General features: G+C 39.4%; 2 protein-coding genes and 1 long non-coding RNA gene across 9 annotated transcripts; 2 read left to right on the top strand and 1 right to left on the bottom strand.

Moving 5' to 3' along the window:
- The first annotated feature begins 25999 nt into the window (after window positions 1-25999).
- LOC114142587 (uncharacterized) lies at window positions 26000-37355 on the top strand. Its single transcript, XR_003595062.1, has 8 exons — window positions 26000-26074; window positions 26814-26896; window positions 30874-31041; window positions 31310-32543; window positions 32624-32885; window positions 32981-33118; window positions 34273-34336; window positions 35951-37355. It is a non-coding gene; the product is annotated as an uncharacterized LOC114142587 (long non-coding RNA).
- Window positions 37356-62509: 25154 nt separating this feature from the next.
- dmxl2 (Dmx-like 2) lies at window positions 62510-135136 on the top strand. Of its 7 annotated transcripts, XM_028013785.1 has the most exons (57): window positions 62510-62520; window positions 73811-73813; window positions 89210-89405; window positions 96973-97098; window positions 97356-97427; window positions 97552-97630; window positions 97833-97977; window positions 99508-99574; window positions 99674-99846; window positions 101002-101182; window positions 101279-101459; window positions 101551-101769; window positions 101866-102137; window positions 102759-103028; window positions 103197-103426; window positions 104005-104207; window positions 105408-105529; window positions 105802-105891; window positions 105992-106100; window positions 106187-106306; window positions 106432-106659; window positions 107527-107804; window positions 108365-108537; window positions 108620-109271; window positions 109350-109679; window positions 109759-109878; window positions 110151-110286; window positions 111573-111683; window positions 112391-112560; window positions 112816-112913; window positions 113022-113187; window positions 114256-114517; window positions 114626-114828; window positions 114935-115318; window positions 116951-117133; window positions 117223-117513; window positions 117601-117792; window positions 118251-118327; window positions 118409-118539; window positions 119693-119938; window positions 120199-120381; window positions 124301-124491; window positions 124591-124724; window positions 124830-124915; window positions 125034-125235; window positions 125606-125723; window positions 127520-127585; window positions 129265-129351; window positions 129554-129675; window positions 129793-129931; window positions 131587-131647; window positions 131724-131851; window positions 131942-132019; window positions 132128-132219; window positions 132298-132350; window positions 132459-132676; window positions 133246-135136. In XM_028013785.1, exons 3-57 carry the CDS (start codon window positions 89319-89321, stop codon window positions 133453-133455), a joined length of 9345 nt encoding a protein of 3114 aa, XP_027869586.1. In that variant the 5' UTR covers window positions 62510-62520; window positions 73811-73813; window positions 89210-89318; the 3' UTR covers window positions 133456-135136. The 7 variants fall into 7 exon arrangements, with proteins under 7 accessions (XP_027869586.1, XP_027869587.1, XP_027869585.1 ...); XM_028013786.1 differs by lacking the exons at window positions 62510-62520; window positions 73811-73813 and having other exon boundaries at window positions 89029-89405; window positions 118412-118539; XM_028013784.1 differs by lacking the exons at window positions 62510-62520; window positions 73811-73813 and having other exon boundaries at window positions 89029-89405.
- On the bottom strand, window positions 134966-140598 carry gldn (gliomedin). Its single transcript, XM_028013791.1, has 10 exons — window positions 139867-140598; window positions 139435-139486; window positions 139330-139347; window positions 139111-139209; window positions 137506-137598; window positions 137290-137406; window positions 137055-137135; window positions 136850-136975; window positions 136610-136760; window positions 134966-136526 (listed from the first exon to the last, which is right to left on the bottom strand). Exons 1-10 carry the CDS (start codon window positions 140389-140391, stop codon window positions 136061-136063), a joined length of 1728 nt encoding a protein of 575 aa, XP_027869592.1. The 5' UTR covers window positions 140392-140598; the 3' UTR covers window positions 134966-136060.
- Window positions 140599-144179: the final 3581 nt, after the last annotated feature.

Below are 144179 nucleotides of genomic sequence, written 5' to 3'. Positions count from 1 at the left end.
ATTATTCCAATTCATCAGCTTGTGGTTCAAGCATCTTTATGTTCAGTCCATCTTTAAGTTGTGTCACTTAATTATTGCAGTGCATATTGCAACCCTGGCTCCACAGAGACAGCAAAATGACCTGGAGCACATTTATAATGAGTCGTTCAAAGAAACAACAGAGCCACTTTATATATATATGTATAACTCCATAATCTCAACTCCAATAACTAGGCTCACCACAAAACACATGTAGTGACTAAGAGTAGAGCCAATTAGCTGGTGCTTTTTACACACTGAAGAACTTAGAGATACATCTCGATAAAGTAAAATATCACCAAACAGTTTTTTATTTAATTTAATTCAAATTAAATGCATCCTCTGGTGTATAATACACCAGAGAAATATATTTCATACATTTCTTTCAATTAAACCTTAAGCTTATACATTACAACTAATAGCAACCAAAAATTTATCATTTTTATTTCTTGTTGATCTGTTTTACATCCTCTATAATTTTTTATATCAGACAAAAATTACCTTGCTAAATAAATATAAAAGAACTGTTTCCAGTTTATGCTTTCATTATTTACCAAGGGGAAAATGCAATCCCAAACATCCCGGTCTTATTTTAAAATACAAAAGTGTCCAATTGCCTCTCATCATACCTCAGAGACCAAGTTGTCTATTATTATTATTATTATTATTATTATTATTATTATTATAGATGACTTATTTAAATTTCACATCACAGACCCAAGCATGATTTTTAATTAGACTAGTAACATATCCATAAATCATTTTTGGATATAAACTATATGAAGTTTTGTTATTCGGTTGGATTACCTGATTTAATTACTTTTTTATGATCCTAAAACATTTTATGGCACTTCAATCTCTTACACTTTAACAGTAAGAGATGAATCGCTACATCATCAGCTCTAAATACTGCCGTTGTTTTTTGGATGTGGATTTAATTCTTCAGAAATTCTTATCTTTCTAGTTGGAGCTGTGACATTTCTTAAATTTAACATGTCTGATGAGGGGGGAAAAAAACTAACTTTGATGCAAAATCATTAACATCCACATCAAGATTTATTCATAGTTTTGTAGATTTCCACAGATCTTGAGCTTAAACTTAGCATAAAGCTCTAAAGCTAAGCCCTCAGCAGCATCTCAGCTCTTCTTATTATCTCTTATATATTATATCTATAGACGTAAATTTCCTGAATTCAGGACGTTATTTATTCTTGCCATACCTATCCGCTCAACTCATTACTGTCAAATTTCTTTGAGAAGCATCTAAACAGATAAAATCAGATTTATGTGCTTTCTGCTCCACTTGTTTTGATAGTCTGTTTGTTTGCATCATGGACTGACTGTCCATATTGGATGATGTGCCGCTCTGCCGAGGAGTTCTGGAAGAGAGGCTTTCAGAGCGGCTGTCAGGACCGCAGCCAAACTGAATGTCCAGTATCAGACTGACAGCCTCCTATGAGAATATTATGTACGATCAATTAAGCATAGACAAAAGCAACACTAAAAGTGAAACTACATCAGATTACACCAGAAAATACCAATATGTTTTCTGCTTCATCTAAGCCCAGTGTGTTGCTGCATTTGTAATTTGCACATAGGTATGGGATAAAAGATGTCTACTTCTTTCCCTAAATTACAGTTCTCTAATTTTCTCCATCTCCATTTTACGTTCCTTCTGTATCATGAACAAGAAGCAGTATTTGGCTCACTGGAACGTATTTTGCAGAGCGGGATACCCAGTCACATGAGAGGGCAGCTAATCCATGTTCATTACATTCAAAATGATCTTGAGTGAGTCATTTTTAGTGGTTTATCTTACTAAGTCCTTCCAGTCTGCGTGGGTGGACTAGGAGTCAGGCTGACGTTATAATAGTGGCTTACGCATTCAGCTGATGCTGCTGTGCCACAATGAGGGGAAGTGCTTTCTAATGCAACAGGGAAATGGTCATTAGTTTGGCAGCTTCATCATCATTATGGGGCTGAAATAGGTCAGCCATGGACTTCATGGTGGCAAAGTAGCTCCTGTTTTATAAGAGGAATAGGGAGAATTTATTACAAGGATTAAAATAACAAATATAATAGGGGGATTTTTTTTTTTTCAGTATTTCATTAATTAGTTAGAAAGCCAATGCTTGCAACATGGTCTGCTTGGATAGTTTTTTAGATTCTCAAGGAATCAAAATCTACTATTGCTGTCAAAAATGCCCAAAATAAACTTAAGAAATGCGGACAGAAACCAAATGATTTTTATTTTGGTCACTTTTAAATCACTTAAAATAAACCACTGAAGTCCAAACTAAAAGTCTAGTGCAGTAGGCAAACATTTAGATAAACCTCCGAGTCTCTTCAGCTCCTCCTCTCTGACTTCACTCCTTCAGGCGTCTCTTCAAAACAAGAGGAGAGCACCACTCCTCATGGCCTGGCAGGGCAGAGTGACAGACTCTGTTCTTCCCCTAGTTTACACCTTCCTCCAGCCGTGACTGAAGCCACTTCTCGTTTGCTGCGTCTCATCCTCCTGTATCACCACAGTTGCTCTTGAAGACGTCGGTGATGTTCTTCTGCTGGTTTGCCGACTCAAACAAACCGACCGCAAAATTGTTCGCTCTGACTCCTCTGACAGTTTCTATGGTATTGAGTCGAAATAATTTTAAACCATACGGAAAATGGGATTGAAAACAAGTTTTCACGTTCTGTCATTGATCACGCTGCAGTATTTGTTCCAAAGTTAAACAGGTTTTGAGTGGTTTGTTGCTATTTTGTTAAAATAATTTTATAAAAAGGATGAAAAAAATTTTACAAATACTGCTAAGCAAAACTTTTATAGCACAGATCTCAAGGCAGTTTTGTATCCATGTATTTCTAGATTGTTCTTTCTTCTGTGAGACAACAAAAGACTATAACAGAGCCATAATGTGACATAAAGCGATTTATATGCAACAGCTAGAGCTCGCGCCTACAAACTACTCCCCTCCGGTAAAACGCAGCGCAGAATAAAGTGTGTTCTCTGAGACAGTAAAGATTCTGCGGGGGCAAACATAAATTTCATTTCACTCACCAATCATACCTTTATTGGAGTCTACCTGTTTGATAATACTCACGCTGTGGCTTGTATTGTGATTTTCCTGGCTGAATGGGATACTTTATGGCATAAACAATAATAGAGGCAAAATATGGATTAGACATAAATTTATCATTCACTGTGAACAGGAGTGTGGAAATGCACATATAAATATGTATTCTTCTCTGCCAAGGGGATAAACAGGTCTGTATATTTAGAGAAATGTTATTATTATTCAAGTATGAGATTCATCTCAGGGTGTTTCTCTGATAGAAAGTCGACGTCTTTGATGTTGTGACTCAAGATAAAATAACAGTTTGTAGAAGTATAGCCACAGCTGCTGATCTACATACATATATATACTGTATAAATATTTTTTTTTCACTGTCAGTATATTATGCGTTGTTTTGCTTTTGGCGTTGTTTTAAAGGCAAATGTTCAAGGTTTTGTTAGTACATGGTGTAAAGGTATGTTGGAGCAGAGGAAGGAAGCAGCTAGGTAAATATTTTCTCTCTTCTGTGTTATGTCGGAATAATGGTAAGCTCCAAGGAATTGTCTTATTCAGACAGCGCTATGCTCTCTTCCACATTTTGACTTCAGCAGTTCAGTTCAGGCTTTATTTTTTATGTATTTGTTGCTTGACGTTAGAAGAAAAAAAAAAAGATTTTTGTTCAAATTCCAGCATACAAACAAACAAAAAGAAAAATCCAAAGGTAATCACTTACCCCATAAAATAATTGAATTCTGGTCTTTTGATCAATCAGTTGTACTCAGATTTAGAAAATTAAGAACCTGTGCATACAGAGTACTTCTACAAACATTTGAGAAGGAAAGGGTCACTCTCAGGAGCTAAATGAAATGCAGTGTGGTAGCGTGATGCGATGCCAGCATTGCAGTAAGACCGGTTAGGAAATTTCTTCACCACTAAATATTCCACTGTTAATAGAATTATAAGAACGTTGAAGTGATTGGGAATGACAGCAACTCAACCACGAAGTAGTGTAAGATCACAGAGTGGGGTTAGCAGATACAGATGCACATATACAGTCACGGCCAAAAGTATTGAGAATGACACAAATATTATATTTTCACATGATCTGCTGCCCTCTGGTTTTCATGTGTGTATGTCAGATGTTGTCATCACATACAGAAATACAATTGCAATCATATTATGAGTAACAAAAGCTTTTAATGACAGTTAGAATGAGTTAATGCAGCAAGTCAATATTTGCAGTGGGCCCTGGAGCCTTTTTGGCAACAATGGAACCTCTCTCCTTGTTCTTGATGCGATAGATTGTTGACTGAGGTGCAATCTTTCTAGCTGCGATTTTCTTTCCTGTTAGGCCATTTTTGTGCAGTGCAATGATGACTGCACGTGTTTCTTTCGAGGTAACCATGGTTCACAGAAGAGAAACAATGATGCCAAGCACCAGCCTCTTTTTAAATTGTCCAGTGGTGTCATTCTTACTTAATCATGACAGATTGATCTCCAGCCCTGTCCTCATCACCACCCACACCTGTGTTAATGGAGCAATCACTGAAACAATGTTAGCTGGTCCTTTTAAGGCAGGGCTGCAATGAAGTTGAAATGTGTTTTGGGGGATAAAGTTCATTTTCTAGGCAAATATTGACTTTGCAATTAATTGCTGTTACGCTGATCACTCTTTATAACATTCTGGAGTATATGCAAATTGCCGTTATAAAAACTGAAGCAGTAGACTTTGTAAATATTAACATTTGAATCATTCTCAAAACATTTGGCCATGACTGTAGATGCTGTAGACGTCCACTCAAGAGAAGTGAAGATGTGTTTTCTGGAGTAATGAATCACGCCATTCTGATTGGCCGGGAAAATGGCACTTTTCTGACTTGACTGTGTCAAAGTTTGCTGCAGAGGGGATTGCGGTGTAGAGCTTCAGAAGTTAGAGTTAGCACCTTAGATCCTGTGAAAGAAATTTGTAATGCTTCAACTTACCAAGACGTTTCCGACAATTTCATGTTTCAACTTTGTGGGAACAATACAGAACGACTCAAGCAGGGTAAAAAGCAAGATCCATAGAGACGTGGCTGAGCAAGTGTTTTGTGGAAGAACTCAAATGATCTGCACCCAGTTCTAATCTCAACCCGACAGAACATATTTGAGATAAATTAAAGTGGAGACTGTGAGCTAGGTTTTCTCATCCAGCATCAGTGTCTGACCTCATAAATGTACTTTGGGAAGAATGGTAAAAAATCCTAAACCTTGTGGAAAGCCTTCCCAAAAGAGATGAAGCTGTGCTACAATGCAGCTTACCGCCATCAGCATGTAAATGTGTTAGTGAATGACTGAGCGTTGTGTAAAGTGCTTTACAAGTGCAAGCCATTTACCATTTGTAAGTGTAAAGGTGCAGGCTCAAATATTTTTGGCAATATTGTTTATGAGGGCACCACTATTGATTTTGGAGGTGTTTGTACTTATTTAGGCAGAGTGAAAGTAAAAGACGTCATCGAGTTTGTGCCGTTTATCCTTTATGTTCTAAGTTTCTTTTACTGCTTCAGATGTTCTTGTCTGTGTTATTAAAGGGGTTTCGAACGCTTGTGCCTGTAATGCTAAACTGCACACTTGAGAAACAGAGACTTGCTTCAGCGCAAATTAAATTAACATAGCTATGCGGGGGTCTTATATTACAGGACATGCTTTTTGATATTAGTGCTGCCTTCTGAGCAACGAGAGTCTCCTCCTTTGTTTAAGCAATGGGAAGTTTCCTCACGTCGCGTTCAGCAGAGCTGAATATTGAATAGCGGCATGACGGCTGTCTCTGAATGAGCGTTAAGCCAGTAAGCATTGATTACATTTTCCTTCTACAAATGATTTATACTGTGATACGGTTACAGTCTGGGGTGCAGCATCCACATCAATTTGTCATCTAAAAAAAAAAGACAGTACAGTAAGTGGATGTCATTTCGCCCTTCTGTCTCCAGAGTTGTAAAGAAAGTGCTCGAGGCCAACTCTTTGAAATATCTTCGCAACCGTGCAGGCTTCCACCTCGGCTCATATCTGCCTAAATGATTTCAGCTCAAGGTGTGAAATCCCAGTCTTTGATTTAGCAAGAGGGCACACAGGCCCAGATTTCCCTGTGGGCTACCAGTTCACAGATACATATCTCAAGAGGTAGATGTCTTCCTCATTCCCACTTAAGGTTTAATAAGACGGATTGAGGTCAGAGCCAGAGAGCACGGCCACGGATACCAGCCATCAGACACACTCGCGGGAATGCCAAAGGAAAAAAGGGGGCATAAAGGGGCCGGCAGGAGCATTGGAAGTCCTAGCACGCCACCCTGAGTGAGAGGAATGATTTTCCCTCTGTGGCTGCCCACTCTCGTTCTTGCATGCAGTTAGGGAGCAGCCAGACGATGCCAGTTGTCCATAAAAACCCCAACGATTGTGTGTGGAGTACTAACCTAGCAACATGAAAGAAAAAGTAAAGTAGCCAGCTCTTCTCTCCGAGGTTCCCTTTAAGACTGTGTTGCTGGACAATATTGTCCGGTATGACAAGTCCCTCTGCACAATGCATCATTTGAGAGGGGTCTGGGCAAAAAGTGCTTTCAAGCCAGTGAAGAGTCAATGATCTGGAGAGCAGGGAGATGGCAAACTAGTTTAGACCGGCAGTCTGGAGACTGACTGAAGGATGCATCACAGCCAGCCTGTTTTCACAAGCTTTTCTGTTGATGGGACAGATCATAGCTTCTTTTTAAGTAAGTGTTTCAATAACCTGTATTAGTTAGTAACACATTTTACTTATTTAAAATAAAATGCTGTAGCTGCTATCTAGACAACGGAGATTTTATAAGGAAACATTGAAACTGGCCTTCAAACTGTAAGGCATGAAAATGCATGCAAAACATTTTGGCTTTAAATTTAAACTGTTCTTCATCGATTAGTTTGGATTTTCTCAAGTTAGATTCTGCAAAACTGAATTAAAACAAGCAATAAATTGTCCAAATGTCATATAAGTATTTTTTAAACAGTATTTCATCAGAACACATTTTCTTGTTCCTTTTTTCTATTTTGCTCCAATTGTTGCCAACTGCTTAACAAGGAAAATAAAGCTGCTGGCCTTTTTAAAAATCAATGGTAATCGCTAATTTGCAATTGAATTTCCTTCCGTTTACTTGTGTGTGTTTTTTCGTTTGTTTCTTTTTTGGGTTTTTGTTTGTTTGTTCGTTTTGGAAAGTGAGTCATATTTCAAAACACAATTCTTCAGTCCTGGCTTGGGACTTTAAAAAGGTTTCCCAAAGTAGAGGCTCTGGCAGAATAACTTTAACTTTATTTCCTGTTCCACTTAAAAAAACAATATTGTTCAGTTCAAAGTTCTCAAAAATGTGAGCTTCACTTGAAGAGTGTGCCAACAAGGTTCAATATGATGATGTGAAGGCAGGTACAGGTAACCTAAAACCTTTTTTATTCTTCCATCCATTAAAATGAGAATTCCTGTCTTCAAAATTCAATCAGTATTTATTTTCTCCCTTCCTAATAATTTATTGCTTATGATTCTCTAATACCTTTTAGCACTAATAGTTATTTTAGACGTCAATGCATTTATCTCCCTGTAGATGCACGTGAAAGCAGCTGCACTGCACATTTTTAAACATTACCATAAAATGAGTCGTCTATAGCGAGACAGAACCAGTTGGTGTTCCCCATGAAAATAGATGAGCTTATTTGCATCTGGTGTTGCTAAAGTTGCATCCGGTGTTTTTGAGCAGCTCAGGTTTTCCACACAATAAGTGTGTGATTCAATAATAGCTTTATAGAAAGAAATTGACTTCTGTGTGGCTCTTTAGGCATTCACTCACTGGGCTTTTCACACCCTGCCAGACGGAATGGAAAATGGACAAGAAACGAGAGAAACGGACGAGCCGGATCTTTGGAAAGGTCGCTGTTTTGTCCTTACAGGTTACTGTTCGGGTTTTTCGTTCAGTTGTCTGTATCCAATCGGGGATTCTGTGTACTGAGAGCAGCTGCTCCAGGTCATGTATGTTTTTTGTAGGTAAAAGGGCAAATGTTCACAAAAAGCTTGTTGCGACATCCCATCGATGATACAATCCAGACCAAAGAATGAGGCTGTACATGACACCATCTTAGCTTATGCCACACTGTGGTTAGGAAAATACAAAGTAGAAATCTGCTCTTACTGAGGGACAAGATCAAGCTTGTGAGTTGAAAGATGAGGAAACCATCTGAGAAGTAGCAGGAAATCATTCACCTGTTTATGTCTAGTAGCTCACGGGTTGGCTTTCCTCCTTCTCCCATACCCAACGCTTCGATGTAACCTCACCAATCTCTCTGACTGCCGGTGTGTGTGAGCCCGTCTCTGACTGCTCGTAAATCTCTATGAGAGCTTCTGTCTGGAGGAAAACCATTGTATCCATCAGGGAAGAGAGAGAAATCCAGCTGTATGTTGTTCCTCATCTTAGTCCAGAACATACACATACACCTGAAAAATTACAATAACTATCCCACACAGTTCTTAATACAGATGTGAGTAATGATATCAGGAAAGGCTGAGGAACTTTTTTAGTTCTTTAATTAGTCGGTCAAAAGGCCCCCATTAAGGTGTCTGCTTTATTTTACCTTTTTTTTTTTTTTTTTTACAATGAATAGTAAAAGTAAAGACATCATGAATTAGTAACCATCTTTTTATATATCCTCCCCTTCTTATCCTTTCTTGTTAAAATCCTAATTTGTTTCAACGAGGCAGAAGGCAAAAATCATTTAAATTATAGACCACATGGTGATCTATAAGGGAGTATTCAACATTTCAAAGGTTATGATCCACCTGGGAAAGATGTGTAGAGACTTATATGCTGCAGTTTTCTAAAAGCAGATTTTGGATATTTTCTCTTACCATTCTCCTCATTATGTGTGATGGCACATGCCAGCCTGTCAGAGTTGTTGTTTTAGACTTTGTACTCATTGCTTTGAAGTTTAGATGAGTAAACTGGCATGTTTTCTGTCTATTTTATCTTGAAAAGCAGTTTATAGAAATGAGCCTCTGTCACATCACAGTTCTTATGCAGGAAAGATGGAAGTGATGGATCAATAATGAAGGTTCCTTGACATTCTGATCAAAAATAAAAAAAGTAAATAAATTACAAGCATACTTCAATTAATTTTCATTTTTAAAAAGTGTTTTTTTAACATAATATTCCTTTATTTAATCAGGTAAACCCCATTGAGATCTAGATCTCATTTTCAAGAGGGACCTGAAACAAACTTCACTCCCCGTCGGGGAATCGAACCCCCGAACATAGTCTCCCCACTGAATAAATGTATGTTTCTTTTTTATTTTTTAGATCATGCTTATGCAATAAAAGATTTAATTTATTTAAAGGAAGGTGTTTTGAGATTTTTAATAGCTCTAACCAATTTTTTCTGACATCAGCTAGAAATAAGTATTCCTAAAAACTTTCAGTAAAATCTGATTTATTTGGAAAAGAAATTTCCCATATTTGATATTTACCAAACACAATACTGAATTTTAAAAAATATCTTTATGTTTGAATTTCTTTTTTGTTGCTGTTGTTGAAGATGAATTGTGTCGTAATCCTGCCACAATCTTATGCACAATCAATGTGTTTTTATATGTACTTCCCTTTCTGTCAGACAAAGTGGCAATAACCTTTGTCAGCGTTCTGCAAACACAGTTCTTAGAGCTTACAAGAAGTGGCAAAAAGTAAGATGACAGGTGGCATTCAAACCTTTGAAATCTTTTTTTTTTTCAGAACAAAAATAAAAACAAAACAATATGAGAGAAAATTTGAAACAATTACAGGGATTTTGACTTGTAAGGAAAGAGGGCAGAATGGAAAAAATGATTAGCAGAGCAGGTGAAACGGAGCAGAGAGTTGGGAAGTGGAGAGCAGAACCAGAAGACGAGTCAAAAGCAAAGGCTTTGAGTGAGGACCAGAGTGGGTTGTATTAGTGCAGCAGCAGAGGAGATAGCTGACAGCGTCTTTCATCTCTGAAGAGGGCGTTTGCAGTGCGACGGCTTCGTTCCCACTCAGGTCCTGACCCGTGTTATTACAGAGCAGTTCTCAGCAGATCGCTGAAGTAAATGAAGCCATTGTACTGGATGGTGCACAACCTGATGTTGCTCTAATGAAGACAAAGCCCTGTGTCAGATGCCGTCTTGCAACTGTTGCATGATTGTAACCACACACGCTCAAGATCAGACAAGGTCACTGTTTTCTCTGTGTTTTCTAGGCAGACGCAGAATGTAACCAGGCAGAAATTCAGACATTTATTCTTTTATTTTGACACGTATTATCTGTAGCTGTAGGCGATGGAGGTTATGAAGCAAAGACTTGCTTGCAACATTTTAATGATAAAATCTAAAATTTTGGAAATTCATTTTATTTAATGATTTTTAAATTTTTTTTATTTTAATATTCACTAGCACGTTATTACTTCACAACAATTTGCGATTATCCAGGAAAACGAGATAGTGCCTGGTGGTGCGTTTGTCCTCTAATTGGTGGGTTGCCTGTTCAAACCCCTTTTGTCCCAGTTGTTGTGTCGTTGAGCAAGACACTTCACCCGCCTCGCCTGCTGGTGGTGCAAGGCAGCCTCACTTCTGCCAGATGGGCAGCCGTAGCTACAATGTAGTCACTTACCACCATGCGTGCTTGAATGACTCATTCATGCACACAAACTTCAAAGCTTTGAAGTTTGAATATGAATCGCATATGAATCGTATGATTCATTGTGAATCATTACGATTCACAATGAAGGGTCTTGTGAAAAGGTTTTGCCTACCAAGTAGACTAGTGATGGGACTGCTCACATCTAAGAGCCACTTTTTGTTCCCTTTTTTGTCTTTTTTATGTAATGTTCATGCTTTTTGTATCTAAGAGAAAAAGAACAGCACTGACTGGCAATAGTCAATTGCTCTTTGTTTTCGTTGAGCACAGGAGTCCAGCTTTTGTAGGATCCTGTATTTCAAAAGCCAAATGTTCAAATTCTGAATGACAATGATATGTTTGGCCTTTTGGACATCTCTTGACATCCACACCTGGATGTGTATTTTCAGTGACAGAGATGCTAAAGCTAACAAAGCTAATAAAGAGGGTTTGAGACGTGTGGTGTTGAGGAAAGCAAAGGGTCAGAAAATGTGGGTTAAATAGTATTTGCAATAATCACGCAAATACTAACGCAATAATGACCCGACCCATAAAGGTTATGCCATAAACCTAAAAAGCAGAAAATAACGGGATTCATGAAAAAATAAACAATGATGCAGTCTTTTGGTAAAAGAGACATTAAAGGAATATGTGTGTAATAATGTGATGTCACAAAACCATTATTTCTGAGCCAACAGACATTTTCTTATTTTTTTAAAATTGCACCAAATTTTCCAGCTCACTTAAAAACTGAATTACCTGCTAATTTTAAACCTATTCTAAAAGGACTTTATAAATACTAGAATTATTCTTGCCAATGTTGCTCTCTATGCTCTTTTCTGTTTCACATTGCCTACATTTTCAAGTTCAGTGGATTAGATTTACTGACACCTATGTTGCTTCATACAAGCAACAAACTCAACGCTTTGTTGGACGCCTGATGGCAGCCGCCTTATACTGCATTCGCCACAACTCTGAGCAGAGTCAAACAGATATAGCAAATTGACAGTTGGATCTCTGTAAACAGCTTCGGCTAAAATTTACAAATTTGTTTAAGTAGCAAAATTACACTTTAACGGCCCAAATCATGTCCCAGTCCCAAAGCATGACCTCAAACTCCACAAAAGCCCTCAAGAAGATAAACACTTACACTCACAGATAAATGTTTGAGCAAAGTCTACAGGGTCCTTCTGGTCGCATTGACTCACCCTTGTGTGCGGTGCAGAAATAGCATTTGCTCTGTGCGGCGTTGGTACCACAACACACCTGCAGCCCTGGATCCCTGCAGCCATTAGAACTGAAATAACTGATTCATTCATTAGATTCCTGCTCGCTGTGGAGAGCATCTGGGCTGAGCCGCATAGGTGCAAAATGGGCTGGCAAGTAGCAGCACAACAGGGCCTGGAAGGATTACAGAATTACTGCAATGGTCCAGATTTTTGGTGATAATATTCTCTGTTATGTATTCAGCTGTGCAAAAGACAATTCTTTATCCACAAAACATTAAAAATCCATAACATGGTGGGTTTGTTAAATTCTCTTTGTGGGTTCGGATTGGGGTTGAGTAAGACATATTTCGGCAGCTCTAGTTAGAAGAGAACAGCAAGAAGTTCTTGAAACATTCTGCATTGTAGCAGATGGCAAGCATTAAAGTTTTACTCGAAACGTGAACACTAAATGTTAACAACAGATCATTTTAAAGAATAGTGTAACTCTCTGGCAAAATATTTAAATTGATTTCAGCAAGATTTTTACTTCTAGGATTGTGGTTCTCTTTGGGAATTGCCTGCTTGACATCGCCATGAAAAGTGATTTATTTTCAGAATACCACGGTAAAACAAAGGCATGAATAAACCCTCTGTCGAGATATGACGTTTCACACACTGTTTTTATTCCAGCAGTGCTTAAGTCTAACTGAGGGCATCTCAGCCTGTCACTTTTCAAGTGAGCCGGAGCAACAAACCTTAAAGAAATGGTATCACGCTGTAGTGTTTCCTTTTCAGAAAAATAAACTCAAAGCAGGAGTTAAGACAGATGCAGTCGGGAGAGGTGACCTCAGCTTGGTTTTGTACTGACAAACTAGACTTATTTTCTTCTGGGAAATAAAATGACATAAAGGCCTAACATTCTCAAATCCTGGTTTTTATGCAACTATGCATTTTGCTTGTTGTTTGTGGATCTTTTCTTCAGTCTGTCCATAAACTGAATTACACAAACTAAGATTAATTTCTAGAAGTCATTCTAGATGAGGTCAGATGAATGTCGGATGGATATTTTTAGGTAGGTTTTAGCAAGAGCATATTTAGTCATAAACTGTGACTTCATAACTCAAGAGTATACTATCTGTACTAATGACAGACACCATTAAAATAAGTTTTTTGCTGATGTGTTTCCAAATCTCCTAGCTTTCTAAGCCTGTTTGGTTTTAACCAGTTCTGCATTACATTTGGTTAAAGATTTTGCTGTTTGTCTTGTTTTGTTGTGTTTTTTTAACCAAAATATAAATTGTCCGTAGCGTGCTTAGACACAACACCTATGAGACCAGAAAAGAGTTTATAAAAATCAGGACTTTTTGACCATCATTCGAGGCCATGGTCACAATGATGCAGATCTCGCTACAATTTGCATCTCAAAGAAACGTTGTCATGCAGAGGAGTAATAACACTGTCTGTTCAATAATAAATCTCTATGCCAGAACTCCAAAGCACGTATAATTTTATGTGATTTATCTTGCTTTTCTCATGACGAGTCTGGGAAGACATGGGCTAAAGTTCCTCCGACTTGCTCTTTGACTCTATACGTTCATCACACTGCCTGCATAAGTTATTTATTTGATCTCCATCATGTATTATATGGCCTACGACAAGATTTGCAACCAACTGTATTAACTTTTCTCCCACTATATTCATCCATAAATCTCAAAACTCTTTCAAAATCTGTGGTTTATGTAAAAAGGTTTGCAATCTTAGCAATGATATATTTTTGTATGATGTAGTTTTCTTTTGTTCTACTCCAAAAACGAAAACAGAGCACTCATAGAGGCACTGTATAAACTGATTTATGTCTTAGTATCATAATTCGCTGATGCCTACACACACACACACACACACACACACAGACACACACACACGCACCCCACACGTTCCTGACAACCAAAACAACATTTTTTGATGGTTTCTCTTTCTCTGCTCCATCTCTGCTGAGTTGGATTCATGAATCCCAGGACTTAATGGATGATAACTGTGGCCATGCAGCTTTTCACAGATAATATAGAAATACTGTCAGAAGGTTGCAGTTTCTCATCAAGCCCCCTGAGCTGAGACGACACATTCATCATTAAGTCAATGTTCTTGGACGAGCTGAAATTTCACACCACCCTTACTTTAATGGATTTGCGTATTAAGGCCTGAGATGAAAAAAATAAATAAAAGCACTGTATTTTATGTTCCGATATTGACAGCATCCAATTTCTTTTTTTAATACGCATGTAAACAACTCGTGTTGTTTCTTTATTCTTTCCATTCAAAGCGATGGCGTTTTTTGTCTCGGCATCAATCCTGGAAATGTTTTCTTTGCAGGATCTATATTTCTCTATTCCCTTAGAGACATTGCATTCATGGTTTTATTTAATTTTATTTTTTGAGCATGTGATGTTTCTACCCTCCTGCTGACGCACATTTAATTTCTGCTGATCCAGTCAACCCTCTTCCCCCTGATTTGGCATTAATGGAAAAGCTAATGCAAATTTTGGAGCTGCCGAGTTAGGGGTAGGTGACAGTCCGTGCCCCATTACAGCACTTGCAAACTGTTTCTCAACATTAGTGTATTTTTGACATGTTCCTTTGTGCATTCAGAATCTCTTCTGGATGGCAGAGGCACTCTGGTTGTTTTTGTTTGGTTACAGTAAAAAGTTAAAGAATTTGGTTTGCAGCCTTCATAACTTTCTGGAAACCGATTTACTCCTAAGAGCCAGAACGACTTTTTAGCAAACCAGAACCTCTGTGAGAGATGGATGACTGAATGGATGGACCACTGATGGGATGATAGGAGGACGTCATGGAAGAAGGATTAGGTAGTTTGGCTGCGACAGATGTTGGAGCAGCAGGTGTCTGGGTGGATAGAGACCAAGGTTGCCATCGTCAGCTTTCCACAATGATGCTTCTTGACAGCATGGGGAATGGATTTGTAGGAAATTCCATTCTCTTTCAATTGTCACCCACTGTGACTTTGTGAAGAAAGGGTGACAAAAGCCACTGTGTCAATTGAGCAAACTGGATTGTATGAAAAAATTGGAAAAACATTTAATTCAGTTTTGTGCATTTAGAAATCTTTAGATTTCCAAAGATTTATTTTAACCTTAAAATTGGTCACCTAGATGAAACCTGAACAAAAAAGTGCACCGAAGCAAATAATTAACTAATGTAGAGAAGAGGTAGAAAAGTAGTCAAATAAATTAAGTACCAACAGGTACAATGTAATACTGGAATAAGGACAATCAGATATCCTGACAGGAGTCACCAACCCTAGTTCTGGATATCTACAGCCTTGCAAGTTCTCAGCCTCTCCTCCGCAACCCTGATTCAACACACCTGAATCAAATGAATGACTCATTATCAAGCATTTTCCAAACTTGGTGTCATGCTGAAGACATAACTCAACCATTTTATCCTGCTGCGTCGGAGCAGGGAAGCATCTAAAGATTGTAGCGCAGTAGATCTCAAGGACTAGAGGTGGGAACCCCTGCCCTAAGGGATTATATGAATGGTAAGGTTGTCATTACCCACTAGTGGATCTGTGTTCAGCAAAGTACCTAATATGTGAGTAAGGTTCAGGAAATCGGTGATTGTGATGAAACCAGCACCGAAACATTTCTTCAAACTAGTAATCTTAGCCCTCCGGGGCCTAACAAAAACCAAATATTTGGTCATCTTTCAGCTTATAAGAGCAGATTGCTCAATAATTGCAAAATTAGCAGTTGGGCACTCGTCTACCTTGTGCATTAAAGTGTCCTTGTGAATTACACTGAACCCCAAACTGCTCCCAGTGGTAGCCAACTACATTGCCTGTACCAGTCTGCACTGCATGTAAGTGGGCAAATGGAAGACTAGCTGTAAAGCACTTTGTCGAACTTCGTTGCTCCAGACCCTTTACCAAGAAGCCAATTTATCCAGTTCCTGTGCAGGACACATGGAGTAATAAAAACATTAGTGAATGCCCAAGTTTGGTTGCTGCTGACAAAAAAAAGCCACACAGTGAGGCACATTATGGGAAGAAAACAACCAGCATGTGCCGCAGCTGATGATGAACGTTCCTCAGAGTTCAGTGAATATCTTCCATTTTTGCTATTCATTAATCCCAAACTCTTTCAGTTTTCTATTAAAAGTCAAGTTTGATGCTGCCTCCATTATGCTCATATGTTCTCAGAAAATATTAGAAGGTGTGCTTTTAAATACTGAAGAAACAACTACATTTGTAGTTAAAGGTACTTATCGAGAAACTTTTAAAACTACATCACAAACCTATCCTCTTCCCCACCTTCCCTCTGACATCAGTCCATTCTTTTAGGGTTTTTCCACCAAAGTCGGTCCAGTGTTTAACCAGGCCTGGTGCTAGAACTACTTCTTAACTACTTCATAGACACAAGAGGAGAGCTACTGAGACCAGATGAAGATTAGGCAAAGACCATCTTTAAAAGAGAAACAGGTCAGATAAACGATCAGGAGCAGATCAGGTAGATAGAAAAGAAAAAGCTTGAAAGTTGTGTTAGGAATTGACGACAGACGATCTTGCACCCATAAGGTGGAAGACATGGGCATAAGCAGCCAAGAACACAGGTGAAAACAATTAAGCCTTCAGGCGGATAATGGGCTGTGGAAGGACAAAGCAGTGAGCTGACATGAGATGTGGCAGAAACAGAATAGATTGTGACACGATGTCTAGATTCCTCTTGGACCTGTTACCTCTGCGGCCTGATTTCAGAACGGCAGCAGGGAAAAGATAAATATATTTATCCATATGGTTTTATGTGAAAAACATAAAACCACTTTTTTAAATTGATGGTTAAATTATAGTCAAAGAAGCTCTCTTCCTAATTCTCTGCATTACTGTTTTCAACTTCTAGTTCTCTTTCTTACAATTGCCCTTCATTTTTGCATATATACATTTTAGTGTTTGTATTCAAATCTCATTCTACATTCATTAGATATTACTGAACCGAAACATGAGATCCAAGTGAAGGAGCAATTTATTCCAAATTTAGTGATACCAAGCATCATTAATGGAAATTACTATTCTAATTGACAAATGACAATCTGCCTGTAATGAAATTATAGGGTGAAAAGCTAAAGAGTTACTTTAGGAGAGAAGAATAAGGTGGCGTTTCTGATAATACCCGTTTTTATCATGAGAGATAATAGGCGAACTCTAATTGGAGTGTTGATGAGGACACTACAATAGGGCCTCCCTCGAGAAGGGATTTCTAGGGTCTATCATTTAAAGATAGGCCCGCAATTTCACACAGATTTTAATTGAAATCCTGTGGAAAAAAAGAAGGAAGAAAACTTAATAGCTTTTGCCCGAGCACTCAACCAATCAGAGATAGAGGCACCCATTGACTTGGGTAATTATTTCAGACTTTAATTCTTGCGCCCAGAGAGTGATTGTGTTTGTTCTTGACTGAAAAGCCGCTGTCAAAGACGTCATGTTTAGAGGATTTTGTGGCAGGAGGGGGTGCCTGGTGGAATTATGTTTAACGAAAGTTAATTTTTTGTTTTTATTTGAGCTGATTTGATTGAAGGACATCCACCAAGCTGGAACCAGGGAATATTCAAGGATCTGCTCACCGAGGCTGTGGCTTTTCACTGACAAAGGCTAGATGGAAGATAGATGACAGTGATATGTAATTTGGATATGTAATTTAATCACAGTTCCTCTCCAGCAGGGGAAGTACAGTGTAACCATGATGAGTATATTAATATATGAAGATTAGCAAGTGGTTACCTTGACAGAAAAAAAAACTACTTCTTTACTTCCAACTGTATAGTTCAATATTGTGATATGATATTGTTTGCTGCAGTTATTATACCAACAGGTATAAATATAACCTTACAAGGTTCCAGCTCCCTTTGACCGAAGAACTTGATGTTTAATCGTGGTTTTGACACTCTGGCCTTATAGGCATCCTGTAAATACAGCAGGAGAGCCAAGAAGAAAAATAAGAACAAATTGTTTGATTACAGACTTTTACATGTATTCATTTATTTTGTGCTGATTTTTCCGAAATTAGTCTATATCCGTGTCTGTTTTGAGTTTAGGATTACTGTCGGCACCACAGTTCTGACTGGGTGATAGGTGAACAAATTGCAAATCCATAAACACAGACAGGAAACATATGCAGTCCTCCAACTTTTTCCAAGTTACATTCATAATCACAAACTAAACAAAACACTTTTGGGACCATCGAAGGAAACCAGAGTATCTGCAGAAAACCCAAACTTTATTTGGGGAACGTGCATTTATCACACAAAAATGATGGCTGGGCACAGGACTTTATATAGACCTTAAGTAACGTTGATTGGCCGATTACGTCATGGCAGCATAATCTTCTTAAAAGTCAAATGTTCAAAATATTGAAAATAATGTGCTTTATATTGATATGATTTTTTTTTTCCTTCATTTTTGCTTCTTAGGAATGTCCACCACTTTCCAGTAGCATTACCAATCCACAACCTTCTCATTGCTGGTCTTCATGCAGTTTTACTTAACAGATTGGTAAAAATACAGAATAAGCCGCCAGTGGATTTTTAGGCATCTTAAAATCACCATAGGAGCTCCAAGGTGATCATTTCTGACTAAGCTAAGTCTTCATAGCCATCAAAGTCTAAGAGATAGAACATCTTATAACTGAACGGAAAGAGGCTGAAAAAGTCCAAGTACTTTTAAAATCCATCCATCTGTTGTGTTGCACTTATCTTGCACAGACACATCATCTGAAAAATGCAAAGAGAAGTCTGTAAAGTTACCACACACACACACACACATGTTTGCTCAGCTATCTTTGCGGGGACTTTCCATTGACTTCCATTAATTTCTACAGTCTAAACCTTACCCTTATCCTAACCCTATCCATTACATACCTAACCCTAACCAAAACTCAACTCACACCTTAGTCCTAAATCTGACCCCTTACCCAAAAAGAAGCGTTTAACCTTGTGGGGACCAGGCTTCAGTCCCCACAAGGAGCAGTGTGTGTGTGGGTCCCCACAATGTAGTATATGTCAGGAAAATGGTCCCCACAAGGTATTAGAAACAAACGCACGCCCACACACACTCTTTTCAATTGACTAAACTCTTGAGTTCCAGTCCACAAACAACACAAATGGCATCAGGGATATCAAGCAGCCTAGGTGGAGTCCAACACCCATTCGGAGCAAATTTTCTTGGTATGCAAGGAATAGATTGCCTGTAAGAGCCTCGTCTGTCACTTGAAGAACCCCCAACTAAATACCTTGAGTACATGGTTGTAAGGATTTTCTGAAACACATATAAAGCAGGGCAACAAATCTGCCACTCTGATGGTACAGATGTGGTCCATGGTTCCACAGCCAGAAGGAAGCCTCCAGGATCTCATTTAAATTCATTACAATTCAGCTTACTTACATAGTGCTAAACCTAAGTGCCAGCTCTTGTGTGAAATCCTTTGCACTGCCACCAAGGAGCTTTTTAAGTACAATGGAAACTTCTGCCAAAGTGATGAACTTAGCTTCTTCTAGAATCAATCAGGCTGTATATAAGTGCTCCAAATATAAGATGTTAATCTTGAAATAAATTACAATTCCTTTAAGTCAAGTAGATTTTTTTCTCTTGTTTATTTGCTTTAACAAGCTCATGCACATTTTGCAAAATTTGTTCTGTTTTGGTGCATTTACCAATTTCACTTGGACCAATGTACCAAGTTATGTATTTGAAATGTCTTCATTGAGGTTTTCCACCATGAGCACATTCACACATCTGAGTCACATGTGCCTACTGTACACTCACAATGTGTTACTCCATCTCTGAAGGGGCCAATTAAGCCTTCATGTGTCTCTGCATGTCTATCTTTTGCTTCTCTCTGTGGTGTTTGTGTTCGGTAGTTATTGTTCTTTTGTTTTCCGCTCTCTTCAGTCCTATTCACATGGAGTTTTGGAAAATAGAAAGTGTCCAGTTGCTTATCTGTTTCTGACTGAAGGTGGGAATTTGTCTTTCTCTGCCACATCCAGCCTGTCAGGAGTTTGTTGTCTAAACCGGGCAGCTTGCCTGAGACAGACACAACACAATAACTCTCTCAGAGGAAGAACCCTTCTCTGCCAGAGGCACTGGGACGGTCAGCTTGTCCCATTTATTGTAAAAAGACTGAAAAAAAATAAAGTGTGCTAGTGACATTTTACGGAACATTGTTGCGTAGAGGTTTTTTTTTACAGAGGATGACATTTTTAATTGACATTTTCTGCGATATATTTGTGTGGCAGCAGAATTACGGCACCGTTGACCTTTAGAGAACTATGTCTCTATTGCTGACCACTATGTCTGCATATGTATTCCCTGACTACGCCTATACACTAAGACTACACACTTTGAGTCAGTCCAATGTCGAAAGCCATTATGTGAATATATTGATCATGCTAATGAAGCAAAAAAGCTAGCTAAGTATGCAGACGGGAAGGTCAAGCAGTGGCACAATTGACAAGTAAGTGTCAAGGACAGGACGGATGGAGATTGATTGAGTGTGTCAGTGTTTTTGTGTGTTTTGTGTGTTGAAAACCAAAGACACATATAGAACATGGGTTTTAAATAAGGTTTTTGGTCTTGTTTGTAAAAATGAGGCTACTGTTGGTAACTGTACGCAAACACTGTTTTGATTAACTGCAACTTTTTTGCTCTGAGGGAAAAGTCAGTAGATTAACTATGTTGCTTGATGTGTGATGAATGCTGTCACTTGTGGCGTCCCTGCTGAGATGGGGTGCGTGCAAGAATTTATCCCCACACAGACAAAATGTAACGCAGCAGCCAGAAAATGTCAGAACTGGGAATAGTGAACAGACGGCAGAGTGCTTCCATGGCGGCCGGGCGTCTTTTGTACATGCGCATCGGGAGTGAATGTCAGAGGGAAGAAGTGTTCTTCCCCCTTGCCACAGATAAATCACATTGATCAGGCGCATTATAGAATGAGCCATGAGGTACGATGGAGGAGTGCCATACATCTGCTGTTGCTTTCCTTCACAGGGGTACATTATCCTCCTGGAGCTGCACGTCTGTAACTAGGAGTGTAGAAACTTACTCTAAGTTTGTTAGTAAGAACACCTGAATGATATTCCAGAAAAGTGTTTATAGGCATTCAGCTTTTAAGTACATCTATTTTTTTTTCTTGGTGACAAATAAAACTGTTGTTTGTTCTTTTAATTACTCTTAAAAATATGGAGCACAAGACGCTTAAAATAGTCAGTTTTAGAATAATTTCCACTCTATTCATTTGGCTTCACAGGAGCTTAGGACATTCTTTATGTCTTTTAAAATTAAACGACTAATGTGCCAGGTCTGGATCTCGTTTTTAGATGATGCCACTGCATGAGTAAAAGGGAAAAACGCTGAGTGGAAGAGGAGGGAGCAGTGGGTTGGTAGATTCCTGCTGACTTGCAACATGAACAATGGAAGACTCGGCGCTGAGAACAACTCATCACTTTACAAAACACACACTGGGTTGTGTTCACACCTGCAGCTTGGCTTCACTGGGTCAGACCAAAGTGTGGGGAAAGACGGCTCATTGTTGATGCTCACTTTTAGTTTACTTGGTGTTCGCACTAACGCATGACAAATGGATTTCTGCAAACAGCAGACGGATAGAGAAGTAGCACATTGGAAACTAATGTGTGGCGTAGTACTTAAAGCCAAACAAAACAGACACAATTAAATTTACCAGTTTAAAAAAGGAAAATTCCCAAAATGCATTACTGTGAAGACAGTTTTCTCATACATTTATACCTTCCAGTCTGTTCTACTGTCTGATGGTGGAGCCTTTGAGATTTTCTATGAGAAATTCTGTCATCTGTATCTTCCCTGTCTGCAAAGATCCTGTGCTTACAGATCTGATTTCTGTGACTTCAGACTAGAAAACAGCAATAAAACTTCAATTCAAAGGATAAAGAAATTGGCAGGTAAATAAAACAAAATCATGCATACAACAAAGACACATAATACGACATTGATTTTTCTAGTGAAAAATTAGTCCAGGATTTAGTACAGGACAACTCTAAATTTGTCCCCTTATTCACAAGACAAGTGGTTATAACTGGGACACCAGAGAAGTGCTATCGTAACTCTTCTTAAAGTAGTGGTAATACTGTTTTATATCTTGTCATATATGCTCTTGAATAAAGTGTATTTAGTGAAACATAGTGCTGGTATACTGGTATCAGTGGAGTAGAGTCTATAGCATTCTGCTGTGACTGCTTAATCATTTTTTCACAATATCAAGGGACTAACTAACAATCTGAGTTTTACATTTCCATAATGTGTGAGTGCCGCCAAATGGTTAAATTGATGTCAGACGAAATAATCAAAGTAGGTCAAGTGCAATAATTTTGCATATCCAGGTGAGTAAAGCATTTCCATATCTGCATATCTGCATGAAATTATGTTACATTATTTGGGTCACCACTGCGATGCTGAGATGCAGTTGCATTAATTCTGCTGCAATGGGGCAAAAGTAAAACCTGCAGCGCCATGCTGCAGGATTTTTAGACATGTCCAATAAAAATCTGTGGCAGGCTGGCTAACAGGCGGTCAAAGTGCGTCGGAAAGGTGAGGTGGGAGTGTTAATTTCCAGAGAGATCCCCAAGGCCATTAAAACAATAATCAGATACCCAATAGTGTAACAGCCCATCCAATTGACCAAATAGTAAATTATTAGGATTTAGATGGTGATGGATGCTAGGGGAAATGTGATAGCCTACCATAGATTATATCCAAGCAGTCCTTTTTGGTGGCAATTTTTACACACTCTAAAGTTGCAGCGATTATTGTGACTCGGTGTATTGTGCAGAACTACATTTGTGTATTTTCAGTCTTTATTGCTACTGCAAAACCTACTTCTTTCTCAATGCAGGAGATCTGTCCAAGGTCTAAATAGAACTAATGGATATCAAATAACACAGCTCACAGTATTCAGGGTGTTCCCCGTCCCAACTCTACTCCCCAGTTAGATGGCTGCACAGACTCTCTGTCATCACTACACTACATCTGTGAGCCACAGCATTTTTTAATTTTTCCCTGAGTTAATTGTTACAGGGCTGTCGTTACCACATTTGGCACAATCTTCAGCTTTCTTTTAACACTAAAGATTAATTCCTGGCCACTGTCTAGTTTACACATTTAACTAGAACATCAAACTCTGTTGTGATATTTAGCTACACATAATGAACAGCAGATGGGATTTTGCTCAAATCTGATGGAGCCAACTGTAGTGGAATCAAGTCTGTAAGTCTCTGTTTCTCTTACATCTAATATATAATTGAAAGCCCTCTTATGCCGACAGAAACATTGCCGTAAGTTTCTGTTAAGTTAAACACGCTTAGTTTGTCTTGCCAATAACTATTCTGTGCACTCAAAGCTGAATTTGAATGGAGGAGATGTAGAAAGAGGAGCCGATGGGATGTGGGGAATCTGAGGGAAAGCCTGACAGTGTGTGGTACCCTGAGGGACTCCCAGCTATCTTTTATTCATACTAATTAGCTTTCTAACTAAATTAACTTCCTACCCCATAATTTGCAGAGAAAGACATTTGTAATGCGCACACACCCTGACTATAAATTCATGCATACACAACGAAAAGAATCTTAATTTATGCATATACATGTGTGAAAATGGGCCAGTACTCTAATTATGTATAACAGCAGCCCATTATTGTTTTTCCACTCCCAGTTTGCCTTGATCTACAAATACAATTATGAGTGTATATGAAGCTTTTTTTATGTACATTAATGTACTACATGACCACTTAATTACCCTTTCTAATCATATGTGAAATACTTTCTACATGAGATGAAAGGTCATAAGGTATAGCAAGGACAGTTCATTTGTTCAATTCCAGTTTGTTATCTAGACACTCTAAAAAATGTCATTACATAAAAATAAAGAAACTTTCTCCCATTTACTTGGATTCCTCTGGTATAATTTCCACTGGGCCAATCAGTGAACAGAATGAGAAGTTGCGAACGATGACGCCAATTTTCTGCACTGTTGTAGAGTTGCCTCTAGTTTTAGCAATGGCAGCAGAGGAAGCTTGGCACTTCTCTCCATAGGACGGTTGTTTATATCACATGCTATTTCCGGTAAGCTTTATATTATCAAACTAGTGCATTACAATGGCGTAGGACCAGAACCAGTACAAGGCATAAGCAAACTAAGCATCAGCTTAGGGCCCCAAGGCCACTAAGGGGCCCCCTCAGTGGAGATTTTTTTTTTTTTTTTTTAGTAATAATTTCTATATTGTTGTAATATCAAAAACACATCGATGAGCTGCTCTATGCTGTAGTTGGGGATTTGTCGTTTGCTGCTGAGCTTAATCATTTTGTGGCTAAAACAAACATTATTTTTACATCAACTTCTAAGTTCTGTGAAACTTCTGTTAAAATCATTTGAAGGCACAGAATCAGTCCAGTACCAATCCACATTCTCAGGTGAGAAAGACTCGCCTGGTATAAATTAAATGTTTAGCTATTGGAGTTACACTTAAGATAAATTTATTTAATCAAAGAATATCATGAATATGTGTGTAGAACTGCACCGATTGCAGTTTTCTGGCCGATCCCCAGATCTTTAAAAAGCCTGACCTGCCGATTTTGATGTTGGCTGATATAATTTTTTTTTTGTCTGAAATGTTGCTAAATATAGCAATAAAGTCGCTGAGTTGGCAACATTGGGATGAATATTGTTAACTGCAAACGTTCAGACCTGACCTGGTGGGCCGGTCTGTCAGTCAAACCTCTCACTGCAGAGCAGAAGAGGACAGAGGCTGATTTTAAACCTTTGCTGACGAAGATAAGATCAGTGGATGAGATGGGCTTCATGTATAAGTATCGGCCGATCACCATCCCCCAAAATTAAGGAAATCGGTGCCCAGAAATTAACTGGTCGATAAATCAGTTGGCCAATAAATGTATCCTATTATGTACTGTATATGTACAATATATGTATATGTATATAATGTAAACAGCACTGTCAAAGATGCAATAAGTTTACAGCAGGTGTGTGAATGATCTAATGATTAGACTGCTGATTGCAGCCAGTCCACATTATTACCAGAACTAGAGGGCCCCAAAACCACATTTCGCTTAGGGCCCCATGGAGGCTTGGGCCAGGCCTGCTTAGGACAGAGGGCAGCTTTTTACCAGGCTACCTCTGCCCAGTCACAAAGCCTTACTTTAGTTGGTCTTAAGGAAAAATGAAGGTTCTTCAATGAACAGAGGAAGCTGTGATAAACTGAGACCTTTGCAGTAAGGAGAAACAAGGGAAAGGTCATTGTGGTGGACGGAAGAAGGGCAGTCTTTGCAGTTTTGCCAGTTGAATAAACAAAAAGGGGAACGGTGGCATTGGCTGCTCGGCCAGCAGTGGACAGTGTGTGTGGGCCAGTTCTTTATCGCTCTCTCTTATAGGACAATGAGTCAGATGTACCACAGAACAGTGGGCTTGCATACCAGCCGCAAGGCAATCTCAGAACTACCCTAGACAGTCCTTGTGCTGCCATCAGATGTATTAAGTGCAGTTTAAATAAAATGTCACTACATTCTGTCCACAAGACAACCATGCTGAATTTTGGAAAAAAACAAGGCTGAGAAAGCCAGTTTTTCAGTCAGAAATCTGACTTCAGAAGATGTTCTAATTGATTTTTTCTAATTGCATAAGCATTAGGCTAACTTTCTATATTGTCTATTAATATGCGAACAAAGTGTTTGTTTTTGATATGTGATATGTGGTTAATGTGGGATTCAATGAATAGCAGCAACTCAGTAACACTACTAACATCTGCTCTTTGTTAAGCCTTGTTTTCCTTATTTGCTCCATTTTAAGTTAAATAAGAATGTTTTAGTGGCCCTTATTTTCACTTGGGTGTTCATTAAGCAAAACCCTGTCATAAATTAAAATGCTGGCATGTTGTTTTCCTATACAGATGGCAAATACAATGATTTATTCCAAACCCTCCTCTTTTTTTTGTTCTTTTTTTTACAGGCATCTTTTTTTGGAAACACACCATTTGGTGAAAGTGTGGACGGCTTTTGTTTGCCTGTGCGCTCCATACAGGTGAATAATTCACAGCTTTGCTGACTCCATAGAAATTTAATGAGGCTCTGTCAGAGTGAGGAGTAGCGGAAAGTTTCAGTGGGATCAATAAAACAGATTTCATTCTCAATCTGCTTTATTGATGACTTCTGCTGACCAGGAAATAGATGTCTCAGACCCGTACTCCAGACTTCTTTTTTTTTTTAAAAGTATCAGCCAGTTTTCAGATTTTAGATTCATTCTTTTTCAAGTGAAAACTATCAAAAACAATGTATGGAAAAATGAAGTTTGAAAAGTTCAAGCTTTATATAGACATCTTGGGAAAACTTTCTACTTTATCATGATGCTGTTTTATTCTGAGCTGTTTAAACTGGGCACACCGCTTTACAGATTTAATGAGCAACAAGGGCAAATGTAGAGTTCAGTGCCTTGACCAAGGACAAACGCAGGTCACGCAGTGAACATGTTCACAAAGTACGAACAGCACAAAATCATTAGAAACTTCTTAACTTCTGTAGTGAATTTACAGAAGTCAATTTCACACAACTTTTCCATGCCATTCACAAGACTTGAGAGCCTTATCTTTCACCCAAAGTTGTGCACCAGTTATACTTTTATATTTTGAAAATACTTTTAAAAATTTAAGGCTAATGTAATCATAGAAATACTGCAAATTAAAGATGTTTGACTTGGTTATGCAACACAAGGTTTCCTGTTTCTGGTGCTGTTTTCATGTGGAAATCCTTTGGGTTCATACCAGCCTTCTTCACTCCCGTTGGACTGCAATTAAGCTGGTTGGAGTGATGTGATGCCAGAGGCCTTAGTACGAGCTACTTCACACAGGTCCGCAGAAAAATAACAGAACTTACCTCTCTCAAACTCTCTGTCTTACTCAATCTGCCATCAGACCCTCTGTTTGGTTTCTTTTTTTCTTTCTGTCTCATACTTTCCTCACTTTCTGTCGCTGGTCTTTCATTTGGCTTTCAGTTGTTTTTCCTTCGTCCCTGTCTCACTCTCACTTCTTCTTCTATTTTGTTGACGTTGTTTTCTTAGCTGACTAATTTAAATAAACTGCCAGGGTTTAAATGAATTATTGATCACGGTGCAGGCTTTTAGAGGAAGACTAAGGTCCTATTAATCGTGTTGTGCATTGGATTACAGTTATCTTTTAATTAGTCAACGAAAAGGCTGGACTGAATCCTTACTACACAGCATCCTGCCATAGCTAATTTAGTGAAACGCAAAGTAAACTGAAAATTAAATGAATGTGTTCTTGAACGGGTTTTTACATTTGCAAGATGCAATGTGTAAAAAATAAATAAGCAAACCTTTTCTTTGGTCTACTATTTAATAGTGTTTTTCACATGATAACAATGAACTCACACCTTCGTCTGAATAAGACCTCGGATGGATGTTTATTTTATAGTCTGAACTATAAGAAGAAAAATAATAATGGAAAAAAGACAATTACAACATTATGCTCTTTCATATTCTCCCTACATAAATTTCTGGCATACAAAATGCTTCCTTTGTCAAATACAGCATCATGTTCATGCGTTAGATTTTCCTCTTTCTGAATGTCAGGGTTTGTTTCAGGACATGATGAATATGGCAGCTTTAGTGTCTTAACTACAGATAGCACACAGAGCATTTTAGGCTTCAGAGGATTTCAGGATCACTGCCTAATAAAGATCTTTTACATTTTAATCTGGACAGGTTTTCCAATTTTCCAAAAGGATGTTCGGTCGCATAGTTCAGTTTCCTTAATTTATTCAATGACTACAGATTAATTTCCCTTTGCCATTGATTTTTAGCTCTTGTAGTATATGGACTCTATTGATCCACACTTCTCTGTCCTTTCTTCATCTTCCGCCTTATCTGATGCAAACCTCCTTATGATGGCAGAGGTGGCCATATAAACGAGGACAGACCAAGAGCAGGAAGAGGTATGCATGGCTTGGCAGAACAAGAACAAGCATGTTCAAAGAAAAACAAAAATCCAAGACTATTATGTCATTTTGTTGACACCTAAAGAAATGGTAAATGAAGTCTTTTTATTCAACCCTCCAGCGGTCGTAGCATGATGCTCAGAAGGAGCGCGGCAAATGTCATGGTGGGACAGCGGCGAAGCTGCAGGGTTGTCCCCGTTAGACCGTCAATTTCTGAAGCACCACAAAAACAAAAAACCTCTGGGGTATAAATGCTCAAGGGTTAAAATTAGGTCATATTGCTATGAACATGTAGAAAAGTGAATAAATCTACAGAGCAGTGGCAGACAGCTACTCGCGTAGCTGGGGACACAGTCATCCCCAAAACTATGAGCTTCATTGTAGGCAAAAGTAGAAAAAAACAGACCTACATATCTACAAAACCTTGCACACTAACATGAAAGATGTTTGAGAAATGTAATGCTTACACTTAAAAGTGTCAGTAACGGATGTTACACAGACATATAAATAATTTTAATGGAGTTCAAATAACAGCAGAAGATCCTGTCAAACATGTTTAGCTTAATAAATAATGTTTGCGATCCACGTTTTCATTTTTTTTTATAACTGTTGCAGGTACTTGATTAAATTTCCATTTGGTCGTTTTCTACAACTCAATTTTCAGACTGCGTTGAATGTGAAGTTCTAGTTCAACCTGAAATAAGATACAGACGCCTCTGTTTATTACGGCAGAAGCTACAAATATCCTGTATTCAACAGGGTAACATTCTCATCAAGCCAGCCATGCTTTAGCTGATATTGAGATTAGTTTCTGTGCATGTAGGCGGCATTTGTGTGTGTGTGTGTGTGTGTGTGTGACAGACTCAGACCCCATACAGTCAAATAGAAGCTCTCACCTAATGGGAAACTTATCTCTCTTGAACACACGCCGACCGTAACTGACCTTCACCACCTGCTAATTGGCATAGGCAGGTTTTAGCTTTTACAAGACTGCTGTCAAGTGTGTGCATGCCCAAATGCGCATGTGTGTCTTAGATTTCAAGAGGAGAAGTTGAGGAAACGTCTGCCCTTGCGTCCTTTTCCAATTACCTCATTTAACCCTTTTGGGACCTTTTTCCCCGCCTCCTCCGCCCAAGAGCACCACTTACGGTGAAGTATCATATTCCTCTTGTTAGCCTGTCACTCCTACCAGTTATAAACACTCCAGTTTCCTCTGTTTCCATTCTTTCAACAGTTTTCTTGGGCGTTTTGAGGGCACTTGTATGACAGAGTTCGGTTTAAGTTGTAAGAAGGAATCATTGTTGAAATAGAAATTAAAAGGATCGTAACACAAGTAAAGCAATATATTCCAATCAGTTGAGATCCTGTGGGTTTTTTTGGAAGCTGTCTCCAGTTCTCTAAAACTTTTTCAGGATTCTAACATATTAGTTCAATACAACAGTTTAATGTGAATCTACCACAGCTTTTCCAAGAGGGGTGAGACTTTAGATAAGGAATGGACAGAGTAATCACCGCATAGAAAGAGTTGGTTGGTTGGTTGGTTGGTTGGTTGGGCAATTAGATTAATGGATATATTTTTAGAAATGAGCGCAGAGAATAAAATCTGTAAGTTTCAATATATTTTCATGCTTTTTCAAACCTGGAAAAATCCTTAATGAAATTCCGCACTTTACTAGACACTGTAGGAATCCTATGCAAAGTCACCAATATTAGAGCTTCTTTCTAAGAGCAACAGCAAATGTTGATGTCTGCTGCTGTTATAGAATACAGGATGAGTGAAGTAAACACCCTCTTCTTCCCTGTGGCTTCAGAAAAAAGCTTAAAAAATCTGTTTGTACTCAACTTCCTTTATAAAGAATACCAAAATAAAAAAAAGATTTCCTGACCTTCAGGATGTTGTCTTTGCATCGTTGCGTGTTAAAGCAAGCTGTCAGTAAAATCCTTGAATAGCCTAATTTATCTCATGCCACTAATGTCTGTCAAGTGCGGTTCTTTGCATTAGAACAAACCCGTCACATTTAACATTTCCAGCGGTAAGAACATTAATCATTGTGGTGGAGTGGCCTTAGATCTGATTGCTTTAACTGCTTCCCCTTCAGAAAGAAAAGAAGCAACGATCAAAGTCGGCGCAACCGAGCTTGCCACATCATGTCTCCCCATAATAGGAGAAAGACAACATTACACATCGCTTCCTCGTTCTCTGAATTATTCAGTCGCACCTCAGGCTATTGTCTATTGATGTTTCTGGATTTATCCAATCTACGACTGAAAATCCTGACACTAGCTGCGACTAACACACCCGCCCATACCAGCACTCCTAATCATCACTATTTTATCGTGTGGATGTGTCGGTTTTAATATTCATAGTGAGGAAAGCGCTACAAAGTTGGCTGTGCGGTGATTTCATTTGATATTCTTCCCCAGATGTTGTAAAACATCACTGAGCGATTAGCATACTCCAGTTGGAAGTAATGTAATAATAATTTCATGAGGCCACACCCGCTAATGCAGGAGCATTTTGGGTATTATGGGGCGTTAGGCGAAATACTGTGGCTACTGGCTAAATATATGTTCCATTTACTTTTGCAAACAGCAGCTGATTGAAAGTCTTAAAAGCTTTAGTGATTTAAATTATCCACACAATTCTGATTATCCCCCCCTGAAAAAAAACTCCACTTCTCCAGTTTTAGGCACTATTTTATTTTCAGTGTAACACTTAATGGAATGAAAGTAGTTTGACTAAGTCGTTAATTGTGTTTCCAGACCACTTGGTTTCCAACCTCAAATTTGTTGCTTAATGTTCACCAAGAGCCCAACGCTTGTTATTTAGTACAAACAGAATAGTAGTTTAATTTTTGTCCTTGGCAACAGCTTACTGAACTCAACCCACTGAGCTGCTCACACACTGGAAGAGGACTGCGCACATGAAAGCAGAGACTGAACCTAAACATTTCAACATGGGAGCTCGCCCTTCTGCCGTCATGTTTTCTACCTAGCTGGACTTTGCTTCAGCGAGTAAGAGCAGCTGTCTCTCAGCAGGTGCGAAGCCCACACACACACACACACACACACCACGGACAGGAAATAACAGCTTCACCTGGGCCAGCACTCACCTGTGCTGCATCCTGACTCTGTGTCCGCTTCCCTGTGGGAGGGAGAAAGTCTCCAAACCTCAAACCACACAACCTCTTTTTTCTTTTTCTTTTGCCTTCTCTCCCTGATGTTTTGCTCTTTACCTCAGTTTTTGATTAACTAAATATTTTTATTTATTTGCTCTACAGTTATTCAACAGGTTTCCTGTCTGCAGGGTCAGCAGACAGTGTGAAACACAGCACAATGGTTTAGGCTCACATCGATGAAGCTCTGAGTCTGTGCCTCTCGGTTTGAGCTCAAGGAAATGCCAGCTGGATGCTGCCTGGATTTTGAATAAACAATCGGCCGCTTGTCCTGTTGACCTCATGTTCTAAAGCACAGACAGAAAACAACGCTGGCAAGAAGAAACATTGTACTGTTGCAGAGAAACTAAATGCAGATTATTCAAAGTTTTATGAATACGTGTTACTTAATTTGCATCCCACGTCTCGAGGTCTCGATGCATCGAGTTCCTGAGTTTTTTGTTTGTTTTTTCTTAGCTTTTTTTTTTTTTTGTGAACAAGCACATAAACAGTCATCTCTAATAAAGTGGCTACTGAGTGTATATATCATACTTTCAAAACCAGGACAGAGGCTTTCAGTCTAAAAAAACGATTTTAACAAATCCCCCAATGTTCCAGATGAGAGTGAATGAACTAAATGTCCAGCTGACATTGTCTTAGCCAGGCTTCATTGACTATCTAATGTAATTCTGTTCTCAAATTGCCATAAATACAATAACTGCCTGCCTAAGCTATTTTAAGCATGTGGGGGGAAAAGCATGTAAAATCAAAGTATCTACCTCCTGTAGTGATTTAGAAGCTTGTCTAGCTCACGTCACTCACTTGCTGTCGTTGAATATTTTGGTGCACAATTCTGATGCATCGCATCACTACAACTGCGAAGGTTTATTTGCACACTCACTGAGGAATTGGAAAGCTGCCACATCTACTATTTGTTCTGGTAATTAGTCGCACCTAAAGCAACAATGGCCTTGATCTGCATGATGTCTTCAGCGAGGAGAGTGTAAACATTAAAAACAGACATTTGTTTTCCTTAAATGATAAAAAAAAATTTCACTTTTTTCTAGATGCAACCAATAATCTTACTGTCAACTAAGGAGACACAAAATGCATATATTTATAGAGATTAAACTACAGTTATGCAGCCAATAAAACAATGTTTTATTTATAATGCACAATCTCCACTGTTTGTTTAACAGACTGAGCTACAGTTCGACCCTTAAGGCTGCAGATGATGAGCTCTAACAGTCTGTCAGCGACCTTTCTTAGCTTTCTTCCTGATCAAAGTCTTCACTCAGCATCACCCGCAGGTCCCAACCCTCAGTCCTTCACACTCAATGCGCTGAAGGACAAAGGCTGGAGGAGGACGTACAGAGGAAGGAGAAAGTGAGGCTGAAAAAAAGAAGAGAACAGGGATAGATGGGCCTGGGAGGTCACGTTTGATGAGAACTCTGGATCTCCTGCAGATGCACAATGAGAAAGGTCGGCTCAGCTCATCCGATACAGAAACGCGAAGGAGGCGGGTAGAGGACAAAAGACTGGGTGGAAACGATCTGAAGACTCATGAAGAGGAGGAGGAAGAAGAAGGGGAGGAGGAGGGAGGCTGAGACTGAAGGGGAACCTCATCGGACAGGCGAAGCAGCTTCAATTAAGATTGGTCAACAGATAAAAAGCTTCACATGTTTGTGTGGGAGAGTGTGACGACCTCAATCATTGTGGATGTTTAAAGTGAGCAGTGAATGTGTCCTCTGTGTTATTGTGAGTCCACACATATGCATCAGCTTTTGTGTAACCATTCAAATGTTTTTGTGTCCGTATTTTAGAGCCCAGACGAACGTCAGCATGCATGTGTTACAATTACTGTGCATAACCTGAGAGCATCCGTACCGAAGTAAGGAAAGTGCATGAAGAGTTTGAGCTTTTTATTTTGTTAGCCATTTTTGCTTCCAGTCACTGTTTAGGTAAGTTAATACTAAAGAATTTCAACAAAAAAAAAAGTGTCAATATGTTGTAGCATAGAAATAAGTCCAACATTTTTTCATCCTCCTGGAAGGTTTAGATTTTTGTCACAAGAAATATCATATCGGCCAAAATAAAAGACCATTTACAAGCAGGAGCTTATTTGAAAACACAAATCAAATTTCCTGTTTTTGTTGATGCTTTAACACAAAATTGTTGGTTAAAATTATTCATTCTTAAAAACATAGAGAAAAGGTTCGGAGTAACAGCAATCAAACGCTTCATACCGTGACTTGCACCCGTTCTCAAACGAACATTGCATACACAATCTCCACAACTTCCTGTACAACCACAGATAGAGTTTTTATTATTCGAGCATACACATGCTGCAAATGAATTTTGACTTTTACCTGCGTTCAGATCAACTTGGACCCAAAAAGTAATCTTTTTTGGTTGTTAGAAAAACCTTGAATCTTAGCCAAGGACAGGGTAGCAGAATATCCTCACCCTCACTGTGACTCAGCTTTTGTGACTCTCCGATGTCCGTCTATTGTTGTCTCTGTCCTTGTCTGTCTTTGTCTGATGTTCTTTTGTCTTGTATGGTGCTAAGTATAACCACAGTTTCAAGATCAGAAAGGTAAACAATCAGAGTCAGGTACATGATGAAAACAGTCTTATTGACTTTGAGGTGGGGCTTCATGTGTTTCTGATATTGCTATAAAGACAATCGGGATGAAATGATTTTGCATCTCATATAATCCCAGTGAGACGACTTGCATTTGTATAATGTGAATGCTGATTTCCAAATGGTGATTTAGGGCTTTATCTAATCTATTTATTTAAGCCTTAATAATAGTTTGCATTTTACATAATTAAAGGAGAATCTTTAAGCAGTTTGTGTCCATCTGTTGGGATGTAATTTCAAACTACCCGTCCCCCGGTACCTATTGTGCCTGAAATATGCCGAGCACGACATGCCCTACAGCGAATTCTCGAGATCAGCCAGCTTGGAAAGTTGGCAGGAGTATCAGGCAATGAACAAAATCCTCCCTGTGACATCCACCTGCTAAGCTTTTCTGTTCGATTTTGACCCCACGGTTTGTGAGCTCTTCCTTAATTGAAGGTACGCTGTGTTGATCTTTCTTTGTCTTGACAGTTCCAGATGTTGCTTTACCATCTAAGAAGACTCCAGGGAGCAGTTTGGAGTTCCAGACAGACAGGTATGTGATGACCTTAAGCCTCATGAAGAGGAAAGTACGGTATATGAGAGCCAATAAAACTAAGCCTGCTGTCAAAGCATGTAGCATAAGCATGACAGGACTGGGATTCATTTACATGAAAAAGTGACAACTTTTCTCTTTATTTTATCGGATGCATCTCTATAAAATGAAAACACATTAAAACCAAAATAATTTACTTATCGGCCTACAAACACACATAAATTTGAGTGACAATTCATCTTTTTTTTCATAGGGTCTCAAATTATGTTGGCTTTGCAGCTTATCATTTCAAGCTGCAACACCATCTCCTTTAGGATTTTTTCACAAGGTTTATGGAAAGCATTGACAATTCTTCCAAATAAGCATTTGTGAGGTCAAACACTGATGTTGGACGGAAAACCTGCCTCCTCTTTGATTCATCTGAAAAGTGCACCATCATTTTGAGTTTGGGTGTCTCTACAGGCCAGATAAATTCTTCACTCTTATACATACACATTTTACATTATGGACCTTGCTTTATGTTCTGGTGCACTGTCATTTATGGAAAGAAACAGGGATTCAGGAATTGAGGGATTTAGGAAGACAGATTTTTATATATAATAATGAGAATATGCCAATGAATTGATTTTTGCCCTGGCAAAGCAGAAAACGGAACATAGAATATAACAATAAATAAGGAGTCATAATTTTAAGATTTGCAATACTTTTTAAGACTCTATGGTAAACTGCATTAACAGCATTTTGGCACTGGGATGGAGGCATTCATATACTGTAAATTAATTCCATAATCTAGCAATTACAAAAATAGTTTCTCAGCTGACTTTGCATTAAATTAAAATCCTTTATATTAAGGAACTAAGGCACTATGCCCAACACCTGACAGCCCCACTCCATAATCCCCTCTGAACTAAACTTTAGAGCTGACATAATGGACTCATGTAAGTACCATTCTCCTGATACCTGCCAAACTCAGATGCCTTCATTGCAATGCAAGACAGAGTGGGATGATTTGAAACTCTAGAGAATATGTTTCTACTCTTCTAGAGTCCAGTGGTGATGCGTTGAGGCTTTGCATTGAGGCTTGGATGCATCAGAAATCCATTTGATAAAGCTGTCTGCACTATTGAAGAGCTAATCTGAATTCTTTAACACATGAAGCTTGAAGGTCTGAAATTAGACTCTCTGGAAAGTTGGTGGCCTCTATGCACCTCAACACCCTTTGACTTCACTAACGAGAACATTTCCAACTGGACTTCATGTGCAGGTGGTATCCTGTCACACGCTGGAAATGCCTAAGCTCCCGAGAGCGACCCATTCTACCACAACTGTTCATAGAAGCAGTCTGCATATCGGTGCTGGATTTTACAAACCTGTAGCCGTGAAAGTGAATTAAATGATTTGGATGGGTAAGCAAATATCGTCGGTAAAATAGTGTATTATCCTTCTTTTACTGCTGTCACCTCGGAACAAGTCGTATTAAGTTAATAATTGAGTGTTACATTTTCTCTCTTTGTGACAGCTCTCAGATCATTTCAAGTTTCTCCCTCTGTAACTTTAATTCCCCCTTTCTTCTGCTTCATTCCACACTATCCTCTGTCCTCTATGTCTCAGCAGCTCTCAGAGGTTATATTCTCCATTCTTCAAGGCTCACTGCTCACAGCGAGGGATCTGTTCTCACCGCCCACCAGTCTGGGACCTTGAAGACCTGTAACGATGGGCTGCTAGCATGGCTTTATCCTCTTAGACTGAGTGAAAGCGGATAGGATACGAGACACAAATCTGCCTTAAGAATTTCATTGGAGATTTTCAATGTTTTTCCTTGTGTGGATAAATAAAAGATGTAATTCCTTTCTGACCTGTGGTGGGCCACAACTAAACAGCTTGTGTGTTTTAATGTTTCCATTAAAGTCTCTGCTGTGTGGTTTTTACTATGAAATAATTATCAGTGTTAAATATAAATAAATTGCATTTAAAACAAGCTAACCATTCTGTGGTGGAAACGGCACAGCAAGCAAATACAACAATTTTACCTGCTTTAAATTCAGATGTTGCCGCAGAGTAGCTACACAGTCCGGGTTAACAGAATTAGCATTGCATCCTTAACAGACTAGTGGTGTGCCAGCAGCCAAGTGCAACTGTTGCAGAGCAGAGCAGCAGTAAATGTAAATGCTGTTACCCTGCAGAGTCCCAGAGCCCTGTGTTCCTAGCAGGCTTTAGGGGAGGACGGAGCTGTCTGAAACAAGGCTTAACCGTTAGTTCTGCTGGTGTCCCATTGCTATTCTCGCTCTTTACAAGTATCTTTCTAGCAGGAGCACCTTTCGGTCATTCTTTGCACCCTTTCCCACTGGTGGGATTTCTATCTGTGAAGACTGAGTAGCTTTTGTTAGAAAAATACTTACAAAACCTCACGTATGTTAGTAACTCTGTGGCACTTTTTGATATTTTTATTACTAAATTATTAAACAGAACAGATTCTTTTGTGCTTACAGTATTTTAGCATAACTTCCTGTTATGATCCTGGTTTGATTATGTTTTTCCCTGTGCTACTGTCAGTGTTTCATTCTTCTCAAATTCAGAGCTCAATGGTCTGTGATGAAACATGTTTACTGATAAACACTACGCAGTACTGTGAGCCACGAATTTAATCAGAAATGAACCGATTAAAGGGCCACACCATAGTCCCCAGAAGAGTCAGGAGTTCTAATAAATAGCTTATACGTAACACTTTAATTTTGCGTTAAGTGTTACAATGATGTTGGATATCGAAATCAGGACTGCTCAGAGACTTTCTGGTTGAATTTCAACTTGTGGTCACATTTTTTTTTTAGTTCTGAAAGGAAACTCACAAGATCCTCATAGAACATGACTTAACATGTAATGTTGTGTCACTAAAACGGCTTTATCTGGCACTTATTTATGTCCTTACGACAGACAAAATAAAACGTTTCTATAATTTTTTGGAAATGTTTTCTTCTCTTTGGCCTGAAGAGACTTTGTAAGCACTCCTCAAGGTTGGAATATCACCTGTGTGACATCTGATATTGAAATGATGGTCCAGGATCTTTTATATTTATTTATTGTTGAGGGAAAGGGCTGTTTATGTTTATGGTTTTTATGAAAACCATCATTTGCAACACCAACCATATATCTATTGAACATAACACAACATCAACACGAGCAAATCAGTAGAAACATGTGAGTAAACCCAAAAACCACTGTTTTCCATCATTTACAGTACCAGGACAGTAAAGTCCACCTCTGCAGTTCTGCCATTTACCCATAAGTCTTTGTGAGTTCATCCGCCTTTTCAGCTTCACTGCACTTAAACTGAGATCTATGTCTTGGTCTCAAACAGAATGGCATTTGCAAATGTGTGTGCAAGGCTTTTTTAGCTGGAAAAACAAATGACCCCTATTTTTATTTTATTCCCGGATTAAATAGCAGACAAAGAAATGGAAAAAGCAGTAAAAAAAGGTAAAAGCAAAATATTGATGGAAGATGTCTAAGGACTTCCTGGAAACAATCATGAAACCAACCACAGTATGTGTTTACACAGTACTTAGCATGTGTCTTACAGGGGTACTTAATAATAAGGTGACAAGATGAAAGTTAAGCCTTAAAGTATGTATTTTAAACGGGGATTTTCTGAGATTCGATATCTGACCCTTTTTGAGATTGTATAACATTTTTTAAGCAGTATGTGAGACTGTTTTCTGACTTTCGTCCCCCGTCCTGTGACCTTCTCGTTGCAGCTGTGTTTGAAGCCTGTGTACAAATTAAAATTTGTGTGATTGGTTAGAGTTGGAAGTGATTGTGTTTCCTCACTGATTGTGTTTCAGTTCATTGTATTTTTCCAGAATCGTTGCTTGTCCATTCGCACAGCTGTGTTACAGTTTTAAATTCTCATGGAGGCATTTCCGAGATCTCTGAAGGCCAGGAAACGCAAGCTTTGAATGGAGAAAGGGACCAAAATATTGTTAAGAATAATATAAATAAAATAAAACCTTTAATGGATGGGGTTTCAGTCGCAGCTCTGCTCAGCCTCAATGCCCGATCAACCTTCAATCCACAGGGCTCTTTCATCTCGCAGAGCAGCCCTGTCTCACCTCAGGGTCGGCTCTCACCTCCATCACTCAGCCTTGTTAGCCATTCACACCTGGCCTGTGAAATCACACTCTCTTCACAGGGGCTCTTCAACATGCCACACTCTTCCTCTCTCTTTCCTGGCCTCCCCCAGTCCCTCTGAGTTCTGACTGACTAAACTATGTATCCATCTCTCCATCGCCTGTAGCAAACAGATGGGGCACTGCCACTCTCTGCCCGTCGTCATTGTCGCTCTCCATCTAACCTTGTCGCTTCTTCTATGGTATGAATCCCTCACTCTCAGCTTGCTCACTCACAACATCTAAATGATGTTACTGCACTGGTTCAGTCCCAGTTTTACTGCCAACAGCAGCTTCTTTGATTTGCCTGTATAGCATTTTAGTGCATTCCTGCAGAGATGTATACCAGAGCCAACTTTATTCTTTAAAAAAAAAAAAAAATTAATATATTGCATTTTCTGTTAATTCAGTGTGTCAATGAAACTGCAAACACAAACTAACTCTTAGTTTGTTTATCTGCAAAGTTAAATGAGGCAACAGAGAAAACTGTTTATTCAAAATAAATTTGCATATTCTTCTGTCAAAGCATGACCAAAAAATAGCTTCACACTTAAATAAAGACAGAATTTTCTATATGAAGCCCTATCTAAAATATTCATTATAGACTAAGAAGGCTAAAATTGCTGGAGTTAGTAATTGTTGTGTTAATAAATGTATTAAAAACAAATAAAAATGCTGCAACTTGGATTAAAAGTACAAGAATATCTAGTACGTTTATTAGCTAATAGTTTATAAATAGTCTTAAAAAGTGCTTTAAGCCACCAAAGGTTTTGTCATGTATTTTGGGTAAAAATGACGGGTCTTTGTTTGAAACTAAAAATAAAAAGCGTTCTTTCCACAGCTTGACTTGTACTGCTGTCTGCCCTGTATTTTCTTTCATTTCATTGGTTGATGTAAACCAAATGGCCAATCATATGTGTGAGGGCGGGACCTAAGTGAGGCAGGTGAAAGGTCATCTTAGCCTGCCTAAGATTCTGCTGCCAAGCGGTGCTAAAAAGAGACTGAAGAGCTAAGCTAAGCTAAGCGGAAACGGTCATGAAATATCTGTGGACGCAGAGTCTATATTCTTGGTTTGGACTGTTTAAGATGAGTGAGTTCCGGCTGTAAATGATTTAAAACGCTGCAAGTGCATGAATGTGGTGCTAATCTCGAGTTAGCATTTAGCATTTTTGCTCGAGCCATTGCTAACTGTATGTAGAGTACAGTTTACCATTAGCCAGATACATCAAGCTAAACAGAGACTTCTACGGACTAAGAGGATTTCTCTGGACTCTTCTTCCGTTTATTGAAAGGTCGTGTTTTGCCAGTGATGTGAGGCAAACTCCAAATCATGTGTTGAGTGCTACAGGCGTGAGGACAAGGCCTCATCCATCCCTCACACTTTCTGCTAACTCAAAGGATTTGTGAGTAAACTCAAGCATGTGCATTTCTTTTCTGCTTGGTTTCAAGTGAGCGACCAATTGTGTTTTTGGGTCACGAACACAAGCCATGTATCAGACCTGCAATGAGTTTTCTTATTTCAGTAAAAGAGATCTTGTTATTTAAATGGTCAACTTCTGAACTGACTTTAAAGGGGAACCATTTTGTAGGACTGTGATATTCAACATTTTTTTTTTTTGTTGGGACTGATACTCCTTGATATTCCACCTGTGTTGGAACAAATCTAAACTCTCATTTGTTTTTATTTTATGTCCTAATAATACATTTTATTTACTAAAGTCTACTTTTGATGTTAAACTTTTTTGGGGTTGCGTCTTAAATTTATTGCTACAGATATACACAAGGTTTAAAAGCTGACATTTTTTATTCTTAGTGAGTTCAAAATAAAGTAGCTCTTATTTTTTCTGCTTATTGGAGACACCACTTACTTTAAAAATCATAAATAAGTGTAAAAGGTTAAAACCTATTAGTATTTGTTCCCCCTTTACCACTAATTGCTTATTAGTGAGACGTTAGTGTTCCCCGGGTCTTGCCATCACTTTGACCAAGGGTTATTATATACTTGCATTGGGTGCTACGTATATATTATTATTGTTGTAATAAACATTCTAGTCTTGTTCCTAGTATTGTTGTGGTCGGTCATAATTTATTTTGCCTGGTATGGAAAAGCATAATCTTTATAAATATAGACTGAACAGTAGTGGTATTCCAATATAGACTAATAATAGCACAGCATTTATAATATTTTGTTCTAGTTAATTTTTTATTTTCTCTACATTTTTATTTTAATTCTTCTTCAAGAACTAAATAAGCTATATGACGACTTGTGCTCGTGGTTAAATAACTGTTTACAAAATTTCTTTGAATTTTGAAGGGTGGGGATCATTTGATTCATGTCGCACAATCCATGCATGTCAACCGCGGGATTTTTTACACACAATTTGAAAACCAATATATATTCATTTTATCTATAATATACCCCTGGTCAACTCTACCATAATGGAATTTGGTCCTGCAATAAGAGGCCATGACTTCTCTTGTTTCGTCAGTCGACTCACTAAAATGGAGATCAGAACCACAATGGAAGCAGGGTACAACATAAGACATTCAGAACGTACAATAAAAGTAGATTAATAGAGAGAGATGTAACCATCTTGTAATTATTTCAGTAATCCAGTAATTAACTGCCAAGAGAAAAACATAATAATGGTTTAGTACATGGGTACAAACTGATTTGTTTACAGGTATAATTTTGGAGTGGGTTGGGATGAAATGGGAAGATGTGGATAGGAATTGGAAAATGCACAAAGAACCGTTCACAACATATCAGCTTCTAAGAATGGGCAAAATGGTTCAGTCCAAAATAACTCAGTCAAAAATTTGCACGTTGCTTTTAGAAATCTGGTAAACCGTATAAAAAAAAAACTGCATTCTGTGCCAACTTTATAGGCATGTCTGCTTTCCAAAACGAGGCATAAATAATCTTGCTAAATGGCTGGCTGCCTCACAACAGTTGGATGGGATAACTCACATTTGTGAATCTGTTTAAGTGTGACTAATTACTGTGATGCTGATGATTTGGTTTTAAACTGTTCCAAAGCTCAACCAAACCAGCAGTTGTGGCATTTAGGAACACACAATATGGAGATAGACTGCTCGCTTATTCATTTTAAGCCAACAAGTTATTGCCTGGAGAAATTTTGGTACCAAGATCTGAAGAGAGATTTTTTTTTTTTTTGGTTGGGGAGTAAGGGGGAAGATGGGGGAGGCAGAATCTAATCAGCCTCCTACACACTTCACACTGCAGTCAAGCCAGCGCAGCTTCGAGACTGATGGTGTAGCCGTGCAGTGCAGTGCAGCGCTGGGCCGTGTTGTGTTGTGCTGCGTGATGCTGTGAGGGATAATGATCCGTGGCTGTGTAAGCCATTAGTGAGTAAGTAGTTATGTTGGAAACCCCGTATCCCTGGTGCCTGCTGTCACTTTGATAAATACGCAACACCTAGGTGCCCTCGCAGAAAACAGCTCGAAGCTTCTATATAGTTTAAGTTCCTCAAAATGTACAAATGCTCCTAAATATTTTGCTTGTTTGGTGCTTAAAATGAATCTTTGCTGGTATCTCTTGTGATAACGTTTCAGCAGGTTTATGCCAATCAGCTCGAAAGATTGCATTGTGCTGGGGTTTCAGTTGGCGTTGCTGGGTCCTGCAAGACTGAACTACAAACCACGTGACCCGACATCAGTAGCTCAGGCACACATTTCTGCGAACAGAAAGACAAGCCTGCATGTGCATGTTTCCCAGTGAGTCCTCTTCAAAAGCTGATTTGTTTGGGTCACTTCAGCAAACCCACATTCGAAGAAGACTTCCTGCTAAGCCGTCACTTTCAAGCCTGCTTATTTTCACCTCATTTCACACCAGTATGAGATGAACTCTTATAAAAATAAGCCCAATTCACGGTCGACTGGGCAAAACTGGTTTTTGTTTTAAAGAATACATTAGTAGATTCAAATCGTGAATTCCCTTTATTGTGATACAAGTAGCGAACCCTTACTACCATATGGCCTGCCCTCATTCACTGTGTTTGTGGGTGTTTGCTACAAAGTATATGAATACGTTTATTCATGGTGAGTGTTTGTTTTTCGGCAGGGAAGCTCTGTCCCACATTCAGATTAACGGCCCTGATTCAGACATGGAAAGGAGATGTGGCAGCTTTTTGTCGACATGAAAGGGTGGAGGGAAAGAGGCTTTTTCATGGTTTTGAGTCCACTTTGAATCGGACTACAAATTCTGCCCAACTCTTTTGCAAGCGGATCTGATCCAAGTGCCATTGTACTGTGAGGTTCCTTAGAACAAACTCCCTTTCTCATTACTTTTTTATAATTATCTAAATCTTTGTTATCTAATTTTTTCCCCTATGGCTGAAAAATGTAAATAATTTAACAGGATTGTCAAATTAATGACAAGTAAATTTGCCTTCCTTTGATTTTCTCATTCAAGGGAAATTTATGGGTGAGTAAATGTGAAGAAATCGTCCTTCCTAAAGTCAATGAATATGGAGTGAAATGTGTTGTGCAAATTCAGTTGTGGGAATTTTGTTGGGCTTGCTTTATTTTGGATGTCCACACACAAAACAGAAGACAGTTTCACAATAAAGTCCCTGAAAGAAAAATCTGGAACCTTTTCCAATTGTGCTAGTAGGTTAATCTCCCCCCCAGTCCTAAACTGGTTTCTATGCAAAGCTCACACTGGAAACGCTGGTCTGGCAACGAGCTTTACTGGCTTGCTGAGCCTCTCTCAGTTAAGACTGTCACTACTGTGGCCAAGTAACTGTTCTGACAGAGAGGAGATACCAGCTCCGCTTTCAGGATTGAGCCAAGACCACAGTTTTGTCTCCATGTGACAGTGAGCGGAAAAGACAGACCTCTTATTAATACTAATCTCCGGATTAGGAAAAGCAGCTTTAGGCCTTGAAGTCATTCTCTCCAATCAGCATCATTGTCTACAACAAATATGATCTGCAACTTCTCGTTCAATCTGCATCGGTGCAAACAGATACGGAGCTGTTGCAAAATCAGAGCGGTGATTGGGCCAGAAAAGTTGGCTTGGGGCTGGATTTTCTTCAACAGCAATACATGAACAAAAAGAGGCCACAAGGGAGGGGAGCACCATTTTTTCCCCCCCCTCCTTCTTCAACTAAGTTTGTATGATCACAGATCTTTTGTGTTCAGTTAATCTCATAATCTATCAAATGACCTTCACTAATCAAGTGCTAAAGTGGACTTTCAAGGAATGGCATTGGCATTTCAGTATGCTTGCCAAATCACTAAAAGCTTTGTAATGAACTTCAACGTCGCTTTTGGAAGGCCAACTTTTCATGCTAGATCTCAGTCATTTATATTTTATGTTTTATACATTTCTCCCCCGTTGATCACTGGAGTCATAAAAGATGTGAATAATACAAGATCTCAGAAATTTTCTGGCCAATATATCTGATTGCCTGCAGTGATAGTACATTCCTTAATATTCCAGGACACAAGCTGGCGTGTTGGGGTGTGCGTGTGTGTGTGTGTAGGCACTGTAAGCAAGAGAATGAGAGAAGAGGAAAGGGCTTGAGAGATGGAGGGTGGTTTTTCCTGGAGGCTTAGTGCTTTCTGGATTCCTAGAAATAGAATTTTGATCTTTTGAGTGTGATTAAACTTCACTTTGTTTGCATATGATGGAAGAGAAATTTTAGCAATCCAAAGAGGCAAAGGTGCAGAAATCGTGTGGTAGTAGGTGTTTATGTGCTTCTGTGTATGCGTAGGCCCCCCTATGTCTTTCTTTGTATGTACTGTATGTGTGAGTGCAGTATGTGTGTTCACCTCAGCCAGATTCCCTGGGGTTTACAGATGGTAACCCAACATGCCAGCTATACACAAACAGACAGACACACACCGTAACACCAACACACACACACCTCCAGAGCCAACCTGGAGTCAGGGCCTTGTATCCTGGAGGTGATCCATGCCAGATTACGGCTCTTTTGCACAGCATGACACTTCAAGATGTCCCACTCCCTCTCTGATCTCAATCTGGATAATGCCTTCCTTCCCTTACAGCTTTAGAGAAAACGCCAATTTATAAGCTAGACTGCATACTTCTGATGAGGATAAGTTTTTAGAAAATTACGCTCCATATCAATTAATATTTTGCTTTCATATGTGAAATCTTGAACATCATAGTCACTCTAAAAATGCAGTTTTTCCATAAAATACATCATAATTGCTGTCTACATTGTCCTCTAAAAGTCAATGCCCACTAGTGGTCACAGTGTCAGTGAGAGGCCAAGGAGGAGCAACAGTGACTTTATACAGGGGAACTAAGAGCATGTACAACTACAGGAGGTCACACTAAATCTACTGAATGTTTGGCCACCCTGGCTTTATTTAAGGTCTCACGTTTTCCTAAGAATTGGTCCTAACCTCTGTCTGTCCTCAGCAAACATGTTTTTCTTTCATCCAGCACAGGTTCTGTTCTTCCTTCTTTGTTCCTCTTGCCCCATCTTTCATTTCTTGTAAATTTCCTTCGGTTCTCCGTTCCTTATGTTTCTTTCTTTTTATTCCCTCTACCCTAATTTATTTCCCTGGCTGTGTCTTTTTTCCTTTCTATATTTATTTCTTATTTCCTGCCTTACTTGTGTCCTACAGCTATTGTTTATGTGATTGATCCCCTTTCTTCCTTTCCTTGTCTTTCCTTGTCTTCCTTCCTTGTGGCCTTCATTCCTTCTTATTGCCCAAAACGTTGTCAATATTTTGGGAGGTAAAACCTTTACCAGTCTTCAATAACCTTACAGTATATTGTATGGTTTTATTGTGGCATAAAGGGCAACCAACATGGCAGTGAAAGATAGGTTTTTTATTTGTTTGACGAAGTATTATATTTTTTAATCAACCGACAGCAGTGGTGTCTGGTCATCAGCTGATGCTTCAAGACACACTGTAAAGGTTTCCTTTTAAAAATCTGTTTATTTAGATGCACGTCACCTAAAGGTGCCAATCAAAACTTGCAAACTGACAAGTTATATTGGGGTAATATATCTTGTCTGATGTGTGCTCCTCTTTAATGTGGTCTTTTAAAAAGTCAGGCTGATGTCTTTGGCCAAAAAAAATCCTCTGCTTAAGGTACTCTCTTTCATTTCTCCAAACAAGATCTAACCTTTTTAGCACCAATTCATTTCTCTCTACCACAGACATATTGTGAAAAGAAACGTTTTATAATGTTATCTGATCTTCTACACCATTATAAAGATGTTTTCACATACAAACTGCTTTAAACATTGGTTGAAGATTGTTCCAAGACAGTCTTCGCTTTTTTTCTTAATGTCAGTCAGTTTTATTTACATTAGATTCTATAATAACAAGCACTGCACCACAGTGCTGTACAGTCGACCCCGACCTATTCAATGTGCGGTATTCATGGATTCACCTGTTTGCAGATTTTTCGGTGGAACATAACTCTATTTATAGAAAATTTGCCCATTCACCCCAGGGTACATAGTGCTCCACAACAATTCAGCAATGTAGACCCTCCTGGCAAGACATGATGAATGAAACGGCTCGACAGTGGTGGAAGGACTTTGTCCAATGTAAGCCAGAATTTGTCATATATGTAATCTATTTAAAGACTAAGAAATTGTCTCCTTGTAATCCTCAAATTTGTACAATAAAACCTAAATACAATTAGATTAGCTTATCAAAAGCAATACTGCATACACATAAAAAGGCCCACACACACAGGCCACTGTGAGCTCTTAGCAAAAATAAACCAAGGGTCAAAATTAAATATTCATTCTCTGCAGTGAGGTAGAGGAGAGTACAGCCCAGGGAATTGTGTCCTGTGAAGGAGAGAGAGCTTGGGTCCGTAGTCCTTACAGTGTGTGTGACAGGACTGACCCTCATGTCACCTCAGACTTTTACACTCACCATCATCTGGCATGAGAAAGGCGGCACTCCACTGTGGTGCAATAACCGAACAGCCTTACCTCTGACCCAGTCTGCAGCAGAATGCATAACAGTGACACCAATGACAAGAGGAGGCCAGTAACTAAACAAGGAACAAAATGTAATTTTGAGCTAAAAAAAACCCACCTCGGTAAACATTTTTATGCTCATGGATCCCAGCTGCTGCCGTCAATCACTGCTGCCAGTCACTGTGCATGTAACTTACATTTAAAAGAAATCGTAAGTGCTGAATATGCTCCTGTACCATTATGTATTTAAGACAGACCTCACTTTATATTTCACAGAAGACGAACAAAACGAGGGGAAAAGAAACGCCCCTGAAAACATCAATAGTTAACCATGCAATCATGGGCCACTGTGGAATTTTCTGGCATGAAGGTTTTCCATTTGGATCCTAGTTTCTCTCACATTTGCCATTCTTGCTTCCGTCCCACGACACTTTCTCTGTCCAGCTCTCTGCAAAAACAGAAAGGGCTGAACTAGAAAAGAAGTGGGGCATGGAGCTAACCCGACTGCCTAGCCAGGCATTCCTTATTTCTGTGGCTTTTGATGCTGACTGGTATGAAAAATGTATGGCTTGGCACAGAATGCAGCTACTTAAGGTGGACTGTTTGATGTGCCTATAGTGTGTGTCTTTTTCTTCAAGAGACTGTATTTCTGTCTAATACATACATAGATAATGATGAGACCTATGAGGTAGAAGTGAAAACATTCTCTCTGCTCCCCTCATGGACGACTGCCTCTCCACTTACAGTACATATACCAAATATTATAGAAGAACAAGTTTATGTCCCATAGGTTGAAGATCTGGTAAAATTAGGTCATCCAGGATGCGTGGAACATGCAATAACACAGCAGTCCATTTGTTTGTGGTAAAAAAATAAATAAAAAAGCAACACATTAGCTGATGTTCTCATCAGAACAAAGTGCAATCCAAAAGACCACAGTGCATTTTTACCAGCTGGTAAAGTAGATCATAAAACAACATAAAGTGAATCTACACACTTCCTGCGGCATTAAGTGCTACTGTCAGTAAACTGACTTCACTTTTATCTCAACAGAAGCTTTCTTCCATTTTGGTAAACCTCACACTTATTTGTCAACAATTTCTCAAGGTGACTTGAAATGCTAAGTGGTTTCACTACTAAATATTACAAGCTTGGATTCAGCCAATGTCAACTTCCAAGTCCATGGTGTCTCAATATTTCAGAGCAATTTATGACTCATCGTTTTTAATTAAACTCCCTCTCACAATTGCGTCTACATGGAGATCAGTTGAGAGAAGGCAGTTTGGGTAACCCTGTCACACTGGCATTAAATTAAAGAGCAAAATCTAATACATGCAACAAACATGAGTTTGGAATAGAGAACTACATACACATATAAGTATGCTTCATTATAAATAAGTAGGTCTGAAAAGAGGGACTAAAATGGTCACAATTATCGTTTTTTTTTTTTTTCTCCGAAGAGTTTTTGCGGCGCTAGTGGCTCGTATTTTTTTGCAACAGTGGGCAGACAGGAAACAGGGCTAGGAGAGGGGGGAGGACATGTGGCAAAGGTCACCAGGACCGGGAGTTGAACCCGCGGCGTCCGTGTCGAGGACTAAGGCCTCCAAACGTGGGGCAACTGACTTTGTTATTCTTTTAAGGAAGAGCAAAGTACATAGCATCACCTGGTCTTTCTTCTGAAATCTTATTAAACTATATTAATCTGAGAACTGTATGAATCTTGTGATTTTAAAACTCTTTTTTTCATCCTTATTTAATTATGATGACAGCAGCAGCTCTATTTTTAATGTCTGTAGTCTGAATAATCTTTAGCAGGTTGCAGGAATCTCTGTCAACATTAACAGCCTTTAATTTACAATGAAAAATTCAATTCCTGTACTGCTGATTAAATAACTATCAGTGGGACCATTGGTTTTGTTGGAAAAACGATTATTTTAGTGCTAAATACAGTTAATCTTACAACATGTGTAAAGGTATATTAAGCACTCTTATTTGAAAAACAAGTTTGGTGTGAGCAATCGGGAGGGGGCCAACTGAGATAAGCAGGCACCTCTCGTTGTCTGCTTAAGATCACACAAAAGCCATAAAATTAGCATTCCCATGGAAACAGCGCTGAAGTGTGGGGGAAGAGACGTCAGAGTTTATCTGCGAAATCTCAACACAGGGACCCCTCCGCCGAGATTGCCCGTACTTGGCACGGCCCAATGATGAAGCCGTCTGCTCTTTTATTTAGACAAAAACCAGACACTTTGCCGTGAATGAGGGGAGTTCCAAGTTTCTCTGGAGGCCGAAACAGGTCTCTGATTGGTTGAACAACAGAAACGCCTTCTTTACATATATTAAAGTGAGGAAACACCCACTCAGTATAAAATTTCGTGTAGCGCTAAAATATACAGAGAGCTTCCATTTTTTCCAGCAAACTTTCTCCAAGGGCGCGCCTTTGTCATTTTTTTGTCTGTCTTTGTGTTCGTTCTGTTGATCTGTCTTCTCTGTCTTTGTCTATATGGGGGAAATTAATGCATATCTCTGTACCTCTGTAGTTTTATTCTTTTCCTTGTAATTCTTTTGTCTCAGGTAAAGAATGTATATCTTTGTAACTCTGCAGTTTTCTTGTAATTCATACGGTGTTTTTTTCTATTAGATTAAACTCTGTATCTCTGTGACGTCATCACGCCTCGCCGTTTCCTTCCAGCCGTGACGCCATTCGCTCAGGGCCCGGGAGAATAGGAGGAAAGAGAGAGCCAAGCCATCCATCCATCCATCCATCTTCCTCCGCTTATCCGAGGTCGGGTCGCGGGGGTAGCAGCTTCAGAAGGGAGGCCCAGACTTCCCTCTCCCCGGCCACTTCTTCCAGCTCTTCCGGGGGAATCCCGAGGCGTTCCCAGGCCAGCCGAGAGACATAGTCTCTCCAGCGTGTCCTGGGTCTTCCCCGGGGCCTCCTCCCGGTGGGACGTGCCCGGAACACCTCACCAGGGAGGCGTCCAGGAGGCATCCTGACCAGATGCCCAAGCCACCTCAACTGGCTCCTCTCGATGTGAAGGAGCAGCGGCTCTACTCTGAGTCCCTCCCGGATGACTGAGCTTCTCACCCTATCTCTAAGGGAGAGCCCAGCCACCCTACGGAGAAAACCCATTTCGGCCGCTTGTATCCGCGATCTCGTTCTTTCGGTCATGACCCAAAGCTCATGACCATAGATGAGGGTGGGAACGTAGATCGACCGGTAAATCGAGAGCTTCGCTTTTTGGCTCAGCTCTCTCTTCACCACGACGGACCGGTACAGCGCCCGCTTGACAGCAGACGCTGCGCCAATCCGCCTGTCGATCTCCCGCTCCCTTCTTCCCCCATTCGTGAACAAGATCCCGAGATACTTAAACTCCTCCACTTGGGGCAGGACACCCCCCCTGACCCGGAGAAGGCACTCTACCCTTTTCCGGCTCAAGACCATGGCCTCGGATTTGGAGGCACTGATCCCCATCCCGGCCGCTTCACACTCGGCTGCGAACCGCTCCAGCGAGAGCTGCAGATCACGATCTGATGAAGCCAAAAGGACCACATCGTCTGCGAAAAGCAGAGATGAGATCCTAAGGCCACCAAATCGGATCCCCTCAACACCTTGGCTGCGCCTAGAAATTCTGTCCATAAAAGTGATGAACAGAATCGGTGACAAAGGGCAGCCCTGGCGGAGTCCAACTCTCACCGGAAACGAGCCCGACTTACTGCCGGCAATGCGGACCAGACTCTGACACCGGTCATACAGGGACCTGACAGCCCGTATCAAAGGGCCCGGTGCCCCATACTCCCGGAGAACCCCCCACAGGGCTCCCCGAGGGACACGGTCGAACGCCTTCTCCAAGTCCACAAAACACATGTAGACTGGTTGTGCGAACTCCCATGCACCCTCCAGGACCCTGCCGAGGGTGTAGAGCTGGTCCAGTGTTCCACGACCAGGACGAAAACCACACTGCTCTTCCTGAATCCGAGGTTCGACTATCCGACGGACCCTCCTCTCCAGGACCCCTGAATAGACCTTGCCAGGGAGGCTTAAGAGTGTGACCCCTCTATAATTGGAGCACACCCTCCGGTCCCCCTTTTTGAACAGGGGGACCACCACCCCAGTCTGCCAATCCAGGGGAACTGCCCCCGATGTCCATGCGATATTGCAGAGTCGCGTCAACCAACACAACCCTACAACATCCAGAGCCTTAAGGAACTCCGGGCGGATCTCATCCACCTCCGGGGCCTTGCCACCGAGGAGCTTTTTAACCACCTCGGCAACCTCGCCCCCAGAGATTGGAGAGCCCAACCCAGAGTCCCCAGGCTCCGCTTCCTCAGTGGAAGGCAGAGAGCCAAGCTTTTTCCAAAAATTAAGCTAACTTAGTAAATTTCCTCCTTAATAGTTTACATTTTGCCACTCAGGGAGCAGAGATATGCTATGCAGATAAGAGGCTTCATGTAGAACCTCTGTTGCAAATATATAAACCTTTTTCAACAAATGGCAGCTATTTGAAGAGGCTCGGGGCAAAATCAGAAATGTTTTTCTGCCATTTTCAAATTACGCATGTGCTTTATTTGAGGCTTTAAATAGAAAAGCCTGGACATAATGTCATCTGTTTCTTTTGGCAACACAGAGCTGCTTCTATTGAATCCTGACCTTTTAAAGTGAGCAAAATAAAATTAAAGACAGAAACGACCAAAAGGGTAAAGTTGAGTTTTAGAGCCTGATGCATGGTGGTTCTACGTTTGCAGTCCCTCTTCATGAAGTATGCCTGACAGGCTTCGTAGCAGCTGGCTAATGCCGTCATCAGTGTCACTTTAAATGATCAAACCATGTAAGTCAAAACCGGCTCACTGCACTGTGGAAAATGAGAAAATTTCTCACTCTGAGTCCCAAAGGACGCACATAACCTTGTTTACATTTGCTGCTAATATTGTACAGATGAGCATGAAAAAACACAGAATCAGTGTTTTGATTCTTGCCTCGATACTAACGGCTTTCTGTAACCGACCCTGGTCACTGTAAACTGCTACTGCAATGTTTCCCATCTCACTAGATATATTGTAAAACACTTTATGTGGTCTAAATAGGAGTAAATGAATCTAAATGAAGAACTCAATACTCTTATTATGTTGTGAATAAATCAGAAAGTTGGCAAATCTGCCAGTTTCCCTTTTATTCATCGCATGCGGAGGTGAGTGAAGCCACTCACCCCATAATGTTATTGGTTCATTGCTGCAATGGTTGACTCACGGTGGCATTGATTCTTTCGAGGTGTTGCACATTTGACATATGGTACTCATCTGTCAACTTTTTTTGACACATTTAAAAATTCCTGCTTAGGTCCAGTTTGATGGGAGAAGTAAAAATGTTGCCAAAAACATAGAACGTTCATTGAATGTGCACAAACGGCAACAAAATGTCTGACGCAGTTACACACAAGCAGCCATGTCTTCCGGCAGGTTAATCAAGCCAGTGGCAATGATTGAGTCACACCTCCTTTAGCTGGAAGCCAGTGATATGGCTGTGTTTGCCAGTTATCTGGGCTAATATAAGCTCCCAACCCCCAATTCTGATTAAACAGCCGCAGAATAACACCTTTACTAAGCACCATACCCCCATGCTGCCTCAGGCTATCACTGTGGTAATTATAGCATGCTTTTACAATTTTCAAATCTTTGCTGTCTAATTTCTTAATACCCATAGCCAATACATAATTTTGGCTCTAAGATGTAATTGTTTAGAAAAAGGTACAAAAAAAGAAAAAAACCAAGCAAGTGACCAGTACTTTTTCTCAGTCTGTAATATTGTGTCACTGTATGAAATAAAAGGCAACTGAGGGAAGTATTGGAGTCCTGTTTGCCCTGCAGTGATACCAAAGACACTTAAACATGGCATTCGTCTTTTCCTGATACCTCCCTGCCTTGTGCTTCTGCAGCAGAGGTCGCTGACCCAGCCTCAGTCCTGTCTTTTTACTGCTCTTCACTCTCTTCACCTCTTCTCTTTTGCTGTGAAATAGCGTTGAGGAAATAAAGAGCAAACACAAGTGTGTTAGTGTCACTCAAACTTCCTGGAACGGCAAGTTAAAATTTATCTGCTGAAAAATAAAAGAAAAATACAGCACAGCAAAAAAAAAAAGGGACAAAAATTCAATCTATTGAAAAACTCTATGGAGATCTTTTTGAGATAAACTGGTGTTGCACAATTGACAGGCTGGTGGGAGGAAATGCTATGGTAGTGATTCATTAGAAATCATGCTCTTCTACCAGCAATGCTTGGCATCGCCGGACACAGCCAATTACTAGCAGGCCAAGGCTGGCAGTTCAGGATGCAAGCCATCATTTACATCCCTGGGAGAAAATATGTGTATTAACTAACAATAATACTGATAGTGGTAAAGTACAGAGAGTGGACTGACTTGCCAGTTCACATCTTTACAAATACATTTTGTTAGTGCTTCAAAAAATAGGGAATTACTAATTAACCCTACTTTTATTCATGTGAAGATGAAGTGTCCAAGTTCTTTTTATCATCTTAAATTTAAAAATATTTTTCTCCTGACAATTATTGTAATGTCTGATTTAAGTTGCTATACAGTGCATTGTTCCAAATGTTATTTTTTCATCACTTTCCTCAAAATTAGTATGCGAGTATAGACTTTTGAGGAAAGAGTTTAATTCAGTGCAATTTGGAATAAGGCTGCAACATTAAGAAATGTGGAAAAAGTGAAGTGCTGTCGGTACTTTCTGTATGCACTGTACATATAATACTAAGGCGGGGTGTATGGGTCTAAATATATTTTATACTAAGTGTGCTACACCATAAGAAAAACTTCAACCTCGTACAGCTCTGCTATGACAGACTGACAGTGTTAAATTTGGTTTAAATGTTGGGAGTAAGAATATAATAACTGATGTATGGAAGTAAATATATATATATTTTTAGTGAAGACAAAAAAGAAAAAAGATATAGGAAGATTATCACTTCATCCACCCCCACAAAACTGATCCTCTTCAGTGACGAGATAAAAAATCCACAAAATAATTGTGAGTATGATTGACACTTGCAATAATTCAACCAGGGAAATTTATTAGTGCTTTACATTGCCTTTGTGTGTATGTTTGTGCATATGAGAGACAGGTGCTAGCAGCATAAAGCTCAAATTAAAACCTAGCACATTGATTCTGACAGAACCAGTCAAACTAGGACTGAAACACTGACTGTGTAGAAATGGCAAGCTGTCAGTATCGTGCATATGATTGAAAATAACAGCTATTCAGCTCAGACCATGGACCCAAAGAATCACTGTTTTCTGTTTGTGTCTTTGTGCGCTTTTGCTACTATACATCTATTGTTATTTCAATCCCTGCTCTATCTAGAGACAAGGCAGCGATTTACCTGTTTTGCTTTCCTCCTCATTCAATTTTAACTAAAAACCAGACAATTAAATGTAATGAAAACCTTTCAGGGTGCTTGTTTTGTCAGGATTTTAAACTGTATGTGATACAAGTACAGCACAATCTTCATTGATTGGTGGGCCACAAATTTTTTTCTTAAAGTAGAAAAAAAAAAAGAAAAAAATCAGACAATAACCTTTTGTCTTTTACTGCTAGACAGCTCAGACTGCGGGTTTTAGCTTCTGCTCTCTAAAAAAGGGCATCCCAAATGAACAGAAGGATACCTGCTGAGCGAACAACTTGAGCAAAGTTAGAGGGAAAGCAAGGTCAAAAAAGTCTGAGTGACCAACTTAGTGTCCATACTCTTCTTTATGTACTAGGAAAGAGGAACAAGATGGTAGAAGCATTTTGTTTATCATTCACCTCAGGGCTTTAATTATTTAACAATGACATAACCAAAAGTCACATAAACGCTGATTTATATAATGTTACAGGAACAGACTCACTTTCAAAGTACATAGACTGAAGCTATTCTTCTTTATGGTTCAAAGAATTGCTTCTATGAGATATTTATTTGTTCCTGTGGAGAAGCCAGCTACGATAAAGTGCTGTAGAATGCATTAAGCATTAAATATTAAGTTTGGATTTGCAATATATTTTAATGGTCAGTTACTATTTTATATGGGTTTGAATTTTTTAAAAATTATTATTTATGACATACAGATTTAAATACAGGGATTTATTAACATGTGACTGTGGGTTGATTTGTTCAAATAATTAAATGTTCTCTCTTCTACTAGACTCAAGAAATGAGAATACTATAGTGTTGTAGCCATTTATTGTGGATTATGAAGGAGCTAGATTAGATAAAGGATGTCAAACTCCAGACCTCCAGGACCAGTGTTCTTGCTGCAACTTTTAGATGTATCCTTTGTACAAAACATCTGGACTGAAAAACTGAATTACCTTCTCAACTTGGAGTCAAGTTCTCCCCCACTAATGACCGAATTATTTGGTTTAGGTTTGTTGGGACTAAGACTGAAACCTTTGTTTCAAGGTTTCTATTGTTCTCTCTGAAAAAAGTATTTACCTTTCAAATAGGCATGGATACATTGATAAATGAATGAATTTGCATGGCTGAGATCAGTATGTTTTAGTTTTTTACACAGCTAATGATTGAAGATGGTAGGATTGTACTGCTTGCATTACTGCTTGTGATTTGGTTTTTAATGATAATTCAGTTAAAAGGCTGCGTGATATTTGTGAAAGTGGTGCTTTTTTTATGTGCATTTGATTTTGTGGATGTGCATCTGCATCAAGAAGATGACTGAATGGACCAGCTCTGATTATATTTGGAATAGTCTCCACATCCAAAAGCTTTGAAGTTGAGCCTCATTGCATGTTTTCTTAAATGCAGACAAAGCAGTCAGATTGGAGAAAATGTAAAGTAAGAAAAAAAATCAATTCCTTCCTTTCATAAAAACTTCAACATTTTTTCACAACCCACTGCCTCCGATCACTAGCGCTCCCGGTCTTTTATGTCCCCAGATTCACATCTTTCATTCCAAAAATCACAGAATGAGATAAAAGTGGTCTATGAGAAACCATGAAATAGTAAGAAGGTAGTAAGCATAAGAGGATAATTATAGAGCCCAGATGGCAGCTCCTAACTAATAGTCCAAATTATCAGTAATGGGGACCGTTTGGAATCAGAGCGGAAAGAGGTGAAATCTCACCATGACACCCAGCTTGTTGCTGCAGAGGAGACTAACAGCCTCTGATTGGGGGGAATTGGTTATAAATTACCAGCACACTGCCAGCTTTAACCAATCATGTGTCAGAGGTTAATAAACCACATGTCACTAGATTCAAGACAAATACATGGAAACGCAGTCATTTGGAGTAATTATACTTTCTTATTATCGTTGTAGGCAAACACAATTGAATTTTAAAAATGTGTTGTAGATACAAACTAATGCGTGTGAGCAGTTCTATTGCTCTGTACTACAGGATATTGCATCGTGCAAGTTAATACATTTTGACTTGATGTCACATTTTTAACAGCAGAAGTAAAAATAATACATTTGTGTAAAAGTCAGATTTTCAAGAACAGTTTTGTGCATAAGATAATTATTTGTTCAAATTCTGATTAAGAAAGAATGTAAAAGGAATTCACATGTACTTTTAATAGTTAAACTACCTGTGATCTGTGACAGCTCTTGACAGAGTCTTTAAATCAAATTATATTTAATTATTTGTGATGTGGAAACAAGAGTCCATAAACGAGAGCAGTGCTGATGTTTTTCAAGAAGGATGAAGTAGGATATCCCAAAAAGAAGGATGAGACATGTTTGTCCTAAAACTCTATTAATAGATTAATAGTTGAAGTAATAATTACTGAGACAGTAGTTCTTGAGAACGGTAATTTTGAAGCTGTGCATGAGGCCATGAGTAGATTTATTTGGTAGTTATTTTTCACTTTTGAGGCTGCATCTTTTATTTTTTTAACGTTAGGCACATCTCTTCTTTTGGTTCTGACTTCACTTTGTTGCTCCTGGCTGGTCAATAGGAATTGATTTGAGTTGTATAATCCACACATTACTGAAATGGTGATATCCACGGGGGGACATGAAACATTCCTAGGATTTCATTGTGTGGGCTGCTATACATGGCAGCGTGCCAGAGCTTAGAGACCACAGACAGATCCCACACAAACACAGGTCAACACAGACATTTGACTCCTCTATCCTCTGGATTGTCCTCTGAAGCTTACTTCATCAAATAACAGTGAACCTGCTGCTCACCTTGTACTGTATTTACACAAACTCACCAAGATGCTCACATTACTGATCTGTTCTGATGTCCTAAAAACAACAAAACAGACAGAACTGTTTTGTGACAAATTTCTTGTTTGCTCAAATGACCATGAAGGTATAGGTTGCAATTAATATGCAACAGAAAAAATAGGATGTATAATCCAGCCATGGATTAATGTAGAGTTCTTGTAATCGTCTTACATACTCCAGTATCATGCACATTACTTATGAATAAATTATGCTAATATATTGCAGATTGAGGAGGACGGCAAGGGGCTACATTTTCAACAGATGTTCCTTTAAGCAAAACCAGTACGAGTTTATGATATTTTGAAATGTGATTTATTCAATTCTCAAAAGACACTGCTGTTTCAAAAATGTCTTCTAATTAGCAAACTCATCTCCTCTGTGGTTTTGCTGTTTGTGTGAAAAACAGGCTTCAGATGCTCAAGGGACAGAAAAGATTGAGTCATATCAAAGCAGATCTTTAGCACTGATGTTGCAGTTCCCTATGATTATGAAATTATGTAGTCCCATGTGTCCCATTTAATGTCCTTTTGAATCCTTTCTAATGCTTGGGATAAATAATAGGGGAAATAAGAGTTGAAACATGTTTTATTATGCATGGGAACTTCTGTACACTTCTTCACTAACTTTATTTTTAACTTTCGGTCAGAAAGACAACAAACAGTATGTGTCACTGAGGGCCAATGATGAATTGATCATCAGGTACAAGTTTGACTGTGATTGCAAAAATTATTTGTAGTCAGATTCGATGATGAAAACAGAAGGTCGTTAAATGGGGAATATAAGTTAATTTAAGGATGGATAACTAAAATAAAAAATAATAGAAAAATATCAGAGATCTGATGTATGATTTGGCTTTGAGTTACTTAAACCCTATGTGATTATCTCTTGAAAATTTAACCTGATGGACATGTGTGTGACTTTCAATAAATGTAATAAACAGAGAAGATGGACAGTCATCAAAATCCACACAAACGCCTGGATCAGCTCTGACCTTGCCTTAGATCAGAAGCATCAAACTCAATCACAGAACTGGCCAAAAGTGTAAATATGGACTATGTTGCTGTTGAAGAGGAACAACCCTTAAAATAAAAGAACATTGTGCTTCTTTGTAATCTCTGTTTACCACGTTTTACCAAGCTGCAGTGTCTGTGAGTCTAAATACTGGATGTAGATGTATTTCTGTGAGTATAGGTTTTAGTACCAATACTGACTTTGTAAGGGCTAAAGATTAAATAAACGTCTACTACTTGGAAGTATCAACATCATTCTCCTTTATTTATGTTGTACTTGGAAAAAATTAGGTGTATGAGAAATCTTTCAAAATTTTAGCGTCTAAATTTCATAGCTTATTTCATTGCAGCTGTGTTTCAATCAACAATGTAAATTTTAATATTTGGAGGTGGTGGGGGGAAGCTGGTGCAAATATAAGTCTTAAAAGTATTGCTTCCTTCATATCACAAATGGTAACATAATGACACACTAAACCAAAATAGAACTAGGTCTTACTTTCTCTGCTATTATTCCATAACATCTAATGAGGATACTTGGCATTGTTTCTTGGCATCAAGTTCATTAATGTTCGATGTCTGATTCTGAGCTATGGAAGCTCCCTACACTTCATAGATCCACATCCCTAAGTGCCTCTGTGTGGCGTCTTGTTCGTTTTCATCAGTGAGAACAGTTGGTTGCACAGATCTTACATTTATACATTCAAGCAGCATGGAGGTGGAGTCGAGGCATCATCACAGGAATGAATCCTCATTGCACAGCATGTTCAGGTTATCGGCAAAATGTGCATTTAGAACGCAGCTGGAGTGACTTGGTTTTTTGTTAATTGATTGCGAAGAACGTATGCACATGTTTGCTGCATCTGACTCTCCCACAAGTACAGCTTGTGGGCCCTCGTTTTCTCTGAAAGGAAATCTGTTGTCTTCTATAAATCCCAAGTTTGTCATTTGAAATAACATATGATCAACACCGAAGGAATCAAGCTGTTTATGGGGGTTTTAATATTTAAACAGATTTTGCAAACAGTCTGACAAAATTGGACAAGATTGTGAATGCCTGAGTAAGTCTTACTAAGCATTAATGATAATAACTATATCCAAACATTGTAGACAGTCCATTTATTGTGGAAACTGCATGTTCTAAAGAAGAAATTGTGAAACAACGGTGGTTACAGTAGATTAAGATAGTTTTCAAAAGAGTGTTGAGATGGGCAAAGGAATATTTGCTTGGCTTCTAAAGGTAACCTGAGCAAAGATACTAAAAATTAGGCTTTTTTTATCCCCTCAACTATATCGGACTTTAGCTGTGAATAGTCTTTCTATGTACAGCTTATATATAACATTTACATGTTATATCAATTATTTTTCTTAGGTGTGGGTCTTCATAAGTAATAGTATTAGTTTGGTAAGCATTTTGATAACATCTCAACCCATTAAAGGTGTTGGAACTCTAAAATCATCCTTCTTTGTCACATGAGTATTTGCCTTACTGTTTCAGGTTTCGCATTCCTGCTGAAAGTTAGACTCAAAGTATATTAATACCACTTTACACTACATCTGGTATGTATGCATCTCTATGATGCATATTCATCCCTTTTTTTCTCCTGTTTTTGTCTGACGACATGCAAATGCATGACAGGAAATATCATATTTCCCTTGTGGGTAATGCACAATTAGTCTAACCATATGTCTCTTCATGGAAGGCTCACTGGCACAAAGGGCATGAACTGCATTCAATTTTGCATTTCACTGTTAGAGTAATGCGAGGAACAGCTGGTCCTTAGAACTTTGGTGCTGATTTTATGATTATTTTATCGAATTGTTCTTGTGAAAAGTTAACTGGAAAGGAGAATAGCTTCCAGATCAGGCCATGTGTGACAAAGATGCCAGACTGTAAATATTTCTAGCTATACTTTTCGATGCAAGATTATTTACTGCCTCGATTAAACAGCCTTACTTTATGAAACCTTTACAAAACAGGCGAAGCTGGATCTCAACACTTAGTTACTTTTTCCTTTTCAGTGTTGCTCCTATCATAATAAGGGTAATCTGGAATAAGCATTTGTTTAGTTTGTGCTTATACTCACACACACACACACACGCTCCACATTTGGCCATTTGCCATTTAGACAAATTGTGTGGCATCTGACAGGGTCTCAAACTGTTGAGTTTTAATGAAGATGAAAGGACATTTTCCCAGCAAGTCAAGGTTGAACTTTTTACCCCCACAGATCAGTTCATTGTGCTGATTTAGCAGCTTTACACAGGTGGTTAACTGGGAGATGGACGACGTCTGTTTGCTATAAATAGGTATTTAAATTTGAGGTTTAGTGTCACTGGGGCTCATCAGGTGGTTGGCCCTTAAGTTTATAATGACAGAACCTTAACTAGGCATAATTTGAGCCCCCGTGGCTAATAAAGTTTTGGTTGCCAAACCAGCCTTGACTCATCAAGATATGGACTCCACTAAACCTGTGAAGGTTTGTTGTGACATCTGGCAACAAGTTTCTGGCAGCAGATCCCTTAGGTGAGGTCTCCTTGGACTGCATTCTAACTAGTCTTCAGCTATGCAGCCCCATATGCGGCAAATTGTGTTCCACTCTGTATATTGACACTTTCTATCAGAACCAGCATTAACTCATTCAGTTGTTTGAACTAATGACCTACCATGACCCTGTAATCAGTTCATCGCAGTTCATTCCTTGGATTACTTTTGACAGATCCTGACTACTCATCATCTGACCCTCTTTGATAGCCAACACAATTAAGCCCTTACTAGTTAATTTTTAAGCTTTACCTGCTTTCGACACATCACAGAGAAAGTGTTTACCTTCTTCCGAATATAGACCACATACTAATTTGCGGCGATCCAAAGAATTCCATGTTTGTGGAGCTTCGTAATAGATCTTACATGTGTGGATAATCTTCAGTGAACTTCTAAAGGCTAGTCTCTAACTCTGCTCATTGCATACCGTATAGTCATTGAGCGATTCAAACAGAGACTTGTAGTAGATGTTCTTATACCCTCTTCACGTGTTCTTGCTGCATCGTATCTAAATTGGGTTGACTGACATAAGGTCAAAGTACCTAAAATTGGATCAGGCATTTTCAGTACCAGTTGAAGCAAATTGAAAAAAAAACAACCCTAATTTGCTACAAACTTGTTGTTTATCATATCCTATTTTCTTTGTGAAACAGACTGATGAACTTACAACCTTAAAAACACATTACCTTAAACATCACTAATGCTAAGCTTTCTGGCTGGCTCAGGGTAGGTCTTTCCAAAGTAATTGTTTCCCCAGTCTGTTCTTAAGTTGATTTCCTCGGCCTGGCAGTTTTTCCAGTTTCAGGGTTTCAAACGTCCTTTGATGGAGCACCTTCAATGTGATTAATTTTTCTCAGGTGGTGTCAAGTCATATTACCTAAACCAGAGTGACTCTAAACTTAATTAAGCTAGATTTTCATCAGTATCTTAACATTGTTAGGAGCCTGCATGAAGAAAAATCCCTTTTGATCTCCACCTGATGTAAGCCACACAATTTATATTGGCAGCTATTGTTAGGATGAGGCATTGATTCCCCTGGGTCTGACGAACAAGGTCTGTGAGGTTTTCTTTCTTTTAGTTTTTTCCCCCCATTCTGCTCAATGATTGATCTTTGTGATTGTGAAGGCTGTTTTCTATTCTGAATGGAAATGCAGTGAACCCAGGAGGAAGGCGACATTCCTGCTGCACAGAACCAAGACTGGTGGCCTTTCTCCGACTCAACTGTCTAGACTTAAAAATCTGAAATTCAGGTAAATGTCAGGTGTTTTTAAAGAACGTCATAGGCTACATTTCACTCCTCTTTATTTCACTTCCCCCCCTCCGTCCTCATCTTTCATTGCCTTCCCTCTCCATGATGTCTGTCTCTAATGTCAGTGCCTTCGGGGTGAGTAGCTCAGTGTGATCTTTTTCCCTTCGTCTATGGGTACACTTCCTTCTTCTTTTTTAGTTCTCTCCTCACACTCCCCTCTTCACCTTGTTTCTGTGATTTGCCCGCCCTTCTTTCCTGTTTCATAAGTCCAGATATTCCCCTCTCTGTCACTCTTTGTCTGAATATATAGAGAGATAAAAATCTCTAAGCTCTGAATTATGTGGCTGGGATAAAGGTCATAGTCCTAATCATCCTGGATGACTGCGACTGGAACCAGCGGCAGTCATTAGCGGCAATCTGTCTGGAACTAAACCAAAAATGGATCCCAAGAACAGATTTTTACCTCCAAATCAAAGAAAGATCTATTTCGGGGAACAGAAGTTTTATCTTTTGATTAAATAAAAAAAGTTACAAAAAATGCACATATAGTGAGATATAAGGGTGTAGTAAAAATGTTTTCTAATATTACATTGAAACAGAACGACTACATTTATTGTAGGAAAGACTGCACTGACTCAACACAATGAAAACAATAAGGCACTAGATTAATTACCTGTAATTGTCAGACAAAATCAAAAGATCCTCTGCAGGAATAACGCACAATAACAAGACAAAGTGGAAATAACATCAAGACAATAACAAAAATATACTGAAAGTTAAAGGTATAAATTATGATTAAGAAAAGCTTGATGCAAAATACTGTACCAACAAGAGTGACACACTCTAAACTGAGCTGAATAGAAAAGGCTTTACATGTAGTATGTCTAGCTCTTGGCTTCAATTCAACTTGCAGGCAAATTTATGCACTCACACAAAAGCTCAAATTGAGAGCATATGATAATTATTTCATTTCTCTTTATGACAAGGTCATCAAATACCAACATTTAGTCAAAGCCAGTGGCGTCTCGGACGCAGGGTTCACTAACCTGACACACCAGATGGTTTGTTGCACAAAACCATCTGGTTGCTTCTTTGTGAAAATAACTTGCTGAATGGAAGGATTTTTCAAAAGTAGATGACAGAGTAGACCATGTAAATGGCATCTCCGTTATGCCAGTCAAACACAAATCTCAATACATTACATTAATGAATCACTGCAAATGAGATTTAGTCAAAATAATGTAGAAAAACTGATGTCTTTTTTTTTTTTTGACATTTTAAAGCAGGGGTGCTCAATACTTCCCACGATCGATCTACCGGTCGATCATGGGAAGGTTTTGAGTCGATCTCGGCAGTAGGTGACAAACTGAAAGCCGCCAGGACGCTGAGACCAGCACTTTCTCTTCTGATAGGCTCATCAAAATATTCCCTAAGATTCTAAACATTTGTAGCTTCATTAAAGAATAATAAAATCATCAAAACGTGTTAAAATTAATAATCTCAGTAATTATTGTTTCAACAAGGTGTTGCGCAATTCAGTGCGTTTCGGTTCAGTTAATAAAAAAAAGGCGACTCAAAGACCGAGTGACTAGCAGAGCAGGAGTTTAAATTAGCTACTCAACCACTACGGAGGAGAGATATGTTAATAATCGAGAAATAAGTATCAAGCTTGGAAACCTAATATCATAACGGACTGAATGTTATGTTTTTGTTTTTAGCACACCTGTTGCCGTGGCGGTTGCCACGGCAACAGGTGTGCTAAAAATGACAGAGAGAGACGGAGAGTAAAAAGTAGGAGTGGCTTTGAGTTGATCACCTGTTCGGGTTATTTTACCTTTGTTTACCTTTGCTGTGGTGCTTTAAAACCGTTGCAGTTTCTGAACTTTCAATAAACGATAAACTTGAACTAATTTCCTCGTTTGTTTGTGAGTATATGTACACTCACAACAAACATCAAATATAACCTCCATATAACCTCAAATTGTTATTCTTTCAATAAATACTATATAACACCCTTAGCAATTCAGCTTTTAATGCCTGTCATTTAATAGTGCAGCTCAAAGAGGGAAGCCCGGTACTTTGAAAACACCTTAAACCAGTTTAGCAAACCAGCAAACTGTGTGATCAAAACGAGAGTTGCTGTCAGCAGGTGGTAGGCTATCACGCCTTTACCATTGTGTCAGTCATTCAGCTTTCTAGCAGTCCTCCCAGCATCTCTCTGATAGCTCTCTATCAACTCCCCCAGGCTATCTATTACTATACCTCGGTATCACTCCATCACCCCTGCAGCGTATCTTCTCCATCTCTCAGAAGCTCCCCGACCTTCCTCCTTTACCACCTTGCAGCTTTCATGATCTCCCTCGCTTTTACTGTTGTGTGTGGATCGATGGCTTAGTGATGTGCTGGATGTCAGGCCACCTGACAGAGGACGCGGCAGGCACGCCAAGGGACACGGCACGACTTCGTGTCCGCTCAGCGTCAGGAGGATGGCCGTGGCAGGGAAGGTGCAGGTAGGAACCTGCGTGTGCCTGTCCATTGATTCTCATCAGCCACTTTAAGTCCATGGCAAGTAAAAGTCAGAGGAGTGACCCCAAATCTGCAGCATGAGTCAGCAGAGATTTAATGTTTAGTCAAAGCAGCAAAGAGCATTCATGGCAGAGGTTGTGCTAATAATGTCACAATTTCATAAGCAGAAACTGAATCGCATGGGAAACTCGTGGTGCCTGTGCTAGTGTGTGCTCTTCATATGTAGGATTTATTGCTGACTAAAGCAAAGTTTTAAAGCAGACCGATGTCTCTCTGTGGTAAAACTAATTTCCCATTTGTCTCTTTCTTTCTTTCTTATATTTGGTGCAGGTTATACAAAAAAAGAATCATCTAATAAGTGGAATTTGTTAAATTTTCGCATTGGACATGCACAATTTTCCATTTATATTAATAGAAGAAATAAATTTAATGGAGTTTTGGGGGGCGAAAGTCGACAGGATGTTTATTCTGATGGTAAAAAATAGAGTAAAAGCAGAATTTATGTTTTTTTCAATGAAGAATAACTTAACTGAATTTTTATCTTTGTGGTGCTTTAATAATGTTGTGTGCTCTGTAGTTGATAGAAAGCTAGTTTTTTATTCAATGTTTGCATGAGTGTTGAAGTAAACTATGTTAAAATGTTTTTTATTGAAAAATAAATGTATTGTTAAAAATGTTTCTTTCTTTCCTTCTTTCTTTGTTTGTTTCTTTCTTTTTTTTTTAAAGGCTGTCCACTTTTCTTCCTCGACCCCCAAAATAATGAGTCCTGTTCCGCTCTTTTAACTGCCCCAGACACATGTTCAGACTGCTTGATTACCATTTGCCATTTGCCATTTGTGGACAAGGCACCGGCCTCAACTGTACTTTCCTCTGATGGAAGAAAAATGTCATTCTGACATTTTCTGTGTGCGATCCAAGCTAAAAACTCCATTAACCGTTCCAGGAAGAGACTCGCTCTCATTAGATCTGACTGTTTTTATGGAGCACACTAATGCAGGGTTATGTGCACTTTATATAAGTTCGTATCTCTAAGGACAAGTGATAAAATAAAAACATAAAATACAGATATTAATAAAGGGGGTATTTTTATATAATCTATATTTTTGAATATATTCCAGTTGTTGATGTAAAAGCAGTTCGCTGTGAGGCAAGGCAGCAGGGAATTATGGGTGTTCATATAGCAGTGCCATGTCTTTCATTTCTGGAAGATCCCATTATTTGGTTTATTTTTTAACTAGATTCACAAATTAATAATCACTAAGGGTGCAAGAGTAAAACTCAAATTTTCACATGTTTTTGATGCAGGTCCCATGTAGTCTCTTTTCAACCACAAACAACTCTTTGTATTCAAAATGTTGTCTACCTCGAAATAAACTAAAAAAAAAAAAAAAGATAAACAAAAATCACATTGTTGTTTTATAGATATATCTAAGCTACCACACAAAAAAAACTAAATATACAAAGATAAACATTAGTTTAGTCAAAGCACATTCACTTGCAAAATTGGCTCAATCAAAGTACAGAACTAAATCCAACTGAAAAACTTTAAAAACTCAGAAATCCAGTGTGACCTAGTCTGAGTTTTCAAGTGTAAAGACATGACTCCGAAGATTTGCAGCTCTAATTGCAGAAATGCTTTAATGACTCAGGGAGGCCAGACAGAAATTTCCTTTCTCATATCTTTTTTTAATTATTATTTTCAAATATGAAAATCTCTCTTTCAAATGAACAATTATCCATTTCTGTGTGTCACACAAAATCCCCACTAAGTTTACAAAAAGTTAACGAAGATTACAAAGCTGTGCAGGTTTACCCCTCCACTCGTTGACGCTTGCCTCGTTTTGAGTTTGTTGTGCTTTCTCTCCAGCTTGATGTTCAACCAGAAAATAAATGTGAGGACTTCCAGTCGATTCCTAGTGTTTTTCCTCACACGTCAAAACAACAGCTTGCGTCGCACCTGGTGAACCAAACCCAAAAAAAGAAAAATGGTAGAGTGTAGCAGGGAATAAATCATACTGGATCCGAGGCAACGTTTATCTCGAGTTGTGACATTCCTGCATCCCTTTTTCACTTATTGCTCCTTTCTGCCTTCTTTCTTCCTCTGCTTCACTGTCAGCTACCACGCAACAACCTGGCAAACACACACACTCACACACACAAACCCCTGCTCCTGCTACTAAGTCACCAAAGGTCAGTCTCTTTAATCTCCACTGACACAGTCGTTATTGGATTCTCCTCCACACCTCTAATGAATATGGATACTCATACACACATAATCTTGCTCATGGACATGTGCATACACACACTCATTTTGTAGATGCATCTTGTTGCCATTATAGCACCCCTGTTACTAGCAGGGCATCAAACAGGAAAATGTGTCCTCGCTGATACATTTGCAGACCGAAATGTTTTATCAAGAGAAATGGCATCCTCAGTCAGATGGAAGGTCGTGATAGCTTTAATTTCACACATGTGTAGGCACAACCAATGTGAGCATTGTGTTATGCACCCCTTGAAATATGAAATGTGTCTCTTTTCCCTCTTTTTGAGCAGGGCAACATGTTAGGAGCTACGGATCCATTTAACTCTTCAGTAGGTGATCATTTTCAGATAACCATCTTCAGGCAAATCTTGAAAGTTAATTCATCCTTATAATAAATTCATTTTTTTCAGTTGGAGATAAACAGCATCAATCCTTATGCGAGAAAAAAATCAACAATGTTCTCAGAATGTCTCTAGAGGTTAAGAAAACTTTTCCAAATGGCCAACTGGAACGGATTGTAAAAAGTTTCTTAAGATGGCACTACCGTTCCTGAATCCGTCAAAATCACAACCTACAATTGCCACTACTTTCCAACGACGACAACCAAAACTCTCTCATTAAGAAACGTTATACTAAGTGGCTCATGCTACATTTTGGTTCGCCATTGCAGGATGGGTAATTTCCGTGACTTGACCTGTGTTAATCCTTGAAGAGCAGAAAAAAAAGAATCTCAAAGGGCTTTGTTTGAAGTGCCAGTCGGTTTCTCCACATATGCAGAAAAGGTATATGTGTTAAACAGAAGGTTTAACTTTTCACCCGTTCTGCTGCATAATCATCATGTGGCTAAGGTTTTGACAAACCACAAAACCTATCTTTATACTGGTACATGAGCAGAAAGTGCCACAAAAAGGAGCATATTTTACTATAACCAGGTAAATGACAAAATAACTAATCAACCAAATGAGTAAGAGTAATGTCATTACTAATTTAGGGGCATGTTTATGGTTCTTATCTATGTGGAAGACCAATTTGTTCCAAAGCTTCAATTTTGTGGATGACTTCTTAATATTTTATTTTTACATTTCCACATAATGTTCTTTCCTCGCATTAACATTGTTTGAAGTGCACCAGACCCTCCTCCAGCAAAACTAAACATGATGCTGCCACTTCCACACTACTTCACAGCTAAGATGGTTTCACACCGACACATATTCAATTTGGGACACAGCAGACATCTGCATTTTGGACAGTATGGTGACCAAGCGATTCCCAAGGCGTTCATAATTTGCATATAATTGTTTGGAAAGATAAACATAAAGCGTTCAGGCATATTTTCAGGCAAAACATGCAATAAACAGACGACAGTGTGAGCTGGAAAGCTTTCATCTCAATAAACTCAAACAATGCTGAAATTTACTTTTGTTTTACTTCACAGGTTGCTATTTATATAGTTTTTGGTCTGACTTGGAGCACAAGTACATCCTTCCCCACGGTTTTCCTTCTGGTGATCCTGAATTCTTTAAAATAAATCACTTGACAAAAAGTTAGCAGTAACAAAATGTTTCATGCTTCCTACAACAAGATTTAACGCCCAATATGACTTTCAGGAGACAGAGCGTGATTAAAACACAAAGTACTGATGTTGCTTTAATGTTGTAAACGTGAATAATCTCTACTTCCAGCACTTCATGTTAGTATTTTATTCAGTTAATGTAGATTTTCTTTTAAGAAAAAGTTGTTCTGTCTGATCTATTTCGATTGCTCTCTAGATACAAATGTGTATTTTTATAGGTTTAAATAGTGAATTGGGTTCTATTATTTTATTCTTCAATCTTCCACGATGCCTTTGCTTACCTGAGATAATGACTGCCTCTTGCTGAATGCTCATTTACTGCAGCATTTGTAGAAACTAAGAGTCAGTATCTCGTCTTTGCTGCTTGGAGGCCTTGCCTTGTTTCCGTCATTGTCTCTCGCTGAACTATGAAATATATAAAGGTTAATGGAACAGTTAGCTAAGTCATGTACTGTAGTATTAACTTAATGACAGTACTTACATCTGATTCTAGGAGTCTGGTGCTCTCACTGCATAAAAGCCTGAAGGCATTGCTTGATAACCATCTAACCGTGATGGCTTCTCTGAGTGGCACTTTCTCAAGGAAAGCTGCCATGTTAAATTTAGATTAACTCTCCAAGACACTCAAATTTTTCTATGCAACATCAAACACCTGTAATATCATTAATTTATGTTTTATCGAGTGACATATTGTTTCTTTGTAAGGTTTGGCCATTTTAAACTTCCTCATTGTAACAACGGGTTGAGCTAAAATCTAACCTCATTAGCCTGATTTTCAACACATTCACTTTGATAAATAGTTTTGTTAATATGGAACCTGTTATCAGTGTTATGGAAATGTTTGCCTTTAGGGTAACATGAAAGTACCGATTTAACACCCAATTAAGAGAGAGAGAGTGAGAGGCAGCTTTATTATTAGAGCTTTCAGTATAAACATGTTTGCTTGCATGCAAGTGCAATGCAGAGAGATCTCCTCTGTTTATGTGATCAGACTGTCATAAGTGGGGTTTTTTAAGCAAGGCATGTAGACAAAAGTATTTTCCCATCAGAAGACCACTGGAAGAGAAATCGGCAGAAAATGTTCACTTGATAACTAGTAGATATCGCTATATAATAAATGACAATAAAACTCCCAAAGGCAAAAATTAAAATCCCATCAAGGATGAAGGGAAAAATAAAAACTGCCCAACAAAAAAAAAAGATCAGTATACAAGACAAGTCCACCTGTATTAATTAAGTTTAGATTCATTTTAAAGAGCCTCAGAATATTAGCATTGAAAAGAAAACGTCTTTTTCAAGGTGTTTAGATGCTCTGATTTTTTTGTTTTTATTTTGATTGAATCAGAAACTTGTAAACTAGGTGTATCATTTAAATTCCAACATTAACAGTTAGAAAATAAAATAATGGATTAATCACAGATCTTTTGAGGACGGCCTTCTTTTCAAACAGTTTTGCTCTGACTTCTTGTTGCATCAGATTTGATCAAGACAGCAAAAAGGGAAAGATATGTCAAGGGGTTAATAGGAATATTTTAAAGAAACAAACCCAAGTGATTATATTTCTGTATACAAACTCTTTACATGTGCTTGCTAAGCTGTGTTCAGCTTCTTTTTAAATGAAAGCTACACAGTTTAAGTGCCAGTCTCTTGATGTACAAGCAGAACAAAGTGACCCATAGACAAGACTGTTGTCGTCTTCAGTGTCATGGTGACAGTGACTTCTTGGCAAAGGCACAATTTAAATGCAGCTTTGGAAAGCTGTTTGTCCTTTAAGGCCTGTGCGTTTAGTAGACTCAAAACAATTTTTGAGTATGTAGATGATTACGTTCTGGATTAACGGTTGTCAGTAACATTTTTGGGAAAAAAAATAATTTAAGCTTTGGACCATTTGAAATGGAGCTGTTTGAACTTGCTTGGTAATTTCTTTAATGTGTTTAAGTCAAAAATAGATATAGGTAATAGGCATATGATCCATTTATGCAAGTTTGTTGTATATGACATTTTTGTTCTCACTTTGTAAATTAATGTATTGGTACGTACATCATCTGTGGTGGACAAAATGTATTTCTTCTCTCTGTAAAATGGAAATATATTTGTGTCCAAAATATGAGCAAACGGCAGAAATCTTTGAATCTGAATGCTATAGGCCACATGTGGTGCGTGGGTGGGATATGAAGGGAAAGATTTGAAATTTACATAATTGATTCGATTACTTTGCCAGAGTTTAAATATATGTGGAAACAAAGACAACTTGAGGCAAATTATTCATGGATTGTCGCTGTTTTTGAAACAGACGCATGCACCTTTGTTATCCTTTATGTCTAGGGAAAGTAACCCTGAGAGGTCAGTTTTCCTCTTACGCCCGCATTGCTTTCAGCAATCGCACCCACATGTGATTTCAGAAACTGCAGGTCATCTTGAAAGCAATAGGAATCATATGAAATAAATATATAGTAGCTACATGGTGTAAGTTTTATTTTATATATATATACATATATATATATATATATATATATGATGAATTAGGTTGTTCCTTTTCTGTCCCTCAGATACAAAGTCAAGAGCAATTAAAATGCACAAACAACCAGTATCAATAAATGCTACAAAGGAAACTGGCGTTCATTTACAGATTTTAAGCCACTAAATGCAAAGTCAACTTAAATGCTGCACATTCTGCACTGAATTCGTCCGTCTCACCTCAAGCAATGGGTTTGATGTGCTAAGCCCAAATTCAGTTCCCTTCATTAGGAAAAGAGCCACTTGCAGACTTACACAGTTTTAATCTTGTCCTTTTCACATTATGCTTTGCTTACACACCCGGCGTGTGTTGCTTTAAATTCTGCTCTGTGAAAGCAGTTAGGATCCACGGTTCTCCTGTTCTTAACCTGGAGTTAATATCGGGGCCCGGTGCTCCCAACGCTTCCCATTTTCACTCAGGTGGACTCATGAGAGAGAATTATTTAAGCATGAAAAGAAAGAAATGTCAGCACAGGAGGAGCGGGTAGGGACCATTAGCAGAAGGCTTTTCTCTTCTGCATGTTGCTGAGCAGTGGTCAGATGTTGCATCAGGCGCTTCAGGGAGGGTGTAATAACTTTACATAATATTTCCCCGGTCTCAAGGGAGGATCATCAAACTTCTGACCTGTCTGGTACAAGATTTTCACGTGCTGTAGTGTAACGTTACCACTCCGCAACGAGCGATCACATTGGTGATTTTATTTTTGTTATTAGAGAGACAGTTTTATTTGGTGGACGGTGGCAAGTTTGCTGCCCAGTTCATTATAAAATGATGAGGCTTATAAAACAAAGCGATGAACTCTCTCCCAGCTCTGTGAGCACCATCATACATCTTCTTATTACACACAATAAGTGCAGCAGCGTCCTTGTAAACACACAAAACCTACATTGAAAAACTAACGAGCTCCTTTAGCGTTGTTTCCTCATAACTAGACAATTCTTCATACCATTTTTTTTTCTCTCGGTCTTGATTCGGTGCTGCTCGACATCGCTGATATTTTTATGGCGAGTCATTCCTACATTCTGAACGCTGTTAGGTTTGCAGGATGGCATGAATATCAAATCCCGGATGTCACCTTGCGAGGCTTGTGAGCTGTCCAACATACGGAAATGAAAATTTGTCTGTGAAATTGAGTCACATCTGTTTTTCAGTTTACTGTGATGCATCTGAAGATGATTCAGAGTCATTTGCATTTTAGATGCTTCCCTGCGTTGATGGGAAATGGATCATATTTCTTTCTCCTTCTTGGAACCTTTTCTCTGCTGTAACAGCATCGTAGACATGTACATATATACAATTTTGTTTTTGTTACCCACATACACACATTGCATGCAACAATAAAATCCCTACGTTGAAGCTGTTTTATGTGCATAAGATAGTAAACTTTTATGACTACAACTAAAGCTGCCAAGACTTGATGTAATATGTGTGAGCTACAAATATACCTTTGTCAGGTTTGTATTTTTATTTCTGTATCGTTTACTAACAAATAAAATCCAGATTTCCATATTCTACTTTAAAGATAAGCCCTGCAAATTACTTCATATTAAAATACACTTTGATGGCTTTTGTCTTCTGAGTAAAAGTTATTATGTAAGCCAGACTAAAACCTCATTGTAAAATTGGCACACTAAGTTTGCACAATGCAAATTAATCATAACTGACAAACTGAATAATCTCATGACCTTTTTCAGCCTGAGCAATTTGTTATTCTGTGTCGTTGCTACATTAATTGAAGACGAACGGATTAGCTGTTTAATAAGCACAAGTGTGTCCAGTTCCAGCTACCATCCTGACCCGCGTTGACTGAAGCGTTCTTAATAAGCTGCGTGGATGTGCAAAAATATTCATACCTATTGAACGTTTGAGGCCTCCAAAGAATTTTAAATTATCAATCCAGTTTGACTTTCAGTGAAACGGTTGTCTACTTGCCCTGATCTGGCCATCCAAGCACATTTATCCCAAGAGCAAATACAAAAAGTAGCCCCCAAATACACTTGGGATCATCAGCAGGCTCTTGTTATTGTTGGTGTGAAAGTACTGCGAAAGTTTACCTTTCATAGGAAAAGACCGAATTATTTGGATATCAAAACAGAGGACAATGTTTGACACTAAACAAATGCTGTTATGATCAACTGGGTGATCAAAGCTTTGAGAATGTGACACCAAATGTTTTTAATCTTTTATTTTTGTAGAACAAAGAAGATATTAAGAATTCTCAATAATTTTACCTTTTTATCTTTTTGATGTGTTGCATATCATATTGCCTGTCATTTCTGATGTAAAGAAAGCTGATCTACAAATTTCCATATTAGCATTTTGGTTTCTCTTTCTGGAAAAAGACGAGCGCCAACTTTCAATTATTTCCATAAGGTCAAGGAGAAAAATGTGTTGTACAGGAACTAAGTTTATCTTCGCCTGATTGTCCCCAGTGGTTGTGGCAGAACTTCAGTACCATTTTTTACCTTTTCTTCTGGTTTCCAGTGGTTTGCACCTTTTATTTGTATATCAGAAAATTTGAAGGCAAACTTACAACACATACCTGGATGTGTTTCTTTTCTATGTTTTTCTTTTCCTATCAACACCTATCTTCACCTCTTCTTCACAGCCTCCAACCCAACTCCCACTTGGCAACAAACAAACCAGCACAGACTCATCCTCAAGGATTATTCTTCCAGGATTAATCACCTCCTCTCTCCTGCTAGTAAACAAAGGAAAAACAAGTAAGTCATTATTCCAACCTCACATTGTGTTCATACTGTCCTCAGACCTCTTCCTCTGCTCTCTCCCACGATGGCAAAATCTTTGGATTGACAACTTCCCAGCTTTCCACAACCAGTAAGAAGAAACCGTCATTAACCTGTTTATTAAACTTGATTCAGCCTTTTACAACGGCTTCTCATTGACAGTTGGTACAAATTGACGGTCTACACAAAACTTGAAATCATAAAAAATTATCTGTCGTACATGTTTTGGTGGGAGTGTGCGGGTAGGAGATTGGAAGAAATTATTTAAATTTCTAACGGGTAGACTTTTTTTTTTTTTCCAAATACAACTACTCAGGATACAAACTGTCTGTTTGAATTAATTTGGGATTCAGTGGTTCTTTGGTACTTTGAGTCTTCTACTGCTAAATGCGTCTCCCATACATGGCCATAAAACGTGTTTTAACTGTTTTATAGCTCAGATCTTTGGAAGTCCTGGTCTACAGAGGTTATGGGTTGATAATAAAGAATGCTATTGTCTTCAGTCTGAAACACGTTGGTTTCAAAGTGTCACAAGAAACCAAACATTTGGCTGTAAAACTACAATCTCTACTCCTTAGTATATAGGTGTGCACAGAGTTTTAAAAGCTTCCCATTTCTGCCATGTTTGGTTTATATTGCTTATAAATTATTAATTTGAGGATGGAGACATCAGAACTTTGGGAAACACAGGGGGGTAAGACGGTCTGTAACACCCCCTCCCATTACACACTGGCTCAAACAAACCAGTTTATACCCAAGCAGTTAAACATTACCTGGTGTCTGATGGTTGCTTTGTTTACATTTTTAACTCTCATGCTATTTGTGAAGTTTCACAATTTTTGTTGGCATTTCTGTTAAGTGAATTCCAGTCCTTGTTTGGGCCTGCTGGCTTTTACAAAAATCCATGAGATTCATGACTTGATCCAACCAAAAATAATGCTCAACTTTCTTCTACAAACACGAATAGTTAACAAATAACCATTTTAATTTAGGTGAAATAAATGCAAGAATAAAATATCTGGGGAAAATGGGCATACAAAAAACCAAATCTGTGAAAGTATGGTGTCATCTGCTGGTTTTGGTCCTCTGTGTCAATGCAGCTATCTACCAGAAAATTTTAGAGTACTTCCTGTTTCCTTCTGTTGACGAGCTTTATGGAAATGTTGATTTCATTTTCCAATAGGACTCATTGGATTCAGGTATGTAGAAGCAGGGATGCGTCTAAACATTGCAGGATAGTAAATCTTTAGGTCTGGACATGGGCACCACTGATTAAGTGGCTCAGGAAACCATTGCGAGTGTTATGAGTTATCTAGCTGATTAGGTTGTTAAACTGTGAACTTTCAATATTGAACGTTTTTGTTTTTCTTTATCTTTAAGCCATAATTATCAAAATCACAAGAAATAATAGCTTGAAATGTTAGTCTGCAAGTTTCACTCTGTGAAATGAGTGATCAAAAAATATTTTATAGACACAGTGTTTCAGCCGCATCTCCTTGCTTCCATTCTTTCCCAGGTAACTGTGTTAAAAATACCTCCTCATTTTGTGAGAGTTATTCCGGTCTAAATCCGTAGGCACCCAACGGTTGAATCCAATATTTTCACTCAACAAAAGACAGAGAAATCTTCTGGAAAAACGTCTCTTCTTTTATTTTCAATAAAACATTTATGATGAAAGATGAGTCCAATATGAAGCAATAACACAAGCACATCCTCATTAAAAAGTACTTTGTTATACTTTAACTCCAAAGGGAACCTAGGATGAGGAGACTTTTATTAACCCATTAGCATGGCAATTATTCCTGAAAAAGAACAACCCTGCCAGGTCACGCTCAAAGTGTGTTTTAAATGTCTTCAAACATGCTGCAATAACCCATTTATTATTAATATACATTTTAGAAACACTGCATATAGCGCTACCAAAAACTGGTATTGTGAATGCAATGAGAAGACCGTGTTAACAAATTCTTGCTTTGTTTTAAAAATAAAAAATAAAAAAATCAAGTTCCAATATCCAGAGAAGACGGGTTTTCAAAAGGTTGTAGGGTTTTTATTTTTGTCTTTGTTCAATCATATTTGACTCATTTTTCATCAAATGGCTGTTTTCCACACAAAAAGAAACGGATATTAAAAATCCATTGTCAATGGCTCTATTTTGAATGACCTGCATTCTTGTTAAATAGCTAAAGGATGTTTCATTCCACTGTGTATTAGAAAGAGTTTAAAAGATTCTTGTTTGAGAGGTGATTATAAGACACAAAGAGCCAATTCCAGTGCTGAGGGAATAAGCTGGTGCTAACACAATTGTCCAGGTGATGAGGTTAGGGTTTAAGATAAGAGCAAGGACATGGCTTTTGGCCATGTACAAGAACACACCGGAGATAGATCAGACCTCTGTGCATGTGTTTCTTTGTGTGCTCCTGTTAGCCAAAGACAGAAAGACAAAGAGGGGGAGTTTAATGGAGTGTCCCAGGGCGAGGCTCCGTTGTTCCCCCTCATCAAGCACGCTGGCAGTGCTTTAGCCCCATAATGGCTACCGCGTGCCCTGAGCTAGTACATGCTCCACAGTTTCCCTTCACTCATTGCTCATTCTTATAGACCAGGTGCATCCACAACCATACCGTTGGGAGAAGGGGTGGGTGGGTTGAAACGATGCTCCACGTTAGGAGACAAGAGGCAAACGGGTGTTGTGACAGGGGAAACAAAGGCGAGACGGATGAAACAACAAGGAAGGAGGGAACAGGGACTGACAGGGCGAAGGCTTGGTTTATAAGGTGATTACGAAAATAAAATCACGAAACAGCAAATTGTAATCACAGAAGCACACAGCTGCCAGTCGCTTATGGTGGCATGCCTATCAGTATCCGGTCACACATTACCAAACAGTCACTTTGACACGCGCGAATACAGAGAGGAGGAGAGTAACACTTGGCTGGGCGAAGAGCAGTTTGGATCAACTGGAACATTTTCTCAGACTATTTATCGCTGCCAGACACAAATAAAGTCATAACAATGTGAGTCTGTCAGCAGAGACACGAAGGACACAAAAAGCAAAGCTTGAATGGGGACGCTGTCCATCCTCACACAAGGCGTCTGTGCCTATAAGTTTCCATTGTCCCTTCTCTGGGTGATTTGCGCATCTGCTTATATGAGTTAATCTACAAAATAATTATGACAAAAAAAAAAATCTCTACTTAAGCTGAAAACAACACTTTTAGCAGCAGTTATTTTTTTTGGTCTGGTCTCTGCTGCCCCCTAAAGGCAACACAAACACTCACCTTGATGTACAAAGGAACAAATCTACCATTTATCAAACAAACTGATTTTTTTTTTTCATGCAGAAACATCCAAATAAAATGCATGCAAGTCATTTAATTTAAAATGAGTAAAAAATAATCAGTTCTTCTCTACAATCACATTTCACACAGAAGCCATCAGTTAATAATACTGCAGCGCTGACATCGCACAAAGATCTGAAAGAAAATTTAAAATCCAGCCTTAAAACTTCATGGTAGCATATCTGAGTCTGCTAAATCACATGCCGTGCAGCTCCGTGCATGCTGAGTGACCTCTTTTTCAATCTCCTGCTGTCAGGGGAAATTATCAGACTGAGATTGGTGTTTTTAACTTATCAGTCCAATCCGCCAATCAGTAAGTGTCAAGCAGAATGAAGAAGGTGATAATAAGGAGCGTCTGACACAGAGCTACTGCTTAATCTAAGGGTGAGTCTGACTATTAACCTTTGTCCTGCATGTCATCCTAGGCTTTTTTTTTTTTTTTTTTCAAATAAGAAACCTCTTATCAGTTATATATATATATATATATATATATATATATATATATATATTTATTGCTACAAAAGAATTGAGTTATCAAGTTGTAAAAAATCAACCCATAAACCAATGATGCCACGTCTAAATTATGATTGGGTGTCCCAAGAGGGACAGGCTGGATTAAAATGTTTCTTTTACTTTTTATTTATGTTTTTGAAACTGAAAACCTTAATTGGAAAGTGATATTTGGAGTTAAACTCCTGCTGCCTGTGGGACTCATTGTTCCTTTTCCCTCGTGGCGGTGCTTAACAAAGCTTGTGTGAGCAGGTACCCTATAAGGTCGGCTGCACTCCCTCCTCTCATCACAGACCACTTGTCATTGTGCTTTTTTTTTTTTCTTCTCCTGCTTTCATTGTCTCCGAAGCAGATAAGAAGTCAATTACGAGGTTCTTGTAAATTTCTACAAGGGCCAAGCAAAATGACCACCAGTGTCAAATCCAAGGTCCTTTGAAACAGACACACACTCCTTTTGTCTGGGTACATGCGTGTCACCCTGGAAGTCATCTTTTAGCTGCTTTCCCTCTTTAGAAACATCTTATCAGACCTGATAGTTCAGATTAATGATCAGCCGGAGCACAAAGACACACACACAGACAGGATCATTTAGAACAGACCTCTTTTAAATCATGGCCCTGGTGAAAAGCACCATCTATTATTACCGCCTTTCCCCCATAACATCTAATCTTTGTTATGAAGAGTGTTTTTTTGTGTTTTTTTTTTAAGCCTGATTAAAGTTCAAAAACTCAGAAGAATCGTTTGATTCTATTTTTGTGGTTTTGGTTTGATATGTTGTTTGAAAAGAAAATGGAACATGTATGCTCTTGCATAAAACTCTTCAGTAGGCTTTAAGTGATATTTAAAATCATCATAACCATCAACATCACCAACACCAGCATTATCACCATGATATAAGCTGCTTTACAATGAAATGACAATAAATTTATTTTATGAAAATAATGAGACCCAATGATGCTGTACAGAAAGAACCAGAATAAAATCCATTTCTCCAAGTTATTTTAAATCAGACAGGCTTGTTTATGTGGAGCAGCAGGATAATGAGTAATTCTTTAGTTCTTTGTGGATAACAACATGCAGCTCATTGCTCTGGGCCAGGGCTGGGCTGCTGAAATGTCATTGGCTGTTCTCATTCAGATCATATCAGAAGACCACCTGAGGTTCCAGGGCGAGATGTAATAAACTAGCCTGAGGAGAACAGCTGCAAGTGAGAAGCAGACTGTAGTAACAGGCCGAGGCTTCGCTATAGAGCAGCACCTTAACAGTGTTGTGTTGTTTGGAGAGTGAATTTCTCCCAACAGCACACCGAGCTGGATCATAGCACTGGAAACCTGCAAAAACACACTTTAGTTCAATATCTGTTGTCTTAATGACAGTGATTTATGTCAATGGGAATGTACAGTAAGTGCCAACAGAAAGACACAACACCTTCATGCTTTAACAGATTCATTACGATGTTTGCACACCTGTGTCAATATGGGTGAGGTATTTTATTTTATAAGTTTTTACCCATTTAATATAAAAAGTGACATTCCTGGACTGTAAATGATTGGTTGCATAAAACTTTACAGGTCATACAATCACATTTCTTTTTATTTTTGAGCCTTTTTTGTGTGCTGGTCCTTATTTCCTCAAGACATATCTCTGTTGGTGGTCTCTCTCCCTACCGCCGCTTTTCTTTTCCCGTTCTCGTTGGCTGCTCAGCTGATACCTTTTTGAGTTTTTCCCAGGAGAAACTTTTACAAGCCAGCTTTACAAAAGTGGTCCGTCGTGTCCCAATGTCCTCAACAGTTCTCTTTTTTTCTTTTTCTTTATCTTTTTTGGCGATCTGTGTATGTGAGGTGATTCTGTAAATCAAAGCAAACATAGACGATTTAACAGGTGCTTACAGAAAACATGCTTGAGAGAACCTGTACGCTGGTAATTTCTGTATAGATTGTTGAATCAACAGAAGCAGAAATAAAAGGAGGAGAGCAGCTTGGCTGAGCTGTCCAGCAGCAGCAGCAGCAGCAGTGGAGCCATGTGGGATAATAATTTCCTCCTGCCCTATAGGCTCCTAATTTCCTGTGGTTCACCCATCTGCCTATGCCAGACACCCGAGAACATGTATGTATGTTCCATGTGTGCTTGCCAGGAAAATACTCACCAGTGGACACACAAACCCTCACATGTTCACTAAATTAATCTACCCACAAGCACTGTGGGAGAAGACATTAAGTGTGAACTGAGCTGCAAATATGCAGTTATTGCATTGTCAACGTGCAGAAATACTCACACAAATATTCTTCCTTCTACTTCTAAGCTTCCACTATGGTTTCCAAGAAAAAAGAAAAAAAGAGCGAGAAATGTCAGGTATGATTTGCTTCTTTTTGTGTTTTACTTGTTCAGGAAAAACTCTTGCATATCCGATAGTCTAACGTCTTCATATGTCCGGAAGAGAGAGGAGGCTTTGTCAACAGTGCCATCTTCAGGTGGAGACTCATTAATACATGCTGAACTTGTTTCATGGCTTTTATTTAAGCAACCTATCCTTTCTTTTGTAACTTATAAACGACAGAATGTGACTGTTTATATTTTATTGGTTACAAATTTCAGTATATTATCAAAATGCCACATCCACTAAAAGTTAAGTCAGGAAAGCCATTCACTGTCCACAGTAGGACATTCTGATCAGATCTGGAAGCAGACTTTTCATTCTATGTATAAAATGACACATAACCCGTTTTAATCATTGCTTGACAAAATATTTTCCTAATTTATGCCAGTTGAAATTACTGAAATTATTCCTAAATGCCTGGATAATGATAACTAATGTATTTATTTTTTCTACTTTTTTCGGAGTTAAACTTTACATTTAATTCTCTCTAACTTTTAAAACTAGCTTCAAACCTATTGGTTCCTTCCTCGAGCTTCTAATAATAGTTCCCTGGAATTTTGGCTCATTCAATCCATGCCTGGTTTGTGGGCCGGCTTCCTGGTCCATACATTTTAGTGCAAGTTTTTAATGGGACTGAGATCAACCTGTGAGTGCCACTCCAAATACTTAAGCTCTTTCTAGCTAATTTGGCTGTATGATTAGGGTCACTAACCCTTAAAAAGAGTAATTTAGGGCTAAGGTTGTGAAGTTTTGAAATGTTCATTATTTCAACATAATGTTCTTTCCTTGCTAACACCCACACCGCATGATGCTGCCACTCTCTCATGTCTAATGAGTCAAACAGGTTCTGAAACTTTCCGCAAGTCTACAATTATGATTATTGCTAAACCCGTCAATGACAGAAATAATTTTATTCTAAATGTTTTGCTTGATATATTTATTTTTCATACAGTGACTGTAAATTTCTGCTTTGAATTGTAAACTGATAAGTATTTTCTCAACCTATATAAAAAGAACCACTGACAACGTTAACTTAGTTTTCAACCAAATTCTTGCAAGAACTGAGAAGGCACAGATGATCAGCTCCTACAAGCTGATCTCCTTGCGTTCTGCCATCCTGCTGCAGAACTTTTATTTTTATTAACTGTGAATGGGAAGTGGGAGAGTGATCTTCACAAGAACGGGGGCTACCCTGATAACAAGCAAGGGAAACAGAAACTAAATTCAACCCAGAGACAGTTAGAGGCACTAATGAGTATCTCAGGAAGGCCCCCTAAAGAAACACCTGTGAAAACATGCTTGAGGTCCAGGAAAGGTTAGTTATGTCTTACACACAGTTTAACAAGTTCCTCCTCTCTGGGGTGAGAACACTAAACCTTAAAATATAAAACAACTAGTAATATAAAACTACTAGTGTAAGAAAGATAACAAAACATAGTAATTCTAACATAAACCTGTCAGATTGCTTCACAGAACGAAATTAATGTGTAACAGTAATAGACATAAGTTCATCCACAGCCTTGTTCTTCAAAACATTGTTTTTAATAATTGGTTGAAAAGCAGATGATCCTAAACATAATGCATAAGATACATTAGCTTATACATCAGATGTTTTTATGTCACAGAGCCTTGGCTAAAAATTATGTAGCAACCAACTGTAGCATGTGTTTACATGACACGCATTTCTCTGAAGCTCAAGAAATTCCTCAAAACTATGTAAATTGCTTAAAGCATTCATTATGACCACATAAATGAAGGTGGAACGCGGGGCAGAAACCACACAAAACACGAGGCTGGACAAAGGTTACGTGTCACATTTTAGCCTTGATACTGGAGTTTCAGGGCATGCACTTTAGACAGCATGTGACCCACTTTTACTGACTCAAAGAGAAACCGTTGCAATTGAAAATGGAAAAATATAAAATGAGACAAGTCACACACTGAGGAAGGGCTATTTAAAGTTAAACACAAAGTGTTTCATATCTATGGCAAATTAAGATTCAAAGTTATTTTCATACAACAAAGAAGTTTGACATTACTATATTAAATAGGCCTTTCTCACTAAAAATAAAATACAGGAGTATCAATATTGAAAAGACTATTTGATTGTTTTATATTTTAAGAAAACTGTCTAAATTTATCTATACACTCATTAATAATCAGTGGAAAGTTCTTTATTACCGTTAGAGTAATCAGACTCCACTGGTTCACCAGTTTCTTTGAACAATTTTGTTATAGATACTTACATGTCAGCGGTCATAATGTTATGCCTAATCTATGCATACATAAGTATTTTACAGGAAGATATTTGAATTTCTTACAATCATTCTCTCTCATCTAGAGTATTTGTAATATTCATTGAAATGAATGAGTGAAAAAATGTGGTAAGTGATTACACCTATTTGTGGAAGAATTTTAAAAAACATCAGAACTAAATGACTCCGTTATAGATTACATTATACTAAAGTGCCGAAAGATTTCATTAGTTTTTGCTTTTTTTTTTTTTGTTACACTCAGATTTTCTAGGTAATCAAACATTTCACATCAAAGATAACCTGAGAAACACAAAAGACTATTTTCAAATGCTGACTTTAAAGATAAAACTATCCAAGCAAATCTGGTCCAATGTGAAAAAATAACAAACACAACATTTTTGAGGATTTATACTCTCAAAAGCAACAAGTGTATAACCATGTCAAATAATGACTTACAGTTTATAATTAAAATAGCTTTGCATATACTGCATATTTTTTCTTCTTAATGAATGACTGCAAAGAAATATAGGTTGAATAACAAACAATATCATAAAAGATGGATAATATTAACAGATAGTGGACAACAGATTCATCCAACGATGTAATTAAAAAACTTCTCTTTTTTTTAGTGTGACTACACACACATAGGAACATGCAGGAGCCACAAAGGCTTCATCCACTGACTGACTCAGTCTAGCTGACAGGTGTCCAGCCTTTTTACCAGAGAACTGCTCCAGCCTTTAACCCTACTGGACAGACTGAATATCACTGAGTGACTGTTGACTGATGCTTTCTGCTGCTGCAGTGCAATTATTAAAATCCATACAATCTAGTGGGATTTTTACCCTAGATTACAGACTAAGGGTTGTGCAACATTTACATATGTTTAAGTACCATTGGATCCCAATGTTAAGCAAAGGAGCATCTTTAAATAAACTGTGTAACATCTCATTCTTTCTTGTAGCATGTCATCTGTTTTCTCTGATATGCTGCTTTGTTAACAAATAACAATCAGTGTCTGAGTAACTTGGAGAATCTTAATGTGAGATAATGAGCCTGGTATTATTAGTGGAAGTGTGTCTGTATAAATGTGTGCGTGCCAAGCCCTTGATCTTCTCCTCACACTTTAGAGTGACCTTGCAAATCTGTTTATGCCTGCCATCTGGCCATTTGTTAAATACTGGGCTTTGTATTTAACAGCTCACCGTGTGTCCGTATATGTCATACGTTTGCACGGATATCCTGAAAACATGCTCATGCGCATAATGTAAGACGAAAACCTGATAAAATTAGATCTACATACAGTCTAAAAGATGCCATCTTAAAGCTCAATAATGTTGGGATAAAACAGGTAATCCTTTTAAAGCACAGTGGGTGGTGGGGAATACAATAACTCTCACACAGAGAGAACTGCAAGAATTGCATTTCTGACCAAGCTATCTGACCTAAATAGAAATCTAAATCCCCAGAGAGTGTAGGAACTAATTCACACAAACACACACAGGGTGCCAGAAAGGGCCGTGAATCATCCCTGAAACAACTGCAGTCGAGAGAGATCCATCAGCTGGTCCAAGGCTGGCAAGACAGGACGGCAGCAGAGACAGATGGACTAGTTTAACCACAGTAAGAGAGGCTGACCTTCTTCAGAGAGGAGAGAGGCGAGGAGAGCAAGTGTGAAGAGGGAGAGGGAAATGAAGGGACGATGTCAGAGACAGAGACCGTCCTCTGAAATAGCTGCCATTAATCTTCTCTATCTCTGCAGGCACAGAAATCTCTGGCAAATCAAGCTTCCTCAGCACAAGCAAATGACGTGGAGAGCAGCATTAATTAGATCGTGGGACGAGGAGACGCGACTACACTGGAGACTCAAAGCAGAACTGCTGCTCCTACAAAAGGAAATATATTTGAATTACAAGATGTGCATTGTTGCTACTTTACTCCAAGACGAAAAATAAAAGATGAGCATATAACCAAATAGAACAGATCTTTAATGAAGCTCTTTCTACATTAGTGTTCAAATTATTTTTCAAATTATCTTGCAGACACTACAAGATCAAGCCCATAACTGAACAAGCCCTCAATGGAATTGAACCCTGTCTACAATCAACTGGTAATAATCTTCCAGCAACAATCCCAGTTAATAACTGGTTACTGTAATCCACAGTAATGATGACTAATGGTGGATTTAAAAAGTGTACACACACTTGTTATAATGCCAGGTTTATGTATTGCCAAGAAATGAGACCAAAACAAACCAATTCAAGATGTTTTTCATCTTTACTTTGAGATATTGTTTCAACTTAAAAACAAATAAAGCTGTCAGAGGGAAAATGTCTAGTTGAAGGAAATCTGCAAACAAACAAAACTGAGAATAAAGCATCACAATGACTTCAGATATATGTCAAAACAAACTAAATGAGTTTTACCACAAGAACAAACTAAAAATGTGTGTGTGCGCATTAAATTGTGTCCTTTGTACACAACCTGTGGGTCCTTTCACCACCGTGCTTTAAAAAGGCCTGTCTTTTAATCTGCCCTCAGGACATTATCGGATCATCTCAGACAAATGCAGGTCTGAACGCACCCGTTGACTCATCTATATTTCATTCAGTGTTCAGGGATCCTTGTAAAGCAATGTATAAAAGAAAGCCGAGTGTCCTGCTTAAAGCTTGCTTGTACGTCCCTCGCTCATTCTGCTCAGTTTGAGATCCATGTGGGCGTTGGTAAAAACAGCCAAAGCGTTTCAGTTGTGTTATTTAATATTGCATATCTGCCATTAACAAAGGAGATTTCATTCTCTTTCTCTCTCTGAAAAGATTGTTCACTGTTTCGTTTAAAGATTTTCTGGAGAACTTTGTCCTGAGGTTACTCTGGCTTTCTACTGCAGTCCAAAAAACATGACAGGGATCTTAAGTGGTCTCTTGTAAATTGTTCTTAGTTGTGGATGAATAAATTTTCTGAGCTTTATTGATCTGAATACGAGTGTGTCTGATTACTCATTTAGTGCTTTTATCATTCTAATGAATGAGGTTTAATGTTTATTGCAAAGGAAATGCACATGTTTGCATTGTCATAAGTTACAGCCATTTTGCTTTGATTATTTTTAGCATCCTGTGCAAACCTTCATACGGAAACAAAAAAACAATCAGATATGTTAAGAGTTCACATCAAAACACATCTTTTTAATTGCCTATTATTCCAAATTTTTTGTAGTTTTTTAAAAACATTTTTAAAATTTCAGAGGTAAATTGTGTTTGTTTTTTTATGATCTGTAGTTAATGTAGAGTTTGAAACCAAAGCCAGAGGAGTAAAATTCCAGTACAACAGAGATCTTGTCATACTGAGGTTACTTTTGCTCCTCAGGTACCTTTACTGCTAATGTCGGATTAGAGCCTGGTGCTCTTGGTAGATCTAACCTTGTTGGACAGGTTAAGGAGTATCGGCCAGACCAAAGTGTGCGCTGTGGTCCTTCAGGCTGAATTTTGTGAACTCGGCTTACATACCGCTAAGATAAAGAAGAAAACACACAAAACCACAAAATAAAAATGGGGGTCTCCACGTGAGGAGCCACGGGGCCAACTCACTTCTGTCAAGCGTGAAAATTAACATCAGCAGAAGGAACAAGGTCACATTACTCAAGGGAAAAAAGATCAGACGAGCAGCACTTTAGATGAGAAACTTCAACCTTGCCTGGAAATGAGAGAAATTAGTGAAATAGTAACATGGTGGACAGAGGAAACTGACTTAGCTTGCCCAGGGGAATGGTAAGAAGGAACGAAAGTGAAGATGACAGGGGAACCTGGAGGCAAGAAACTGGGCTATACTTGGATCCAGCAGGAGAGGAGGGCACAGGACTGGGATGGCCAAAGAGCTGCTGTCAGTGACCCATTCTCAAGGAAGTAGATCAGCTGTTGACGATGGCTGGGGTATTTGGTTTATTTATGACCTCAGAAGAAATAGATTTGGCTGTGCAAATTTCATTTATTGATTCTTCGACTGTATTACATTTCCTTCAGGTACTTTCTCAGTTGTAGTATTTGTGTGGAGAGGTACTGAAGTAGTTGGTGTTGATCAACCAATCAGAATCAGACTTTAAAGAACATGTACGCACATTTCAGGCAAACCAATGAGAATTTTATTTTATTTTTTTCTGATCACATTTCTCAGACTCATGGGAGAGAAAATATCTCCTGGCTGAAGCTCTTTCAAGCTCAAAGTATCAAAACATTTTTATTATTTTGTAGACTTACTTGTTTTATAATTTTTTAAGCCTTTCAAATGTTTAAGTTAGAATGACACCATGTGTGACATATATCAGAATGTGTTGACACATGGAGACACTTCAGGGTCATACACACGTTCATATCGTTATGGCTCAGGATGCCACTCGCAAGGGATAAGAGGACATTAAATCTAAAACATTCTTTACAACATTTTAAAGGGACCAAAAGAAGAAGAAAAAAGTTCTGATCTGGTGTTTTTGCGCTAATTCGATCTCTGATGGTTTAAAAATAATGTCTTAGAAATTTCTGCTTGTTTGGGAGAAGTGTAATCTAATTAGCAAACAGGTGTATCCTGCATTTCACACATCATTTTCACTGTGCTTCTTTTTTTTTTTTATTATTATCTGCAGCTTGCAAACATTACATTTCACCAATATTACTGACACATCTGTTTGGGAGCCTGTAGAAGGTCCATTACATTTTTGCCACAAGGAGCTGGATGTTTTTGCACCTCGGGGGCCAAACTGGAACTCTCTTCAGCAAGCAGCCATCCATGAAATGGGAAAATCTATAACGCGTTTAATTCTGTTCTCTGTAGATCACGGCCTTCTCTCCAAGTGACACGAGAAGGCCTGCAAGCAGCGGTAACCTGCAAACAACCTTCCCCCGTCCTTTCTGCAATATTGAAATAAACAATAACTCCTATGTTGTCCAGTCCTCCCACACTGTTTTCTTCTGACTAAGCACTTTAGTATTTGAGTTTCACAATACTACTACATTTATATTTAGACATATATTTTTATTTCAGCATTTTTGGCCAAATAATCAGTATTTTTTTTAAGCATTAATTAATAGCTTTTTATAATCTACACCGCATTTCTCATGATCCTTCCATGAATAAGCAATCTGTGGAGCTGTCCGTCTGTTTTTCTCTTGTTTGATTAGCGTAGTTTAAGCCACAAACTGTCAAGAAATAGATGCATTAGGACGATCACCTTTTCAGTTAAAAGGAAAACATTTCAAAACTGCAGCCTCAAGGGATGCAGTCACATCCTTAGTCACTCTGGCTCACAGCAGCCTGCCCTTTAGAACTATTCAAAGACTAAAAAGATGAATGAGGCAGATATCTGGCAGGAATTCACTGAGTTTCAATTTACTGGATGGGTCCGTAGGTTACATAATGCCAAACATGGATTTATTTATTTTTTTCCCTCCCCCTGCCTTGCTGATTAATATTGCTTTCAAGGGCCTATAGCATCCTGGATGCAATTTTAACCAAGTGTTTTTAGTTCATTGACTGCTAAAAATAGGAAAGGAAAAAAATAACAGCCAATACGACTGATCCGTGCTTCTACGTTTTCTTAAAATTATTTCTTTGCAGCTGTTAAAATTTAAACCAAGTTGTGTGAGACTTTTGGTGACACTAAATGGGAAATGTGGAGATGCTAAAACACTTCATGACCCTTTTAACCGTGCCGTTGTTGTCGGCACGTTTATGCATACGTCACGTTCTTTCTGAACTTCTGCTCTTCAGCTTCCTGCTCTTGTTGCCCTACGTGTCACTGTGGCCTGAAGGCAACTCCTGCCTCATGATATCAGTGAGGTGTGAATAAGTAGGCCACCAGTGTGACTGTCAGCTGTGTATCAGTTGTATAGATCTGTGCCCCTATTTAAAGCAGATTGCTACTGTGAATCTGTGAATGGGGGTGTAAAAGTAAATGTAAAAGCTACACAGCAAAACCTCCCTGTGTGCTGCTCTTAATCACATCAGTGAGACAGATGGGAGCAGATAAGGAGATGAGAGACCGTCACCGTGAAGTTTAATTAGGCCTGGCTCACTCACCTTATACTCTCTACAAAATATGACAACTAAGAATCACTGTCCCTTAATTGTGTGTCAGTGGCTTTTAAAACACAGGACAATTGCAAAGAACTGAAAATGTTCTAAAGATTGTTTTTTTTTCTCCTAAAGTAGAACATTTTGACAAAGTGAAAATCATATATTTCTATGGCTTCATTACACGGGGAGGGAAATATTGCAAGCCTTCATTTCTTGAAATTTTGATGACTGTAGCTTACAGGAAATGAAACCAAAGATTCAGTGTCAGAAAACTGGAAGTTTACCGGATCAATTAAAAAAAACATATATTTTAAAGAGAATTATCAAGCTTTTATAAAGTATGTTCATTTCTATGCACTATATACTTTTTTGGGCCTCCATTTGTATTAATTTGCTATTAGCAACTCACATATACAAGTCACTGGTTTACAGAAAGGCTAGACTGCCAGTGATTCCACATTGTGGACTTAAACCTGACTGAGCTTTGTGAAATGTCTTAGTGTCTGGATGATGTTGTTTGTAGAAACCTTACTAGATAGAACCAGACTATTATCGAGGCAGAATTGCATCAAATGATTCGCAAATATTGAACTTTTATCAACAATATCTGCATTCATGTCGCCCACAATTGAAAACTACTAAATACCACATTTAGTAGTATTTTCAGGATTCTAAAATTACTGGCCATTTGCTGACCACCAGATAGTGTCTTGATCCAAATGCTACACAAATTCACTTTAGTAAATATGAAAAATGATGAACTGGAGCTACAATTGAGCATGCAAGACATGAAAACTGGCTTTAAGTGATGAAGCCATCCGAGATCAAGCTTTATTGTACAAGGACCATGTTAGTTAATGTAAACATGAGGAAACATCCCTGCTGTGGCATTCCAGTCACAATTTCTTATTGTTAGAGTATGTTTTTATTATTACGTGCGCATTGTTTGCTATTTTGTCTATGACTCCATATAAACTCTTACTACTGTCACTTATTTGCCTCATATGTGAGACAGTTATTTTTTGTTTTTAAGCATGTGCACTGACTGATGGCACTTTTTAAATTTCGTTGTTCTTGTGACAATGACAATAAAGATTTATCTTATCTTATCTTATATGATCAACATCCTCAGTTCCACAAACTGTATAGAGCAACAATTACAGAAGAGCTGTAAAGGGTAACAGGGCGAGTTTAAGACTATATTGAAACTTATTTATTTCAGCTACGTTCTCTCATAGACACAATAACAAATATTATTGAGGGATTCAGACACGCAAGCTGCCCGCGTTATTCAGAAATTCACATTTCCCCATCTAGACTGCACAGATCTATGGCCAGTCAGTCGTGCCTTGACAACGTCGGGAACGCGCATGTCAGGATCGTTGCAGAGATCCTGCTGCCTTGGCTCTCACGATCAGTCGTGAGGAGGATGGCGTTGTCTGCGAGCGGCTACGGACGCCTTGTTTTCTGTTTTTAAAACAGATGTCGGGAGCCGATGACATCACACGACACTCTAAAACCTGCTGAAGCCGACCGACCGCCTGCGGAGGAAAAGACGCCAACACTACTGATGGGATTCCCAGTCGCTGCTAGATGGAGAAACCGAAAGGGTGGACTCGTTATGAATAATTAAAGAACATATCTGCTGCTGAAACAGAAGGAACATGCATCTGCACCAGGTGCTGACGGGAGCGGTGAACCCTGGAGATTGTTGCTACTCGGTGGGAAGCGTTAACGACGTCCCCTTCACGGTGAGGCTTTGAATTTTATATCTGTTTGCACAAAACGACAGCCGTCCAGGCTAACCGCGGACTAGCTAGCTGGGACGGTTCGCCAGCTGACGCGGCTGGCGAACGATGCTAACGCACCAGCTAGCCGGGTTGCCTCAGCAGAAGTGCCGCACCGACATATTCCCAGAGTCCAGACTACAAGTAGCATCCTAATCACATCCCCTTTCTGATTTACTCCCACGGCCAGTCAGGCATTGATGAACTAAATATTGCTGCGAATGACATGTTCTTCCCAACCCAAGACATTATAGGCACTCAGGTGACCTTTAGCTGCATCTTAAAACGTTAGAATTACCGCAAGGGAATCCCTTTGTTGCGCAGCCCTGAGGTTATTGTGGAAACATATTTACTCCGACTAAATGAGTAAACATGGGCGGTGCAATTTTTACCGAGAAAGTGTGTTTGACGTGATTCTACACCAGAACAGCGTTAAGCATTGTATATTGCTGTATGTGGTCGTTGCTCAGACTGAGCTCGCTACCATTTGGCGTTAAATCCTCCTCACGCATCATTAGCTCGCAGCATCAGCTGCGCCTGCCATGACGTAGGGAGCCATATATGGACACATGCGCTAAAAAAGCCTGACTGACTGGCACTATTTGTTGTTCAGATTCAACAACAAATAGTCCATTTTAAAACCTAACTGTGTCTGCCACCGTTTTTACACGCATGCATCGGAATATAGACGAGTATTGCCGACAAATATGAATTATTTATATTTTAGATACTGGTGTAGGACAGCAGCCATTCAGTAACAACCTACTGAATGCTGATTAAACTAGGAGCACGAAAAATAAATAAATAAATAAATAATCTGTGTTTGTGATTTGTTGACCCCTTTGGGTTGTAAAAATCAATGTGTCAGTCTGTGGTCTGGCAGCTTCCCAAAATGACTGTGTGCCTCAAATAGGTAGCACAGAGAAGCCAAATCAATATTCCATTTTGTGCAGTGGGAGATGGCAAAAATCTACAGTCTCTGGTATGCAACGTGCTCTTACTCCCAACACCCATTGTTGGCGTTTTTGCATTAAATGGATCGGTCCAGGCAAAGCACTGAGATAAGGAATGTAAATAACTAACAAAATGGAGGAATTCTTGAATCAGGTGTTATGAATACCAGTATGAAACGTATCGGACATCTTGGAAGAAAAAACCCCATAAAAACCTTGATTAGAATAACCCAATATTCTGACATACTGTTTTGCTAAATGATCAGTATGAAGTATTGAAGGTAGCCTGTGTTGTACCAGTTTGCATGACTTGAATCTGCTGAATGTGTTTTAGAAATGCTTCAGCAGCTTTCAAGCACAACAGCAAACAAAAACGAAACTCTGTGGACCTGTTCCTGAAACACATTACTTACGGTGTTATTTATAACATCTTTTCACATCAAAACATGCAGATGGATCGCTTTTCCTCTTCTTTTTCTGATTTTCCCCAATCTGATGGACTATACAAGATAAATATTGTTAAACTATGGTGGGGTCTTATCCATCCTTGCCCTAGAACCCGGTTTCCAGATGAAGGCAGTTGAAATGTAAACAGGCGGATGTTGAACCCGCAGCCATATCTTCTCAACAGCAAAGGACAGGGATGGTTGTAAAGCTAAAGCCTTGGTAGTCGCTACAGGGCCCTGATTTTTATGTCTGGTATTTTTCTTTCTGTGTTTGAGAGGGTTATTTGAAGAGCACTAGACATCATGTCCAATGCGTTTATGCTCACACTGACCCCTAGGGCTCCTAGGCTTGACCCTGACAAAACACACACACGCACACACACACACACAAATACATAGCTTACATCGTCCATGAATGGATATGCGTTTCGTGGCCAGATTTATTCTCTTAGATGCGATAAGAGATTTCCTTAAAGTAACACCGACAATAAACCTGTTCTGACCTGTTAGATGGTGTCTTGTTTTTTTTTTTTAGAGTCTGCCTCCAGACTAGCTAAAGGCCTTTTGTATTAGTAACTGAGAAAAAAATAGATATCAGAAAATATGATGCTGACTAAATTTTAACCAGCATTTTAACACACTTTTTCCCCTACAAAGAAAGAATAAAGATAGAAAGTGACACTGTTTTTATGAATTTGCTGGGGGGGTTTTGTTGTTTTTTTTTGTTTTTTTTTACAGATGCGCTTGTTTTTGGTGCAGACTAATGGCACTTTCACACCAGAGTTGTTTGGATTATCTAATTTGTTTGAGCAAGATTGACTGCTATTGGAGCTCTGGTGTGGACCTAATAAGCCAATCTATCTGTGTGATTGATGGAAATCTGTGTGACCTGAAAATTATAGGAGTTTCTTTTAGTTTTGACTCATGTAATGAATAGGAGGAAAACAAAAATCTAATTTTCAACATTTATCCATCATTGAACAGAACTAAACGTGACGCATGAGAAATTGTACGATTCTGTTCTCTGTTGAATTAATTGGACTATTTGTTGAAGAACTTTAAATAACAAGACTACTGAAGGCCTCTTTTTATTATTATTAAACAAAATTAAATTGTATTTTGAGTCATTAAGGGGCTTTTGTAAATCTAGGACATTTGACAATGACTTGCCTATTGCCTAAATACAAATCACCAAAACTAATCAAAAATGCAGACAAAATACACTTTATCTAGCAGTAATTATGGCTGGGGATTCTTGCTTTTCACCTCAATGTCGCACTTTGTAGAGTGTCTGTGTGTGTGAGGAGTCTTATAGTTGGCTGAACAAAGAGGCCACTGTTAAATGTGCTGTTTGTAGGATTATTGTGTTGATGGAAAATGCTAAATAGTGTCTGGGAGCAGGTGCAGAGCACTTTATGTTTTATAAATGGTGAAAGTCAAGTCAGCTGTGTGGACTCTATGTGTACACTTACCCTGTATAACTGTGTGGATTGAATAATGGCTGAATTTATTTTTTTTTAAGGTTTATGTCTACTTTTTCTTACTTGATTTACAGGAATAACCCACCAAATTTAAATAAACAAAAGCAAAACATTTTACGCAAGGTGTACAAGTTTTTATTTGTCAAAGGAATATTCTCTCATGTGAATTTAAACTATAACCAGAATTCAAAGGTGAAAGCCTGATGGAGAGGCACCAAGCGTGATCCGGATCTCTTGCAGTTTTCTCGTTGTAAGCATCTGTTTTGTTTGCCGTCATGTGACACAACAGCAAAGGCCCCAAAAGTATAACTGCACACAGAGGGTCAAAGTGCAGGTTAAAGGGATAAACTGTGCCTACAAACTGACATAATCACCACAGCTTATTGCAGGACAGAACTGATCAACGGTTGTCAAAAATGTTCCCTCTAAACCTGCATGGATCTCACACGTGATACTAGCAGCTGTGGTTGTGGAAATGTGCTTTTTATGCATAGAGAAGAGGCAGTGTTTGATGTATGAAGGCAGAAGTATTTTATCATTCTCCTTCCTCTTATCTGTTTCCATCAAAGCACATGACTGCTTCTGCTCCTTTTGTTGAAAATACACACAGTTAAAAGCAGCTTCATGTTTGTCCTGTGATAGTTTACCTTTGCTATCTTTCAAAAGTCCGCAGTCTGCTGACTTGGCTTTCAAAAGTGATACGGGAAGAATTCAAAATCTAAACTATGTTGTTGATTTTCTTAGAGCACTGTTTTTTTGTTTTCTTCAGACAGTGCAGCTGAAAGTACAAAATTAGAATAACCTCAAAAACCTCAGATTTTTTTTTTTTAGAAAATAGTTTATTTTAACATGGCTTTCTAAAGTGCAGTTCCCTGTTTTCAGGCTCTGCTTATTGTTGCACCATATCCAGTTGTTTTCTTGCTAAATAATGCTTTTATGTCAAACAACTTTGGGGATTTTGCTGCATTTGCATTGCACTAAATAAACCACTGAATGTTTATGCTGCCTGAATTCAGTGGAACGATCAAAAGCAGTCATTAATCTAACTTGATCAATGATTGCAAATTAGATCTAATTTGATCTAATTAGATTATTTGATCTAATTTCATCTTGGATCAAGTAGTTAGCTTTTCTAGCTTTATAGTGTTTTGATTGGACGAGGTTTTCAAAAGATGTCAGAATTTCAGGTCAGTTCATTTGGAAAATAAAACCATCTGTCGATCAGTTCCATAATCTCTAAATATATATATATATATATATATATATATATATATATATATATATATATATATATATATTGTCCGTATTAAACCATTTGTTGTTGTGGATATTTCATAACCAACTTTTTATGTATGAAAATGAATCTTTCTGTAAATATGTTAGTGTTATTGTTGCATTGTGCGTTGATTAATCTGTCCTTTTTTTCTAAAGTGTGGCCCAAACGAGAAACGGAACTGCTCAAAATGATAAAATCCTCAGAAAAATATCTGGATAATTAAATTTCAGGTTATTTTATTGGAGCATTGCTATGGAAATGTATCTTCACAATTCTTCAGAGTACCGTACTTAACAACCAAGAAACAATGAGCAGAAATGCAAAGGTATATTAGTAGGAAATGGTCTGGTGCAGGTGTACAAAGTAGGTTGTTGGTTTTGGGATGATGATTGTAATTCAATACTTAGAGTTCTGATTTAAAAACATTAATACATGCTAATATAGGACCTCAGTTTCTCATTGAACTGCTTTCAGATACATTATTGTTTTTACTTAAGTCCTGCATGTGGCCATAGCCGACACAAGGATAACGTTTTGCCCTTATCTAAGACCCAACTGTTAGCTACTGATGGTTTACTGACAATTATAAACAGCTTTTATTTAAGAACATCATTCAGTAAAAACCTGCAAATTTGTGTTTTCTCAAGAAAAAAAAAAAGATGATTATAATATAATCTAATGATTTCTCATTTTAATTTTGACTGTTCAGTCTTCCCCTTATTGCAGTTTCTCACTTTAACACGTACTTCTTTTTCACAGAAACCAGTCGTCAGATGATGTGCTAAAATGCTTTTTTGTTTCAAATCAAGGCACAGACTCGCGTGCCACAGAACTTAGTGAATATAAAACTCTGTGGTTGGAGTTGGAGAGTTTGTTGTTTGGGCCACATTGTCTTTTAAAGTACAATCCTGAATCTCTATATCATTGTGTAACAATAAAATTAACTTTTGAATGGGACCAAATTTTAAATTGCCTTGTGATCCCAAAGCAATATTTAAACTTTGAATATTTTTAACACGTCTTCTTTTGTGGGAAGAAAGAAACGATGCAAACGCACCGAAGCTCAACACTTCCAAGGTGTGAGGTGTGCCGCCGACAAACTGGGTAGAGCGAGCTCTCATATTATGCCTGTGTATGTGTGTGTGTGTGGGGAGGGTGTGCATGTGTGTGTGAATAAGAGAGAGAGGTGCAAAGCAGTCTTAGACAGTGCGTGACGGTGACTGCTTTTAATTTCTTCTGTAATGTGCAGGTGGAAATGCTGCAGCAATAGTAAAGCAGCAGCTGCCTTAGTGCTTTTTACGTTCCATAACCTAAATCTTAGTGAGGACCAAACATGAGCCAGCAGCGGTCTCCAGTATTAACTTCACCCAGTGGCTGTGGCGTTGTGCTGCTCCGTGACCCAGCAGTTCTCAGCTTCTCCTCCTGTTCTCCTGCATAATGAAAGACACGAGTCGTCATCTCGGCTGCGCTGTTGCTCGTGAGGCCAAGCTTGCCTGTCTACCAGGTGCTGTTATCGTCTCTGCCATTCTACTATTGCACGCTAGCTGACACTTCTAACTGCTCTCAGATCAATTTACCTCTCAGTCCATGCTCCAAATCCGAATACAGGTCCTCCCATTAGCCTCCCATTGAGCCTGGGATCTAAGCCGGTGCTGTATTTATTTCAGCAGATGGTTACTTTTGAATTCTGCAATGTGTGTGTGTTATTGGTGATGTTATATAACTGCAGCAATGTGTTTAATATTAATTAGGTCTGTTGGACTTTTGGTTTTCTTTAACAGTAAATAAAAATGCTGCAGTAATTATTCTTCTGTTGTTCCTTTGAGAATGTTTCTCTCCCTTTTTCACCTTGCCTTACAAAATCAGCATGCTGTTTTGCAGGGCTGTGTGACATAGACCAAAAGTAACCTATAATCAATCAATAATCAATCCTTCAATCAACATTAGTATACAGTAATTCACAATATTTTTAATGTCAAAGTAGAGCCACGTTTGATATTTTCTTTTCAAAGATGGTAAAATCAAGAGAGAATCTTTCAAGGATGCTTAGAAGAAGCACAAATATGGAAAAACACTGCTTCCCTGCAAGAAAGTTAAAACTATGGAAACCTCAGTGTTTTACCTAGACGACAGGTAAAGCTATCCGCTATACGGATCAGTTGTCACTCAAAATATGCAGCAAGATGTTTGAGCGAGTTGAAGCATGCTGCTTTGCATGTCTCTTTAGGAATTAACAATGTACTGTAGTTACAGACTTTGAAAGAAAGGCCTGTACAAGGTTTTCAATGTTTTTAATGCTTGCATTTTAAAATACCCTGGGAATGTTTCTAATGATTACAACCAATCTGGTCACTTGCGAAATACATAAACATTTCAGAGCAAAAGCAGGTTCTTGCACACTCGAGGTTTTTCCTATAAACTAAATTGGGAAAGTGGCAAATATAGGAACACTGAGGAAACGCTATAAGATGAAGTGCCCATTTTTATTTTCATGGTTGGTTCCAAATCATCAATAAATATCAATTGGAAGATTTGCCATAATTGTGTAAAGTGTAGCGGTGCAATTTAAACAAAATTTAATACACCACTATTTGCAGTTGTGGAGCTCTGATTATACACAATGAGATGTATTGCCAGAATGTTTGTGATTAATTTTTTTAAGCCTCTTTTCAGCCACTGTTTTGGTTATTGTAATGAAGACCAGAAAAATGTTGTGCTAAAATCTTCATCCCTAGTTATTCAACTGCTGTGCTTTTGTGCAGCACCTCCCGCAGGTTCTTTTTGCTTAGTTGGACGCAAATTATTCTCCTAAAGTAGAACTTTGCAAATATCCACTTCTGTTTTTATCCAGCACTATTTTTTACGTTAAGTTACAATTTTGCTTCTCTACTTCCAGAAAAGAATAACATGCTGTTTTAAAATTGTAATTTAAATTGACATAAGAGAGTTGATCTGTTGCTTTCATGCCTCATTTTGACCTGCAGATATGCATACAGGATTCTAATATTCCGCTTTAGTCAGACTTTATTGCATATTTATAACAGCTCATGTTTCTGTTAATAGAAACCTGGTAGTTTCTTGCAGCCAGAGATGCTTTTTTTTTCCATTTACCAACTGCACAGCTGGATATGCGAGTCATGATGACAGGTGCACAAGAGCCTCCCACACTGTGCATTTGTTTTTTGCATATTAACATGACGATTTACTTCTATATACACATGCATTGCATATCCTGAATTTTAATTGGCTTGTGTCGAAATTGAAATCTTAAAAAATGTGGACACAGTTGTGAAGACCTAGAGTACAAGATATCATCTTAGGTGTGAAATTTAAAACCTTTCAACCTTCTTTCCTGTGTGTCCATCTCATCTTCAGGCCTATGGATCAGGATGCGATGTAGTCATCTTGGCTAGTGACTTCGACTGCGTTCAGATTATCCCGGGAGCTCAGAATGGAAACATACAGGTGGGCTGTGTGGAGTGCTCCCACCAGCTTGGCAGGGTAAGTGTTGATTACACCCTTCAGATTTGTTCGCACATGGTTTTTGTCTGAAAACCGAGGATATTACCAATTATGTTGAGCAGAATGAGGAACATTCAGCCCTGTTTGCACCAGTCTGGTTCTGCCCAAGCCCTGTCTGCTATCCTGTGCTCTTGTTTCACTCCTCTCTCTACCCTTCTGTCTTCTGGGAATGACTGTGCATAAGCGCTGATGGGGTGAGTAATGCTGTGATGATGAACATGGCTCTTTATTTTTAGATTGCCGCTTCTTACGGAAACACGGTCTGCATCTTTGAGCCGCTTTCTATCAATCCCAATAAACGCCACAAGGTGAGTACGGACACCAGCATATTTCACATATTTTTGTGATTTCAGACAGCCTTCAGTGGATTTTCATTAAACTTGTGTGCAAATAACATTGCATGGTGTGTCTCGCTCTCCTACCGACTAATAGCAACTTAACTACCAGTGGCAAAAGACAGGACAGTTCTTTCTTGATGCCATCACCTACAACCTGGCCTGGGACCCGCAAGGTATACATACGCTTTCTGTGTTTTAACCTTTTCCCAGAATAAAGTGATCCACATTTTTACACAGCTTCCACCCTTAGCCCCTTCGATTTGTCTGTAATGACATCTGTGGTATGAAAACATGACCCTATGCATGCTGCGTTGTGTGCTGTGGGAGTCATCGTGGGACGTAGGGTGTGTTAATGAAGTGCTTTTGTGACCTCAGGGAACCGTATCCTGGCAGCAGCTGAACGACTCCAGCTGTGGGCTCCTCCACTGGCAGACGCTCTCATAGAAGAGGAGGATGGGCAGATGATCGAGGACAAACCCCACCCTGTCCTCAGTGACTGGAACTGTGTCTGGCAGTGCAAGTAAGCGTTTGCCCTTTTCTATCCATATAAGCGTAAATCATCAAACGAGTCTGTTGTCTACAGTCAGCAATGGCAGTTAAACAAATACCAAAAGGTCTTTTTGACAACATATCTGTTGATCCAGAGCATATATCATAATTTTACAACTTTTCATTTGCAATCGTCTCCAAGCATGGTAGTTATGTTCACTGCCATGTCCAAAATCATAAAGTACCTACTCAGACCAATTTATTGACCAGGAAAGTTCACATTATACCAAGAAACCATTTACTAGTTGTGCAAATATCTCCCAATGAATCTGTCATTTTTATTTACACTACAGGTGACAGTATTTTAATAACATGTCAAAAACACTCAAACTCTTAGATTGTATGCAGTTATTTTTCTCCCATATTTTTTTCTCATAAATGGTTTGAAAGGGAAGTTAAAACCAAGATGACATCTCCACTCGTATATTCTCGACTTCATTTGATTTCATTTGGAAAAAATCAATGATGCTACAGGTAATTAGTTTGAAACTGTGCTGGTTTTTCTTACATCACATTTGGATTATTCCTCAACTTAAGTCTAAGGTTTCAGTTGTGTTATTAGCTTGGGGTTTAAGCGGTTTTTCATCAGAGAGTGTCTTTTGGTGAGGAGAGATCCGCGCTCTTTACTGTGTTCACTTCCACAAAGCTTTTCCACGTATCCTGCCTAGATGATCTTAAGAGTTCTCACTCCTTCCCTTTTTCTGTTTTGCCAAAAGGTGGCTACACATGAATTTGAATGATTCTGTTAAAAGGTCTCAGTTCCTTCTGTGATTGCCGTGGAAGTTTCCAGATTATGCAACTGAAGACACTACGTCATTGTCCGTGTGTCGTATTGCCTTCCTGTGACTCAAAAGGCTTTTCATTGTTACAGAAAAGTGAGTTTTATAATTACTTGATCACTTTGAAAAACAGATACTGAGATCATTTTTTATGTTTTATACTTTCAAGATTTTCACAAAAAAATTATGAAGGTGTTTGCACCTTACCCTTGAGTTTTTAAATGTCACATGATATAAAGAATGTTGTTACCTCTCTAAAACCACTGTCCATTTTTGCTGTGGGAAATTTTACTATTTCTAAGTGTTTTTGCTTTTATAGATAAAAATTGAAACCAATTTTTTTTTCATTACCTCCCTGTATTCTAGAAAATTATTAACCTACATTTTACACCCTGAACCTTGTGGAAGTGTAACTCTTACTCGTAAAATGTTACTGGCAACTTTGTTTTCTCCAATCTCATTTACACTTACGTAAAATGACTTTATGCCCAGCTGTAAGCCACTCCACAGTCACCAGACCTAGCTTAAAGCTGGGTAAACACACACTAATTGGTATGTGATGACACATGGAAAGCCAATGAAACAGGGAAAAGTGCAAGTTCACGATGAAACAGCACTCTGGACTTCCAAAATACCTTTTGTTTTGTTTTTGAGCAGTCTTCCCCATTGAAAAGTGAACATAGCCAAACATGTTTGTGCTTATTGTTTTTTTTCTTTTGCAGGACCGCTGCGTCTATTCACACCGCCAAGTGGTCTCCTGATGGGGAGTACTTTGCAACGGTTGGGAAGGTATGGCTTTCACTTAAAAAAAAAAAAATGGAGCAAAAAATTATTGTCTGTGATGTTTGTCTGATGTAATGCTGTATGTTGATGTTTGTGTTTGCATAGGATGACTGTCTACTTAAGGTGTGGTATCCCACCACTGCCTGGCGCTCAGCGGTGGTGGTCCAGGACCCATCTGATAAAAAGTCTCCACCTGTTCACTTTTCCTTTGTTTACTTGGCCCATCCTCGCTCGGTCACTGGTATGTCTTGGAGGAAGACCAGCAAATACATGCCCAAGTAAGAAAAGACAGGATTCTAGTGAGAATAATGTCTTTTTTTTTCTTTTATTGTCATCAGTGCATGCAATAAGTGCACTCTTTTTAGTTGTTTAATCCATGATATATTTTAACCAGACTGTCATAAAAAATGTTAACGTTAATGGTTTTGCCTACAATCTTTACCAAACTGGGGTTTTTTTTATTTATAATGTTCTTAAAACTACATCAGTGCATCTTTTTTATGCATGATTCTTTTTACAGAATACGCTAACACATGCTGGACCTTTCCCTAAATTAACAATCACAACTAAATATTTATTCCTACCTCATAGCTTAATGATGATTTGCTGAAGGGCCTTGTTTTACAAAAATCACATAGTAGTAATTGCATGAAGCCACTGGAAAATCTTCATCAGGTAGCAGAAAAACAAAAACATTCTTACACGGTGACCTGACAGGGATTGGTTATAACCAGCAATATAGCGCTTCTCCCTTGGCCTACTAAAATCCAAAATGAAAACATAGTCAACCTGTCTCTCAGAGAGTTGTGTTTCAGACAGCATCCGAATCCCAGGATAATTCAGAGCTGGCTTTAAATAGCTCTTGCAGAAGAAAAAGCTTTCTGAAGAGCTTGATCAGATTGTGTTGTTGCAGATGAGATGCTTCCCGCATTGATTTGTTTGACAGTTGAAAATATGCATATATATTTTCAAATATTAATGACGTTTCTTTCTAATCTAAGGTTTAATTTGATCCAATCTCTTTAATCTTTGATCACAATGTATCTGCTCCCAAAGAAATTTCCTATTTTTAGTTAAATTTCTGGCAGGAATGCTGCAGAAATACCACTAAAAAGATATAAAAAAACCCCAACATAAAATAAAAGTTTTATTATTCTTGATCTGCAAATATTAGCAAATATTTCAGCTAATATTTGCCTGGTGCAAAAATATGCTGTAAAGGCTTGATGAGTCAAAGTATTTTTGATTTGAAACTGAACTTAATCAGTTGAAAGCCAGTGATATTTTAAAAACCAGGGCCGATAGTCATATTGCTTAAATATGACTCTCTGTCTGGGTTTACAATGATTGTCTTGACATCTTTGCATCTCAAAAGCGATTCAGAAAGTTTTAGTGAATGAATCACGAACATTTGATTTGTTTCTGATTTTTAGGGGAACGGTCTGCAATGTCTTGCTCACGTCCTGCGAGGATGGTGTATGCAGGTTATGGTCAGAGACCCTGCTACCAGAAGACAGTCTGCTTGGTGGGCAGATCACTGAGAACACACACACTTTCAGCTCCAGCCTCCCGGGCCTGGCGGGAAATAAGGACAAAATCCAGCACGCTTTAGAGGTATGTTCTGCCTCAAAGTGTTAATTTGAAAACTGAAAGAGATATTTGTAAATCTGCATTTCTCATCGTTTTTGTTTCTGAACTTTGCTTGCTTAGTCAATCCACCACCTGAAACAGTTGCGCCGGGGCCGGCGGCGGTCGTCTGCTCTGGTGGCCCACAGTGACCTGCTGCCCTCTCAGCTTGGCACACAAGACGCTCACACTCACCGCCACATTGCTCATCATGCCAACGCCCTGTGTCACTTTCATATCTCTGCCAGTATTAACCCAAATACAGGTAGGTTTCCTTTTCTTTAGGTGTTTTCACCCCCATGCAGAGTTTTCATCTTTACCACAGTTTCTTTCTTGCTCCCTCTGCTCCTTTTTAGACATCCCCTCAACGCTGGCTGACTCCTCAGTATTCAACCCTGAAGACAGCACTGGTGGTGGAGGCTTTGTGGTTCACTGGCTTAACAACAAGGACCTCAGTTTCACTTCATCAATGGACCTTTTTATGACGCAGCTCCGCAAGTTCTCCGAGCAGCACCTGGACCAGACTACTGACGAGCCTCTAGACGCTGAGGGATCCCCTATGAAGTTTGATTTTGGTATGGTTCACTTTCAGTTCCTCCAGTGAATTTCTAAACAATCCTAAAAGCCCAATGAAGTGGTGAATAAAATATATGTTTTCTTTATCTTCTTAGACCTGGATGAGATGTCTGACAAAGCATCTTCAGAGCACGGAGAAGAGGGAGATTCAGGGGAACAAGGAAGTACTAAGGCGTCTTCCCCGGGATCCAGCTCCAGCATGCCGTTACCGTCCATGCTACTAGAAAGGAAGATGGAGACTTTGACCATAGAGTGGAACAAGAGTCCAGACATGTTGTTCACGATACACCCCACTGATGGTTCTTTCTTGGTTTGGCATGTAAAGTACTTGGACGAATTCAACCAGGGGATTTTCAGACAAGTTCAGGTAAGCAAGAAAATTAGATATGAATAATTTCATAGCTAATAGCTCTTTAATGCTAAAGAGCTATTAATGCTCTTTAGCATTAATAGCTAAAGAGCATCAATTTTAAGAAACTAGCGCTGCAATAAGATAGTTGTTTGTTAAAGATACTATCCAGTGATGTATTTTTTTCAAAGCTAACAAGTGTAGAGTGACATTTAAAAAAAGCATGGATTTCCACTGTGGAGTTTCTGAACACACAAAAAATTCAGTTTTGAAAAACACAGTGAAGAAAGATACAACTAATTCTGCTTCGAGTGTTCGTAGTCAATGACATTTAAGAGGCAGAAGAGCTAATCAGGTGGTATTAGTGAACAGTTTGAGAGACCTTTGACAGATTTTGACAGATTCTGAAGCATCTAAGTGTCAAGTTATTGAATCTATTTATATTTCTGTTTTGAGTTATTCCTTCTAACTAGATTTTGTCCATATCCACCACTTGTGTCATATTGCTGTGATTTTATGTTTTATCCAGCTGTACAGAATACAACAAAGCATTTTTGAAGTATAAATTTGATTACAGCCATAAAAAGAAAAGAAATCACTATTAACTATTTTTTTTTTCCTCCTCCAAATCTTCGCCAGGTCTCCTTCTCCTCCCGCATTCCGGTAGCATTTCCTACGGGTGATGCTAACTCCCTAAGTAAAAACATCCTGATGTACGCCTGCACTTTGACTGAGGGCGAGAGTGCCGGGACCGGCGAACAGGGAAGAATGATCCAGCGGATGTCCCGCTCAGCGTCCATATCCACCGGCCTGGGCTCCACCGCTGCCTCCCCCTCACCAAAACTTCGCCCTGGCATTAGCCCTGCCGTCATGATGGTCTCGAAGCACGTCGACGGATCTCTCAACCAGGTACAAACCTGGGAATCACCGTGTTATTTCGCACATGAATTTCAAATGACATCTTTTATACTTTACATAATTTAATAGCTTCCTCTTAAGCTATAACATCCTACTGAGCAGATTGGCGAGTACTTTATATTTTTCCTCACAATCTGTCTTCGTTCTCTTTAACTACAGTGGGCAGTGACATTTGCTGAGCGTTCCGGCTTCTCCAACGTCCTGACTGTTTCTCACAAGATTCGGTACTGCGGCCACCGTTTCCACCTAAACGACCAGGCCTGTCACACCGTGCTGCCGCTTCTGCTCACCTCCTCCCACCACAACGCGCTGCTCACTCCCCCCTCTGCCCCCAGCAGTTTAGAAGGGGAGCAGCCCCAGTCCTTTCCTCCACCAAAAGGACTTCCCAGGTACAGAACAGACAAATAATGCAAACAACACATCCTTTATTTGTCAGGCTGAGAGAGAAAATAGACTGCTGATCATTGTGATACCAATCTGAATATGAAGCATTTTCTTCTGTATGTCAGGATCTTCTTACATAATGAGAGCGACGCCCACAATCATTGCTGTGTCCTCCAGATTAGAAGTGCAGTGTTTTGTTTACTGCTGCTTTTGCTTCCAGCACGTAGACTAATCAATACTGCCACTCGAGTTGCCTAAAAATGGCAAAAGAAAATCCATCCTGCACTCAGAGAAGCATTCTGCATGATAAGAAATGGATTGCTTTTTTTTGTGTCAGATGAAGGCTGTGTCCAGCCAGAGCCTGATGGGTAATTTACTTTGTGTGGAAAATTCACACTTCTCTTAGTCTTTGTATGTGTTTACAAATGCAGCTTTTTTCAAGAATAATGTAAAAAAAAATTAACTGGGAGCTTATTGTAAAAATGTTAGAACTTGCTTACTGCAACAAATCCTGAATGACGATTATAATGATTAAACTTCCCGTCTACTTGAAATAAGATTTCACCTACATTTGCATCGACAGGAAGCAGCTTCGTAATGCAGCTACAAGGACTTTCCACGACCCAAACGCCATTTACAGTGAGCTGATTTTGTGGCGAGTGGACCACATCGGACCCCTGTCCTGCACTGGAGGGGTCTCTGAACTGGCCCGCATCAACTCTCTGCACACGTCTGCCTTCAGCAATGTGGCTTGGCTGCCTACACTGGTACCCAGCACAGTACTTGGTAAGTGCTTCATATAAGGCTGAAGGATGATATATTGCAAATATATCATCATCAATGTGTGCAGTGTTAATATTGTAAAGGACATCTAGCATTCTGTTAGATGTTATATTCATAATAAAGATTGTACTAATCAATATTTTGTCTCATTTCTAACCTGTTTTATTATCTTTAAACAGGCTAAATGGTCTGTTCTAGTGTATGAGTTTATTTCTAACACAAAACACAAGAGTTAAAGAAGCAAGAAATATATAATAGTAAACAGTACATAAAATTGCGTCATTGATTTGATATTATTTACTGTGTAACAGCTGAATGTTATGTTTATAGGGAGTAGTATAAACTTATTAAATCCAGTAGCTCAACGTGAAATTTTATTTTGGTGGATGTGTCGGTAGCCATTACACTTTTCTTAAACATTCATCAGTCATTAAACTTATGTCAAAATAGGATTGTTACAAAGTTAAAAGTTGCGTGATTAGATCTGTGTTTATTGAAGAAGAGATCCCAGACATTTCCAGCATAATGCCAACATTTCCAAATCTAGCAATTTTCATAAAGAGGCGTAACGCTTAAACATCAGTGTTGTGCTCCTTTCAGCGGAAAGTTTCACTGACTTTTCTATGGAAGCCTGAATTAATCTCAGACCTGTCTTAGATTAAGACAGGTCTGAGATTTAAAATGAGCTGTTTCTCTTTTAAACAGCTCATTGCGTCTCTGTTTCCCATGATTACATTTTTAAATGCTTCAGTGTTATTTTTTTTCAGTAACAGCACGACTTGTACTTGGCAAAGTACATTCACTGGCTGGAAAAAGATCACACTGTTGCATTTGCAACTGTAACAATAATGTTTTTTTTTTCTTCTTGTTATATTAAAACCCGAGTTTTTATTTAGCTAAAACATCAGAATTGTGTTTGACAAAAGAGTTAAATTATATTAAGATGATATGCTTGAACAAAATAATGTCACACATACACCTAATATCAAGACATTCTAGCTACGTATCATAGCTGCTTACTAGACATAAACATGTTTGTATGCGAGTGCCTTGTATCGCCTAACACAATTCTTCTCACTTGAAATATATTTATCAGCACATAATAATGAATTAATTTGATATTATGTCGTATTTAGGTGTTCTTATGAGCCTGTAATTTGGTTGTAACATTACTTGCGCTATAAACCGCATTGTTTCTGCCAGGAACCTACTGTAACAGTGCCAGCGCCTGCTTTGTGGCATCAGACGGTAAAAACCTGCGTCTCTATCAAGCCGTTGTGGATGCCAGAAAACTACTGGATGAGCTGTCAGATCCAGAAACATCTGTGAGTGAACACATTCATTGCTGCTCATTTGAAATATGTTATTTCTCTCTTGAACATATGAAACCTATGAGAATATGTTTTCCAAATTTCTTTACTGTAAAGCTAAGGAATCTGGATTTTTGTTTTTCTCATCTTTCTGATCTTTTTTTCTTTTTGTAAAGACTAAAACGTGCTTTACATCTTTAAAACCCTCTACACCTAATTCATGCTATGGATAACAATTAGTGGCGTTCACGGATAATTACCGAATGCTCATGCATATTTCTGTCCAGAAACTGGTGGGCGAAGTGTTCAACATTGTCAGTCAGCAGTCCACAGCCAGACCTGGATGTATCATCGAGTTGGATGTCATTACAAACCAGGTTAGCAGCTCTGCTTTCACACGCAGCTCACATCAGCGTTGTGCAGCAGTTCAGTGAAGTCCTTGTTAACCTTTCTGATCCCACGTCTCCGTGCATCCAGTGCGGCTCCAACACCCAGCTGCTTCATGTCTTCCAAGAGGATTTCATTTTAGGTTACAAACCTCAGAACGAATCAGAGGCTTTCACACCAGCCTTCTCGACTGGAGAAGGTAGAGGGCAACTGCAAATTTAACAGGGATTTTTTCTTTCTGTCAATTTGGTCATTAAATACCCTTTTTTTTTTCTGCGCATGCAGATTACCAACCTGCCCCATTTTCTGAGAAGTTCTTCTTGGTGGTAATAGAGAAGGATCTTAATGGGAACTCTGTGCTGCAGATGTGGCACCTGCACCTCCAATCTGTGCAGGCCTGCGTTGGTAAGTCCAGCTTTGCAGCAAAAGATAGAAATCAGATTTATTTTGGATATTATTAACATTGAAGAACATCATATTGAATTCCTTCTGCGGAGTTATAGGCCAGAAATCTATGTAAAATTTTCCAGATGAGCCCAGCCAACCATTTAGCTTCCAGAGCCAGCTCCTGGTTCCCAGTCAGGTCGTGAATGCCGACTCGTCCCCGGAGACCTCTCCAATCAGACCCCTGCCTCGATCTGCTTCTTCAGCCAACTTGCAATCAGCAAGCAAACTTATCCTCAGCTCCAAGCTGGTGTGCAGCAAGCGACTAGACTTACCGCATGGGGTGGAAGTTACCAGGGCAACGCCATCTGCAGGTTGGCCAGAATTCATTTTTATCTACCTTATATGATGATGATGATGATGATGATAATTTATTTCAGACAGACATTTCACCAACAAAACAGACTTTTATGTTTCTAAGTGCAAATACAATACCTTACTATTAAATTTACATACTCAAATACATGTAAATACACCACTTATTCGGTGACTGAGTCTGAAAAGGAGTATGATGAAGTTTAACTTATATAATCATACCTCTTTTCCATTCATTAATTCATAGCATAAATAGTCTTCCTGTTTCCGGCATCCTTTCCAAAAAAATAAAACAATAATAATAATAATAATAATAATAATAATAACTATAATAATATAATAATAATAACTATAATAATATTTCCTGAACCAGATGAAAGTAATACATACATATACAGTATATATACTGTATTTATGTATTACATATGCATCTACCTAAATATATGCATAAATAATATATACCTATTTACACACCCACATATATTTACACACGCCTACACCCAATTGCCCAAGTCATCCACAGTGCTGTAATTCCCAGCCAAATTCATCATCCCTGTTCATCCTTATACTTTTGAATAGTAACCATTTTGAGTCTTTTCTTAAAATACCTCATGCTTGGACTTTGCTTCAGCTCTTTAGTGAGTTTATTCCAGATCTTCATTCCAATGACAGAAATATTTTACAGTATTATTTTTGCCTTGCTGGCACAACATTTTTCACCTCTGTTTTTTTAGCTATACTCAATTAGATTTGAACTTTTTCCATGTCATGGATAATTTGGAAAAGCATGTTTCCAGACATTTGGTTAATTTTGGTATTTAGATGAAACATTTCATAAATCATCTTCTCCCTGCTCCTTCTTCCAGGTCACCTGAGCTCCTCCTCCATCTACCCTGTGTGTCTGGCTCCGTACCTGATCGTTACCACTTGCTCTGATTCTCACGTGCGCTTCTGGCGCTGCGCTGTGGAGGGCGACGATGGAGATGACACGGACAACCGGGTGTACCGCTGGGAACCGTGGGTGCTCATGAACGAGGAGGAGGACAACAATAGCGCAGTGTCTGTGTCGGGACGGCCTGTCGCCGTTTCCTGCTCCTACATCGGCCGGCTAGCCGTGGCCTTTAAGCAGCCATGGCAAGGACTGGTAGGATATGAGAACTCTGTATTTTATTACTATCTTAAGAGTTTCTCTTTGAAACCTTTTCATATGGTAAACATTGTAATATTATAGTTCTGCTTAACCACTCATAGATGAAAACAGCAGCATATATTATATAAATGCACTTTAGGTAAAGTAGTGAATGGAGCAGAAAGATGAACTAGATTAGAGGAGATAATGCATTTAAACTCGATGTGATCATTAGTTCTGTCATATCTATTGATTATTCTGATGATTAATAAGATTTAAAGAAGTTGTCACATTTCTCAGATTTTTCAGTTAACCACTGTAGCTTGTTTAAACATGGATATGAGCAAATAATCAAATTTATTTTTTAAATGAACACTTTATTGCCTAAAATGCAATGCTAAAACTACACCACTTCAGAAGTTTTGGGTAAAACATATTTACTCCATACTCCGGATAGCGATTAATCAATGACTAAATTTGTTAATGATCATTTTTATAATTGATTAATCACGATTGACTTCAGGACCTTTACTTTTTCTCAGGCAGAATTCTCAGAGTGTCCTTTTTGTCTTCAGCTGCACAATTCTGTCGAAGACTTCTCCATGCACGTTTCCATCTATGAGTGTGAATCCACTGGAGGCTCTGAGTGGGTCTTAGAGCAAACTGTTCACCTTGATGACTTTGCCAGACCTTCTTCAACACTGGATCCGAGAGTCAGTGTGGACTCCAACCTTTTTGTCTACAGCAGGTCAGAATGGAACCATTTACTTTTTATTATTTGATACTTTCTGTATTTTATGGACGTGTTTTGTTATTTTTTTATCCTTCAGGTCTGATTTGTACATGAGCAGAGACCATAGCTCGCCCAACATCAAGCACTTCATCCACCTGGACTGGCTATCGAAGGAGGACGGCTCTCACATTCTCACAATTGGGGTGGGCTCTAACATCCTCATGTACGGCCGCATCTCTGGCATGGTCAATGAGCAGACCAGCAGCAAAGAGGGGGTGGCAGTAATCACCCTTCCTCTAGGGGGCAGTATCAAACAGGGCATTCGTTCACGCTGGATCCTGCTTCGCGCCATAGACCTCCTGTCGTCCGTGGACGGGACGCCTTCACTGCCGGTCTCCCTGTCCTGGGTGAGGGACGGCATCCTGGTGGTGGGTATGGACTGTGAAATGCACGTGTACGCCCAGTGGCACCAGGACAAGAAGCCCGGTGAAGGAGAAGAGGGCAACCTGTCATCCGCAGACATCGCTGGAGGTCAGAGCGCGGTTACCTCCTCCGTCTTTGAAGGGAGAGCCAGGTCCAAGAGTGTTTTTGAAGGGAGCACTGGAGTGGATGAGGCGCTCCGCGCCCCCGCAGGACTACAGGAAGGTGGACTGTTTGAGGCGGCTCATTCTCTCTCCCCCACTCTTCCACAGTACCACCCAACTCAGCTGCTGGAACTCATGGACTTGGGGAAGGTCCGACGGGCCAAGGTGGGTCCCTTTCCGCTCGAAAATGAATGTTCAGAAATAGCTACTTAAAATCTAAAGCATATGTTTGAATTTGTTCAGGCCATACTTGCCCATCTGGTGAAGTGCATAGCCGGAGAAGTCGCTGTGGTCAGGGATGTGGAGGCAGGTGAAGGCGGATCCAGGAGGCATCTCTCCCGAACAATCAGCGTGACTGGAAGCACGGCAAAGGACACCATTGTGGCTGGCCGAGACGGAGGGAGGGATTACACGGAGATCAACTCCATCCCTCCACTGCCCCTCTACGCCTTGATGTTGGCTGACCTCGACACTTCGTTCAAGGGAGCGGAAGAAAGCGCCAAAACGGCTAAGGTTGTTGATGGTGATGCAGCTCAAAAATCCTCAGAAGACCAGTATGCCGATCTCTTCCAGGTGAGCTATTAGAATTAGTCTCTTCACTGTGCATTTTGATCTTTAGGTAACTAAAACTGTTTCCTGAATGTCCAAACAGGTGCCAACAGTTACTACTGATGACTTTGTGAACTTTGCTACTGATAAACCAGAGAGGAAGTCTCGAGTCATCAACTTCTCTCAGTATGGACCCTCTTATTTTGGACCGGAGCATGCTCAGGTAATTGCTCTCTTTATTGACCTTGCAATTTCTGTACAGTTTTTTTTATTATTATGTGGATAAATGTAGAGCAAATAATACTGTAATAAAGAGAATTAAGCACATTTTGAAATGTTAATACTTTATTTTGATAATCTCATAATTTTATTGCTGTGTGGGTTGGAAGCTGAGAGAAACTTAACTTGTTCAACAGTTTGCTTCTCTGCACAAAAAGGAAAATATATATTTTTCAGTTCTCTGTTTCAGTTGTTTTCTTTTTTGTTTGTCTCCAGGTGTTATCCAGCCACCTCATGCACTCGAGCCTCCCAGGACTGACCAGGCTGGAGCAGATGTTTTTGGTGGCCTTGGCCGACACGATTGCTACCACAAGTGCTGAAGTTACGAGCTCCGCTGATCAGCAGTACACAGGTTACTATAGGCTTTGTGTTTACCTGTATCCGCTGCTGTCTCTTATTTTGTACCTTAACGGTTACACATGAGTGAGCATTCTGGCTACAATGTGTTTATTCTACTTTAAATGCTGCTTCAGTTTCATAGTAAAAGCCAAAGATCAGATGGTAATTCTAATGCTATCTACCGAACAGCAGCAGGTGTTCTGCTCCTGCATTGATTCTTGTCATTGAACATTTATATTAATACCAGAGGCGATGTCACACTGTGTGAGAGAACGAGCAGTTGCTGTAAAAGAAGCTTCTTTTTAAAACAACGTGGTCTGACTTTAAAAACGTATATTGGCTATTATCATTACTAAACACTAAAAACAATCCCAGTGTTTATTCCTCAAAGAATGAAAACTCTTATCTTGACTCTATTTTGTTTCAAAACCCTAGAAACATTTACAAATCCAGCATGGGCAGTAACAGATAAAGACTGAAAAGAATAAAAGAAAATCTCTTAGCTCTTGTTTTGTGTACTGTAATTTCTCCTTGTTGTAGCAACTTGATTGACATGCTTCCATAGAAAATAGTTTCAGTTCTAAAAAAGAAAAACAACTGAATCTTCTTCAGTTCTAAAGTAAGTTTTTAGTTTTTCAGTAACGACTGACTTTGAGATTGTAAGAAATGTATTTCTTAAAATTGTTCTTGGATCACAATAATTAAACTTAACAGCTTTCAGTTTCAGCATTTTTTAAAACCTAACAATACACTGCCTTTCCTCCAGTGTAGGCCATATTTTCATATTTAGGATTATGCAGCTCGCTTTTAAGATCATGGATGCCTCTGAAACGACAAATCAGTCAACATGTGGTGTGTTGGCCTGCCTTTTTGTCTACCATCACTGTAGGTATTAACCTTTGTAAGAGACAATACTCTTTAAAAGTTGTCTAAAGGTTATAAGCGTGTAAGACAAACATGCTTTTTTTGATTGCGTTTTTTCCAGCGTGTCTTTAATCTCCAACCATCAAATCTTCAATGACCAAATCAGCAAAAAATGCCTGAACTGTTCCTCCGTACTTTTTCATTATCATCGTCTTTTTTTCTTCTTCTCCAATTTTCCCTCTTGTTTATTTAGTCTTTTGAGAGCAAGACATAAGCAGGTTGTTCCAGGGCAGAGTAATCACAGAAGAAGGTTCAGGGTCAAGAAACACATTTTCTTTGACAGGATTGCATGAACTGAAATATTACAGGAGGTACTTTTTTGCATTTATTATGTAGCTGTTACTTGGTAATAATAAATCCCTTCTGTTTGTATAGGTGGTGAGGCTCTTGATGAGTGTGGACTGAGGTACCTGCTCGCCATGCGTCTTCACACCTGCCTGCTCACGTCTTTGCCTCCCCTGTATCGTATGCAGCTGCTTCACCAGGGTAAAAAAAAAAGAAGAAAAACGCAGTTTGTAAAATCACCAGTTAAGGCTGTTGGGTGAATCAAATAGGTTTCAATATATTGCGCCGTCTTGATCTGGAGCACCAAAAAGTATTTAATAGTGTTGTTTATGTATGGGTGTTTGTGAACTGTGTGTGTATGGAGTTAAAGAAGTTTTGCTCATTTAAAATGAAGAGAAGTGCTACTAGTTACAGTCACGTACACACATGTTTTCTGTCTCCAATCTACTACAGCTTCTACTTGGTACAATCTGTATAACCTATTTGGAAAGTCTTTAATCCTGACATTTATGTATATTAGGAGGAGATTGCTAAGTGAAATGTAATATATTTCCTAAGCAGTCATCCTTTATTAATTATCCTCCTTGTAGAGGGTGTTACCGACCTTCTGCTGTCAACCTTGTAATCTGTCTCACAATTTTGTCAGACATAATTTTTATTTCTGTACTAATACCCCTGTTATTGCCCCTATGCAACGTTCAAATCTTCCAAGAAGCTTAGTTTTTGGTTTTAATTAGCTGAAATTTGAACCTCTTTGATGATATGTTTTAGCCTCATGTTGTTTCAAGGCATTTTACAAAACTGTCGGGTTCATGTGTCACTTTTATTAAATCTGTTTCTGCTCAAATTCAATTCAAGCCAATCATGCTTCTCTCTTCTCTCCATCCCTCCATCCATCTCCATGCCAGGCCTTTCCACGTGCCACTTTGCATGGGCCTTCCACTCGGAGGCGGAGGAGGAGCTGCTGAACATGATTCCTGCCATGCAGAGAGGCGACCCACAGTGGTCTGAGCTGAGAGCTGTGGGAGTGGGATGGTGGATACGTAACATCAACACGCTGCGGAAGATGGTGGAGAAGGTACCGATAAAAAAATGTTTAAAAAATCCAGTCTGAATACATTCAGAAAATCTAGAATGAAAATGTACAGTAACCTATAATTTTTATCGAGAAAAATTTAAAATTTATTTTTTGCTTCATCTACATATTTATGGTAGAAATTTACTAGATTAACTACTATCAACATTTTGCTCAGCATGTCTGTATATTTGCTGTTAAGTATCAGATTAAGGATACAAGGAAACCAAGTAACTGAACTGTTCTGTGTGACATCAGCTGGGAAAAGCTGCGTTCCAGAGGAACAGCGACCCTTTGGATGCTGCGCTGTTCTACTTGGCCATGAAGAAAAAAGCTGTTCTGTGGGGTCTGTTCCGGTAGGATCACGTCACGGGATACACTGCTGCTCTGTGTATTGTATGTTTGTTTCCAGTGTATTTTTAAACCTCATTGAGATATTCAACAGTCTCATTTCCATCTCTCAGGTCTCAGCATGATGAGAAAATGACTCAATTCTTCAAAAACAACTTCACCGAGGACCGGTGGCGAAAAGCAGCTCTAAAAAACGCTTTCTCCCTGCTGGGAAAGCAGCGCTTTGAACAGTCTGCTGCTTTTTTCCTATTAGCTGGCTCCCTTAAAGACGCAATAGAGGTGAAGAGAAATAAACACACACACACTTTCTGATTTACACACATAGATACCCAGGCACAGCTTATTACTTCTGAGTCTTCTCCTGGTCTCTGTTTTCATTTCCCTCACAGTGGCAGTAAAATGAAAGAAATGAAAGTCTATCAAATTTAAATTTCTACATGAAGCATAATAATGATATATGTTGCTGAGAGCAGCCTTTGAGTAAACACTGAACGCTGATAAAATTCATAACAATCTTGCATATTTTTCTTTGGCCTTAGGTTTACAGCCACACAGTCAAAACATGCAGATAGAAAATAACAAGAAAGCAACTTTGAGCATTATGTGTTTCTAACTCAAGGTAAAGTGAGACAAGAATAACCAAGTTAAGAAAATCTAGAATGACTACATGCAAATTACATTCCTAGGTCCATGCTCGGTGAGCTCTGTTGGAGTTTCACAGCAACAAAATAACAGGGTCTACATAGTCTGTTATTAGTATGAAAAAATGGGGGAAATTTTTATTTATCACATTCTATGTCTTTAAGTATGGAAAAATTACATCTTGATTTTGGAGAAAAGTTTGAGTTTCTATACTCTTTCTTATTCTGCAAAGACAAAATAATGGCATTCCAGCAAAATAAAAGCATTTTTACATAAATTTATGTTAAGATGTTCATCTGTGTATTTGGTAATGCTAATCATAACGTTTTTTGTCCAGTTTGATCACAGTAGTTTATGACTTACAAACATATTTACAATTTAACATTTAAAACAAAATCCAAAAAGGTTGTTGTCTTTTGTTTTTGGTCACTACTTCAGCTTAACTCTGCATTTATTCAGTTGATTTGTGAAATGAAGGTATCGCTTGTCATAAATTACAGGATCTAATTTAGAATGTGTTAGGAACAATTGTTAGAACCCTCAAACTTTTAGCTCTATTAACTGTTGCTCTATCATCGATCAGAATTACCTGAGTATTATGAATTCAGCCGTTTGAAAATGTGTCATGTTGTCTTGTTAGTTTACCCTTCGTATAAAGTTTAGTTGTACAGTACTGTAGACTGAACGCTCCTTCATGATGTGCAGGTGTTGATGGAGAAGATGGAGGATCTCCAGTTAGCCATGATAGTAGCGAGGCTGTACGAAGCCGACTTTGATAATTCGTCCACCTGCCAAGGCCTCCTGTACGAGAAGGTTCTGGGTTGCAACCGGGACGGGAGCGCTTATCACTGCTCCAGGCTGCATCCAGACCCGTTCCTTCGCAGCATAGCCTACTGGATCATGAAAGATTACACCCGAGCCCTGGACACACTATTGGAGAGAAACCCAAAAGAAGAGGAGAATCCGGGTAAGCAGAAAACCTGGGGGATAAAATGAGTCTTACTTGCTTTCATCATGATTTTTGTTGTATGCAATTCTTATTCTTCATCTCCTTCTCTTCCCTCTTGTGCGTCAGATGTGATGGTGAAGTCTTGCAACCCTGTGGTGTTTAGTTTCTATAACTACTTAAGGACACATCCTTTGATCATCCGTCGGCACTTTGCGAATCCAGAAGGCACGGCGACAAATGTGGGCCTTACTGCTGAGAAAAGCGGTGCCGATGAGATCAACCTTATAGAGCGCAAACTGTTCTTCACTACTGCCAATGCACACTTTAAAGTAAGCTCAGTTCTGAAACGGTTACTATCCAGTAGATGTCTTTAATCTTTGATTTGTCATAATTATGTGAGGTTGATCTGTTTACCATGTTTATTTTGTTCTGTAGGTGGGTTGCCCGGTTTTGGCTCTGGAAGTGCTCTCCAAGATTCCCAAAGTAAGCCGGAAATCTGGCTCCTCGTCTCCCAGCAAAGCTCCGTCGAAGGCAAATGTGAATGCGAGCCAGCCGTTAGAAAATGGCACCCAAGGCGGTTTGGACCGGGGCTCCTCCGCAGCGCCGGCTCCTGCCTGGGGAGCCAACGATAGCGTTGGTGGGCTGGACTGGAGCCAGCCTGTTGTCAAGGTGAAGGAAGACGAGCTGCAGCTCGACTGGGGCGATGACAAGGAAGATGATGAAGATGAGGATGAAGATGGCTTAACCATGAAGAAACCAGAGATCGAGGACAAAGGCTCAAAGAATGATGGTCCCAAACTGCATAGAGAAGACTCACAGGTATATATAGCTATTAAAAACAGCTCAAATCACAGATGAAATCTGTCCTTATTTATTTTTGTTTTCACTTTGCTTTAATATTCATATTTTTCTTTTCATAATCAGTTTGAACAAACTGCTATATATACAACAATCATACACATAAAATAAATGTCTTCAGTCAGGAGCAGCAATCCCACCAAAACATCAATCTTTATTTTCTTTGACTCAATCAAATTGTCCTGTGTTTTTTGTCGCTGTTCTGTAAATGTCTATTTTGGCTATTTTTCCTTGTGTTGGTCTTCCTGTAGTGTGTCATTTTTTCCATTATTTTCAGCTTCTTCTACAGTTTGTATCTGTTGGGTTACAGTAAGGGATCTTTTACTGTAACCCAACACTACTATGTGTATTTTAACCAAATATCCGTTTCCTTTTTTATGCTTTCTGTAGATAAATTACACAGGCTTAGTGTTGCACAAGTAATAGGATTCTTGTAACCCAAGTATTTTCAGTAACAAATTATGTGACTTCTTCCTAAATTATTTTATCACATTTTCAAAAAATGTGCGCAAGTTCTGCCTCTAATTTTCCATAATCTCACCAATAGGTACATTTTTGAAATCTTTTTTTTACTTTACTCATAAATGTATCTAATAAAATGCCAGCTGAGGAAGTAATGTGTGATTTGGCCAATGCTTTTAAAGAGATCTATGATAAGTGGCTGTGGCATTATAAATGAAAGAAAGAATCTTACTATAAACAAAATAATAATAATTTATGGTTCAGAGTTCAGCATAAATTTGCTCTAAAATTCTGAGGATCCTCTAGAAATGTCTCTAAAAGTTTTTATGTCAAGTACCTCCTTAGCAGCACTACCAATGGCTTATTTTGATGGAAAAATAGCCGCTGTCTCTTTATCTGATGAACAGTCATGTACTGTATCAGAGTTGATATGTTTGTATTTAACTTGCAAACAGTTAATAGCAAGATTTGTTCTTTATGACACTAAAAGCTGCCCAAGTACCACCAGTGGAGTTCATAGAACATCCTGAAAAACCATGGCTTAGGGCAGTGGTTCTCAAACTTTTTTCAGTGATGTACCCCCTTAAAAATATATTTTTAGTCAAGTACCCCCTGACACGGGCAAAACATTTTTGGAATAAAAAAGAGGTACAGTGCCTTCTTTTTCACTTTATCTGTACTTTCAGCAGCATTGCTGCTACGCTTTAGCCACGTCTCCATAGTTACAGTGTAATCATGATAACGACAGGTCATTGACGAGTGCCCTGGGTCCATGGTCAAACTAACTTGGTGGGGGGGGTCCGTTTTATTTTAAAGAATATTGAAACTAAATACTGAATATAAAATTCAGTGCATGAACACACATTTATATTTTATCGAACTTTTTACAAAATTATTTTTCCCAAGGCTTATTATGAGGAGCCTACTGATTTTTTTAAAAATATTTTGAAAAGCTTCACGTACCCCCTGCAGTACCTCCACGTACCCCCAGGGGTACGCGTACCCCCATTTCAGAACCACTGGCTTAGAGGATTATTATTAGAAGATGAAGTAATATTTCATACTTTATAGGACTGCTTTTTTATATATCGTTTTTAAATCCTATAAACACTCAGTTTTCTTGTTTTTTAGGGTGAGTCCGAAGTGGATGTGATTGCAGAGCAGCTGAAGTTTCGTGCGTGTTTGAAGATCCTGATGACCGAGCTGCGAACGCTGGCCACGGGTTTCGAGGTAGATGGAGGGAAGCTCCGCTTTCAGCTCTACAGCTGGTTGGAGAAGGAGATTGCAGCAATGCACAAGATTTGCAACTACAAGGTAAACGCCAAGAAAATGAACTCAGCTGGGGAGATCAGAAAGCTTTTCTCATTTAGTAATTCTCTGTACATATTGGTTAAAATACACAGGTGGAGGGAATAGAGGAAGGCCCAGAGGTCGAGAGGGATCGTACAGCATCTGTGGACATTTCAGACGAGGCGCTGGAGAACATGGAGGCCGGGGCTTACGAGCGTCACCAGATGGAGCGACGTCGTCTTCAAGCCAAGCAGCAGCACTCTGAGAGGCGTAAAGCCTGGCTGAGGAAGAACCAGGCCCTGCTGAGGGTCTTCCTGTCCTACTGCAGCCTTCACGGAGCCAAAGGAGGAGGGGTCACCTCCGTCCGTATGGAGCTTCTCTTCCTTCTGCAGGAGAGCCAGCAGGTGCACGCCATGCTGCCATTCACACATCCTTCATTTGCTGTTTGAATGTTTGGCACAGTTTTGAACGCTTCGTCTGTGTTTGTGTAGGAGACCACGGTGAAGCAACTGCAGTCCCCTCTGCCTCTGCCTACGACCCTGCCTCTGCTGTCGGCGTGCATCGCCCCCACCAAGACGGTCATAGCCAATCCCGTTCTCCACCTCAGCAACCACATTCACGACATCCTCTACACCATCACAATGATGGAGGCTCCACCACATCCGGACATCATCGACGATCGGGTCAGGACTCAAAACGAGAATTTTTACATTTGAAACTTGCGGGGATTGAATAAATTATGCTTTTGTGACTACTCAGAGCACTTCTTTTTTTAAATATGCTAACTTACAGAAACTCTGTGTCGTAACTAAGGTGATTTTTTTGAATCTACTCCGTAAAGCACTGAAAACTGGAGCAGTGGCTTTTTTCTCTTCATCTCTATTCATATTTTATGGCAGAAGTTTGAGACCAGCTTGGAAAACATTTGGCACCACCAGTACCAAATGTCACTGATGCTTAAAACAGAGAACAAGTTGCAAGCTTCTTGTCAATTCATGTGTGCTTGAGTTTGAACACAACCCAATGTTCTGCCAAAAAAATATTCTTTTTAAGGAAAGTACTGCTGGAGTTGGAAGTGTGCAGCTTTTCCTTGTATTTGTTGTTCATTTTCATGATATAATAACTATTCTTTCATCCTCAGGTAAATGCTCTTCACACCCTAGCAGCGTCTCTTTCTGCTTGTGTCTACCAAGCCCTATGTGACAGTCACAGTTACAGGTAACCACAGGTCCATCATTCGGTGAGAGACTTGATTTAACCCACTACGTGGTGAAAATAAACACTGTTTTGTCCTCTCAGCAGTCAAACAGAAGCCAACCAGTTCACAGGGATGGTCTACCAGGGGCTGCTGCTAAGTGAAAGGAAGCGGCTTCGCACAGAAAGCATTGAAGAACATGTTACTCCGAACTCTGCTCCTGCGCAGTGGCCTGGTAACCAGACACTCTTCTTAGGGTTTTCAACATTAAGGAGAGCTTCCCTGCCCTTAGGGAGCAAATCAAAACATGCATCCCCCCCAACTACATTAGTGCGATTATTTCCGTAAACGTTTTGCTCTTCCTATGCTTGATGTTCCAGTCACACATATTTCACTGATGTTGTAGGGTTTGCCTGCTTTAGATTACAGTAAGAGCTTATGGACAAACAATGAACTTGATTTAAGTTGCAAAATGTACTGTAGAAATGAATAAATGGACATCGTATATTCAGACAAAATTAAACCAGTGACAGAAACAATTCCCCCGAAACATCAACATTTCAAAAGATGCCAAAAACGCCACAAACATTAATGAATGAGTCGAGGGCAGTTTAGCTGAATTGAAACATTAACTGAAAATAATCAGTTGTCCTATTTCAGGATCTTAAATAGTTTTATCACAAACTTATCAAAAAATAATCAAATTTCACCAACAGTAAAATTAACAGCCCTTGACAAAGCCTGCTGAATTTTGAAACTCCAAATCAGGTTTTATTGAGTTTTGGGATGTAAAAACCAGACGGGTTCACTCCTGCCAAGCACAGCCAGCACTTTTATGACAGCGCCACCGGTGGCTGGATGAATGAACAGGCTTATAGGCTTGGTGGAAGTTGGTTGAATACCTGCAGTTATTTTGACCCCCCTGTAGAGCTCTGGCGCCCGTACTTTGAAAAGCCCTGCTCTACATGGAACAATAAAGATGACAGAGACTATAATAATTTTCCAGAATCCTCACTGGGTGAGCGGGATGAGGAAGTAGCATATATGAAAGCATCAAAGGGATGACTTGGAGGAAATGTGAACAGCAGAGGGAGGTCTGTGTGTGTGTGGGTGTGTGTGTGTGTGTGTGTGTGTGTGTGTGTGTGTGTGTGTGTGTGTGCAGGGAGCTGGGGAAGCAAAGCAGACAATCTGTGTTTATGCAGAGAGGCAGGTGGTGTTCTATAATAGGAGCTCCATGGCCTCCAGGAAAGAAATAGAAAGACAGAGACTTATCATGCAAATGTTTCATAAAAGAGCTCTTCATTGTGTCTGTTTTCTTTTTTTTTTTCTATGACTTTGCAAATAATTTTGGGGAAAGAATAAAAGCACCGTGTCCCCCCTCGCTGCAGGTGTGTCCTCCCTGATCTCCCTGTTGACGTCTGCGAGGGAGGAGGACCAGCCGAGGCTCAGCGTTAGGCTGTGCGAGGCGGTCGTGGCTGTTTATCTTTCGCTGCTTATCCACGGCCTGGGCACTCACAACAGCAACGAACTCTTCCGCCTGGCCGCGCATCCCCTCAACAATCGCATGTGGGCGGCTGTCTTCGGAGGAGGAGCAAAAGTCATTATTAAGCCAAAGAGGCCTGAACTTCCACCAGGTAAAAAAAGAAAATGCAGTTTTGCATTCACACTCACACGGTCCTCACATCGTCTACATCCCCCTTTGCCCTCCTCTGGGTATTCACATCCCAACTAACTATGATCTCATCTTGCGTCCGAGGCGACCGCTCCATCTTTCCGGAGTCTGTCTCCATCATTTTTATTCACCTACCCCTGACCTGATGATGTTCCAAAGATGCTGCTGCTGCCACTTGTGTGTAGTGTCTTGTGTGAGTGTGCCCTCTGCCCTGTGTCCCAGTGCCAGCTGAGTTTGAGGCAGCCAGTCCAGAGGAATCTCAGGAGACAGGAAGACCTGAGCAGAGCAACCTCTCCCCAAACCCCTCTCCCATCCCCACTGAAACCCAGAACCCCAATCGACCCCCTCCTCCTGTTTCAAGGGGAGAGGGGCTGGGCACTGTGGCCCCAGCAACTAAGGCCAGCTGTGAGTAACGAGGCTGGTAGATTGCAGTGCTGGTTTGCAGGATTGCGGTGCATGGTAACTGTACAGGTTTGCGTTGTTGCCGATGCTTGACTGACTCTCCTGCCTCTCTCTCTCTCATGAAGCTCCTGCTGAATGCCCTTCGAGAACATTAGAGCTGATTAGTGCTATGAAGACATTTGTGCTCATTGTTATGATAAGCAGCAACCATGTGAGGGTGTGAGTGGATTTGTGTGCGTACGCAGCATCGCATGTTCATGTCGTAATGTCTTCTATGCTCATTTTTGTTGTGTCACTAAACAGCTGCCCTTAGCCAGGAGTGTTCAGTGGCCAAGGCTGAGCAGCCCTCTCAGACTAGATCTGAATCTGAAACTAAACCAGGTACACTTGAAGAGGGTTAAAGAACTATGTGTTATCTAGAATACTAGAATGACATCTACTATTTTTATAGCTGTATTTCATTCTGAATGTACTGTGCCTTGTAACTTTTTCACATCTTGACACATTACCACTACACACCTGGTTGGGTTTTGAGATTTTATGTTGTAGACCAACACAAAAGAGTGCATGTGAAGTGAAGGGGAAAAAAAATAAAAAGAATAAAAAAACGTTGACAAAAATCTCAAAAGTCACTTATGTATTTTCTGGGCCATTTTAGAGCACAATCAAGTAGCTGCATTACATTTGTTGTTTCAAATTGGTGTAAATATCAAACATGACTTGAAAGAAATTTGACTTTGTAATTTCACACTTTGAAATAGGCCTCTTTCTCTTTGAGAAGCTCCTACTCTTCACAACACTCTGCCTTCAGTACGTAATTGCAAAAGGGCTTCTCATTATGGCGCTTACAACCGTTTTTAGGAGTGTTGGACTAAGAAGTGGTGTGTATGATTAGCTCAGCAGATGAGCACTTCCACCAGATGTTTGCTAATTGCTGCTGGCTAGTCTGAAGGAGCTGAATTGGGGCGTTAGAAGGGAGGGCTGCTCTGAAAGGCAGAAGCTCATGAAGACCAAGGACCACAACAAACAGGTCCGGGGAATAGTTGTGAAGACGTTTCAAGCATGTTTGGGTCATAAAATAGTAGTCTAAGCTTAGAGCATCTTATGTGCCACTGTTAAATGTGTCATCTGAAAATGGAAAAAATGTTGCACATCTACAAACCTACCAAAACATGACTATCCACACGCTGTTCAGGGAGAGCCTAACTCAGAGAAGCAACCAATAGGCAACTCTGGAAGAGCTAAAGAGATTCACAGATAGGTGGGAGAATCTGTAGCAACGCAGCAACAATGAGAACTCATTGTTGAAAGCCTAAAAACGTACCATTCAAAGTTTTCTTTAAGTTTTATGTAGGAAAGGAACCAACATGTGGAAGAGGCTGCAGGAGTCTTAAGACTGGGGCAAAGGTTTACCTTCTAGCAGCACAGCGAATTAGAATGGTTTAGCCCACAGGTGTCAAACTCCAGTCCTCAAGGGCCACTGTCCTGCAGTTTTTAGATGTGCCACAGGTACAAAACACTGGAATGAAATGGCTTAATTACCTCAAGTTCTCCAGAGCCTTGATAATGACCTAATTATTCTATTCAGGTGTGGTGCAGCAGAGGCACATCTAAAAGCTGCAGGACAGTGGCCCTTGAGGACTGGAGTTTGACACACCTGGTTTAGCCGATCCATTTTATTTGTAAGATATTTTAAAAACTATGCATTATTTTTGTGTTGGTTTACAAAGTAAAATGACAATAAAATACATTGAAGTTTGACTTTGTATTGTGACAAAAAGTGAAAAGGTTTAAGAAGTATGAACTAGCGTTTGAGACTATATGAGCAAAAAACATTTTGCTTTTCTTGCGAAAATGTAGTGTGAATGCTGTAAGCTGAATGTTTTTTGGTGAAAATTGGAGAAGAATTTGAAGTCAACTGCAGAAGACTTGCAAAAGTGTAAGAAATGGGCAAATGCATCCGAAGAAAGCAAAAGCCCGCAAAACATATATAGTAGAACAGTTGAAGAGGAGTGAAAAAAATCCAACCCAAATTAGAAGTAGGTACAGAATACTGCTTTCAAATCTAAACTGCGAAGTCAGTTTGAGATAAAATGAGCTACAAAACTAGCTATACTAATAATGGCATGTAGGTTGTCACTAACAAGTTGACCTACAGTAAAATACCCAATGTAGCATATAATAACCCCCACATGTAAAAGCTAAAATTGGCAACAACAAAAAAAGGTAAAGCTAGCTAAAATGCCAATAGCATCAAGGCTAAATGTAACATGTTCTGTGAGATCTGAAAAACTCATGTAAAAGCAAAAAATATCTTAAACGTTACGCCTAGCTATTGGTAGCATGTAGGCATGACCTAACATGTTGACCCTCAGCAACATTATCCATGCAGTGTGAAAAAACCCATGTAAAAGCTAAAATTAGCTAAAATTAGCTAAAAAGGTAATGCTAGCTAAAATACCAATGATAGCATCGGAGGATTGAAATTGGGTTTAGATTGGGAACCATCAGAGCTAGTGGGGTCAATGTTTTTTTTTTGTTGTTTTTTTCCCCCCCGAAGATAAGATAATGCGAGCAAAAACTTGAAGAGGGATTTTATGAAATCTTCTAACGATGCAAAAAGGTTTAATTAAACAGGAATAGCTGAAGGATATGACTACATTTTACACTTTAAATGGCATTTTTAACTGAAGTAGTTAGAGCGCAAAGATTTTGCCACAATTCTTCTGGAAATTATGAGATGTTCCATTCAATTCAATGGAGGCTAAGATTATGACAAAAAGCTGAATATTTCCATGTGCAGTAGAAGATGTCAAACTAAAAGACAGCTGTAATGTCCTCAATGAGCGAAAAATGGCAGAAGTTGAATAAATAATAGATTTAATGTGTGGCTCTTTCGCCATGACTAAGTGTTTTTACTTGCGTATAACCTAATCCACACTTGCACTACCTATGCTGCTAGAAATTCAGGTTTATGGACAGAATTTAACACCGTTCATTTATAGTATTGCACTCTCCAGCTGTTATTGTGTGGAGAGAAGATTGGAGCTGGCATTTGGATGGCACATCTCTGTCATGTCTGATGTAGCTCTCAGCGCGGCCGGGAGCTACAAAGAGCTTGTTTGGAGCTCGGACGATCGTAAATGTCAGACTGTTGAATGAGATCTCTTGTTGAAACCCTGCCCTTTTGAGGTTTGCTGCAGTCTCACCTTCATGCTGCAGAAACCCAGCCATGCAGAAACTACATTTATTTTAGCTCCTTATTGACATCGTTAACACTTTTTAATAAAATAAACAATTATATCTGTCTCACTTGAGTGCTGTGGATTGAAGACAATCCTTTGTTTATGACTACTCGGCAAATGTGTCATCTGTGTTTGTCGTTTGTGTGTTTTAAGTATCACTTCCTGTTAGTTATTTATTTATTTATTTTTTTGTTATGTAATAGACTGTGTGGTATCTGTGTGTCTAACTGCACTGTCTACTCTGGTTTGTGTGTTGTCTTGTTTTGTCTGGTGCAATGCCAGAGATAGTCACCCAGGATGATGGTGCAGGTTTGTGCATACCCTACAGTGTCTTGCCCTGTGTCTCCATCCTAAATGTCTGTGTGTTTGTCTTCATGTCACCCTCTCCCAAATGGCTCAGTTTTCATTTGGGTGGTAAAGAGACAAAGCCAGTCCTGGTATTTCTGATATGAGTAAGATTGTTGTTTGCAGTTTTAACTCCAAGTCCATGTGGCTTAGGCCCCTGATAGAGTGTGGATGCAGTGTTCCTCCTTCTGATCTGCTTTTACCTGCTTCTGGAATGGAAATGAGGCTGAGCCTAAGCTCATCCTCATTCTTCTCGCAGCCTCCCGACAGCTTTCCTTTTCTGAGGTTAATCGTAAATATCTTAAGCTCCTTGTTGCTCCTTCACATGCCAGCGGCCCCCCCTCAGCCGCCTGCGGAGGATGTGGACCGATACAGGCGCAGATTCAACATGAGGATGCTGGTTCCTGGACGTCCTGTGAAGGAGACCCCCGCCACCCCGCCTCCTGTGCCTGCAGAGAGACCCACCTACAGAGAGAAGTTCATTCCCCCCGAGCTGAGCATGTGGGACTACTTCGTAGCGAAAGTAAGACATTAAACTGACAAGCGGTTCGTGTGACGCACAGTGTTATATAAAACAAGAATTATTTTTTCCCCCTTACCTTTATTCCTCTCTTCCTCTCAGCCTTTCCTCCCGCTTTCGGAGAGCAATGCTTTGTATGATTCAGACGAAAGTGGCGCTGAGGATGACGACGATGACGACGATGCCTTCCTCTCTGACACACAGATGACGGAGCATTCGGACTCCAACTCCTACAGGTTGGCTCTATCTTCTCCTGCTTAGATGTAATTTTTTTTTTTTGAGCCGGTGTTTCAGAGTGAAGTCTTACCGTTTGTTTTTTTTTTCGTTTTTTTTGGACTCAGCTGGGCTTTGATCCGTTTGGTTATGGTCAAACTGGCTCATCACAACGTCAAGAACTTTATTCCACTCACTGGGCTTGACTTCACAGGTACACCCTTTCTTATTTCTAAGCAGCTGCTTAAATCGAATGTGGACCAACACATGCAACACATCAGTACACTTCTAAATATATTTAACCACACACTCTTTGTTTGCTATAATCTCAGATCTACCAGTCACTTCCCCTCTCAGCAACGCAGTGTTGAAGACTTTGGAGAACTGGGAACAACTTTTACTGGAGCGGATGAACAAGTTTGAAGGTCCGCCTCCCAATTACATCAACACCTACCCCACTGACCTGAGCACGGGATCTGGGCCTGCCATACTGCGACACAAGGCCATGCTGGAGCCGGACAACACGCCCTTCAAGTTAGTGTACTCAATCATACAGTGTGGGTTGATGAATTATTTGAAAAAAAATGTCATTTTTATTTAAAGACTCTATTTTCACAAGCATTTGTATTTAGACCCCTTTACTCTGACGCAATTACATAAAATTTGGGGACAATTGCCTACCGTTTGTATATGTATAATTATGACTGGACGCTGTGAGTGCTTGGAAAATCAAAGTCAGATTGTTTGTTTGTACACAATTATGGGGAAAAAAAATACTATTCTGGTAGTATCACCAGAGTAGGGCAAGTGTTTTACAAATTGCTGGAAAAATCTAATTTTAATTAAAAAATTAACTGGATCGTTTTTGTTTGCTTTTTTTTTTTTGCTCTATTATTGTTTCCAGGAATAAAAGCCATCAGTCCTTCCCAGTTCGACGTCTTTGGCATTTCCTGGTCAAACAGGAAGTTCTCCAGGAGGCTTTGATTCGTTACATCTTCACCAAGAAAAGGAAGCAGAGTGAGGTCAGCAGAAGACTCAAAAAGAGAATCCTGGTTCAGTTTTCACTGATTAGCTGACTAAAAACAACATATCTACTTATTAAACGGTTCTTTACTTGATCTGGCCCGTTGGATCGATTTTATTCCATATTTTGTCCGTAATTAAGAACAACCTCCCACATGATTATTTTGTTGGTTTGAAGAGATCCTTCAGATTCTTTCAGTGAGGGTTTTATTTATATGTTGTGAAGAGTCTTATCTGCGATGAATAACTTTCTTAATGTTCTCACTTTAATGTAACACATAAGTTTTCCATCTGGTTGAAAATCAGAGCAGGACTAAAGCAAAATCAAATCTCAGCTTGTTTTCTTCTTTCTTTCTTAATTGTTTATTATTATCATTATTATTATTTTTATTTGCATGCGGATAAATGCTAAATATAAACAATTAAAGAACACTGTAACATTTGTAGCCTTAGCAAATTTGCAATACACATCACCACAACCTATAACAACACAAAACACTATAAGACAATAAAACAACATAGCAAGATAAAATATCATACACAGCATAAATCCTAGAATTTACTTGAAGTAGACCACAATGAAACGAGAAGTCATGGAACCATAGTGCTGGTAACCATGACTACAAAGCTGGTCTTCTTTAAGAAAGTCTTAAAATGTTCCAGTCTGGAATCAGTGTCAAGTCCACATATTAAAACTTTACAAAACATATCCATTTTAATAAATGTCATAGAGGCACAGGCAAAAACTGTTTTATAAAACTTTAAAATGGTTTTACTTTTGGAATAAAAACGTTGTGGTGATCTAATGAAAGTTATCTACTGCAGATAAAACATTGACTACTCACAAGTACATGATAAAACCCCAATTTGAAAATTTTGAACTGTTCCTGTAAGGATGGGGCAAACTATCCATGTTTGATGACATTGTTTTTTAACCTTCTCACTTTATCTTGCAAACCAGTTTAATTTTTTAGATGAACAGACCAAGAATCACAACGTTAGATTACAATAACCATTATATGCTCAGTGAAAGGATTAATTAGGCTCATTTAAATGAAGCAGGTATTATTTTGTTAGGTCGAAGGAAGAAAGCCATCGAATCTTTATTATGATTTTACCACGTTTGTACAGTTTTCCTCCAGTATGAACAAACGATCTACAAAGAGCTCATGCAATTTTGCATTGAAAGCTTCCTGCTTTGATGTCTTTTGAGACCTTTTAGTGTGATTATTTGGACCAGTGAAGAATCGTCCATCAAACAGAGTGGAGACCTGACCATCCACCATAATGCTGTCAGACAGAGGGAGTTGCCCACTGAGCTTTTTCTTTCTCTAGTTATGTTTTTTCTTAGTATCATTATCTTTGCTTTGACTTCTCATCTTTAATCAAGCACAAGGCAGATCACTGCCTTCTGTGATGTTTGGATTTGTTTGGAAGAAAGTAATAACTTATTCCCCCCCCAAAAAAAGAAAAAGAAAAGCTTTTATACCTACGAGACGCGTTCCAGAGGATTCGTGTGCTTAGTCTCGTGTTATTATAAGTGATTTGAGTGAGATTTCAGGCAGCAGCTACAAATTATCTATAACATTCAGATTCACTGTTCATCCATTCTAATGACGAGGACTTTATTTCAAGAGACAAATTTAGTTATTTCTATTTTTTTACAAAATTACAATGAGATTCTGTGAGTCCTCTTCATTTTCATTTCATGTTTTTTTTTTCTGTTTGTGCATGTGTTTTGTGTTGTGCCATGTTGGTTTGTTCCGTGTCTATATTGCCTCTGTGTGTTGTGTAGTCTTTAGAGAACCATGTGGACCGTATAAACCCAAACTGCATAGCTGGAGCTAGCAGTCCCTATAAGGTAGTATCATTTACTGTCCCAGACCGGGCCCTTTTGTCTCTGAGCATCACTGCAAAGCCAAGCTTGAAGGAGGAAATGCATGAAAATGTTTATAAAAATTTTAAAAAAATAAAAAGTCTGCCGCATAAGGTTTTGGTTTGCGGGTTGTGGCGTCACCAAACTGGGTGAAGTACTGGTTTTCTCCTCTCCAGCTTGGCCTAATAGTGACCGTTCTGGCTTTTTGATTTTTTTTACATTTATTTTTCCATAAAGTCTCCTCCTGGCTTTTGATCCTTTCCTCTCACTGGGACATCCGTTCACATTTCTCCTCACAACCAAATCCTAAAAATAACACGTCTCCCTTTCACTGCTTTTTTCCTGCCTAACTGGACTGATTCTGCTGGACTTAAAGCAAGCAAGCGATGGCACACTCAGTAGATCCACTAACTTGCATGCTCACTGTCAGGGCTGCCGGAGGCTTTTGTAGCTGTGCAGTGTTTTTTTACAAAACCTTTATACTTACATTGAAGCCAGGCGTCTACCATGCAGTGGTGCATCTCCACAAACTAAAGTGCTATCAGAAAGTGACATTTTTGTTGGTAATTCAGTTGAAAAAGTGGAACAGTTTTACAGATCCACTGCTCATAGAGTGATACATATTTGTTCTACCAATTTTGACATAAAAAGAAATGTAAAATTCAGTTTCTTAGAACAAAATAGTTGTAATGCAAGAAAGTGTTAGCCTACTGAAACAAATGGGCGGTTTCAGCGCCAAAATTAAGACTACAGTATTGCGCACCCAGTGGTTGAAACTTTCTTGTCGCAGGAGATTATATCCATTACATAACCGGATACGATCTGATTAATGATGGGCCGACACCGGTAACTGAGCAAGCGGACGACACTCACAAATAAGGAGGAGGATATTCACTTGCGTTAGCTTTGGAGAGGCTAACTCCTCTCTGCCTGCTAGGAGAGGCTGCTAGCATGCAGAGGCTATATGCTAGCAGCCTCTCCTACCATGAAGAGGTTGGTCACCCACTGCATTTCCTTCTTCTTCCACCGGCCACCCTGGTTTCCAAATGAAATACAAAATCCATCCTCCAGTCCTTTTCCCCCTCAGTTTAGCTAAGTTGTTTTGACATAATGTCTGGTTCAGGATTGGATTAGCACAACCAGTATAACAGCTTTTGCTAATGGTAACGTAGGTCGTGACATTTCTGTGTAAAAATGAATTTTTATTAGTTTTGTGCAATAAAATATTCAAAGAGTAATACATTTTTGGTTGTATGAGTTAACAATCATGGAAATTAACAGAAATAGATGTTTGAAATATATCACTATGTGTAACAAATCCGTATGAGTTTCATTTCTTAAAATTGAATTACTGAAATAAATAAACCTTCCGATATAATTCTAATTTACTGAGATGCATCTGTAATATTCTTATTACTGCCTTTCTCTTTTATTTGAATGAAACTTCATGGTGCGGGAATCTTTTCTGAAGCAACTCAAAAAATCGAATGCCCCAAGCCAAGATTTTACATTTAAAGTCCTTTCCTGCTTCACTAATTTTACCGGAAAATTAATTTAATCTTCTTTTCAAAGAGCCAATCTCTCTGTCTTTTACTGACTAGCTTCAGATCCCTGAGCTGTAGCTCTGATATCTCCTCAGCTTTGGTTTTTCTTTTGCTGTTCAGGTAGAGGCAGATCTGGGCTATCCTGGAGGAAAGGCTAAAATCATTCACAAGGAGTCTGACATAATTATGGCGTTTGCCATTAACTGGGTAAGTATTTTTGCATTTTATGCCAGAATCTTTCTTGGAAATATGTATTTTTTTTGCCAACGTGCAAGAAGTGTATTGGCATTTGTCAGAAAATGTCCTTGAATTTAACAAATGTGTGTCATTTTCAATAAAGTTAGAAGCAGTTCCCCTCAGTTAATCATTGCCCCTCCTCCTCTTCCTTCCTGCTTCCTTCTTTTCTCAGGCTAATTCCAATGAGATCGTGTTGGCATCCACCCACGACGTCCAGGAGGTGGACGTCTCCACTCTAGTGGCCGTCCAGCCCTACACCTGGATAGGAGACGACTTTGATAAGGAATCCCGAAGGTCGGAGTCGCATCAAATGAAAAAATAATTTTAGTTTTTTGTTGTTTAATTCCAGCACAAAAAAACCCTACCCCTACTAAATCTGCACAATGCCTTTTTTTCTGTTTTGTTTTGCAGCTCTGACGACTTAGACCCCCGCTCCTCTCACACAAATATCGCCCAGGCGAGCTCCGTGTCCTTTGCACCGCCTCCGATGCCAGTCTCTGCATCCATGCCGTGGCTCGGTAGCGGTCAGACCAGCATGGGGGCCAGCGTGGTATGAGCTACTTTGTTGTAAAATCTCCAAATTTTGCACCAGGCAGTGTTGAGTTGGTAGTTCTTAGCCTCTAACAATAGGGGGAAACCAGGTTCTTTTCCCAATTCTGCTGTTGGGTAAAACTCTGTGAAGTGACTCTTGGTCTTTTTTTGTTGTTGTTTGTTTTATTTTGGTCTGGTTAAAAATTCCTCGTATTTACTAACTGCAGAAGGAACATAAAACGTCAGATTCAATCTTTAGCTCGAAGTCTCCGCTCATCCGCAGACAAAGTTTATGTTTTTAAACCTTATCAACATCGAGCCAAACAAAGCCACGCCGACTAAACACCTGACCTGCTGCTGAGTCTATGAGCGCTGATACAGAGGAGAGGGCAGCTCCGCGCAGCAGAGATGGCTTGCTTATAAACTCAGATAGCTCTCACAGCCGTCTGCCCAAGGTGCAGATTTGCGTCACAGTACCTTACAGCCGGAGACCTCGGCGTCCCAGCCGGGCTGATAAATGTGCGGTGCGATACAGTGAAGAGGACGGGGCAGGCGGTGATCCTCTGCCTTATTTCTGTCGTTTTTACAGATCTGAAACCTCATGCTCCGCTGTGCTGAGTAGTGGAGTTTTTCTCTGCAATAAAAACAGGGGATCATTTTATAATGTTCCTGGTGTTTGCTTTTGAATCTTTAGCAGGTGAAAAATTAGTTTAAAAGCAGAATTTTTCTAGAAATTTCTGATTGTTTTTCTAAATTATGGTTTATTTACTTATTAGGACAAACGTACTGACGTGTGGAATATTTGACCCATCCAGGAGCATTTTTTTGGAAAATAGATTTGAGGAAATGTGTGGTTCAATGGTGGGGCAACATTCAGCTCATATATGATGTATACAGCTGAATTTGAAGGTGGCCTAAGCTGAACAAAAAGAAAGACAAAAGGAGACGGAAACTTTTACTCCACTTTTAGGGAGTATATCAAATTTTGCTGCTGCGTGTTTTTTTGTTTTACTCCTTTGTTTTTTTACAAAGTTTCTAAATGACAAGAAAAATGCTTCACAGCAGCAATAAAAGACACGAAGCACCAGATTTATTTTAACACCTAATGTGTTTGGATGACATTTTAACTTTCTTGCTAAAAATCTTAAAAAGTTGCCAGATGAACGAAAGCCGTCTGAGCATCACCCAGCCTCCTCAGTGCTTCACTGTAGACACAGATTTCTTTATTGCATGTATTATTTTTCCTCATCCGTAGCTTCAAAGCACTCTTTGTTTTGATTCCTCGCTCCACAGAACAGAGTGGGGCTCGTTTAGTGCGTCCCTTACTGTGGAAACTGAAACCTCAGTGGCCGCAGCCACCAGGTGTTTTCCCAGTTTTTCAGCATCTGCCTCCTCAGGAATCTGGTTTCAGTCGTTACTTCCTCTTCAGGCCACGCAAACACCAGTACAATGCTAAATCTTTTTTTTTTTTGCCAATAAATTCATCTCTAATTGTACAGATTTAAAGTGGGCGGTTACCAAGCTGATATAAATTAACTGTTTATAAATGTACATAAATTCTATTAATGCTCTAAATCACTTCCTGTATTTTCTTATTATGCCAATCTTGATTTTTGGATGTTTTAGAAGACTTTGTCAATATTAACCATTTATTATTTGACTTTTTTTTTCCAGATTATGAAAAGAAATCTAAATAATGTGAAGAGGATGACATCGCACCCTGTTTATCAGTATTGTAAGTGACTCCGCTTCACTGGTTTCAGCCGTTAGTTGTGATGAATTTTCCTCTGACATATTGGCTTGTGCCTCAGACATGACGGGGGCTCAGGACGGCAGTGTGAGGATGTTCGAATGGAACAGGCCGCAGCAGCTCATTTGCTTCAGACAAGCGGGCAACGCTCGTATCACCCGGCTCTATTTTAACTCCCAAGGCAATAAGGTACACACACGTACTGAGAAAGGGAGAGAATGTTGGTTGTCTTTTGTCTGCTTGCTGGCTTGTTCTGATTTTTCTGAATTCCTGTTGCAGTGCGGAGTTGCTGACGGAGAGGGATTCCTCAGTCTCTGGCAGGTCAACCAGACGTCCTCCAACCCCAAACCTTACCTGGTGAGGTCGACTCCCCGCCCTCATATCAGGCTGTTAGCGACAAAACAAAAGCTTCCAAGTAAATCTTGAAATCATTGTTCTTCATTTTTGTTCTTTTGTTGCTGTCAGAGTTGGCAGTGTCACTCCAAGACCTGCGGTGATTTTGCGTTCATCACGTCTTCCAGCCTGATCGCGACAGCCGGACAGTCCAACGACAACAGGCAAGCGTCCGCACCGAGAAACTAAATCGAAGACGTTTTGTTTTTAAGTCAGGTTGATTATTATGTTAATATTTGCAGAAATGTTTGCTTGTGGGACACTCTGATTTCACCTGGCAATACTATAGTCCACGGTAAGAAACTTGATGTTTATTAAAAAAAAAAAAAAAGGTACTATTCCACCATAACAAGCTGCTCTGTGACGCATCCTTCATATTTCTTCCCTCCCGCGCCCCCCTCAGCGTTCCCCTGCCACGACAACGGGGCCACTGTCCTCGAGTACGCTCAGAAGCAGCAGCTGCTCATCACTGGAGGCAGGAAAGGCTTTGTGTGTGTGTTTGACATCCGCCAGAGACAGCTGCTGCACACTTTCCAGGCCCATGACTCGGCCATCAAGGCGCTCGCTCTGGATCCCTTTGAGGACTTCTTTGTCACCGGTTCTGCAGAGGGAAACATAAAGGTAACCAATTTTTATTGAATTTTTAAAAAAAAGTTTATCTTATGTTTTATTTTTAGTCTGATTTACATATTTTTTTTGGTAACTTGCATAAATACAGAGTAGTAGATATGACTTAAGTAAAAAAAAAGAAGAAATAAAATGGATCACATTCCACAGCCTGTAAGTCTTTGGACACTCCTTCTTTGGTCTCTATCCGGTTTCTGTTTGGAGAAACAAAAATGAATCACATAAAAAGAAATAAAAGTCAGAGAAGTGAACTATGCTAGGTATAGCACTATGTGGAACTACAGATCAAAATCACAATAGATTGAGTCAATGAATCTTGGTACTAAAGTACAAACTAGAATCAAGTAAATTGTAAATGTTATAAATTATTATACCCGGCATTTTTTCCAGTGTTTGTAAAAGGTAACAGGTTTCTAAATGCTCACACGCTAAGACATATGCTTTTGCAGGTGTTTTTTTTTAATCAGTTTAAACAGCAACAGTGAAACGTCCTCTACAAAAAGGTTTGTAAATGTTGATTGGAGAAAAAAAAAGAGATATCAAATCTGTGTTTTTCTCTCCAGGTCTGGAAGCTAGCGGGCCACGGCCTTATGCACTCCTTCAGCAACGAACACGCCAAGCAGTCCATCTTCCGCAACATCGGCAACGGCGTCACGAAGGTGGAGACGCGTCCGGGGAACCGCATCTTCACCTGCGGCGCGGACGGCACCCTGAAGATGAGGGTTCTCCCTGACCGCTACAACATCGCCAGCAGCATTGTTGACATCCTGTGATGCCTGCTTCCACAACTCAGGGTCCAAAGATGAAAAAGACAAGTAGAAAAAAAAAAAACAATGCGAAGGCTCGTCAAACAGCCTTTAGGTGAGGATATATCGTCAACAGCTTGCCACGCTTTTTGGCACCTTTGAGTGTGCAGAGGTCATGGGTTTTCTGCGGAAGTAGATGTTGTCCAGAATGACAAAACCAGAGCTGCAAATGTTTCTTTTCGCCAAAAAGGCTGAAAACAAAAAGTTACAAGCAAACGGTATCATACTTGATTTTAAAAGCTAGATTTGTTGTAATTTTATTGATGAATCTCTTCTCATAGAGTGTGTCCATAGGGAAGCTATGCATGTCCTGTTCTCGTTCCGCGGTGCAATCACAGGTCTATTGATAGTGCTCTGTAAAAGTGCTCAAGCAAAAATTTTAAAAAAGTGTGTAACTGTCGTCATTTTGTGCCCACAGCTGAAATCTTTTAGCCTCTACTGTAACCAGCACTGTGGTTCGTTATTAAGTCGGTGGTTTCCGGTGTGATTCGAGTCGTTGGAATCTGCTTTTCGTTTCAATAGTTTTGGCCCCTCCGGCTTCTCGCCGAAGAGTCGACGGCGCGTCGCTCTTAACGGCGACGCCTCTCTTCCCCTTTCCCCCCCGTCCACTGATCACTGGCTGCCCATCGCTCACTGTGGCCTCTCCTGGTTTGAGTTCGACCTGATCCAAGTGTGTGTTCTCTCTGCCGTGTCTGCCTACCCGCCCGCCCGCCTGTTAGTGCGACAGCCTCCATGCTAGAACATCGAACGCCCCGCTTCCCCCGTGACTGTAACTTTTAATGTTTCATCTGTGTTGTCCAACGCTAAACACCCGACCGCCCAGAGCAGAAACACAAAAGGTTCACTACTGGTTTTTGCACAAAATGTTATCAACTTTGTTTGTATGTTTGTGGGTTGTTTTCTTTTTGTTGTTGTTGTTGTTGTTTTAATTGAGTAGATTTTAATATTTAAAGTATGTATATGTTTGTGTTTGGTTTACTGTTCCTTTGAAGAACTGCTTTAACTTATTGCCTTTTATTTTAGGAATGTAAGAGCTTTTACTGTTTCCGATTGGACAACGTGCAACAGTCTACTGTTTGTGTGTTTACCTCGCCAGCTGTTTTTATTTCATCCATGAGAAAATAGATATTTGCACTCAAATTCTGAAGACACTAAAAGTTTATTTCAAATATATAGGTTATCAAAGAAACTGTTGTATACAAATGAATGTCTGGCTTTATTTGCCCTGGTAGTAAAGCGTTTAAGATAGTTTTACTATATAAATTATATAAATATATATAAATATATATATACAGTATGAACTACAACAACCGCTTGTACAAACATGAAGACATTTCTTTATTTTTTGGTTTGTATCATACCAGTTGGATTAGTTGTGACTTTTGTTAAGTGTGTGGTATTTATTAAAGAGATTAGTGTTCCTCCCTCTTTCTGCCCACTACATGTGCTGTATGTGTTTTAGGAGTTTTACCAATGCTGTTCGTGTGTGTGTGTGTGTGGGGGGGGGGGTGGCTGTGTGTGTGCATGCTAAGAAAGCCAATATCATCGTTAGACGTTTGCCAGGCCCATCGAGCCTGGGGGTGTTTGTGAGAGACGGGTCAAGGTAACAGTTTTACCTTTGTAAAGTGAATAAATGATTTTTATTTCATCGGGTTTGCTTTCTTTTTCATTTTAGAAGTTTTTTTTATTGAGCAGTGTAATCAGTCGGCACTGATGCTGTTTCACCACAAACTGTAGAAAACATGCAAATGTGCGGCTAAGGCCAAAATTATTCATATTCTTGGCAGATTTTGCTTTAAAATCGTTTTCATTTAACCTAAAAGTTTGTTTCTGAAAGGAAGTGAGACGAGCCTTCCTCAAAATCTGAGTGTTTTTCTTTTCTTTTTTAACTGCTTATTTACATATTTCCATAGATTATCTACAGCCACAGCAAACTGTAATGTTACTTCTAAACAGAAGTAATATGTTGGTGAAATTAAGTTTAAATGTAAATCTGCCATGGATATGGATAATTGGGGGGTATAAACTTTCTACAAAATATGGATTGCCATGCATTTGTCATCAAAAACAGATACAGAAGGTAAATCATTGGTTCAGTTTGTAACAACAGGTATTTATCACAGCTTTTTCTTTTTTACTTATAGTGGGGAAAACAAGTCATTTTATGGTGTTTAAAAAGATTGTGGTGCCTTCACTGCCTTACTTAGGCTAACTGTTAAAAGTTGCAACATTAAATATATTGAAATGTTAACATGTGCAGTGAAAAAATACTAAATTATATTTAAAAAACCCAATTAGTATTCAGTCTTAGTAACACTGAAATCCCACTTTCAACTCATGCAACAACAAACGCACAAACGATATAAATTCAGTTTCCTGTAGAAAAAAAAAACGATTTAAAATCTGTTCAGACTCATTTGGACTAAATGTTCCACATGACAATGAAGACTAATGTATATAATTGTTGTAAACGTTAAAACTTTCCTCCCCCCTCTAAATCTAGTAGCGCGTAACTTTTGTCAACACGGGGTTTGCTTCAGAGCATGACGTAATGGTTGTGTCTGCGTGATTATCACTCATCAGAGATATAATGGACCACAAAGAGCCTGACGTAGCTCTGGTCCCAAACGTACAGGTGTCTGTCCTTCGGGCTGTAGGAGAGCATAGCCAAAACTCCCCCAGGAGACCTCAGGTCAAATGTCATATTCACTGCCTTCCCCTTCAGCAAGTCGAAAGCAAAGGTAACTCTGGCGTCCTTGGTGTCGGTGACGTACAAGACGCCACAGGCGATGAAAGCGTTGCCGGCCTTGGTGCGGGGGTACGTGGTGTTTATGTAGGACGTGACGGAGAAGGTCTTCTGGTCCAGCTGGGCTACCATGATGCTCTCATCCGCTCCCGAGGCAAATATCAACCACAGGCCGTTTTCGTCTGCCGCCATCTTGAAATAGGTCTTGGAGTTTGTCAGCAGGTACGACAGGTTGTTGAACAAGGCGTTGTCTATGTAGAGAGTGTGAAGCCTCCTGGTTCTGAAGTCAAATCTGGGAAGGGATGAAGAGTTTACCGAAAAGAAGCGAATCTAATGGAACTGGAATGGAACCGCTCTAAGACAAATAACACTTACCTGGCGATAGTAGAAGTGCCAGCGACGTGATAATAGAGGGAGCCGTTGTGGACGGTGTGGCCGCAGCCTTGGTAGAACTTCCTAACATCCACCGTCTCGCTGCTGCCGTTCTGGAAAGCAGCCATGTTTTGGTACTCCTTCGCCATGCGACCTGAGGAAGTTTTAGGCACAGCCTTCACCCAACCACCGTCTCAATGTGAGGCCTCTTTGGGAGAAACGAAGAGAGTCAAAGCGGCTCACCTGAGAAGTGTTCTGCCACCCATATCCTCTCATCGTTCATGTGAGCTGTGTCTTTCATCCACGTGCCAAACGTGCTCTCCATCTTCGCCACAATTCTGGGATTTATCAGGGACTTTATGAGGCACTCTGAGGGAAAACAAAACACGATCAGACGTTTACGTCTGTAGGTCATTGATTACTAGCGTTGGGAAAACAACACGCTCACCCTTCTTAACCGGCTTTTCGTGAAGTTTCACAGCTTGTTTCACGGTCAAAGTTTCGTCGTTTGGCACGGCGTGCAACAACCCTGTCAGGCACAGTGTGATTGGTTTAATGTTCTTCCCTTCTCACTACTGAAAGTTAGGCTGAACTGCTTGAAAACTTCTAGCAGTAAACATGTCAAATTCAGAAATATGGGATGATTGTTTCATCAGCCTTAAGGTTATAGAGTCCAAGTTTACCCAGAGTATGAGCGGTTTGCAGGTGAGCTCTGTGGTGCCTTGTCCTTGGAGGCCCTTGAGGCCCAGGAGGTCCCATGGGTCCAGGAGGCCCTGGAGGGCCAGGTGGGCCAGGAGGCCCTGAGCAACAAAAGATAGCAACATGAAGATGTCTAAACCGTTGCAATTTAAAAAAAGGCTTCTAATAAAATGCATTTGGGTTTTACTTTTTCTCCTTACCCTCAACAATGACATCATTGGATGATTCATATGCCTCTCCGGGTGGACCAAGCTCTCCTTGTTCTCCTGGTTCTCCTTTCTCACCCGGAGGTCCTGTAGAGGACATCATGTTAGACAGCACAAACTCATCCAATATACAATTTCTTTTGGATGAAATACTAATACACAGGCTTTGTTGCATCCATAATGCGATCCATTGTGAAGTGGAAGTGGGAGAATTGGGAGATTTTCCTAAGTCATTCGTGGGAGAATTGGGAGATTTTCCTAAGTCATTCAGCTGAAGGCCAAAACCACAATAATGAGTAATATTTGCTGGAAGTGTGGGGGAAAAAAGAGCTGTTTCCACCTCCTCTGCCATTCATGAGTAAAACAATGCAGCATTGAAATATCTGACTAAGAGAGACGAACTAGCAAAAAAAAGATCATCATCTACAGTTAGAGTCAGCCTGCTCACACGGCTAAACAATCAACACATTCCCTTTTTATTGATTCAGATTTACTGTGTTTACATAAAGAACCAAAAACATTATATTTCTTTGCATGTTAAGGATTCAAACACAAAATGAACATGTCCGTGATACTTTAGTTTCAGATTCCCTCTTAAAGTTTCATTTTATTCTTGTACCACAGTCTAGTCTTAGTTTGAGGTCTCAACTCTACCTCAGAAAAATGTTTTGTTTGGATTTGCTCTCAAAGGATCATTTTTGCGTTTTTATTTAGAAAAAACTGCAAAAATAATCATGTCAGCATCTCATTAAAGTTTTTCACAGATTAACTTTGTCTAAATGCTGTCCGAGGATTGAACACAAATAATTAAAAGAAAAAAAACACAGAAGCATCTAAAGGTCAGAAGTTTGACAACGTGTCAAACTTAATGAAAAAGTATTTAAATCGATATTAACGATATGGGCTCTGTATTTTCTTGGTATTGGATTAATACCGAAATATGCAGCATCACACACCTCTAGTGTGCCAACAATTTTTATGAAGCACAAACCACCTGAGATGCTCAGTTTATCACCGCAGATACCTTCAGGTTTTGGACGAGCAGCAGCCATATGAGTTTGAGAATGATGAGGCTTCAAACTTTTCGAAACTGAAATCTTGATTTTAAGCAGCGTTCCAGCTGATTTGTCTTACTTGTCTTACCTGGATCAAAGAGAACAGACGGTATGTGCCATAAACCTAATTAATATTTATTTATTTATTTACTTATTGATTTAAATAATTCAATAATTGAATGGTTGCATTTAATAAACTGCACTATGAAGGTCATGCCTATGCTCAAGTGAAAGGACGGAGCAGTACAATTCAAAAGTGTAAGAACAATATGTAATACCAGTGTATTGCAAGATTACAAAAAATGTTTCAGCCCCCAAAAATTGCTAAGCCGTCCTCAGCCTGTGAAGTGGGGCTTATGTTTATTTATCCCGTATGTATCTGAATTCTCGAGTAGAGCGCGTTTGTTCGTAGTGGACTTTTTAACCTCAGGTTATCCTTGGCCCTTTGATTGTTCCATTATGCCAGTAATTCCTCTCTATTATGCCCATAACTGCCTGGAGCTTTAATAAAAATGGCCAGAGTAGATCCTCCCTCTCTCCATACCCTTCTTCCCTCTTTTTCCATCCGCTCCAGGCAGTCCATTCAGTCCTGGAATGCCATCGGTCCCATTGTGGCCTGGCAAGCCGTCTGCACCAGGCAGACCTACACAGCAAATGGATAGAAAGGAAAAAATTAAAATTAAAAATGAACAGACAAGCAGCTCCTCCACTGATGGAAAAGATCAATTTCAGATTTGGGTTTAAGATGTAAGGCTTCACTCACCTGGTGGCCCCGGCGGTCCTGCAAAGCAAAGTGAGAGGTTGTTGATGAGTAAAGTGTGAGTTATGTCTTTACATATAAATATGTAGCTAATTCATGAAGGCATACCGGCGAGGCAGACTCCCTTAGTGCTGTTGCAGATGTCAATCAACAATTTGATCTGAAGAGGAAGAAGGAATATCTAAATTTATGATGATAGTAAAATACATTGGATTAAAATAAGAGCAGATTTTTAAATCCATTTTAGGTGATCGTGCAGATAAACATTACTTTGATTTATGCCCATGCTGATCTATACGAATAACAATGTAGGAATCTTATTGGTTGAAAACTTCTCCTGTTGTTATAGTAGTTTTGTAATCTGCACATGGCATTAAGCAGCTCATCGTCTTGGATGCGTCATAATAAACTGGGATAAAATGAAATCTGCAGCCTGTGATCATAGAATAAGCCAATTTAGCTCAATTAGATTTAAATACAGGATTTAAAACAGGAAGGTGGCTGACTTTAATGAAATGATTAACAGTACAAGCATCTCACCGGCACCATGGAGTAAGTCATCATCATCATCATGTCATCCTGTGTGTTGTAATGCTGGCCGTGTCGATGCTTGTCCTTCAGCTCGAGCTTCAACTCGTCCTTCTCCTCCCCGACCTCCTGGCTGGCCTCCTTCAGCCGTAACCCCTTCCCTTCGTCGTCATGGTGACGCTCCCGCTGCAGGTCCTTCTCCAGCTCCTCGCTCCTCTTGTTCCTGGAGTACTGCTGGTATTGTGAGCGGTCCCCGGGGCCCGCTCGCAGCCCCGCCGCTCCCTTCGGCACTTCCCGGAAGAACTCCACCACCGAGCTCTGCTCCACCTCGGCCAGCCTCGCTTCGGTCTGCTGCAGCCGCGCGTGCTGCTGATTCTGCTGGACCATGAGGACGAGGAGGCCCACGGAGTTGACCAGCGCCACCACGCAAGTCCCGTACAGCACCATCCGCTGCGGGACGGTCATGCTGGGGGTTGGGATCCACATTGTCAGAACCTCACTTCCTCGCTTCTGAGGGTCCACAACGTGCTTCAACATTCACTGGAGGATAAAGTTCCAGCTTAGGGTCGGAAGTCCAAAATGCCAAATCACTGTGGTCAATTGAATTCAAAAGAAAGCCATTCGAGTGCTCCAAATAATCCCGGTGAGCCTCAGTGTGTGCCCTCTACCATGGTGGTCTAATCTGAAGACTGACTGACTGGTAAACACAGTTGTGGATGTGTTTGTGCACCCAGTTGCTGCAGGGGTCGTGTGTAGGGGTGTGCACGGCCAGTGTAGGAGTGGGCATTACACAATCTTCTGAGCTGGTCTGGGAAGAAACCCCAGCCTGTTCAGTCACCTGATTTATATTCATCAGAAGCCATTTTACTGCACCGCCGTGGGCAGACTGACATCACGCACATCGACACACGCATGCACATTTTATTTGTGTGATGCACACGCAACGGCACTCGCATGCACAACACATTGCAAACATTTAATGCACGTTGGACAAAGTTCTGTGACGTCACGTTGTAATTTGGATTCAGAGAAAGCAGACAACATCAGAGAACATCAATGTCACCGCGGTGCCTCTAAGTTGGTTCATTTCCCTCGGTTTCCAAGCGCCTTTGTCCTCCCCGAACCTCCCCTCCGGCTCCTCAACCCTGTCACATCTTTGCGGCTTTCATTCACCGACGGCACCACTGACCCATTTCTTTTCCTTCAATTTGGCCCACGACGGGGACATTTCACCTGAGGAGTGACAGTTCAGGAGGGAGTTACATAAATAACAACCTTCCAAACGCTGAAAGATCTCAGAGCTGGTAGCGGTACCGCTTTGGAGTTGTTCAAAAACCGAATCACTTAATTTGTCTCTCTGGAGATGTTCACTGAAACAGACTTGATGGATTTTCCTATCTACTTTCTGTAACTTTTGCGGATAAAGACGTACAGATTTCCCATGGAAGGAGGAAGGAAGAAAACAGATTCTCACTACTGCTTTTAGAGTTAGTGTTGGGGGCTCATGCCTGAGGCTGTGGGTCATGGACAAGCAGCTTGAATTGCTCCTCCAGATGTGTAGACATGTGCATAGATAACGTCTTAAAAACATGGAGGCTGTTCCTTTGTTGCGCGTCATTCACTGCCCCAAGCTTAGCTGATAAAAAACAGAGAGATGCCGCCATTTAGCAGATGAACGCCAAAGGAAAATGTCGACTCCTTACAGATGGCTTAACTGGAAGATGTTGCTATAGCCGATGTTTTAAACTTACACAGTAAACATTGGTGTTTTGATCATCTCCAGTTTTAGTGATTTTCCTGCAGAGCATCTTCATGTCTTCGTCCAGGCAGTTAGACTCCAGTCCAGAGTTCATGAAGGGTACAGAGATAACCTGGCGTATTTTCAAGGAAAGTTCACCCTTCTGCTCAGTGTTTCCAAGGTTGAGTTTTATTAAAGCATGTCTGGTACAGTTCAGAGAGGAGGCCAGCTGAACAGAAAGCCATGATCAACATTAAAACACTGCTTTAGAAAGAAAATCTTAATCAAAGACAACAGCTGGTAAAACGTCATTAAAGGTCTGAGTTAAAGAGAACTTAATCAGAACAAAAACATTTTCACTTCATATTGAATCCTGTGAGACTCGCATGATAAATATGCCTGTAAGAGTTTAAAGTTACTGCTACTGCATACAATAAGTGAAGTTAATTGCAAAATTCTAGGAGTGGACCATAAAACTGCACTCTCTCTGGCTGCCATCTCCACGTTTTTATGAGAGCTTAGGGCCGAGGCAATCTTCTCTCCATTATCATATCTTCCTTCCAAAGCCCTTCTAAACTTGATGAGATACATTTGTCAAGGTTTCTTAAGTAAGTCTTACCGCATTGAGTTGGTGCTTTAAACTGAAGTATAGTCACATTTTCTTTGTGTGGTAATCCAATGCACATCTTTCATATTTTATCTAATAAAATATGGGCAATTAAATATCCGGCAAGTGATTCTAAAGTTGTAGGTTTTGATTGCAAGACAAAGGCAAACATGTCATCATCTAACATTTAACTGGTCAATCATCACCTAATCTTCAGATGCAGTAAAGACAAAGATGTGCTTGACCACAGCCCTGAACCCAGAGACAAGTTTACCGAGGGGCTGTCGTTGCCTAATCATCCAGAACAATCTTGGTCTTAGCCATCACACAGGCCTTGGTTATTGTGGCAGGCCCTGAGCGCACAGTCGTGCATTTGAGCCGTGCGCATTCTTGAACTTGAATGTGGGCGGTGAGTGAACTGACAGAGCCTTTCATGCAGAGCGATTAAACACAGCGAAGGGAGAGATGAAGCCAAACACTGTGGACTTTGTCTTGAATTACAATCCTCAGCTCCCAAAACAAGATGTTAAAGGAGGGTATTATGTATATTCCAGGCACATGGTGCCATTTTATGGCACAATCAAGAAACTATTAAGTTACCTTCAGTTGTCATAAAAATGCTGTATATATCGAACATAAATCGAAAGAAATTGGACTTCGCAATTTGATGCTTTGAAATTTGCCTCTGTTTCCTTTAGAAGCTCCTTTTCTTTTTGACACGTCGCCGTCAGGATGTCATCACAACAACGTGCCTCGTTGTGTCCACCAGGTGTTTGCTAATTGCTGGTGCCTCTAGTTTGAAGGAGCTGAGTGGTGGTGTCACTGGGGATGGGTGCTCTGTGAGGTGGAAGCTCAGCTGGAGACTGCAACTCCATGGAGGATATTTGTGGGAAGAGGTAGTGCTTTGTATGAGCAAGAATTTAAGCCTAATGGCTGCTTTGCTAGTTCCAAGTAAAATGAAAGAAGTACAGAAGGAAACATAAAGTTCTGGCAATAATGCTGTAGGCATTCACATTTTTGAGTTCCTCCACTTTTTCCCCGCAAACCTTTCACCACTGAACTACTCCTGTATACTTTCTGCTATTTCAACCATTCAACTTTTCCCATATTCTGCTTATTCAGCACACTGGAGATATTTTTTTTATATTGGCATGATTTATGAAATATTTAGCGTTTTGTGATCATCGTGGTTTCCATTGAAATAAATGGAACATCCAATAACTTCTGAAAAATTCTGCTAAAACCTTTGCGCTCTTTAACAACTAAGTACATTCTGCGTACTATCAGCCTAAAACGCCGTTAAAACTTTAAAATGTGGTCATATCCTTCCACTACTTCTGTGTATTTCAGGTTTTTCACACCTTCTACAGATTTCATAAAATCACTCTTGAAATCTTTTGTTTTCATTAACCTTAGTCTTCAGAAAAAACAGTGACCCACTAAAAGGGTTTCCAGTTTAATACTAATTCCAACCTGAATACTCCTTCCATCCCTAATTCAACTATGTCAAACCCTCCTCCCAGCCCTCTTTCCAAGCCCGACTCTAATTCCAACCCTGATGCCAACCCTGACCCTCTGTCCAACCCTAATTTTAACTCTAATCCAACCTTCCTCTCCATCCTCCTTACATTCCAATCCTCCCTCCAACATTAGTGATAGCCTTCTTGCTAATGTTAGCATTTTATTAAGTGAAGATTTGGTTTTCATATACTGATACATTACCATTTGCATGTTGCACGAATTAATTTACTTAGTCAACATTCAAGTGAGGGCTAAAATTTTGGCTCAAATTATTTTGAGTACATTTTATGATAACCTGCTAAATTTAGTAAATGTCAAACAATGTGCTGGTGAAGGTCAGAAGCTATTCACAGCATTTCATTTTTAGCTAATATCTTATACATTACTGTTGTCACACTAAATGGAACAACTTAATGTTAGAAAACATGGTAGTGACCCACAATCATTAGGATAATATTT

The sequence above is a fragment of the Xiphophorus couchianus genome, chromosome 4, assembly GCF_001444195.1.
Source record: "Xiphophorus couchianus chromosome 4, X_couchianus-1.0, whole genome shotgun sequence".
NCBI classification, from domain to species: Eukaryota; Metazoa; Chordata; class Actinopteri; order Cyprinodontiformes; family Poeciliidae; genus Xiphophorus; species Xiphophorus couchianus.
Note: the sequence above shows the minus strand (reverse complement) of the source record. Positions and strands in the feature narration are given on the sequence as shown.

What these genes read in the sequence shown, in the direction of transcription:
- dmxl2 (XM_028013785.1), top strand. Translation starts at nt 89,319, where the DNA reads ATGCATCTGCACCAGGTGCTGACGGGAGCGGTGAACCCTGGAGATTGT. An exon ending in CGCTGATCAGCAGTACACAG is followed by an intron (nt 110,287 to 111,572) that starts GTTACTATAGGC and finishes CTGTTTGTATAG; the next exon opens with GTGGTGAGGCTCTTGATGAG. An exon ending in TATGCAGCTGCTTCACCAGG is followed by an intron (nt 111,684 to 112,390) that starts GTAAAAAAAAAA and finishes TCTCCATGCCAG; the next exon opens with GCCTTTCCACGTGCCACTTT.
- gldn (XM_028013791.1), bottom strand. Translation starts at nt 140,391, where the DNA reads ATGTTGAAGCACGTTGTGGACCCTCAGAAGCGAGGAAGTGAGGTTCTG. An exon ending in TGGAAAAAGAGGGAAGAAGG is followed by an intron (nt 137,599 to 139,110) that starts GTATGGAGAGAG and finishes TGTCCTCTACAG; the next exon opens with GACCTCCGGGTGAGAAAGGA. An exon ending in GGTGGCAGAACACTTCTCAG is followed by an intron (nt 136,761 to 136,849) that starts GTGAGCCGCTTT and finishes AAACTTCCTCAG; the next exon opens with GTCGCATGGCGAAGGAGTAC.